Source organism: Perognathus longimembris, chromosome 7 (genome assembly GCF_023159225.1).
Source record: "Perognathus longimembris pacificus isolate PPM17 chromosome 7, ASM2315922v1, whole genome shotgun sequence".
In the NCBI taxonomy this organism is placed as follows: Eukaryota; Metazoa; Chordata; class Mammalia; order Rodentia; family Heteromyidae; genus Perognathus; species Perognathus longimembris.
Window position 1 is genome coordinate 69,473,722 of NC_063167.1, and position 129,594 is coordinate 69,603,315.

The following is a 129,594-nucleotide window of genomic DNA, read 5'->3' on the forward strand; positions in this document are numbered from 1 at the left end:
CAAAACAATAAAAGCCATATACAACAGACCAACTGCTAATATCATATTAAATGGAGAGAAACTTAAATCATTCCCCCTAAACACAGGAACAAGACAAGGATGCCCACTCTCCCCACTTCTGTTCAACATAGTACTGGAATCCCTAGCCATAGCAATAAGGCAAGAGGAGGACATCAAAGGGATCCACATCGGCAAGGAAGAAATCAAGTTATCCCTATTCGCAGACGACATGATCTTATATCTCAAGGACCCAAAAAACTCAGTACCCAAACTCCTACATCTAATAAACCAATTTGGCAAAGTAGCAGGATACAAAATCAATCCACAAAAGTCAGCAGCTTTTCTGTACACCAGCAATAGACAAACAGAAAAGGAAATTATGGAAACGATTCCATTTACAGTAGCCAAAAAAAGAATAAAGTACCTAGGGATCAACTTAACCAAGGACGTGACGGACCTATTCAATGAAAACTACAAAAATCTAATAAGGGAAATCAAAGAAGACACAAGGAGATGGAAAGACCTCCCATGCTCATGGGTAGGCAGAATCAATATAGTGAAAATGGCCATACTGCCCAAATTGTTATACAAATTCAATGCAATACCTATCAAAATCCCAGCCACATTCTTCACTGAAATAGAGAAACCAATCCATAAGTTCATATGGAACAGCAAAAAACCTAGAATAGCCAAAGCAATTCTAGGCAAAAAACATAGTGCAGGAGGTATCACCATACCAGACTTCAAGCTCTACTACAAGGCCATCATAACAAAAACAACATGGTATTGGTATAAAAACAGATCGGAAGACCAGTGGATTAGAATTGAAGACCCAGAAATAAAACCGCACTCTTACAGCCAACTGATATTCGACAAAGGAGCTAAAGACATACAATGGAATAAACATAGCCTCTTCAACTACTGGTGCTGGGAGAACTGGGCAGCCATATGCAGAAAACTCAAAGTAGACCCAAGCCTATCACCATGCACCAAGATCAACTCAAAATGGATCAAGGACCTCAACATCAGACCTGAAGCCTTGAAACTACTGAAGGACAGAGTAGGAAAGACACTAGAACTTATAGGCACAGGAAGGAACTTCCTGAATAGAGTCCCAGGCGCACAACAAATAGGGGAAAGACTCAACAAATGGGACTACTACAAATTAAAAAGTTTCTGCACAGCTAAGGTCATAGCCACCAAAATAGAAAGACAGCCAACGATATGGGAAAGGATATTTACCAGCACAGCAACAGACAAAGGCCTGATATCTGTCATCTACAGAGAACTCAAAAAACTAAGCCCCTCCAAGCCCAATAAACCTATTAGGAAATGGGCAAAAGAGCTAAAGAGAGACTTCACAAGAGAAGATATAAAAATGGCAAAGAAACACATGAGGAAATGCTCAACATCCCTGCTAGTAAAGGAAATGCAAATAAAAACAACCCTGAGATACCACCTCACCCCAGTTAGAATGGCCTATACTCTGAACTCAGGAAACAACAAATGCTGGAGGGGCTGTGGGGAAAGAGGAACCCTTCTCCATTGTTGGTGGGAGTGCAAATTAGTACAGCCACTTTGGAGAACAGTATGGAGGTTTCTCAAAAAGCTCAATATAGACCTACCCTATGACCCAGCCATACCACTCCTAGGCATCTATCCTAAACAGCAAAACCCAAGATATCAAAAGGACATTTGTACTTCCATGTTTATCGCAGCACAATTCACAATAGCCAAAATTTGGAAACAACCCAGATGCCCCTCCACAGATGAATGGATCCAAAAAATATGGTACTTATACACAATGGAATACTACATAGCGATTAGGAATGGTGAAATATTGTTATTTGCAGGGAAATGGTCAGAACTCGAACAAATAATGTTGAGTGAGACAAGCCTAGAACACAGAAAACAAAGGGGCATGATCTCCCTGATATATGACTGTTAACAAAGGGAGATGGAGAGACAGTAGAGACCAAGTCTGTGAACACTGTATATGTGCTTGATACATTGTATACTGCATATGGGTCTACCTGACCTAGACAAGGGATGGGAAAACAGGTTGTAAGATATCACAAGAAATATACACAATGCCCTACTATGTAACTGCACCCTCTTTGCACAGCACCTTGTAAAAAAAAAAAAATTTATGTTCAATTGATAATAAAAAAAAAAAAATTCTAAAAAAAAAAAAAAAAAAAAAAAAAAAAAAAAAAAAAGATGGGGTGCCGGGGAGACAGTAGAGACCAGGTCTGTGAAACCAAAAACCTCTTGTCAAATGGTATTTCCCACAGGATTGGGTCAGCGACCCTACATTATGTAACTAAAACCAAACAACTACTCAACATATAAAGGTCAAAAATTGACATCTCAGTGCATCACAATAGCTCAAAAGCTATGTATGTACGTTCATATAAGACTACTGCCGACATATTGTCTAATATCGACATTGCATTTAAAGCCTTAGGCGAATTTTCTTGGGCGCGGCCACGTGGCTACTGTATATGTTCTTGATACATTGTATATTGTATATATGTCTACCTGACCTAGAGAAGGGAAAGAAAAACAGGGCATAAGATATCACAAGAAATGTACACACTCCCCTACTATGTAACTGTACCCTTTTTGCACAACACCCTGTCCAAAAAATTTGTGTTCAATTAATAAATAAATTTAAAAAAAAAAAGAAAAGCATGGTCTGTTTTAGACAGAAAGAACACAGATAAACTGCTAAGGTCTAGCTGGCAATCTAGGGCAGAAGGAACTATGGCTTTTCATTTGCAGCATTCTGTCCACCAGCATTTCTTTCCCAGTTCTGAGCCTTATAAACACAGCCTTACAAAAGAATATCCCAAGGCCAGAAGTTCTTGCTACCCTGGCTTCACTCTGCTAGTTCTATGTCTTTGGCTGGGGATATGGCCTAGTGGCAAGAGTGCTTGCCTCATACACATGAAGCCCTGGGTTTGATTCCCCAGCACCAGGTATACAGAAAACGGCCAGAAGTGGCGCTGTGGCTCAAGTGGCAGAGTGCTAGCCTTGAGCAAAAAGAAGCCAGGGACAGTGCTCAGGCCCTGAGTCCAAGCCCCAGGACTGGCAAAACAAACAAACATACTAGATCTATGTTTTTAATCTTGTCAGTCTCCTTCATAGGTTCCTCTCTTACAGGAGCCTATGTCTCAACACTAAAATCTGCAAATGCAGACTTGAACAGATTATAAAGCATAAGAGGTAGGATTCAGTGGTGGCCCAACCATTTATTAGCTTTATGTCTTTGAGTAAGTTAACCTTTTTAAAGCTTCAGTCTCCTTATGTGTTAAATAGAAATGAGTACCTATTAAATGAGAATATAATCTAGTTGGTCAGAAAGGAAAATCTATTAGAGACTTACTGTGGTCACTATTTCTTTTTTTATTTTTTATTAATTAAATTTTGTTGACAAGGTGTTGTGCAAAAGGGGTACAGTTACATAATAGAGCAGTGAGTACATTTATTGTGATATCTTACACCTTTGTTTTTCTTTCCCTTCCCTAGATCAGGTAGGCATATATACAATACCCAGTGTATCAAAATCATATACAATAGCCACGTGGCATATGCTGTGGTCACTATTTCTACTTGAACAGCATTATAGGGAGCAAAATGATCTGTGGATCTGACTTCCAATGCAATCTTCAATTGAAAATATGAGAGTAATATGTATATGCCTGGGTCCAGTCCTCCATGTAAAAAACGTCTATAACTTTTATGATACTGGGGCTGGGAATATGGCCTAGTGGCAAGAGTGCTCGCTTCCTATACATGAGGCCCGGGGTTCAATTCCCCAGCACCACATATATAGAAAATGGCCAGAGGTGGTGCTGTGGCTCAAGTGGCAGAGTGCTAGCCTTGAGCAAAAAGAAGCCAGGGACAGTGCTCAGGCCCTGAGTTCAAGCCCCAGGACTGGCCAAAACAAACAAACAAACAAACAAAAAAGAACTACTACTACTTCAAGTTCAGTAATTTCTCATTATTATATAAATCTTAATTACCCCTTGGTAATAATAATAACAACAAATGACTGTTAAGGTTCCTCACATTGATTTATCTTAAACCATTTTCAAAATTTATCACCCAGTATTTCCCATATACACAAACACTCTTACCTAGCCAGAGCAAACCCCTTTCTCCAGTGCTACTGTACCCACATACCTTTCCTATAAAAATTACCAACTCCAGAAATATCTTCAGGGCTATCAAGTCTCAAATAGACCTTCCTCCTAAGGCCTATTCACCAAATATATTATGACCTCATCTATCATCTAACCTCTGTTAGTGGCCAGCTCATAATTGACATATAAGCAGTAAATTCCAATTATACTATTTATACAAAATACTTCTCATTTTCTACCCCTAGAATATCGTTTAAGTTTATGTGTTTTGTCTAATTAACAAGGAAAATTCAAAATGGCCAATTTTTAGCCTGGCAATGTCCCCAAAATGCATATCACTCTCAATATAATATATTATTTCAACATTAAATGTAATAAATTCCTAACTCACAAATCCAAACTACATAAGATATCAACAGAGAATGTAATAAAATACAAATGCTTTTACCTCAACTTCTGGCTACATTAATTTAAGAGTCTAGATCATGAAAAACAAAGATATCTCTGTAGTCTGAATTGCTGTATGCATTACAATTAGTGGGATACGGCTGAGGTGCTCCTGGTTGAAGAAAAGCTGACACAGCTGCCATTTCCTAAAAGAAAAAAACATAACAAATTATTTCAAAAGGAGAAGTACTCTTTTTTTTTCTGCCAGTCCTTGTGCTTGAACTCAGAGCCTGAGCACTGTCCTTGGCTTCTTTTTGCTCAAGGCTAGCACTCTGCCACTTGAGCCACAGCACCACTTCTGGCCGTTTTCTATATATGTGGCTCTGAGGAATCGAACCCAGGGCTTCATGTGTATGAGGGGATCACTCTTGCCACCAGGCCATATTCCCAGCCCCAGGAGAAGTACTCTTACAGTTTAGCATTTGTGAAACCTAGAAACTGAAATGCAATTTTGGGAGGTGTCTTATTGTACACCAAGTATACATTTCAGAGGTTAATAGAGTCAAAAAAATGTAGGGCTGTGTGACTCAAGTAGTAGAGTTCCAGCTGTAAAGCAAGCAAGCCAAGTGAAAATACAAGGATTTAAACTCAAGTTCACTTAAAAAATAAATAAATAAAAATATTTAGAATCAGGAATGGTGGTATATGACTGTAATCACAGCATTTGAGAAAGCTGAGCCAGAAGAATGGTAAAATCAGAATTGCTATGATTATAGCAAGACATTGTCAAAACAACAACATAAACATTTTTTTCTTTTTTTTTCTTTTTTTGGCCAGTCCTGGGGCTTGAACTCAGGGCCTGGGCACTGTCCCTGACTTTTTTTGCTCAAGGCTAGCACTCTGCCAGCTGGAGCCATGGTGCCACTTCTGGCCTTTTCTTTTTTCCATATAGGTGGTGCTAAGGACTCGAACCTAGGGCTTCATGTATATGAGGCAAGCACTCTTGCCACTAGGCCATATTCCCAGCCCCTAAAACGTAAAACTTTTAAATGCTTTCATCTTAAAAATCTCTAGTCCTTCACTCAGTACTTAAAAGAGATTCCCAGCTGGATATGGTGATATACATCTATGATCCCAGCACTTAGAAGAGGCTAAGGCATGAGTTCAATGACCACTTGGGCTACAAAGCAAAATTCTGTCTCAAAACATACATGAAGTGGCTGGGAATATGGCCTAGTGGTAAAGTGCTCGCCTCGTATACATGAAGCCCTGGGTTCAATTCGTCAGCACTACGTATATAAAAAAAATCCGGGGATGGCACTGTGGCTCGAGTGGTAGAGTGCTAGCCTTGAGCAAAAAGAAACCAGGGACAGTGCTCAGGCCTGAGTTCAAGCCCCAGAACTGGCAAAAGAAAAAAAAAAAACAGAAAAAAAAGCCATAAATGAAATCTTCAAAATGACCCAATAAACATCTTTTATATAAAAACCAAGTGAAATGAGCCTAGCTTAAGATTTCTGCTACATGTGTTTCCCTGCTCTTCTCTTTCAATGAATAGAGGACAGAGATTTTTTTTTTTTTTTTTTTGGCCAGTCCTGGGCCTTGGACTCAGGGCCTGAGCACTGTCCCTGGCTTCTTCTTGCTCAAGGCTAGCACTCTGCCACTTGAGCCACAGCCCCACTTCTGGCCATTTTCTGTATATGTGGTGCTGGGGAATCGAACCCAGGGCCTCATGTATATGAGGCAGGCATTCTTGCCACTAGGCCATATCCCCAGCCCCAGAGGACAGAGATTTTACAGAGAACAATACAGGCACGCATCATTTAATGGCAAGGAAACATTTTAGAAAAACTTTTCATAAGGGAAATCTGTACAGTCATCAAAGGGTACTATGGAGGGAGGGAGGAGAAGGGAGGGAGGGAGGGAGAAGGGAGGGAGGAGAGCAGAGGGTGAGGGAGGAGGAGGGGAAGAAGGAGGAGGGAGAGCAGATAAGCAAGCATTCTACACTAAAACCACACCTATAGAACTCTTTTTTTCACTTTTTTAATATAGCTACTAAAATTTTAAAGTATTTATGACTCAAATAACTATTGGATAAGCACCGTTCTTCATTATCTATTTTAAGTATTCCCAGGATGATCTGATGATTGATTTCACACTGCTTGTTGAGTCAAATTGCTTGTTTTCAATCTTTCTCAGACACAAGAACAATGGACAAGTTAATATTTCTATGCTTTACTGCCTTCACATTTAAAGTAACAATAATAAATAAAATTCACAGAAGAACAAAAGAGAAAACATACATAGAACAGGTATTAGCATTATTATTTTGTTTTTGTTCAAAAGAACACACATATAGAAGTCAAACTCACTGTCAAGTGTTTGTACTTTTTAAGAATTTAGGAATGGGGCTGGGAACGTGGCCTAGTGGTAAAGTGCTAGCCTCATATACGCGAAGGCCTGGGTTCGATTTCTCAGCACCACATATATAGAAAAAAGCCAGAAGTGGCGCTGTGGCTCAAGTGGTAGAGTGCTAGACTTGAGCAAAAAAAAAACAAACAAACAAGAATTTAGGAATGTAGAGTGTCTTGTTCTCACAAGTACAAAACAGTACAATGTAAAAGGAGCTGAAATGAATGGCTAAAGTATAGTCTTATGAAACTCTAAGAGTTCTCAAACTTTATTTTGATAGTTACTTCTCTTTTAAATACAAATGCAAACCTGTAATGAAGCTATTCTAAAGACTGTCTATACATGTAAATATGAATGTGTAATAGTTCAGCACTATGGTTTTTTTTTTAGAAACCACCGTAACTAAATAACCATCACAGTCCTGTCCTTTATCTAACAAGTTAATTATAGAACACTTTATTTTAGAAGGAACTTCACTTGCTTTTTTTTCTACATGTCAAGCTACTGGTTAAATAGCATCTGGAGTATACTCGGAATAATAAAATATCAAGTATGGTTTTTTGTTTTGCCAATCCTGAGGCTTGAACTCAGGGCCTGAGCACTCCCCCTGGCTCCTTTTTGCTCAAGGCTAGCACACTGCCACTTGAGAAACAGCACCACTTCTGGCCTTTTCTATATATGTGGTGCTGAGGAATTGAACCCAGGGCTTCATGTATATACTGAGGCAAGCACTCTTACCACTAGGCTGTATTCCCAGCCCTCAAGTATGTTTTGACTGAGCTTTTTTTTTATTTGTTTATTAATTGAACACAAATTTTTTTACAAGGTGTTGTGCAAAAAGGGTACAGTTACATAGTAGAGCAGTGTGTACATTTCTTGTGATATCTTACGTCCTGTTTTTCTATCCCTTCTCTAGGTCAGGTAGACATATATACAATATACAATGTATCAAGAACATATATAGTATTCACACACTTGGTCTCTACTGTCTCTCCGTCTCCCTTTGTTAACAGTCATATATCAGGGAGATCATGCCCCTTTGTTTTCTGTGTTCTAGGCTTGTCTCACTCAACATTATTTGTTCGAGTTCTGACCATTTCCCTGAGAATAACAATATTTCACCATTCCTAATCGCTATGTATTCCATTGTGTATAAGTATCATATTTTTTGGATCCATTCGTCTGTGGAGGGGCATCTGGGTTGTTTCCATATTTTGGCTATTGTGAATTGTGCCACGATAAACATGGAAGTACAAATGTCTTTTTGATATCTTAGGTTTTGCTGTTTAGGATAGATGCCTAGGAGTGGTATGGCTGGGTCATAGGGTAGGTCTATATTGAGCTTTTTGAGAAACCTCCATACTGTTCTTCAAAGTGGTTGTACTAATTTGCACTCCCACCAACAATGAAGAAGGGTTCCTCTTTCCCCGCACCCCCCTCCAGCATTTGTTGTTGCCTGAGTTCAGAGTATAGGCCATTCTAACTGGGGTGAGGTGGTATCTCAGGGTTGTTTTTATTTGCATTTCCTTTACTACCAGGGATGTTGAGCATTTCCTCATGTGTTTCTTTGCCATTTTTATATCTTCTCTTGTGAAGTCTCTCTTTAGCTCTTTTGCCCATTTCCTATTAGGTTTATTGGGCTTGGAGGGGCTTAGTTTTTTGAGTTCTCTGTAGATGACCGATATCAGGTCTTTGTTGCTGTGCTGGTAAATATCCTTTCCCATATCATTGACTGTCTTTCTATTTTGGTAGCTATGTCCTTAGCTGTGCAGAAACTTTTATTTGTAGTAGTCCCATTTGTCGAGTCTTTCCCCTATTTGTTGTGCCCCTGGGACTCTATTCAGGAAGTTCCTTCCTGTGCCTATAAGTTCTAGCATCTTTCCTACTCTGTCCTTCAGTAGTTTCAAGGATTCAGGTCTGATATTGAAGTCCTTGATCGTTTTTGAGTTGATCTTGGTGCATGGTGATAGGCTTGGGTCTACTTTGAGTTTTCTGCATATGGCTGCCCAGTTTTCCCAGCACCAGTAGTTGAAGAGGCTATGTTTATTCCATTGTATGTCTCTAGCTCCTTTGTCGAATATCAGTTGGCTGTAAGAGTGCGGTTTTATTTCTGGGTCTTCAGTTCTAATCCATTGGTCTTCTGATCTGTTTTTATACCAATACCATGCTGTTTTTGTTATGATGGCCTTGTAGTAGAGCTTGAAGTCTGGTATTGTGATACCTCCTGCACTGCTTTTTTTGCCTAGAATTGCTTTGGCTATTCTAGGTTTTTTGCTGTTCCATATGAATTTATGGATTGGTTTCTCTATTTCAGTGAAGAATGTAGCTGGGATTTTGATAGGTATTGCATTGAATTTGTATAACAATTTGGGCAATATGGCCATTTTCACTATATTGATTCTACCTACCCATGAGCATGGGAGGTCTTTCCATCTCCTTGTGTCTTCTTTGATTTCCCTTATTAGATTTTTGTAGTTTTCATTAAATAGGTCCGTCACGTCCTTGGTTAAGTTGATCCCTAGGTACTTTATTCTTTTTTTGGCTACTGTAAAGGGAATTGTTTCCATAATTTCCTTTTCTGTTTGTATATTGCTGGTGTACAGAAAAGCTGCTGACTTTTGTGGATTGATTTTGTATCCTGCTACTTTGCCAAATTGGTTTATTAGGTGTAGGAGTTTGGGTACTGAGTTTTTTGGGTCCTTCAGATATAAGATCATGTCATCTGCGAATAGGGATAGCTTGATTTCTACCTTGCCGAGGTGGATCCCTTTGATGTCTTCCTCTTGCCTTATTGCTATGGCTAGGGATTCCAGCACTATGTTGAACAGAAGTGGGGAGAGTGGGCATCCTCGTCTTGTTCCTGAGTTTAGGGGGAATGATTTAAGTTTCTCTCCATTTAATATGATATTAGCAGTTGGTCTGTTGTATATGGCTTTTATTGTTTTGAGGAATGTTCCATCTATTCCTGTTCTCTCCAAAGCTTTTAATAGGTATGGATGTTGTATTTTGTCAAAGGCTTTTTGGGCATCGACTGAGATAACAATGTAATTCTTAATTTTAAATCTGATTATGTGGTGAATTACATTGATTGATTTACGGATGTTGACCATCCTTGTGACTGTGGGATGAAGCCTATTTGGTCATGATGTATGATTTTCTTGATCAGTTTCTGGATCCTGTTAGCTAACATTTTATTGAGGAGCTTTGCGTCTGTGTTCATTAGTGATATTGGTCTGTAGTTCTCTTTTTTTGTTGGGTCTTTGCCTGGTTTGGGAATGAGTATGATATTAGCTTCGTAGAATGAGTTTGGGATTTCTCCCTCTGTTTCTATTTCGTGGAAGAGTTTGAGGAGTATTGGTATTAGCTTCTCACTAAAGGTTTTGTAGAATTCGTTGGTGAATCCATCTGGGCCTGGGCTTTTCTTAGTAGGGAGGTTCTTGATTACCTCCTGTATCTTACTGTAAGTTATTGGTTTATTTAGCTGATTTATTTCTTCTTGGTTCAGTTTGGGCAGTTTGTACTTCTCTAAGAATTGATCCATTTCTGTAAAATTATTGTTTTTTGCTGAGTAGAGGTTTTGGAAATAGCTCCTTATGATTGTTTGAATATCGTGTGTACTTGTAATTTTTCTGGTGGAGTCCTTGATTTTACATATATGAGTCTCTTCTCTTCTTTTTTTTTTTGTAAGTCTTGCAAGGGGTCTGTCAATTTTGTTTATTTTCTCAAAGAACCAGCTTTTAGTCTTATTTATTTGTTGAATGGTCTTTCTATTTTCAATCAGATTTATCTCTTCTTTAATCTTTGCGATCTCTCCCCTCCTAGTCATTTTAGATTTGATCATTTCTTGTTTCTCCAGTTGTTTTACTTTCATCGTGAGGTTATTCACCTGCTCTGCTTCCATTCTTTTAATGTGAGTGCTGAGGGCAATGATCTTGCCCCTCAGTACTGCCTTAGCTGTGTCCCATAGGTTTCTTTGTGATGTGTTTTCATTGTCATTGTGGCTTATGAATTTGTTGATTTCATCTTTAATGTGGTCTGTGGCCCAAGTGTTGGATAGCAGTGTGGGGTTTAGCCTCCAAGAGTGTGTATAGCCTCTGTGGTATCCTTTGTTGTTGAGGGTTACCTTTAATCCACTGTGATCAGATATAATACATGGGATGACGTCAATACTTTTGTATTTGCTGAGGTTCTTTGTGTGGGCTATGACGTGGTCTATTTTGGAATATGATCCATGGGCTTCTGAAAAGAAGGTGTGTTGGGTCTCTGTAGGGTGGAAGGTTCTATATAGGTCTGTTAGATCCATTTGGGAAATGGTGTTATTTAGGTCCTCAGCTCCCTTACTAATCCTCTGGGTGTTGGATCTGTCTCTTGGGGAGAGAGGGGTATTAAAGTCACCCACTATGATTGTGTTTGGGTCTATCTTGTTCTGTAATTCTGTGAGAATTTGCTTGACATATATAGGGCCTCTTTTGTTCGGTGAGTATACATTTATCACAGTGATGTCTTGATTCTGGATTTTTCCTTGTATTAATATGTAGTGTCCTTCTTTGTCTTTTTGAGTTGACTTTAATGAGAAGTCCAGCTTGTCTGAGATCAGAATGGCTACACCTGCCGTTTCGGTGGGTGCATTTGCTTGGTAGATCTTGTTCCATCCTTTCATTCGAAGCCTGTTTTTGTCTCTTGCTGTAAGGTGGGTCTCTTGTAGACAGCAGATGTCAACTTTTTGTTTGCGAATCCATTCTGCCAGTCTGCTCCTCTTTATCGGGGAGTTTAAACCATTTATATTTAAAGAGATCAAGGATAAGGGTGTTTTTTCTCCTTCCATTTTCTTTTTTTTTTTTTTTTTTTTTTTTTTTTGGCCAGTCCTGGGGCTTGGACTCTGGGCCTGAGCACTGTCCCTGGCGTCTTTTTGCTCAAGGCTAGCACTCTGCCACTTGAGCCACAGCGCCACTTCTGGCCATTTTCTGTATATGTGGTGCTGGGGAATCGAACCCAGGGCCTCATGTATATGAGGCAGGCACTCTTGCCACTAGGCCATATCTCCAGCCCCTCCTTCCATTTTCTTGTTGGGCTGTTTCTTCCTCTTTTTTTTTCTTCTTGTCTTTAGTGAGCTGTTCTTTCTGTTGGACTTTGGCTATTGAAGTTTCTTTCTGATTCTGTCTGTGTGTCTTTTACGATCTCTGTTGGGTGGGGCTCCCCTCTTAGAATTCGCTGTAGGGCTGGTTTTTTATTCACATACTCCTTTAGCTCTTCTTTGGTGTGGAAAGATCTGGTTTTCCCTTCAAATGTGAACTCCAATTTCGCTGGATATTTGATCCGAGGTTGCAAATTGTTAGCCTGAAGTACTTGGATGGTGTTCTTCCACTCACTTCGAGCTTGGTAAGTTTGTGTGGATAAGTCAGATGTTATTCGAATCCTCTTCCCGTTGTAGAAAGTTTCCTTCTTCGCTTTGGCTGAATTCAGAATTTGCTCTTTAATCTTGAGGTCTGTAGTCTTGAATATTATGTGCCTTGGGGTGGCTTTCCTGGGGTCTGGCCTGCCAGGTGTCCTTTAGGCTTCGGTTACCTGGATGGGGTCCCTTGTGAGATTGGGGAAGTTTTCTGCAATGGCTTTATTGAGAACATGTTTAAGCCCTCTGCTCTGGTATTCGGCTCCTTCTTCTATTCCAATTATGCGCAGATTATATCTCTTGTCGTTGTCCATTAGTTCCTGGATTAGTCTGCCCTGAAGCTTCACCTTTTCTTGGAGTGTGGTCATTTTCTGGTTGTTGTCGGCTGCTTCATCGTCCAGGTGAGAGATTCTGGATTCCATATGGTCCACTCTTTGTGTTATGGTTTCAATTGCAGAGTTTATGGATGTCAGAGAGCTATTCATGGTTGTCATATCAGCTCTGATCGTGGAAATTTCTTCCTTTAAAGAGTTGTATTTTAAATCTATTTTTTCATGCATTTCAATTCTCAGGATGTGGAGATTTTCTTTAAAGCAGGCTTGCATTGTATCCATTTTTGCTTCCATTTCTTTAAAGAATGCTTGCATTGTATCCATTTTTGCTTCCATTTCTTTCTTGGCTTCCTGGGTGTCCTTCAAGATTTCCGCTCTAAACTCCTAGAATTGTTTTCTGATTTCATTTCTGATGCTTTCCGTCATTCCTGTTAACATGGCCTCATTTGCTTTTTTAGTCTCCATCTCCTCTTCAGTTGTGCTGCTTTTTGGATCTGGCGAGTTGGCTTGCTCTTTGATGAACTGTGTTATGTTTCTTTGTGATTTGCGCATCTGGAGATCTGTGGATGGCTTCTCAGGTTTGGTTTGTAGCTCCTCCCTCCCTCCTGTGTAGGCATGTCTACAGCAGCAGGTGCTGCCACTGTGGCCCCGCCCACCAGTGCAGGGTACGCCTACCAGAGCGGGCGCTGTCGCCGGGGCCCCGCCCTCCTGTGCGCTGTGCGTCCACTACAACAGGCACTTTAGCGGGGTATGCCCCCCAGAGCGAGCCCCGGGTTGTTGGGTTGTGTTTGCGTCCTCCCGCGAGTCCGTTGGGGGGGGGGCGGTTTGTGTGGGGCCCAGTGGGATCAACTGTCCAGGTGTGGGTTAGTAACCTCAGACCTCGCCTCCGCTGCGAGGGGGGGACGTGATCAGGCCCAGGTGTCCCTGCTGTGCTGGTATTGCCCACCAGCACCTGTGATTTTAGTTGTAAGAGTCCGCGAGGTCCACGGGGTAGGGAGGGGGAGGGAGGGAGATCTAGCTTCTTTGTAGGTCTTGGGTCAGGGGGTAATGGGGGACTCACTGATCCTGCATTGTGTGTGTGTCCCGCGCAGCTGTTGGTCCCTCAGGGGGTGGCGAAGTGTCGTGGTGGCTTTCCCGGTTCCCCCCTTCTGCCACGCTGGGTCCCCATCCGAACCCGGTGTGGACCTGAACTTCTCGTCACTGCTGTTGTGTGTCTTGGTCCGCACCCTCCCGTGCGGACCCACCCTGACCATGGGGTTTCCCGCTATCTGGATTCTGCACTGCCAGCAGCCTGTCTGCCGATCGCCGGGTTCCCCTTTCCCAGCCTGGCCCTGTTTAAAACGGGCCAGGGTTGGCTGGTGGGGGGAGGGTGCGCCGGAGATTCTCCGGCTCCGTGTAGGTTTTCGGCTCTTCTTTTTTGGTCCTTTTTGTTTTCCTGCGTTTCTCCACTGCTTCTGGCTGCTGGTTTTGCTGGGTTCTTGATGGGGTGTTGGGTGTTGGAGTTCCCAGCTCGCTATTCAGTTGGAGCGAGTCGGGGTGCCTCCCTACTCTGTCGGCGCCATCTTTCTCTCTCCTGAGCTTTTTCTTTAATTAAAAAATCTAAAGGTTTGGCTAAAGGTGTGATTCAACTGATAGCACCAGCCATGCACTAGCAAGACTAGCCAGAGATGTCCTGAATTCCAGTCACAAGGCTGGGGGAAAACAAAAAACAAAAAACAAAAAACTAAAGCTGGAGAACATAGGTAATTTCTCAATGAATATTTCCTCTTCCAGTGAAAAGCTGGCCAGGCCAGGGCAGGTTAGGCCATGGAGTTGGGCTGGCCAGGCCAGGACCCAGGCAAGGCCTTGGAGCTGGGCTGGCCAGGCCAGCCATTGGAGCTTGCCAGGCAAGGCCAAACCAGGCCAGGATATGGAGCTGGGCTGGTCAGGCCGGCCCTTAGAGCTATCCAGGCCAGGCCAGGCCATGGGGGTGAGTTGGCTAGATCAAACCAGCTCCTGGAGCTGGCAAGGCCATGCCAGGCCACAGAGCTGGGCTGACCAGGCCAGGCTAGCCCCTGGAGATGGCCAGGGTAACCCAGGCAAGGCCATGGAGCTTAGCTGTCCTGGACAGGCCAGCCCCTGGAGCTGCCAAGGAAAGGCCAGGCAATGGAGCTGGGCTGGCAAGTCCAGGCCAGTTACTGGGGCTGAGCAGACAAGGCCAGGCCATGGAGGTGGGCTGATCAGGGCAGGCCAGCCCCTGGAGCTGGTCACGCAAGTCCAAGCCGAGCTGAGCCGAGCCTATCTGAGCCGAGGCGACCCAAGTAGAGCCTAGCCGGGAGCCTACATATGCCCCCCATGCCCTGCCCCTTTCATACTTCCCAGCCCCAAGTGCCACCTTGGCAGTGAGGCCGGCATGGGGTGGGACTTCCTAGGACACCCCTCCCACACTCCTAACACAGCCTAATGCCACGCCCCCTACTATAGATCCCTGGCAGTGACAAGGGCACAGGGCAGGATTTCTAGCCCTGCTGGTTATTATAAGGAGCGACAGTGTTTCATGCAAAAACTTATAAAACCTTATGAATCTTTTTTATCATGGGGCCAAGGCTATAGCTCAGTGGCAAAGGATTTGCCTAGCATGTGCAAGGCCCTGGGTTCCATCCCAGCACCATACACTAAAAGAGCCCTGATAATTGTTTAGGCTGAAAGGATATTTTAGATACACTGACTTAAGTGAAGGTTTATTTAGAGTGGTTTTATTGTGGCTTTTGTTCCAAAATCGCAGTTCAAAATTTTGAATTTTATATGAGACATGTATTCGATCATATAAAATAATATTTATTGAAATGAACTCCAGGAAATGGAAACAAGAGTTAATTTTTTTTGTTGCCGTTTTTGTTTCTTATTTTGTCTTATGTGTTCCTTCATCTGTCTTTGTGATGCACAGAAATGGAGGGACAAAAGGTGAACAAATGCATCAGTGGCACTTACTAGACAATATGTTAAAAATGAACTATCCAATTTGTGGGTGGGGATGGGAGAGCAAAACTAGAAGAGAGCAAGGAAAGGGGTGACATTGTCCACAAAGAAATATACTCTTTACCTGACTTATGTACCTGTAACCCTTGGAGCTGGCCAGACCATGGCTAGGCCAGGCAACTGGCTGCCCAGGACAGGCTAAGCAGCTGGGGTAGCCAGGCCTAGACCACCTGCTGGCAGCTGGCCAAGACAGGCCAGGAAACTGGGCTGGCTAGGTCTAGGCCAGCCCTTTGGAGCTGTCCAGGGCATGGCCAAGCCAGGCAGCTAGTCTGCCCAAGCCAGGCCAGGCGGCTGGGTTGGCCTGGCAAGGCCAAGCCAGTAGAAAGGGCTGGCCGGGCCAGGAGGGCAGCTGGGCTGGCCGGGCAAGTCTAGGAATCTGGGCTACCTGCGCCAGGCGGTAGCTGGGCTGCCTGGGCCAGGCCAGGATGCAGGGCTCGTTGGGCCAGGCCAGGCAGCTGGGTTGGCTGGGCCAGGCCAGGCCACCTCAGGCTTCTGTAACATACACAAAAAATCTTTTGATATATAAAGGAGTCAACAGTGGTCAGAGCAGAGTGTCAGAACCCAAGCAAGCCAAAAAGGGAATATATATAGAGAGAAGGTACCTAAATCTCAGTTTCCAAATATCATTCCTCATTAAAAGAAACAAGAGCTCCCTGGAGAATGGTTGATTCTAAGCTGGTCACAGTATTGATTGAAAAAGTTAAAAATAAATTGGAAAAAAGACTCCATTCAGCTAAACAGAAGATAACTTAAGCAGGAATCCACTGGATTATGCTGATACAGAAATAAATGGAATATTAATGAGTTATGGTATGTTTAAATAGTTTCAAATACTTCATAAAGCATTACAAAGGGGAAAGAGTTAACCCTATAGCAGAAAAGTCTTTAAAATGATTAGTTAACAATATCAATAATGGGACAAAATAAAATCTGTGACAATTGATAGGATTCAGTGAGAAGTATATGTAACATTGTTTTATTCCCTGTAACAGCTGATGTCCTGAATTCACCCAAGAGCATGTGTCACATAAAACCAATTTTTTTTTTGATGGTCCTGGTGCTTGAACTCACTATCTCAACAATGTTCCTGAGCTTTTTGCCCAAGGCTAATAGTCCATCACTTAAGCCACAGATCCACTTCTGGCTTTTTGGTGGCTAATTGGAAACCAGAGTCTTACAGACTTTCCTGCCCAGGCTGGCTTTGAGTGGTGATCTTCATATCCAAGTTTATTTAGGAGCATTCAACAAAATCGTCTATATGTCAAGATCACAATTATCAAGAAAAGAGACAGGCACAAGATTACACTTGTAATCCTAGCTACTCAGGAGGCTGAGATCTGAGGATTGCGGTTGGAAGCCAGCCTAGGCAGGAAAGTCTGTGAGACTCTTATCTCCAATGAACCACTAGAAAACTAGAAGTGGTACTGTGGCTCCAAGAGTGAAAAAGTTCAGAGACAGCACCCAGACCCTGAGTTCAAACCTCATGACAAAAAAAAAAAAAAAAAAAAAATCAAGAAAAGACAGGAATTATTCCAGACTTAAGTAGCTCAAAAAGACATGATAGTTACACAACATATAATTTTGGCAGATATATGTATTTATTTTTTGGCATTGAAGTTTGAACTCAAGGCCTTTCACTTGCTAGATAAAAGCCCTTCTGGTGGATCCATGAACCTAATCCTTGGCCTAGGCTTTTTGCTATAAATAGTACTTTTGGGGAAACTGATAAAACTTGAATGTTAACTAGGAATCATATATATTTTTTTACCCTCCTCCAGATGATTTTGTATCCATATTAATTTCCTTGTTTTGGGTAGACTGTGATATATAAAAGAATGTTTTTGATGGAAATAGAAATAGTTAGGCATGATGAATATCATGTCAGTTACTTATACACAAATGACTGGTGAAATTCTTTGTACTAAAATCTTTCCGAATGAGCTTGAGACTGTTTCAAAGGGTCATGGGGCTTGGTCAGCTTACTGTGCCAGCAGGTTCCATCTCTTTGTCATTTAGATTTTAACACCCAGCAACTGGGCCTGGTGCCAGTGGCTTATATCTATAACCCTAGCTACTCAGAGATTCTTATCTCTAATTAACCACCAAAAAGCCACTTGAGCTGTGGCTCAAGTGGTAGAATACTATCCTTTAGCAAAAAATCTCAGACAGCACTCAGGCCAAAAAGACTGGCAATTGGTTTTTCTTAGATGAATATAAACCCGTTTCATTGAACAGTCCTAGTCATAATCTATCTGACCTGTCCCTGAATGGTTTCAGCAATGATGTTTTGAGCAGAAGCTTCCAATTCTCCATTGAACTGGTCACCCAACATCCGAAGGCGACCAGCAATGACAGCCACATCAAAAGGGCAAGACTCTCCTAAGAGACAGCAAACACATTGAACACAATGTTGGGAGGGATAACAAGGCTCAAGACTCTGGGAAATGGGGCAATGTTCTCTAGTCTTTTGAACAGTTGTGGTACTGCTCTTTCCCAAGGACTTCAACGTTCCCTTAAGAGCCATATTCCAAAAGTGGTGAGTGAAGGAGCCAAGTTAGATCAAGTACCCACACATACACACAGAAATATTAACAATATTATTCTGACAGTCTTCCTTCTTTTACAATTCCTTTCTCATGGACTGGGAATATGGCCTAGGGGCAAGAGTGCTTGCCTCCCATACATTGAAGCCCTGGGTTCAATTCCTCAGCACCACTTATATAGAAAACAGCCAGAAGTGGCGCTGTGGCTCATGTGGCAGGGTGCTAACCTTGAGCAAAAAGAAGCCAGGGACAGTGCTCAGGCCCTGAGTCCAAGCCCCAGGACTGGAAAAAAAAATAAATTAATTAATTAAATTTAAAAAAATAGGGAGGAATAAGATTGCCTGCACAAGAAGGGATGGCATATATGAAGGCGAAGAAAAAGCCAGGCATGTGGCATGTGTCTCTAATCCCAGCAATAGAGAGGCAGAGACAGAGGGATGTTCTGTTATTAGAGGTTTTGATTAATCTGTAAGAAGTGGTCAGGTATAAAAAAATAAAAGGACAAGAAAATAATTGCAATAGCACCATTAGAGGTATGCACTGGCAGCTTTGACAGTTTGAACAAGACCCTAATGAAGGCACAGAAAGAAATTTTCCAGAAAGAGCTAAACTGCACTGAACACTGAAAGATACTCTGTGTTAATTAAGAAAGATATAAAGGTGACCAGAAGTTCTGGAGGGGAAATAGAAGGTGTTAATATTGGTTAAAGAACAAATACTCAGAGAACTAGTTTGCTTCTATCACAAGAGAGGATGCTTTGAGAATGATGAGACATGAGACTGAAGAAATACTTCAGATACCACTCTAAGGACTTTGGACCCTAGCCTAAAAAAACATGATTAGGAATACGAGAACAGTCTGTTTACTGAAGAAAAGATGACCCACTGAAAATGATGACCCATCAGATTCCACAGGTGTCAAGCATATTTACTAAGTAACACAGCCTTCAAAACTGTTTAGAAAAAGATTTCAATCCTATCTTTACCCCATCCCCAACCCCTAACCAACAACATCTTTACAATATTGTTATTGTAAATGAGGTTTATTATCACCATTAGGCAGAAGGAAATAAGTGGGTATTTAGACAAAAGGGTCCATTTTCCTACATTTCCCATTCCCTTTGCATCTGGTAATATCTGGACTTAAAAGCCGATCTAATGAGGAAAAAAAACTATGAAATTCTGATAGCTGTCCATCTGCTCAGGGCAAGGAGCAAGAATCTGTTATGATTTAATGTCCCCAACTGTTCCAATCACAGTTTCTAATACAGAAATAAAACTGCTCAATGAGCTCATCTTCTCCTGGCTCTGCTTCACAGAGATCTGGATTTCTGAGTTCTCAGGCTCCAAAAGCAGTTCTGTTAGGAACAAACAGCCACCGTCATCCTGAGCACTGAGGTAGGCTTTCCACGGCTGAGCCCCAACCCTGCTCATTGCAATGGTCTGAATGTTCACTACCTGCAGAGCCATCTGCAGAGTGTCAGGGTGGATTGCCCCCTGCCAAGGCAACACCTGCTGATGAGTTACTTCATAGCTAATCCAAGTCTTCTCAAAATGCTCAGCAGTAAGCTGGTGATTGGGAACCAGCACGAGACCTTCCGAATCAGGAAGTTCTTGCAGTGTCTCCTTGTTCTCCTCAGGCATCAGGTGTCCTAAAGCAGTTAGAAAGCTTTTGTAAGAGACAATATGCATAAGCTACGTTTTTACTCTACATTCCTCAAAATATACAGTGACTCTGTTTTTGGGTTCAGTAACCAAGAATGAACTCCTTTCTTGCTCACAAAGTCTTCATAACTCAGGGGACAAATTGAGATGTAGCTAGAACAATCTGCTTTCTACCAACCACTACAAAAGATAAAGACATAGGTAAGGACTATTTCCTTTTACCTGATGTGGCGGAGGATGCCTTGGGAGGAAGCTCTGGGCCATGATGCTCTGCCCTCTGACACTTAGGGATAGTTGCCCAGTAGGCTTTGCCATACACTGGTACTAATGTGTTGAAGTCTGAAGCCCAGCTATTCACAGGTCTTTCTGCCTGATCCTCCAAAAGTCCAAGAGTTGGGTCAGATTTCGGGCTACACAGGATCCGCTTAACTTCATCAATGCCAACTAAGAGGAGGCGGTAATAGAATAGCCCTCGGTCTCGAACAGCCATATCCTTTTCTTCCTCTGAGATGACACAACAGACTCAGTTAATAAACAAACAAGCAAGCAAACAAAAACCCATTCTATGCTCATACAATGTACAAACTAAAAAAAGAAAAAAAATTAAAGAAGGAGGAAATGCTAAAATTAGCACTGACATTTTCTTCTCAGGTCCCAGACACAATGAATGACTTTCCAAACAAAGCTATAGCCATAGCAAGGACTGTCTCATACCTATGCAGTAATGCAGCAGGCGTCCCAGCATGTCCTGGCACTCGGCAGGGCGGGAGAGAAGAAGGCGCAGCAGTGCAGTGAGAAGCTCCATCTTCACAGCAGGAAATGTCTCTGACTTTATGTTTTCTATGAAGTCCTCTAATATGTATGGAGCATTGGGAATTCTTTCCCCATGGACACCAAGTAACCAAATAAGTGCCTGCTTGCCCTAGAAATGAACGAGTCATAAGAGCTCAACATTTGGCTGCCTAAAATGTAAGTAGAGAATGACTGCTTTTCCTTTTCCTGAGTTCCAGCAAACAGGGTATAATTGTTGTATTGGTCCCCAATGCTACACTATAATAAACAAGAAAGAAATGCTAGTACAAAAGGGAATACTCAAACTTCAAAAATCCACAAATAATTCTGATTCTCATTTCAGTTAAAACATCATGATCTATTTACCAGCAATACATCAAAGGCCTACTACTGGGGTCAGCTGCACCTTTAAGGGGCCACAGCTGACCTCAGCCTGTCCCTCCCCTTCCTGTCTTTAACAGGAAGAGAAGGAAGTCTGACATCACTTGAGGGACAGCTCCTTGGGACCAATCAGGCGCCCCTCTCTTGTGCCTGCCTTTAGGGTATATCTGGGAGGCTCCTCATTTGAATAGACAGAAGCCCTAGAGGTTTTCTCCAGGGACTCACGCGTCCGTGTCGTTCTTGGCGGCTTTGGGCCACCCTGCGACCACATGCCACTGAGGCTACCCGCGTGAGTGATCATGGACCACCCAGGAAGGGGTGGACAAGCCCCTTCCCCCCCCAAGCGAGGGGAAGTCGAGAGAGAGACGAGGCTACCTGTGGCCATCGCTCCCACGTGAGAGCGATAAAGGGCCACCCAGGAAGGGGCAGACAAGCCCCTTCCCCCCCCAAGCGAGGGGAAGTCGAGAGAGCCCACAAATTGGCGGCCCGGCATGGGGCAGGATGCCCACGGGAAAAGCAATCGGAGCTGTCGGTAGCCTTTGGGAAGGATGGGAGTGAGTATTCTGGAGCGTGTGGTACCTCCATCTATGGCGTTGGGGCAGAGCAGAATCAATCCGTGTCCCAAGAGGCCGGATCGGATCAATGGCACTCGGACCAAGGGCCGAGGAAATTTCTGCAGCCCGCGGAGATGGGCTCGCAGCTTCGCGCCTCCGGGCGCCAGGCGGGCGGCGGCAACGGGAGCCGCAGGGGGTCACGGCCCGGCAATGTTCAGGTCTCGGAGAGCACGGGCAGCATGGAGCCGCGCGCCAGCCGCAACGTGCATAGAGCGCGTGGCTCCGGACCACTGGCGCGGAGCCAGGGCTATGGGGTGGGGGCGAAGGCAGCAAGCGACAACCTGACCCGGAAAGCTGCGGCAGCGGGTATTGTGAGTATACAACATGCATCTGTGAGTCTGTGAGTGTTTCTGTTGAGTGAGGAGAGGTTTCCTTTTGTTTTTATCAACCACGTGGTTCTATTATGGGCAAAATAATACCATTTGCCACTGGAATTCCAGAAAACTTACATGGCCAATTAAAAAAAAAAAAATTCTAAGCATGCCTCAAAACTTGTGCACAAGTATCAGTATGTCCGTGTGTGTTGGTAAAACGTGGTTTCAAAGTTACTTGCCTTTTGACTACTAATCTAACTCTAATTCTTAATGTTAAACTGTTCTTTGCAGCTTGTGGGTGGATAAGATAAAGACACCTGTACATCCATATTCACTACTGCACTATTTATAATAGCCAAGTTATGGAAACAGCCCAGATGCCCTACAACAGATGGATAGATCGTGGTACATATATATACACAATGGAATTTTACTCGTCCATTAGAAAGAATGCCATTTACAGGGAAATGGATGTGCCTAAAATGAATCATGTTAATTAAGTGAGGTAAGCCAAGCTCAGAGACTCAAACAGCATGTTTCCTCTCATATGTGAAAGCTAGATCTAAAATACATCAAATGATAAACTACACATTAAGCAGTTAGATTAAGGGAAGATACTCTTAGGGGAGGAACCCAAAGGCATAATGCCTCTGAACAATTACAATACTATTTATTGAAATTAATTCCAGGACATGAAAACATGGAGTGTTCTGGAAAGCAGTCTGGAGGTTCCTCAAAAAAACTAAACATAAACATACTTTATAACCCAGCCATACCACTCCTAGGCATCTACCCTGAGCAACAGGAACCAGGATATGACAAGGATACTGCACTTCCATGTTGATTGCTGCACTGTTCACAATAGCCAAGATATGGAGACAACCCAGATGCCCCACTACAGAGGAATGGATCCCCAAAATGTGCCACTTATATACAATGGAATTCTATACTGCCATTAGAAAGGATAAAATAATGGCATTCACTGGGAAATGGATGGAGCTAGAACAAATCATGTTGAGTGGCGAGATAGGCCAAGAACAGAGACAAATGGTACATGGTCTCCCTGATATGTGGTGTTAGATTTAAAATACAATGAGATACAACAAAGTAAACAGGACTCAAGATGCCAAAATACAGTAAAAACAAAAGAGGACAGCCACGGGAGAACATCACCAAATAGCAAGACCCAAGCACCTTAGAACCCCAAAGATAAGGAAACAAAGGACCTCTTCTGAAATTGTCCTATTATTTTTAGATGACTCCATATTCCTTATGTCATATGAGATATACACGAGCACATGTGAGGGAAGCTGGGAAGAAAAGCAGGTGAGGAAAAAAATACAGAGAAGGGCACATCAGCTACACTGGACACTGATGAAGTGAACTGAAGAACTCATGGGTGATAATGGGAAGGAGGGAATGAGAGAGAAAGAGGGAACAGATGTTGGTAAACAAAAGGAAATATACCTATCACCTGATTTGGAAGAAATGGTTTTATTGTTAAAGTTCATACAGTTTGTAAGCTTTGTAGAGTAGAATGATGATTTTCATCATTGTGAAGTTTTGTTAAAATGTGTACTGTGAAATAGATGTAGTAACTTAAACTCAATAAAAAAAAATTTTTAAATAAGTGGAAATACGGATTGTTAGGTATGAATTACAAATGAAAATCACTGAATTCTTTTCTTTTCTCTTTCTTTTTCTCTGCCAGTCCTGGGGCTTGAACTCAGGCCCTGAGCACTGTTCCTGGCTTCTTTTTGAACAAGGCTAACACTCTATCGCTTGAGTGACAGTGCCACCACCACGTGGTGCTGAGGAATTGAACCCAGGGCTTCATCCATGCAAGGCAGGAGAACTCTACTACTAAGCCATATTCCCAGCCCATCACTGAATTTTTTTTAACAGGTTGGCCTTGACCAACAACACTGACAATTCTGAAACAACAAAATATCCTATTATGACATAGCTTAATGGATATTTGTTAATACTCTTATTTACCTTAAAATATATTTAAGCTATTTTGTTTTAAGTAAATCACTCAAAAGACAGAAAAAAAATCAAGTTTTTTTTATTGATGGTGGTGGTGGTGATGGTATTGCTTTTGCTTTTTGTTTTGTTTCTTCTTTTTTATCTTGTGAGGGGGCAATGGAGGGCACAGAAATGGAAGGAGGAAGGGTGAAAAAATGCAGGCATGATAGTCATGACACGATGGAGAAAAGGAACTATGCAACTGTAGGCAGGAACAGGAGGGGAAAACTGGAAGAAAGCAAATGTACTTAAACCTGACTTAAGAAATGGTCATCCCTATGTACAACATCTTAATAACAATAAAAACCCTCTATGACCTAAATCTCTGACATTTAAATGTTCAGGAGAACAATGACATAAAAGAATGCATACTAAAAAACATGGCTAAGCCAAGTGTCAGTGGCCACTGAGGAAGCTGAGATCTGGAGGGCCACTCACTGAACTCAGCTCTTATTTCCAACTAATCACCTCCACCAGAAGTGGAGGTATATCTCAAGCAGTAGAGTTCCTGCTGTGATCAAAAAAGACGGAGTGAAAGCTCAAGGCCCTGAGATCAATCACCAGTAGTGACACACTCTCTCTCTCTCTCTCTTTCTCTCTCTCTGTTATGACCCTGGGTTAAATTCCTAGCAGGACAAAACAAAATGAAAGCAAACAGATTCTGTGCCTAGAAGTGAAGGAGAATTACACTGTACCTCACTGTCCTGAATATTCTCCTCACAGCCGGGCAGGGCCTGACACACAGCTTCAGTACACTGAGGACACAACCAAACCAGGTCTCGGAAAGTCTGCACCACCGCTACAACACAGGTCAGGACAAGAGCACAGGATCAGAATCTGCAAACAGCAAAGAAGCTTGGCAAGTCTTATGCTCAGATTTCTGGCTGCATTTTTATGAAATAAGGTCTGGCAGGATGGCCATTACCTGCGAAAGGTAGGACACGATCAAAAACTTCTTACATGACTGTTATTCTTGTAAGATGGAAATGAACATAAATGGTTAATACATGGAAAGGAACTTTGTAGAATGTAATGTAGCCAGGCACTGGTGAGTGATTCCCACATGTAATCGTAGTTACTGAGGAAGATGAGATCTGAGGATCAAGTTTGAAACCACCCTGAGCAAAGAAGTCCCTGACTCTTATTTCCAATTAACCAGCAAAAAGCCAGAGTGCCCCGTATACATGAGGCCCTGGGTTCAATTCCCCAGCACCACATATATAGAAAATGGCCAGAAGTGGCGCTGTGACTCAAGTGGCAGAGTGCTAGCCTTGAGCAAAAAGAAGCCAGGGACAGTGCTCAGGCCCTGAGTCCAAGTCCCAGGACTGCCCCCCCCCCCCAAAAAAAAGCCAGAGTGCTAGCTTTGAGCAAAAAAGCTGAAGGAGAATGCCCAGGCCCTGAATCCAAGCACCAGCACCAGCACGCACAATATAGACACACACACACATATGTAAAATAGAACATATTCATGTAAAATATGTAATATATTAATAAAATGAATACAGATATAATGTGTACAAAAATTAATATAAATACATATAAAATATAAATGTTACATGCAAAAGTGGATTCAAAATATGGTTGAACAGTATTCTGAAGACAGTATAAATGGATCTCTAGGGCTGTGATGAGGCTAGCAAGGTGCCAAAGTTGTGTTGTTTATGTAGGCAGAGGCTGGCTCTTGCAGGAATCTGAGTAGAGGCCTCTCTTAAGTTCTATACCCCAATAACCTTGCTGCCTCACCACAGTCCTAACCTTGAAAACAAGAGCATACTGCCATAAAAAGAAAGAGAAGTAAAGATGAGAAATTAAGCCAAGTGTCAATGGCTCATGTCTGAAATTTCAGCGACTCAGGAGGCTAAGATCTGAGGATCATGTTTCAAAGCCAACCTGGGCAGGAAAGTTTACGAGACTATCTCCAATTAATCAGAAAAAAAGCTGGACCAGAATTGTGGCTGGTAGAGAAGCATCCATGAGCAGAAAAGGCCAAGCAAGAGTTCAAGGCCCTGAGTTGATTACAAGCAAGGCTTTCTTGTTTATTTGTTTTTTGTTGCCAGTCCTGGGGCATGGACTCAGGGCCTGACCACTGTCCCTGGCTTCTTTTTGTTCAAGGCAGTACTCTGCCACTTGAGCCACAGCGCCACTTCTGGCTTTTTCTATATATGTGGTGCTGAGGAATTGAACTCCCAGGCTTCATGTATATGAGGCGAGCACTTTAACATTAGGCCATATTCCCAGCCCCAAGCAAGGGCTTCTTAAGTACCCAGTTATCTGTTGTACAGACCCTGTTATGCCTAAGGTCCTATGCTTCTCTCTGACAGCAGCAGGTGATAGTGCAAGGGGAAATTTAAACCCATACATTACTCATTCAAAATTTTTTTTGTTTTGCAGTACTGGGATTTGAACTCAGGATTTGCACTTGCTAGGCAAATACTTGAGCCATGCCCCAAGTACTTTAATCTTCATTTCATTTGGCAGTACTCAAGGTCTTGTGTTTGCTAGGCAGGCACTATTGCTGAGCCATGCCTCCACCCTTTGTGTGCACTGGTTATTTTTTTCATTTTCGGTTGGGCATGGGGCTTGAACACAGGGCCTGGATGCTGTCCCTGAGCTTTTCTGCTCAAGTGCTCTACTACTTTGAGCCACAGCTTCACTCCTGGTTTTCAGGTGGTTAATTGGAGGTAAGTTTATCAGACTTTCCTGCCTGGGCTAGCTTTGAATTGAGATTCTCAGATCTCAGCCTCCTAAGTAGCTAATATTATAAGCCTGAGCCTATAATCAACTACACACTGGTTATTTATTTAGTCATGTGAGGCTTGAACTCAGTGCCTGGGCTTGTCCCTGAGCCTCTTTGTGCTCAAAGCTAGTGCTCTACCTCTTAAGCAACTGCATTACTTCTGGTTTTTGAGTGGTTAATTGCAGATAAAAGGTTCATGGACTTTCCTGCCCAGGCTGGCTTTGAATCATGATACTCAGATATTACCCTCCTGAGTAGCTAGGATTACAGCCACCAGTGCCCAGCTGCACTGGTTATTTTTGAGATAGGGTCTTGCTTCCTACACAGGAACAAACAGGGACCACCATCTTCCTTTTTTTTTTTTTTTGCCTGCGGCTATAGCTAGAATGACAGGCACACATATACCACTATGCCCAGCTATCATGAAATTTTTGTCCTGGACTGACCTTAAACCAGGATCCTCTGATCTCAGGCTCCCAAGTAGCTAGGATTATAGGCATGAGCTACTGGCACGAGGCTGCCCCAAGTTCTTTCTGCTTTTAGTTTGTTTTTCAAATAGAGTTTTGTATTAATTTTGCCCAGCTGGCCTTGGACTACAATCTTCTTACCTCTGCCTCTTGAACAGTGGAGATTACAGGTGTGAAGTACCATAACCAGTCCCCCCAAAATATTTTTGGAGCAACTACTATAAGGCAGACACACTGCAAAAAAAAAAAGTCGCAGAAAGGTACACATTACCTGTGGTAATATGCTCTTGGCGAAGGCCCAGCAACTCTGTTAGAATCTGTACACACTGATCTGTGTAAGTCCTGGCAATGCCACCTACAAAGGAAGGAAAGGTAAGTCAAGCTGAGCCCTATGGCTCCTGCCTGGAATCTCAGCTACTCAGGAGACTGAGATCTGAGGATCCTGGTTCAAAGCCAGCCTGAGCAGACAAACTCGAGACTTGTATCTCCAATTAACCACAAAAAGCCAGAAGTGCAACTCTGGCTAACTAAAATGGTAGGGTGCCAGCCCTAAGCAAAAAAGACTAAGGGAAAACAGGAGGCCCTGAGTTCAAGCCCCAGTATTAGCACAAAAAGGAAAAAGAAACAAAAATAAAATATTCACTTTTCCTTACTGTCTCGTAAGACAATAATAAAATGATGTATGGGAAAGTATGTGGATAGAAGACAACAAAAGGCAATACAAATTTCAAGTATTATAGTTTGAGTTACTTGTATCCTCTGTCATAATAAAGACACTAGTCTTGGTTTAAAAAAAAGACAACAACAAAAATCCTCTTTTCCTTGCTTGTAATCACTAAGCAATTCTACAATGCAAGGCGCTTTTTCCTTGAAGCAAGAGACATTCTCTTCTGTCCTCTGTGGTTCCTCCAGCTACAGTGTTCTAGCTGACTGACCCAGGCTCTAAGGAGAACCAGCAGACACACACCTATTGCAAAGATGGCAGCTTGTGCAAAGTCAGCCGACACATCAGTGCAGTACCCTCGAAGTTCTTCTAGCACCTGCTGCACATTCTCGTCATTCACCAGCTCACACAGCACCTCCACCTTCTGTAGCTTGATATAATGGGGTTCCGAGTAGGAGCAAAAAAATTTCTTGTAGTGGCTGCTAAAGTGACATGGCAAACTATGTAAGATCTGGCGCACATGACAGAGGGCAGCGAAACAGAGCTCCCGGCTCTCTGAAGAACAGGCAGCTAGCAAAGGTCCCTTGACTCGCACAAGTACATCACTTTGTACATGGGGGAACTTTTTTGCCAAGATCAGAAAGAGTTTGGTGGCTCCCATCACCACCCCTGGACTGCTGCTTTTGAGGAAGGTGTCCAACAGATTGAGGATGTCAAAGAGCTCCTCCTCGCTGCGAGGCTGGTAGCGAAGCAGGAAGGTCAATACCTCAGCCTGGCCCCACTGATCTAGCTTTGACATTCTGTCAAAAAAGAAAATAAAAGAGCAATTTCAACAACAAAATCAGGACTACCTCCATACTACTATCCCATACCAGGGAACTGTTTATTATAACAAGTATATAATTCCTAAAATAGGGATTCCATGATCAAATCATTCTAACAAACTATTTAGTTTCCACAAAATAGGCTTTGAAGTCCAATTCAGGTTGATGATACAAAGGCACACTTGTCTAACACTGAGTCATGATCAGCATACACTAGGATCCTCTCTACATTTTTCTTTCTCTCCATACTGAGGATTGAACCCAGGATCTCATGCATGCTAGACAAGTACTTTACCATGACATACATCACCAGTTGCAGATTCTCTACATTTTAAGACAACATAAATTGCTTAGAGGACACATAGCTGTAGAGGAAGGAAGATCATGTCCCCACTTGATGCTCCTGCTATCTCTATATATCGACAAGAGAAACTAAGTCAAATAAAAGAAATTTTCTTAGTGAAGTGTGAAGGAGTTAATACTTAGGGTTAACTTTTGTTTTTCTACTTAACAAAAGGTGTTCAAGACTTCTTAATTCAATCTTTCAGCAGATCCCACCAGAATGCAGTTATCACAACAAAACGAGGAGGGAGGCATCCAAACCTATTTAGGAGATGGTGGGCAATGGGCTTGTTAATGACAACACCGCCCTCCTGTTTTAGGATTTCTTCTAGAGACCTCAGGCAGTTCACAACTACAATAGGATCCTGGTCACGCAGCAAACTGTATAACTCATTTACCAGGGCACCATCTATAAAAAAGAACAAAAATCCCGGATGAAGAAAACCTTCAGTTACAGGTATAGATCCACAGTAATAACTCTAGGCAGATAGAGCTAAGTTCTTTGCTAAAGAAATGACAAATCAGAGCCAGGTGCTGGGCTCTCAGGGACAGAACCTATGCCTTGAATGGGTAAAGCCCCACGACCATCTAAAAAGAAAGAAAGTAGTTAAAAAAAATTACAAGCCAGAACACATGACATTTCCACACCGTTCTAAGTAGCTTACTGCAATGGTTCTCATTTTGTCCCCACCTCCCCCACAAAAACCTCTAGTAGGAACCCCTGCATCCTGCTAAGAGAGAGATGCAAGGCAGTGGAGCCGCATTGCTTTCTGTTAGAATTGCAAGATCTTTCTCAAAGTTAGACATATAATGAAAGCACAAATGAATATGGATGACAGTGAGTTGCACTGAACTGACCTACTTCAGAGTCTCCGTGTAGATTATGCATCTTGGCACAACCAAGGACTGCCACCCTCCTGACATAGGACGCCTTATCCCGCAGACCATTGAGAATAGGCTGCTGGATATATTCCTGCACTCCAGGCATCCTAGATGATAAATACATCCTGAAGTCAGCCTTAAGTACTTCTTCACTTAATGTAGGGTTTTTCTTAGATATAATTTAGATATCTGAATGTACAACCATCAGATCACACAGAATCAAGGAAAGTCTCTACCAAACTTAACAAATCATAATCTGGCTTTCATTTGAACTCATGCTGTATAAGCAAAATAGATTGTACATTAGTTTAATAATTACTTAAACATCTTTACTAAAACTGGGGACTATTTACCAAGAGTAAGAATTGAAAACTTCCTTTAATAAAATCAATAATATAGCCAGGCACTGGTGGTTCACACCTGTAATCTTAGCTACTCAGGAGGTTGAGATCTGAGGATCGTAGTTCAAAGCCAGCCTGGGCAGGAAAGTCTGTGAGCCTCTTATATCCAATTAACCACCAGAAAACCGGGACTGGAGCTGTGGCTCAAAGTGGTAGAGTGCTAACCTTGAGCAAAAAGAGCTTAGAAACAGTGCCCCAGCCCTGCGCTCAAGTGCCACAACTGACAAAACAAAAACACAGTTCAGAAAACCAAAGTAATGGCTGAAAGTCTGACTTGGCGTACCACAGTGTTTTCTTCAGTATTAAGAAGCTCAAGCAAATTGTCCTTATTAAAAATATAACCCATGGCAGAAGACCACAGGGTGAAAGAGGGACTAAAGAAGGTAACGGGGAGTATGATCAAATACAGTCCAAATCTGGTTGAAAATGTTATAATAAAACCCTCCATTTTGTAAAGTTAGTAGGTTCCAGTAAAGAACATGAAAATAAAAGCATCCACCTGAGGACCAAACTCACCGGAGGTTACACATGGTCCTCAGGGCCAGGCCACGCACCATGGGATTTGCATCCGAGCAGTCTTTGCACAGGGTGTTGATGGCCAGGAGAGCCAGATCTGGCTTCAGAGGGGCATAGGTGCACATGTACAGATAAACCAGCTTCTTCTGAACAATGTCTACAGTCGCGCTGGCCTTCACCATCTCCAAGAAAACACCAGACATGTCCAAGCCCTGAGTCATGTGTCTGAAACCAACATGCAAGGCAGCAATCAGTAAAACAGAGCCCCAATCAGGACTTTTATTCATATAAGTTACAATCTCTTCAAAGGATGCACACATGTCTACTTTGTCTTATTATGTCACACAATACTTTTGCTTTGGTTTTAGCAGTTGTGGGGCTTGAACTCAGGGGCCTGGGTGCTGTTCCTGAGCTCGTCTGCTCAAGGCTAGCATTCTACCACTTTGAGCCACAGCTCCACTTCTGGTTTTGGAGTGGCTAATTGGAGATGAGTCTCACATGGACTTTTCTGCCTGGGCTGGCTTTGAACAATGATCCTCAGATCTCAGCCTCCTGAATAGCTAGGATTACTGGTGTGAGCCACCAGTGCCCAGCTGTCACAAATACTTTACACAGGGGTCTGCAATAAACATGGTTGTTCAACACTTGTTGAATTCCCTAGTAGATTCTAATGAAACTGAGCTTTTACATTCCAGGAATGCTCTGAGACATCTTTTTTATATAATTTATTTATTATCGTAAAGGTGATATACACAGAGGTTACATTTACATAGTCAGGTAACGAGCACATTTCTTTTTGAACAATGTCACCCCTTCCCTTACTCTCTCCTAGTTTTTCCCACATGTCTCCACCCACAAGTTTTATAGTTCATTTTCAACATAGGGTCTAGTACCACTGTTGCATTTATTCACCCTTTGTCCCACCATTTCTGTGTCTCCCTTTACCCTCCCAAAGACAGATAAACAAACAAGACAAAGGGAAAGGAAAACAACAACAGCAACAAAGAAAAAAAACCTTGTTTCCACTTCCTGGAGTTCATGTTGATAAACGTTATATGGTCATATGTGCTACTGCACCTATGTGATCCTCTCCTAAGAATATCCTCCTTTGGTCTCACTCTGAATGCTTAGAGACCTGTATGATTTGTCATTTCCTAGTGTATTTTTTTTAACCATCCATTGTGTTTACGTATAGATCTTACTTCGTTTAATATTTTTCCAAGTCTTTCCATTTCCTCACAAATGGCATATCATTCTTTTTGATGGATGCATAGGAAAAAAATCCCATTGTGTATATATACCACATTTTCTTGATGCCACTTGTCTACTGAGGGGAATCTAGGTTGATTCCATACCTTGGCTATGGTAAACAATTCTGCAGTGAATAGTTGTTGCCTTGTTTGTGTTAAGCTGGATAAATGCCCAGGAGTGGGACTGCTGGGTCATAGGGAAATTCTATGTTTAGTCTTTTGAGGAACCTCATACTGCCTTCCATAACAGTTGAACAAGTTTACATTCCCACCAACAGTGTAGAATTCTCTTTTGGCCATATCCTGCCAACATCTGTTGCTAGTTTTCTTGATATTGGCCATTCTACCTGGGACAAAATAGAATCTCAATGTTGTTTTGATTTGCAATTCTTTTATGGCCAGAGATGTTGAACATTTCTTCATGTGTCTATTGGCCATTTTTACTACTTCTGAGAAGTTTCTAAGTCTTAGCCTATTAATTGTATCACTAGTTGAGAGTTTATTTGTGGGGGGACCCTACTTTTTTGAGCTCTAAGTATATTTTAGATATTATCGAGGCTCTTGTCTGGTGCACAGATGGTAAAAATATTCCATTCTGTGGGCTTTCTATTTTTTTGTTAGCTATGTCCTTTGCCAATGAGAGATAATCTTAAGAAAAAAATGTTTCATTTCAGACCTCTAGGAACTCTAGATCAGTACAGGAGCAGAATAAGACTGCCACTAACTACAATAGCTGAGGACTTACACAGAGTATACAAAGTTCAGACAGAGGGAATCCTGAGGCTTGACACTATCAAAAGAGTCAGAAAACGTTTCTTTGCTGCAGTAGTACTATGGCTAGAGATTATGATGCTCACTAGGCAGATATGTTATATGCATAGACTTGAGCAAGAACAGAAGACACTGTACAAAAGGAAATGCACTCACTACCTGACTCATGTAATTGCAATCCCTCTGTAAATCACCTCCATTTTAAAAAATAATAAAGGAACAGACCATTCTGCTTAGTGATGGGGGCGTAAGCCTGCAATCCTAAGGCTGAGAGCTAAGGATCTTGATTCGAAGCCAGCCCAAGTAGACAAATGCTTACCTCTAGCCACTAAAAAAAGCTGGGAGCAGAGGTGTGATTCAAGTAGTAGAGTACCAGCTTGAGTGTATAAAGCTAAGTGAGAGCACAAGACCCTCACTCAGTTCAAGTATCAAATGTTAGGTCTGCCTGGGAATAATGGCCCTTCCTCTCATAGCCACCCCTCCCCCACCCCAGTATTCCTAATTCAGGTAACTGGTGCACTTGGGGACAGTGGGAGGTCCCTGAGGCTTTGAGGTGTTGGCTTCAGCGACACCTCTTCCCTGCTCTCTCCCAATGTATCAATTTCCATTATTAGTTCTGCCCCTTGTTTTACCCCGAACCCCTTTTCAGCCTTTCCCTTACTCCTTGCCCATTTTCCCCTTTCCTTGCACTCTCTGCACACCATCAACATCTCATGCAGGCAGTGGTTTGGTTCTTGTAATATACTCTCTTCTGCTTGAACCAGATGTGGAGGTCTCCTTTCCCCAACCCTACACCAAAGCATTCTTTGCTGGATCTACATGTAGGTCAATTAATAAGGCATTCCTAAGTCTAAGCTTTATTTTTGCAGACCATTTTTTCTTAATTTGAGAGCCAGACCAGCTGTTTGTTAAAAACACAGATGGCTAGGTTACAACCCACCCTACTAAACTCAGAATCAATTGCTAGACTGCATTTAAAAAAATTATGTTGGGGCTGGAATGTGGCTTAGTGGTAGAGTGTTTGCCTAGCATGAATGAGGCCCTGGGTTCAATTCTTCAGTACCAAACACACAGAAAAAGAACTGTGGCTCAAGTGGTAGAGTACCAACCTTGGGCAAAAATAAACTTAAAAATACACTAGGGGACTTTTGTGCATACTTTGTGAATCATATCTGTAGGAAAGTGTTATGAGTTCAGATTTTCACAATGGAGAAAATTCTAACGGAAATGAGGAGCAACGTGACAAACCATCAGTTTTGGTAATAAAGTCCTGAGCTAAAACAACAGCTGTGCCAGTAAGAGGATGTATATTTAGAATCACTCACACCACCTAAAAGTTAAAGATCAGGCGTTAACAAGGTTGGTTCACACACTTAGTAGCCCTGTTAACACAAATAGTAACGCAAGCCAGGTACTGCTCACGCCTGTAATCCTAGCTACTCAGGAGGCTGAACTTCAAGGGTCGTGGCTGGAAGTCAGCCTGGGCAAGAAAGTCCTTGAGACTTTTCTCTAATTAACCAGCAGAAAACCGGAAGTGGCGCTGTGGCTCAAGTGGTAGAGCGCCAAGCTCAGGGACAGCGCCCCGACCCAGGCCGAGGACCGCGGACCAGCAACCAGGTAAGAGTGGGAAGGAAGCATGCCAGCGGTATCTTGGATATACTCTGGGTGAACTAACCCGGGTGGGAAATGCCAGCCAGGCCAGGTACCAGGACCTGAGGCATTACACTCTAGAGCCCAGGGCCTAAGGGCCCCACCGAGCTAAGCTCCGACACGGTGACAGCCGGCACTGCAACACCGGGACGCGGGTCCGGGACACACGGCGCGCTGTCCCGGGCGGGAGGGCGGGTGGTACCTAATCACGCGCTGGATGGCGTTCCGGTAGCGCAGCCGGTCGGCCTGCACGTGCGGGTTGCACAGCGCCTTCCCCAGTTCTTTCACCACGTCAGCCGAGCCCAGATAGGGCATCTTCGCTCCGTCCTCGGCGGAAAGACAAACGGCGAGACTCCACGGCCGGCACCGACAGTGGGCCCCGACCCCAACAGCGGTAACCCGCTCCCGCACCCGGACCCTAAGACCTCTCAAGAACTCTACACCAGGCTTCTCGGCCTACTCCCAAGCAGGGTGTCCCATCCCGCCCACTCGCCGCTCCGTCCCGCACAGCTCGCCCCGCCCACACGCCGCCCAGCTCACAGCTCGCCCCGCCTACACGTACTCCGTGCACCGAGCGCACCGCCCACACACCGCTACGTCCATACGCTGCTAGTCCATACGCCCCGCCCTCACGGCGCTCTGCGCACAGATCGCCCCGCCCACACGCCGCTCAGCTCACAGCTCGCCCGGCACACACGCCGCTTCGTCCACACGCCGCTGTTTACAGCTCGCCCCGCCCGCACGCCGCTCCGCGCACAGCTCGCCCCGCCTCCACGCCGCTTCGCGCACAGCTCGCCCCGCCTACACATAGCTCCAGCCTCTGCTGCCCTCGGGCTTTGGCCCAATCAGGTCTTCTGCAAAAGTCCCGCCCCATCGTTTGCAGCCGCGGGTCACCCTGTGAGCGCCGAGCGCAATCCTGACCCCAACGGGGCGCCTTTCCCCCTGCCCCTGCCCTCCCGGCGCCCCCGCGCGGCCTCCTCCGGTGTTGCGGCCGCGGACGCTCGGGGATCCGCTACTCGGCCTGACTCCGCCCGACGGCGCAGCGCGTGCTACGAGCGCCCGGGAGCGGCGCCCGCCTTTCCTCCCGGGGGGTCGTCGCCCTCCGGCTGCCCCCATCCCCTTCCTCTGCTGGGTTGGCCTGCCCTCCCTCCCGGGGCCCCGGCCTCGCCCCGCATGCCCTCGTACGGGGCGCCCCCGAATCCGCGCGCCGCAGCCTTGCCCGGGCGCGGGTCGCGCCCCCCGCCATGAACGGGGTCCTGATCCCTCACACGCCCATCGCCGTGGACTTCTGGAGCCTGCGCCGCGCCGGCTCCGCGCGGCTCTTCTTCCTGTCCCACCTGCACTCGGACCACACGGCCGGCCTCTCCAGCACCTGGGCCCGGCCACTCTACTGTTCCCCGGTCACCGCTCGCCTTCTGCACCGCCGCCTGCGGGTACGGGCCGGGGTCGGCCCCTCAGGGTGTGGGGGATCCGCGGTCGGCCCCTCGGGGGACGTGGGGGATCCGGGGTCGGCCTCGGGGGATGTAGGGAATCCGGGGTCGGCCTCTCGGGGGATGTGGGGAATCCGAGGTCGGCCTCGCAGGGGATGTGGGGGATCCGGGGTCGGCCTCTCGGGGGATGTGGGGGATCCGGGGTCGGCCCCTCAGAGCTGGCTCAGGGATGTGGTGGGTGGCTCCTGGGTCTGTTACAGAATGGGGTCCCGATTTTTACAAAGGTGGCTGTTTGACCCCCAAAGTGTATCTTTAGCCCAGAATGGAGTGTGACTTCTAACTCACAGAAGTTGGGGAAAACAGTTTAGCCAACGGAATTATTTTGGCAGTTTTACAAAAACTGCCACGTTTCCAGATTTGCCTTAAGAATCCACCTGGAGGGGCTGGGGATATAGCCTAGTGGCAAGAGTGCCTGCCTCGGATACACGAGGCCCTAGGTTCGATTCCCCAGCACCACATATACAGAAAACGGCCAGAAGCGGCGCTGTGGCTCAAGTGGCAGAGTGCTAGCCTTGAGCAAGAAGAAGCCAGGGACAGTGCTCAGGCCCTGAGTCCAAGCCCCAGGACTGGCCAAAAAAAAAAAAAAAAAAAAAAAAAGAATCCACCTGGAGCGACATGGGGGAGTGATAAAGTGTTTGAGATCCATAGGGATACATCTTATACACGTATAGAAATGTCACCCCAGGTACAACTAATGTATGCTTTAAGAAAAATAAAGCGGGCACTGGTGGCTCATGCCTGTAATACTAGCTACTCCGGAGGCTGGGATCTGAGGATCTGCCAGCCTGGGCAGGAAAGTGTAAGACTCTTGTCTCCCTCCAAGTAACTACTCAGAAAATAACTGGAAGTGGCGCTGTGGCTCAAGTGGTAGAGCGCTAGCCTTGAGCAAAAGCTCAAGGACAGCACCAGGCCCTGAGTTGAAGCCCCTGGACCTGCCCCCCCCCCAAAAAAAAAATCCACCTGGGCCCAGAAGGTGGCTCTGGCAGAGTCCTTGCCAAGCATACTCAAGACTCTGAGTTAGTTGGATCCCCCACCTCCCCTACCACATCATCAAAAAAAAAGAAAAATCCACTTAATAAACTGTATAAATATACAGATTCTCCAATCCCCCAAACCAGCCTTTTTCGTTCAGTAGGGAAGTATCAGCACTTGGAAGTCTGGCTAGAGTTTTTTTCTAATAGCTCCTCTCAAGGGAGAAAACTTGAAAATCATTAGTTAGGCTGTTTTCAAATTCTTAGTCTAAAGCTGTATGAAGGGTGGGTGGGAGCAGGCAGAGGAAGAACAGGTTGGTCCTAATTACTACTTCAGGGTGAGTCAGGCCTTGATTGGCTGTCTTTGGTGCAGATTGCTGAGGGGAGACTGTGGCTACTGAGCTGACGAGCTGTTTCCTTAGGTGTCTAAGCAGTGGATTCGAGCTTTGGAAGTTGGTGTGCCCCATGTATTACCTCTAGATGACGTTGGATTAGAGACCATGACTGTAACTCTTATGGATGCCAATCACTGCCCGGGCTCAGTCATGTTTCTCTTTGAAGGATACTTTGGAACCATTCTCTACACAGGTGGGCCTCTCAGATTCTCTCCCTTCCAGCCACTTTTCTTGAGCAGCCGTAACTCATGGAAGACCAGAGCCCTTCTAGCTTGATCCCATATAAGCACAATGACAGTTCAAACCCTGTGAGGAATGTGAGGGTGGAAACCCTTTCTTCTACAAAGAAGGAGTGCTGCACAGTTGAACATCAGGGCTCAGTGTTTTCCCATAGACCCTCTAAGCAAATGCCCATCTGTTGGTAGATATTGATAGATGTCTTCCTTTTGTCTTTATCCTCTACTCCTTGCATGCGTGTGTGTGTGTGTGTGTGTGTGTATGTATGTATATTCTTTTTTGTTGTTGTTGTTGCCAGTCCTGGGGCTTGAACTCAGGGCTTGAGCACTGTCCCTGGCTTCTTTTTGCTCAAGGCTAGTACCACTTGAGCCACAGCACCACTTCTGGCTTTTTCTATTTCTGTGTTGCTGAGGAATTGAACCCAGGGTTTCATGCATACTAGGTAAGCACTCTATGGCTATGCCACATTCCCAGCCGCTATATATATTCTTGTAGGTGATTTTCGGTATACACCATCCATGTTGAAGGAGCCAGCCCTGGCTTCAGGGAAGCAGATCCATACCTTATACCTAGACAACACCAACTGCAACCCAGCCCTGATTCTTCCTTCCCGACAAGAAGCTGCACGCCAGATTATCCAACTCATTGAAAAGCACCCACGACATAACATAAAGATTGGTGAGTTATTCCTTTTCTCTCATTTATAGCTAGTGAATCTAGCTTCTTTGAAGGTTCTTTCTCATACTTTTCAAGTCTTGTGCACTTCTTGCCTTCTCCGTGTGGGTTACACTGAGTGCCCTTTAAATTGTGACCTGCCCACCATCCTCACTCTTAAATCCCAACTACTGACCCCCTGAATCAATTCTCATTTTTCATTCTTCCAATATACCTTCCAATATACTCTATACATTTTTTTTTCTTTTTGCTCATTTTGTTTTTTGGCAGTCCTGGGCCTTGAACTTGGTGCCTGAGCACTGTCCCTGGCTTCTTTTTGCTCAAGGCTAGCACTCTACCACTTGAGCCATAGCACCACTTCCGGCTTTTTCTACATATGTGGTGCTGAGGAACTGAACCCAGGGCTTCATGTACATGAGGCAAGCACTCTACCACTAGGCCATATTCCCAGCCCCTACTCTATACATTTTTAATTTTTAAAATTATTTGGTTATTTCATTATTTTCTGTTACCAGACCCATGTAGGTAATGGCATACACATTTAACTTAGTGTGTTTCCTTGTACAAATGGGAACAATTAAACGTAACTTTCCAGATCATTATGGCAGTTAACATCTGTACAATGCCAATTCAGTACAGTCAGCTGAGGTACTTTTTTTCCAAAGCAGACAGCACAGCTAAAGTTTGCAAAAATACAAATATGTATGTGTGTCTATATGTGTATATATATATATATACATATACATATATCCAAGTATGTATACTTATCCAAATATATGTCAGTAATTCATACATAGAACAAATATAACATGTATATACTACTAACATGTATCAATAATATTATATACAAAGAATAATAGTAGCAGTATGTTCTGCATGTACAGAGCACTTTTCCAGGTTCTAAAGTTATCTGAGCAAAACACTGGGGTTTTGTGTGTGCATGTGTATGTATGTGTGTGTGCGCGCACCTGTGCAAGTCCACCAGCCACTCGCCTGTGGCTTGATCTCAGTCCTAAGTGCTGTCCCTGAGCTTTTTTGCTCAAGCCTAGCACTCTGCCACTTGAGCTGCAGCTCCACTTAGAGATAAGGGTCTTACAGACTTTCTTGCCCCAATTAGTAACCATACTTCTCAGATCTCAGCCTCTTGAGTAGCTAGGATTACCGATGTCAGCCGTGGGTGCCCTGGTATCAGAACTTTCTTAAATGAGTGCTGTGCTGTAAAATACCTTGAGAAAACATGGGTTTGATTATTCCTACTGATCCCATATTGGGAAAAAAAAACACTTTTAGGACTCTTGTTTTAAGTTGCCTTTTGTGAGCTAGTTTAATGAAAATCAGTTTTGTTTTTGTTTGTAAAGTAACAGGTTTAGGTTTTTGTTTTGCTTTGTTTTCTTGTTGGTGGTGTTGAGGATTGAACTCAGGGTACAGCACTCTACTACTTGAGCCAAGTCTTTTTTACTTTTAGTTTGTTTTCAAATAGAATCTCACTGCCTGATGCTGGGGGCTCATGCCTGGAAGCCTAGCTACTCAGGAGTTTGACATCTGAGAATTGCAATTGAAGCCAGCCTGGGTAGGAAAGTCTGTGAGACTTGTTATCTCCAATTAACAACCTAAAAACTGGAAGTAGAGTTGTGGCCCAACTTAGCACTAGCCCTCAGTTCAAGCCCCATGACTGATCAAAATAAGAAAAAAAGATCCACAATTTTTTAAATCTTGTGCCGTACTGAATCTTGAACTCAGGGCCTGGACACTGTCCCTTATGGTTTGTTGTTTTGTGTTTTGCTCAAGGCTAGCACTCTACCAATTAAACTACAGCTCCACTTCCAGCGCTTTGGTGGTTAACTAGAGATAAGAATCTCATGGACTTTCCTGCCTGGGCTGGCTTTGAACTGAGGTCTTCACATCTCAGCCTCCTGAGTACCAAGGGTTACAGGAGTAGCTTTAAGTTGCCCCTCTTTTGCTCAAAGCTGGTTCTCTACCATCTGAGCTATATATAATACTTCCACTTCCAGTGTCTCACAATTTTGCCCAAGCTGGTCTCAGATCTTGATCCTCCTGCCTCTGCCTCCCAAGTAGGTGGAATTAGAGGCATGTACCACTACACCCAGCTTGGTTTTCTTTCTTTTTTTATTTCAAATTTTTATTATCAAACTGATGTACAGAGAGGTTACAGTTTCATACGTTAGGCATTGGATACATTACTTGTACTGTTTGTTACCTCGTCCCTCATACCCCCTCTCCCTTTCCCTTTCCCCCCATGAGGTGTTCCATTCACTTAGACCATACAGTTTTGCAAGTATTGCTTTTGTAGTTCTTTATCTTTTTTTACCCTGAGTCTCTCAATTTTGGTATTCCCTTTCAATTTCCTAGTTCTAATACCAGTATACATGGTTTCCAATATACTCAGATAATGTTACAGAGATAGTGTAGGTACAACCACAGGAAGGTGATACAAGAACATCATCAATAATAGAAGCTACAGATACACATGGTACGTTGAAGGTAGTTACAACTGTGATATAACAATCGTTTCCATAACATGGAAATCATTTCACTTTTGTTTCTTTTTTTGTTTTTTGTTTTCTTTTTTGCCAATCTTGGCACTTGAACTCTGGGTCTGAGCACTGGCTCTGGGACTCTTTGTGCTCAAGGCTAGCACTTACTTGAGCCACAGCCCCACTTTCTGGCTTTTTCTGAGTAGTTTGGAGATAAGAGTCTCATGGACTTTCCTGCCCAGGCTGTCTTCAAACCAAGACCAAGATCCTCGTATCTCAGCCTTGTGCGTAGCTAGGACTATAGGCATGAACCACTGGCTCACACCAAACTATTTTGTTTGTTTGTTTTATTTTTTGCCAATCCTAGTAGGGCTTGGACTCAGATCCTGAGCACTGTCCCTGGCTTTTTTTTTTCCAAGGCCAACACCCTAACACTTGAGCCACATCGCCTACTTGTGGCTTTTTCTGGGTACATGGTGCTGAGGAATAGAACCCAGGGCTTCATGCATCCAAGGCGGCATTCTACCACTAAGCCACTTTTCCAGTCCTCCTAACTTGTTTTTGAGATAGGATCTTGCTAACTTTTCCTTGGATTGACCTTGAACCATGAACCTCTTGTCCGTGTTGCGAAGTTGCTGGGATTACAGGCTCTTGCCAAAATTAGTCTACAAAAAGGACAAGATAAAATATTCTAAAAAGATTTGTTCCAACTCTGAAAGGATTTTCAAAGCAAATATAAACAAAAACATTTAAAAGATTATATACCTTAAAGGTATATAATATATACTACATACATAATTTTGTGACTACAAAATTGAGAAATACTTCCTATTCTCAGGGCTGCTTAACTGTGCATAAAGAAATATTGATCCTTCTGGCCACAAATGGCTCACACCTGTAATCCTAGCTATTCAGAAGGCTAATATTTGAGGGTGGAGGTTCAAAGCCAGCCCAGGAAAGAAGAAACTTTTTATCTCCAATTAACCAGCAAAAAAAACAAAAGAAAACAGAAGTGTGTCTGAAGTAGTAGAGCACCATCGTTGAGCAAAAAAGCCAGGTGAGATTACAAAGCCCTGAGTTCAAGTCCCAGTGCTGGCACAAAATTGAAAAAAACAAAAAAAGACATCCTGACCATTCTTGGAAATTTCTACACAAAATTTTACTAGAGAAGCACAGCTACGAGAGTGCTGGGATAAGACTTGATTGATATTGAATAGGGCAGGACCCACAGAGAAGAAAAAATATGGCAATATATAAAGAAGAAAGAATGAAGCCGGCGCCAGTGGCTCATGCTTGTAATCTTAGCTATTCAGAAGGCTTTGATCTGAGGATTGATCGAGGTTCAAAGCCAGCCCCAGCAAGAAAGTCCACGAGACTCTTATCCTTCAATTAACTACCAAAAAATTCAGAAGTGGTGCTGTGGCTCAGTAGAGCATTAGCCTTCAGCTGAAGAGCTCAGGGACAGTGCCCAAGCTGAGAGTTCCAGCCCCATGACCAAAAAAGAAAGAGTGAAAATTTGAACCATAATCAGGAATAGGAATTTACAATCTGGTTCTAGGTTTGATATTGACCTATGGAAAAGGCCTGAGAACAACTATTAGTAATGTCTCCCAATGTCTTGTACCATAACCATTACCAAAATTCGTATCTACCATCTTTTTTTCCCCCTTGCCAGCCCTGGGGCATGGACTCAGGGCCTGGCCCTGGCTTCTTTTTACTCGAGGCTAGCACTCTATCACTTGAGCCACAGCGCCACTTCTGGCTTTTTCTGTTTATGTGGTGCTGAGGAATCAAACCCAGGGCTACATGCATGCTAGGCAAGCACTCTATAGCTAAGCCACATTCCCAGCCCCTCTGCCATCTTTTTTATTTAGAATTAGCTAGCTAGGCTCAGTTTAGATGATCCCAGTTTTATTGGTAACATCTAAAGTGTTGTAATCAGGGGCCAGTCAAACATGTTTTCTTCTCCATCAGGTCTGATCAGGGCATTGACCTTAGCCACATCAGTGCCAGAGTTTCTTCACAGCTTGCTTGATCTGATGCTTGTTATCCACAATGAACACAAGTGTGCTGTTGTGTTTTGCCTTCTTCCTGGCTGACTCAGTGTTCAAGGAACTTGATAGCATAGTGGTCAGGCTTGTTTCTCCTTGGGGCAGTCTCCGAGAATATTGGGGCTGTTTCCAGAGCCACAGTGTCTCAGGCCACTGTAATGTGGGTGAAGTTCGTATCTTCTCTTTGTGGCTGTGGCTGCCTTTCAGCACTGCCTTCTTGGCCTGCAGGGGCTTTGCCTTGGCTTTGGCTTTGGTAGGGGCAGAAGCTTCTTCCTTGTCTTCCAGTGCCATCTTGGTGAAGGCTCTCCTACATTTCTTTATATAGTTTTTTCCCCCCAAAGCTGGCACCGAACTCAGGGCCTTGCACTTGCCAGGCAAGTGCTAATCCCTAGCCCCAACATTTCTTTTTATATGAGTACTGTTTAGGGTCTTGCATTTGGAACTTTTCCTTAAATTAGTTTACATTTATACACTTACAGTGTCATTTCTGATCAATTCCTTTTTTTTCTTGCCAGTCCTGGAGCTTGAATTCAGGGCACCATCCCTTGAGCTTTTGTGTTCACGGCTGGCACTCTACCACTTGAGCCACAGCTCCACTTCTGGCTTTTTTGGTAGTTAATTGGAGATAAGAATCCCAGGGGGGCTGGGACTATGGCCTAGTGGCAAGAGTGCTTGCCTCATATACATGAAGCCCTGGGTTCGATTCCTCAGCACCACATATATAGAAAATAGTCAGAAGTGGCTGGGGATATGGCCTAGTGGCAAGAGTGCTTGCCTCGTATACATGAGGCCCTGGGTTCGATTCCCCAGCACCACATATACAGAAAATGCCAGAAGTGGCACTGTGGCTCAAGTGGCAGAGTGCTAGCCTTGAGCAAGAAGAAGCCAGGGACAGTGCTCAGGCCCTGAGTCCAAGCCCCAGGACTGGCCAAAAAAAAAAGAAAGAAAATGGTCAGAAGTGGCGCTTTGGCTCAAGTGGCAGAGTGCTAGCCTTGAGCAAAAGGAAGCCAGGGACAGTACTCAGGCCCTGAGTCCAAGGACCCAGGACTGGCAAAAAAAAAAAAATCCCAGAAACTTTCCTGCCTGGACTGACTTCAAACCAGCCTCCACTTCCAGTTTGGTAGTTAATTGGAGATAAGAATCCCAGGAACTTTCCTGCCTGGACTGATTTCAAACCAGCCTCTACTTCCAGCTTTTTAATGGTTCACTGGAGATAAGAGTCTCATGCAGTTTTCTGCCCAGGCTGGCTTTCAACCATGATCTTCAGATCTCAGCCTCCTGAGTAGCTAGGATTACAGGCATGAGCCACCACTGTCCAGTGCTTCATGCGTTTAATTTATTTTTGTTAAATTGCTGGATATGAGGATTCCTCAACTGCTTCATTCTCTTCTTTCTCTTGCTTTTCCCCTATCCCTTCAACACTGTTCAGGACTCTATAGCCTGGGGAAGGAGTCACTGCTGGAACAGTTAGCTCTGGAGTTTCGTACCTGGGTGGTGCTGAGTCCTCAACGCCTGGAATTGGTACAGCTGCTGGGCCTGGCAGATGTGTTCACTGTGGAGGAGAAGGCTGGCCGCATCCATGTTGTGGACCACAGGGAGATCTGCCATTCTGCCATGCTGCGCTGGAATCAGACCCACGCCACCCTTGCTATCCTTCCCACAAGCCGGAAGGTTCACTGTCCCCACCCCAATGTCCACATTGTCCCTTACTCTGACCATTCCTCCTTCTCTGAGCTTCGTGCTTTTGTGGCGGCACTGAAGCCTTGCCAGGTGGTGCCCATTGTTGGCCGACAGCCCTGTAGGGGCTACTTTCAGGACAGCCTGAGCCCCAGGTTCTCTGTGCCCCTGATTCCAGACTCTGTGCAACAGTTCATGAGTTCCTCCTCTAAATCATCGAGCATTTTCTGGCTGTTGGAAAGGAGGCTGAAGAGGCCAAGAATTCAAGGGGTTGTGTTTGAATCCCCTACAGGAAGTGCTGATCAATCCCAAAATAACAGAGACTCAAAGAAGACCAAAAAAGAAAACCATTCCCCCCAGCCTGGGCACCTTGAGAAGCCCTGTCACCATCCTTATAAGGTCAAGAAGCAGTTGTTCCCAGACCCTGGCAGCAAAGAACAAAAGGAGTCAGCCCCTTTCTGCGAGTCCCAGAAGATGGGGTCTGTGTTGAATGCTCCCTTGGGAGTTTTGGTGCAGTTGAAGTTTGCAGATGAGGAGTTTTTCTCTCCACAGACCCAGGAGGATATTGGCTTAGGGTCCTCCTTGATACCTAGGGGATATGATGGTCCAGAAGCTATGGAAAACCAAGATGCCTGGATAGGTGACTCTCCCCTTGGGAGCAGCAGCAAGCCTGCCCCTTCTCTAGCTACTGGGTCCAGGGGCTTGGCACTAAAATACCTTCTGACTCCAGGGAGTTTTTCCCAGGGAGGGTTCTCTTCCAGGACCTTTGACCAGCAAGTGGAAATATACCAAAAATCTTTGAAGTACAGATGGGAAAGTACAGAGTGACACTGCTGTTTGGGTTAGCACTGCAATTTTGAAGATGGCAGCTGCTGAGTTTGTTCTTGGCCTTACCTTTTTTTTTTTTTTTTTGGCTAGGTCTGAGGCCTGTACTTTGGGCCTGGGTGCTATCCTGAGCTCCTTTTGCTCAAGGCTAGCACTCTACACACTTGAGCCACAGTACCACTTCCAGCTTTTTCTGTGACTTAATTGGAGATGAGTCTCATAGACTTTCCTAACCAGGCTGGCTTTGAACCACGATCCCCAGATTTCAAGCCTCCTGAGTAGCTAAGATTACAGATGTGAGCCATGGGTGCCTGGCTTGTGGTCCTCATCTTACAGGATCCTATGGAATCACCTCCAGCAGCACTTCCCAAAAAGCTTGTTACCAAACAAGTGCCTTTGAAACCCTTACTTTGTAAAGCTGATTGTGTTGAAGAGACACTTTCATTATCAATTCTTCAGCGTGTACCTGCACACATGAAAGGTTCTTAGAAATCCTACAGCAGCTTCATCTGTTTAACCCAGTTTCTCCTTCAGCTGATAATCCTTTTATTAGGGTACAGAGAGAGATTATTTCTATTTTCATTTTCTGTGGTGTGCTATCCTATGAGTCTCTTTCCTTTTCCAGTATGAAAGTCCCTAGGTTTTTGTTGTTGTAGTAACTGTGATACTAAAGGATAAACTGATGTCCAAGCAGCATGTTGCACTCTTGAATGTCACTGACTTGCTGTGGCCCCATCCAAGTGATTTCCTGTGCCTGCCTCTACGAAGGGACACTGGTGAAAAATTCCACCTCTACCTCCTTCCTACCTCCTCCTGTCGCCAGGATCCCATGTGGAGGCCAGCCAGGCGGGGTAGGACACACTTGCCAAGGCAGTACCTGGGACCTAGTGGAACATTAAGGGTCCTGGTTTCCTGGAGGCAGACTATTGGGCTGAAATAAAGTTACAAAAGATGAAGTGTGCTGCCTGATTTTTTTCTGATTGTTCACATAGCTGTTTTTGTCTCCCACCCCCATTGGTTTGAGTTGGAGAGCCAGAGCACACAGTCTGTGTTGGTATCCAGAGAAGACCATGAGGCCAGATGGCTGAAAAGGATGAGGCATGCAGTTCAGCCAGGGCCTTCTGCTCATTGCCTGACAAAATGCCAGACCAACAAGCAGGAGAGCTGATACCTGGTCATGAGGAAAAGGGCTCTGTGAGGGTGCGATGGAGCTGGGTGTGTAGATCAAAACTTCAGCCCTAGCAACGCCCAAGGCTATTCCTTACCCTAGAGTTTGCTACTTCAGGAAGCAGAAGTGAATTTAGAAAGCAAAATAAGAGCCAGGTGCCTGTGGCTCACACCTGTAATCCTAGTTACTGAGGAGGCTGAGAACTGAAGATTGGGGTTCGAAGCCAGCCAGACCAGAAAAGTCCGTGAGACTCCAAGTAACTACCAGGAAACCAGAAGGGGCACTGTGGCTCAAAGTGGTAGAGCACTAGTCTTGAGTGAAAAAGCTCAGGGACAGCACCCAGGCCCTGAGTTCAAGCCCCACAGGAGCAACCAAATTGAAAAAGCAAGATAAGGCTTTGCTTTTGGGCAAGCTGCATACAACTCTGTTTAATCAGTGACCTTGGCTGTAAGTGTCCCAAGGGCTTGCTGGGAGCCACAGCAGGCAAAGCGTCCCTGCAGGAAACCTGGGTGCCACCTGGGCTGGTGTCCAGGATACCCTGGAAAAGTGCTCCAATCGTGGGGGCTTAGTTTCTCAGCTTTTAAGTGTGGCCTGTGATACATGCTGCTCATGATTACTGTAGAGATTATATCACTTGTAGGATTCTAACTCAGTCTGTTCGGTGACAGGTTTTCACTGTACTGATTCTTGTAGCTGGCCGTACAGCTCAGTAGTACAGTGCCTGTTCAGCATGCAGGAGGCCCTGAGTTGAATTTGGAACGTATCACACACACACCGATGGTTTGAGTTCTGGTTCTGAAATTATTCTGTGGCATTGTGCTCAAGTGATAGTGCGCTAGCCTTGAGCAAAAAAAGTTGAGGTCATTCCCCCGAGTTCAAGCCACAGGACCAGCAGAAATAAAGAAAACGCCCTCCAGAAAAGTTTCCTTAGCAACACTGCTGTAGAATAGATAGCATTAAGATATCTTGAAGACTCATTAAGTTCAAATATCACTAGAATGATACAAAGTTATTTTGTATGTTGTCAACAAATATTACTACCATTAATATTTATAACAAATAGTAAAAATATATCTTATGAGTCTAGCTGTCTCACTTCTGTGGGCCCACAGGTGGCTGGGAGAGATAAAGTAGTTCTTAGAACTGGGCTCTCAGAGTGGCCTATCTTCTTTCTAGCAGCAAGGGGGCTTGTCCACTTTGGTACAGGTTCCCTGAAGTGGGGTGTATATGAACTCAAATGGGAATGGAAACAACTTTGAAAAGTTTTGTTGGTGTTATTTTTGTTCTAATAGTGAGAAAATTCTATAATAGTTTACGAAGTACAAACATGACAAGTCGACATTGGTGTCTTCTGCCTGTAATCCTAGCTACTCAAGAGGCTAAGATCTGAAGATTGCAGTTCAAAGCCAGCTGAAGCAGGAAAATCCATGAGACTCTTATCTCCAATTAACTACCCAAAAGCCAGAAATGATGCTGTGTATTATACACTGGGTGTATACACTGGGTATTGTATATATGCCTACCTGATCTAGGGAAGGGAAAGAAAAACGAGGGTGTAAGATATCACAAGAAATGTACTCACTGCCCTATTATGTAATTGTACCCCTTTTGCACAAAACCTTGTCAACAAAATTTAATAAATTTAAAAAAAAGAAATGATGCTGTGGCTTTAAGTGGTGGAGTACTAGCCTTGAGCAAATAAAGCTTAGGGACCATGCCTCAGGACCAGTGCTGTGTGCAGGAGCACACGCACATGCGCACACACACACACAGTCTGACAAAAGAAATTACAGTTGCCTTATTTGATTTTTCAAAGCTCTCAACTAAAAATGGTGTGCCCCAATGTATCTTTTTGTTTGTTTTGCAAGTCCTGGGGCTTGGGACTCAGGGCCTGAGCACTCACTGTCCCTAGCTTCTTTTTGTTCAAGGCTAGCACTCTACCACTTGAGCCACAGCGTCACTTCTGGCCTTTTCTGTTTGTGTGGTACTGAGGAATTGAACCCAGGGCTACATGCATGCTAGGCAAGCACTCTACTGCTAAGCCATATTTTCAGCCCCCAACGTTTCTTTAGCCAGTTCAAATTATCTTTAGAGGGGCTGGGGATATAGCCTAGTGGCAAGAGTGCCTGCCTCGGATACACGAGGCCCTAGGTTCGATTCCCCAGCACCACATATACAGAAAACTGCCAGAAGCGGCGCTGTGGCTCAAGTGGCAGAGTGCTAGCCTTGAGCGGGAAGAAGCCAGGGACAGTGCTCAGGCCCTGAGTCCAAGGCCCAGGACTGGCCAAAAAAAAAAAAAAAAATTATCTTTAGAAGCCTAAGGATGACTCCATAGGTGCACTGATGTTTTTGCTATTGGGCTTGAAGGTGCGTGGAAAAGGCCATGTGCTCTAGAAAGTCATTGGTTCCTGTTTCAGTGGGAGAACATGAACTTTTCTACAAGGCAGTCTTCTTGGCTTTCAGCTTTTGTCTCAGTGGCTTGGTCTCTTTACAGAAAAAAGTCTGTTTGGTATGCTATAGGGCCCATCTCTCTCACTCCTGCCTTCAATGCCCTTTGTAGTAGGAAGTAGGAGACAGGTGAGTCTGCTGGTATTTTTGTCAGGAAAAAAGGGATTGTCCTTGGGTTCTCCCAAGTCAATAGCTGGGGACACAGTTTGTGTACTCATGAATCTCTAGATACTTGAGGGTCCACGTGAACTGTGTGGGGTGTGTGTGTGTATGTGTGTGTGTGTGAGAGAGAGAGAGAGGGAGAGAAAGGGAGGGAGAGAGAGCGGGGGCTTGAACTCAGGGGTGGGGTGTTGTCCCTGGGCTTTTTTTTTTTCTTGCTTACAACTAGCACTACCACTGTAGCTACAAAAACATTTCTGGGATTTGGGTTATTAAGAGTCTCACAAACTTTCCTGCTTGAGCTGGCTTTGAACTTCAATCTTCAGACCTTGGTTTCCTGAGTGGTTAGGATTACAAGTTGTAAGCCACCAGCACTTGGTTGTTTTCTTTTTTCTTTCTTTTTTTTTAGCCAGTTCCAGGGCTTTTAACTCAGTGCTTCATCTCTCAGTTGACTTGCTTGCTCATAGCTGGTGTTTTACCACTTGAACCATGCCTCCAGCTTTATGTTAGTTAATTTACAGGAGCAAGCCACCAGCACTCAGCTTTGCGCATTTCCTTATTTGTAGGAAATAATGTCTCCTTCCTAAAAATTTTAAACACATGCCATGGGACAAAGCAAACAGCGCATCATATACATTTTTAAAAATGTTGTTTCTTTATGCTCCTGCATACCACCAGTGCATCCTGATGCTCCCAGATCATGTCCCAAGCAATGCTGTTGGCTAACCCTACCTTCCATCCACTGAAGTCTCCTGAGTGACTAGCTGATGACAGCACCCAGTCACAATCAAGTCCAGCTAGAAAGGGCTGCTACTGAAAGCACCTAAGGATGCACTGGTCCAGATGGAGAAAGAAGAGTGACCTGAGCATGTCAGAACATAGTGGACTAAGGCCTAATACTCTGCTTGATTTGATTCTAGGTTCTTCTGCTATATACCTTCTCTCTAAACTATGAACTTTGACTCAGTTATGGAAGGCAAAAGTAATGGAGAAAAGTACATATACTGTGTGTGACCGACCACCTTTCCTGATGGACTCCATTATTCTAGTTCTGTGTCATCATCTGACTATTTAGATACTTTATATGTACCTTGTTTATACTTGTCAGTCCATTTTTAATTCTTAAATCATTTTCTCAATCTGTCTCGATTCTTCTAGTATTGTCTCCTTTCTGATGTCCTTCAAGCAAACCGCTTGCATTGCCTGCCCTGTGCCAGTCTTGTAGACACTGATGGGGAAGAAGTCTCTCCTCTGAGTACATCCCACTCTGTCCACTCCCCAACCTCAGGAGAAGGAGGTGACATTGAGGTTCCCCTTCCTTCCTTTGCTGCCTCTTGACTATTATTCCATTGTGGCTTAGTGGTAGAGTGCTTACATGAAGCTCTAGGTTAGTATCACATAAACAGAAAAAGCCAGAAGTGGTGCTGTGGCTCAAGTGGTAGAGTGCTAGCCTTGAGCAAAAAGAAGCTTAGGGACAGTGCCCAAGCCCTGAGTTCAAGTCCCAGGACTGGCAAAAAAAAAAAAAAAAAAGAAAAGCTAGAAATAAAGCTGTGACTCAAGTGGTAGAGTGGTATAACAAAAGCTCTGGGACAGTGCCCACGCCCTGAGTTCAAGCCCAAGACCAGCAATATATTTATATATATATATAGAGAGAGAGAGTGCATATATATAATATATGTAATGTATCATATACATATGCTACAACACCTTTTTTTTTTTTTTTTTTTTTGGCCAGTCCTGGGCCTTGGACTCAGGGCCTGAGCACTGTCCCTGGCTTCTTCCTGCTCAAGGCTAACACTCTGCCACTTGAGCCACAGCGCCGCTTCTGGCCATTTTCTGTATATGTGGTGCTGGGGAATCGAACCTAGGGCCTCGTGTATCCGAGGCAGGCACTCTTGCCACTAGGCTATATCCCCAGCCCATGCTACAACACCTTTTAAGGAAAGTTACTTGGTTTTCTTCCTGGCTTAAAAACACTGGGAGCAGTTCCATTTTATTGGGAACATGAAAGTTTACTTCCCTAGAGAGACCAGGGTTAAAGTGTTCAATCCTACAGGGAAGTTTTTGTTTGCTTATTTTACCGGAAACTTCCTTCTGTTTAGAGAACATAGAGTCCCCACATTGGGCTGACACTGGAAACAACAAGACTTGAAGGATGAATGTGCATGCCTGCTTGGGGAACCCAACTGAAACCTCAGGCAAAAACCAGAGGTCTATCTAGGGTTGACTAAATCCTGCTCAAAAAGGAAACCTCAAACACACCAATTGCTTATCTTGCCTTATTTCAACCCAGCTCCTAAGAAGAGATGCTAATCTACTCTCCCACATTTATCTGTATTCTCTATCCACACATATCTCAAAATGTATCTGTGTGTGACAACCTTTCCTGATGGACTCCCACATTATTCTAATTCTGCATCATCATCTATTTAGATACTTTACTTATATGTACCTTATTTATACTTGTTGGTCTGTTTTTAATTCTTAAATCATTTTCTCAATCTGTCCCGGATTCTTCTATTTATGTATGTATGTATGTATGTATGTATGTATGTATGTATGTATGTATGTATGTTGCCAGTCCTGGCCTTGGACTCAGGGCCTGAGCACTGTCCCTGGCTTCTTTTTGCTCAAGGCTAGCATTCTGCCACTTGACCCACAGCACCACTTCTGTGGCGCTGGCCATTTTTTATATATGTGATGCTGGGGAATCGAATCCAGGGCTTCATGTATATGAGGCAAGCACTCTTGCCACTAGGTCGTATTCCCAGCCCCCGGATTCTTCTAGTACTGTCTCCTTTCTTAATGTCATTCAAGCAAACCGCTTGAATTTGCCTGCTCTGCACTAGTCTTCTAGACATTGGCTTAAATGAGAAAGAAGACATGGTCTTTTCTCCTAGTGACCTTTTACTATCTAGTGAGAAGAGCTGTCATCAAGATACATATGGCTTGCATAGGGAAGTCAGAGGAGGTTATATTTGATTATGGTATGCTCAAAGGAGGTTCAAGGTGAAGTGCCAGCCCGGCGCTGCTGGCCCATGTCTGTAGTCCAAGCTACCTGGGAGGCTGAGATTCAAGTATCTCAGTTCGCTGGGATCTCCAATGATCCTGAAAAAGGCCGGAAGTGGAGCTGTGGCTGAAAACTTTGGGGTCTCAACTTCAGGGCGCGGGGAGAGGAAAGGAGAGGAGGGAGGGAGGGGGAGAGAGTACACACACACAGGCTACATAAATACCCTAGTTGCGGACGCTGGACAGTCACTCTCTGGGGGTCCAGCACGTGTGGCAAGTGCAAGGTCAGGTGTCTCACCGGCTCTGCCGAGCTCCGCCTGGCAGACCCTCGGGGGGCGCCGGGGTGCCCGGCCCCCGCTACGGAGGGATGAGGGCCACTCTGGCTCCGGGCAGACGCGGCCCCGCGGTTGTGCGGGGTCACACTGGGTTGAGGTGATGTCACACTGGCTGGGTGACATCTTAAATCTGGACCCCCTCCTACCACCGCCAGACGCCCACAAGTCACCCTGGCGCCTGCCGTGCGACGGGGCGGGGAGCGGGCGCCCCGCACCGGTCCCCCGCCGGCCCCCCGCGGAGGCGCGCCCGCCCCCACCTCCCCCGCAGCCCCCCGGACGGCGCAGCAGCCCTAGCCGGCCGGAGCTGCACTTCCGCCTCAGTAGGTGTCCCGGCGGTGGGACTGGCGCGCCTTCGCGGGAATGGGGGAAGGGGGAGGGTGCGGGCGCGCCTCCGCGGGGGGGAGGGAGATCAGGGTGCGGGCGCGTATACGCGGCGGGGGGGGGGGGGGAGAGAGGATGATAGTGCGGGCTCATCTCCGCTGGGGGGGTGGAAATGAGGGTGCGGGCGCGCCTCCGCGGTGGGGGGGTGAGGGTGCGGGCGCGTCTCTAGGGGTGTGGGGGGGAAGAGTGCGGGCGCGCCACCGCAGGGTGGAGAGGGAGGTGGAGCGCGCCTCCGCTAGCGGAGTGGGCGTCGGGCGCGCCTCTTAGGGAGGAGGGGGAGTCAGTTGCGCCTCTTAGGGGGGAGGGGAGTCAGGTGCGCCTCCGCTGGGGGTCGGAAGGGTCGGGCGCGCCTCCGCGGGGATGGCTGGCGGCGGTCGAGCGCGCCTCCGCGGGGAAGACTGGAAGGCAGTCGGGCGCGCCTCCGCGGGGGGGCGGGGCCTCGGCGCCCGACTCTCGGCGCTCGGCTGGTTGCGTCTGGCGACCCAGGCGGCTGCGGAGTGAGGCCCGGCTGAGGCCCCGGGCGGCGGCGGGAGGCCCGGAGGGCGCGCGCGGGGCCGAGGCGGCGGCGGCGGGAAGCGGCCGGGTGGCGTGGCGGGCGGGCGGGAGTCTGGGGCGGCTCCCCCCGCGGGACAGGCTCGGGGACGGCTCCGAGTGGCGGGGGCCGGGGCCCAAGCCGGCTCGCACAGGGGCTAGGATGACCCGGCGGCGGGGCCCCGGATCTCGTCGTCTTCTCAGCGTCCTCACGGCAGCCCCGACTCGCGGCTGAGAACCAGACACACCGGCGGTGAGTTGCGCGGGCGCGCGGGCGGGTGCCGGCGACCTCATTCCCGGGCCGCGGCTGTCGGGGCGCCCGGCCAGCCGCGGGCGCCTACCTGAGGCCCAGCCGCTCGCGGCAGCCGCGGGCCAGGCTGGCGACCCGGGAAAGTGGGCGAGTTGCGGCCTGCGCCCCTCGGGTGACGGCCACCACCGGGCTTTTCCTCCAGGGCCCGGGCGTCGGCGCCCGGCTGTCGGGGTGCGGGTTTGGGGCGCGGGTCCCGCGTCCCGAGAGACTCGTCGCCGCTGGCCGGGTGTAACTTGAATGGGGGAGGAAAGCGGGGTCGCCTCCCGGCCGTGAGCGGCGGTGCCTGGAGCAGCTCTGAGGGAAACTTCGGCCTCCGTCACCACTTTTCAAAGCCTTGTTTTGAAAACCAAAATAAATAAAAAGCCCCGAAGGGCGAGAACGCACCCCGAGCCCTTGGGGTAGGGCCCGGTTTTCGGAGAAGAGCCCCGCTTCCGCTTCGAGTGCCCGGCGGAGGCCCGAGGCCGCCTCTGGGTTGCGGGTCCCACCTGCGGCGCGCGTGCTTGGTGGGGGCCGTGAGTGGCCCAGGTCGGGGGCGGTGTGGTGACCCGGGACGGGGCCCATGGGTGACCCGGATCGGGGGCCGTGGGTGGCCCGGGACGGGGGCCGTGTGGTGAGCCCGGAACGGGAGCCGTGGGTGACCCGCATCGCGGACGCTGTGGTGACTCGCGACGGGGGCCTTGTGGTGGCCTGGGTTGGGGGCTGTGGAGGGCTATGTAGGGGCCAGACCTGCGTCTTTCCCGCTTGGGAGGTGGGAAAGGAGGGGGAAACAGCGTCCAGCTTCCGTAAATCGTTTCCGATCGATTCAGTGTGCTGTGGACTTGTGTTAAGGCAGCCTTTGGACCTTTTTGTATGTTCAAAGACACTTGGTATTGTGTGCATGCCCATACGAGGGTTTGAACTCGGGGCTTGGGTCATACCCCTTAGCTCTTTTCTCCCCTTAAGTCTACTACTTGAGCCACAACTCCACTTCTACCTTTTTAGTGGTTAACTGGAAATGAGAGTCTCATGGACTTTCCTGCCTGGCTTGGAACAGCAGTCTTCATTCGCAGCCTCCTTGAGTAGCCAGAATTACAGGCCTGAGCCACTGGTGCCTAGTTGCAACTACAGATTCTTTGCCCCAATCTGCCCTTTAATTTGTTTGTATTTTAGTAACTGATGGAAACAACAGCGTGTGGCTTCATACTCCCCATGAAGTGGGGTTAAACTAGTGGCTGATGTTCTCAGCAAAACCTACTATTTTGCTCTTGTTTGTGTAACTATTTTGATTTCTGGTCTGTAAATTGTTGGGTTTTTTTTCCCCCTCTTTTTTTCTTGTCAAGATTATAGAGAATATAAACCATTGCTAACTTTTTTCTCTTCTCACGTAGTAGCCTAAAACTTTCTCTAAAACATTTAAAAATCTAAGATGTCATTTTACTTAATTGCTATTCAGTTGGTGATTCTTGGATGCAGTGATCTCAGGGTTCTCTATAATATGATGAAGGATGTCATTGGCTTTAAAAAGATACTGTTACTTCGAAGATACATTTTGGTATAGTATTTGTGTTTGAAATTGGAGGCAGCAAAGCCTCTGAGTTAAGATAGTGAATGGGATCTTCCAAGTGGTCAGTAGTAGAACTGGTAGTAGATTTTTCTTGGTTTGAACTCAGAGCCACTCTGGTGTAGGAGGTGTTCTACCACTTGAAGTATATGTGTAGCCCTTTTGCTAGTGATTGAATAGTTTAGCCACCTTTGGACACTGTAATGTTGTAGGTTTTTTTTTATTTTTTGCCAGTCCTGGAGCTTGAACTCAGGGCCTGGGCACTGTTCCTGAGCTTTTGCTCAAGGCTAGCACTCTACCACTTGAGCCACAGTGCCATTTCCAGGTTTTTCTGTTTATGTGGTAGTGAGGAATCGAACCCAAGGCTTCATGCATGTTAGGCAAGCACTCTACCTCTAAGCCACATTCCTAGCACCTGTTAAAGGCTTTGGAGCAATGAGATTTACAACCAAACTAGAACTTTCTCTTAGAAGAAAATGTCAACATTCACAGTTCTCTGGAAAATAGAATATTTTCATTATATGTTTTTGTTTTTTAAGTACTGTTCTCTCACTGTTTTGTTGGTAGAAATGAGTAAGCCAAACATGCCTTGTGAATTTCTTTCTTTTTTTTTTTTTGGCCAAGTCCTGGGCCTTGGACTAAGGGCCTAAGCACTGTCCCTGGCTTCTTTTTGTTCAAGGTTAGCACTCTGCCACTTGAGCCACAGTGCCACTTCTGGCCGTTTTCTATATATGTGGTGCTTGGGAATTGAACTCAGGGCTTCGTATAAGAGGCAAGCACTCTTGCCACTAGGCCACATTCCCAGTCCCCTTGTGAATTTCTTACAGTTGGAATTTGTATAACGTGTTAGTTGTATATTGTAACTGGTCTTTTTTGTCTTTTTTTTTTTTTGTCATGGGGCTTGAACTCAGGGCCTGGGCACTGGTCCCTGAGCTTTTTTGCTCAAGACTAATGCTTTACCTCTTTGAGCCACAGTGCCACTTCCTGGTTTTCTGGTGGTAATTGGAGATAAGAGTCTCACTGAGGACTGGGAATGTGGCTTAGTGGTAGAGTGCTTGCTTAGCATGCATGAAGTCCTGGGTTCGATTCCTCAGTACCACATAAACAGAAAAAGCCGGAAGTGGCACTGTGGCTCAAGTGGTAGAACTCTAGCCTTGAACATAGAGAGGGCCCTGAAGCCTCAGGACCAACAAGAGAAAAAGTCTCACAGACTTTCCCACCCAGGTTGGCTTCCAACCCTGATCCTGATCTCATCCTTCTGAGTAGGTACAATTACAGTCATGAGCTACTGGGCATCTGGCCTTTGTAGTTGGTCCTTTTGTAATTTGAAGTAATTTTGTAAATGAGCTGCTTGGTCTGCCACCTGCCCTTTTATTTTCATTTTCATGACTGTCACTAGAATGTTTTTGTTTCTTAAAATTATCATTATTAATTCCTTTCTAATTTCTTCCCCTATGATCATTCTGAACACATTACCAAGATAATTTTCCTCAGACTCACTTTTTTCTTTTTTAAAGGGAGACAGGATGTTGCTATGTTGACCTGGCTGACCTCAAACTCCAGCTCAAGGGATCCTCCTGTAGCTGGAACTACCAGGAGCCTGATGTGAATCCTTTTTTGTTTATTTTTTTTCCTAGTATCCCTTTTAATTGTTGAAACAAAGCTCCTAGATGCCTAATGTTTCTTTAGCACATAATTTGGTACTTAAAAAAAGTTACATAGCTGAGGCTTTGTGGCTTACTTGTCTGTAATCCTAGGTACTCAGGAGGCTGAGATCTGAGGATTGTATTTCAAAGCCAGCCCAGACAGAAAAGTCCCAGTGCAACTCTTATCACCCATAACTACTCAAAAAAGCCAGAAATGGTGCTGTGGCTCAAGTGGTAGAGTGCTATTCTTGAGCACAAAGAGGCTCAGGTACAGCACCCAAACCCTGAGTTCAAACCCCAGGACCGGCAAAAAAATTAATAAATAAAATTACATTATTTTTTTGGAGGTAATACCACTTTTGCAGCATTCTGAGGTCACTGAAGATAGGGAAGGCAGCATTCTGAGGTCACTGAAGATAGGGAAGGAAACTTGCATTTCTTTTGATTTTGAGGGTACCTGGTTCTGTGCTTTCCCACATGTTTAATAGAAAAGATTCAGATCTGAATTCCTTGCTGGCATTTCTGCTCATGTTAGCTATGTGTGAAACTTCATAGGCTTTTTTGAGTCTCCTTTATTTCCATCTTGGATTTAGGGGTTTTAGAAAGATCTGTTAGCTATGAAAGTCCTATGTTCTCGTTCTCTCTCTCCCTCTCTCCCTTCTCCCTCTCCTCTCTCCCCTCTTCCCTCTCTCCTCTTCCCTCTCCCCCTTCCCCTCTCCCCTCTCCGGACATTGTGTTCTTCTCCAGCCAAAAATGTATTCATGTTCTACACAGTTACTCATTTTGTCACATCCCTTGGCATGTTGGCAAAAGTTATCTTATTCTCTGTGAAAAGACTTTCACCCCCATCTGCTAAACTATTGTTACTTTACTTAGATCCTGTTTTCCTTCTGCCTCTACCAGCCTATCTGAATGAAATTCTCCTTCTCAATATTATTTATACTTTTTGCTATTTTCTGCTTTCTTAATTTGACCTTGTTTTTGTGCCTGAAACTCCTCAAGGCATGGTTTTCATTACCTTTTTCTTTGCACAAGGCACTTTTCTGTCCCTCCCTCCCTCCCTCCCTTCCTTCCTTCCTTCCTCCCTTCCTTCTTTCCTTCCTTCCTTCCTTTCTTTCTTGCCAGTCCTGGGGCTTGGGGCTCAGGGCCTGAGCACTGTCCCTGGCTTCTTTTTGCCCAAGGATAGCACTCTACCACTTGAGCCCCAGTGCCATTTCCAGCTTTTTCTATATATGTGGTGCTGAGGAATCGAATGCAGGGCTTCATGTATACTTGGCGAGCACTTTACCACTAGACCATATTCCCAGCCCAGCACTTTTCTTTTTTCCATTGCTACAGATTTGTTTTTCCAAATCAATCTAAGAGAATTATTGAAATTTAAGAAAGCATCCTGCTCTAATAGAAGGAAAGCCTCCTTCAGCCAGTTTACTAGTTTACTAATATCTGCAGCTTAAATTTTATTTTATTGGGCTGGGGATATGGCCTAGTGCCAAGAGTGCTTGCCTCGTATATATGAGGCCCTGGGTTCGATTCCCCAGCACCACATATACAGAAAATGGCCAGAAGGGGCGCTGTGGCTCAAGTGGCAGAGTGCTAGCCTTGAGCAAGAAGAAGCCAGGGACAGTGCTCAGGCCCTGAGTCCAAAGCCCCAGGACTGGCCAAAGGAAAAAAAAATTTTATTTTATTAATTTTAAGAAGTTGTACATAGGAGTTTTAATTCATATCTTTTATAAATCCCTTTCTTCACAGGTTTTTGGTTTTTGTTTGTTCTGAGGCTTGAACTCAGGGCCTGAGCACTGTCCCTGGCTTCTTTTTGCACAAGGATAGCACTCTACCACTGAGCCACTTTTTATTTTCTGGTGGTTAATTGGAGATAAGAGTATCAAGGACTTTCCTGCCTAGGCTGGCTTTGAACCACAATCCTCAGATATCAGTCTCCTGAGTAGCTGTGATTACAGGCATGAACCACCAGCGCCCAGCTAATAACTTTGTTTAACGAACAAAATAGAGGTTAGTTTAAGTGTGATGAAGTATAAAGCAACCCAGGGTGCAATGGGAACCCTTACTGGGAATCTGACCCAATATGAAGAAGCCTAGTTGTGAAGGCTTTTCAGAATGTATTTGCTAAATTCAACTAAGGAATAATCCAGCTATAGGAAAACAATTTCCCTCTCATGTGCTGGAATGTATACTAGAACTTATGCATATCTGTGTACATGTCACCTAAAGGCAAGTGTTAAGGAAAGAAATTAGTATATAGGATTGCTTTTCTGTTATTTAGGTCACCAGTTATTACATTGTTTCAAAGAGGCAAAGATGACACTGAACAAAAGCAGCGGGAATTTATTAGAAGTCTGTTAGGGAAAAATTATTAAGTCTTGGAGGTCACACCTGGCCATTCCATTCGAGGTTCTAATATTGGAATTCCTGGTGGTAGGATTATCTGTCTACCTAGAGTACTTAACAGTTGGGGTACCCAGTAAATGATGTTTGCTAATGTGACTGTGCCATGAAGTGGGAAACTTATTTTGAATGTTTTTTTTTTTTTTTTTTTTTTTGGCCAGTCCTGGGCCTTGGACTCAGGGCCTGAGCACTGTCCCTGGCTTCTTCCCGCTCAAGGCTAGCACTCTGCCACTTGAGCCACAGCGCCGCTTCTGGCCGTTTTCTGTATATGTGGTGCTGGGGAATCGAACCTAGGGCCTCCTGTATCCGAGGCAGGCACTCTTGCCACTAGGCTATATCCCCAGCCTATTTTGAATGTTTTTCAAAGTCTAATTTGAGTAGATCTCCAGTTCTCTCTTGAGCATTAAGTACAAATTCCAGTAATCTTGTGCCTATCACCTCTAGTGTGGAATTAGTGCAGTGGGCATATTTGCCATTATACTGAGATGATTAAGTTCTGGGAAGTGAAGTTTGAAATAAAGAGACTTTGTTGCTGGAGTCAAGAGGTACATTTCCAGGAAGTCCGAAATAACATTTTAATTTACTGGGAGCTTGAGTTGAAAATATTTGTAATTTTAAAAAATCATTTTTTGCCAGTCCTGGGCCTTGGACTCACGGCCTGCACACTGTCCCTGGCTTCCTTTTTGCTCAATGCTAGCATTCTGCCATTTGAGCCACAGCACCACTTCTGGCTTTTTCTGTTAATGTGGTGCTAAGAAATTGAACCCAGGGCTTCATGCATGCAAGGTAAGCACTCTACTACTAAGCCATATTCCCAGCCTTAATATTTGTAATTTTTATAACAGACTCTTACACATAATAAAATTTCCACAGATATTAATTCTGTTTGTAGTTTGTTTGGGAGGTCTTGCTAGGATGAGAATTGTATCTCCATTTGCAAAGGCAAATGGGGATGTCTTTTTTCCTTTTTTTTTTTTTTTTTCTGACTGGGGCTTGAGTGAGGTCCTGGGCTCTATCCGTGAGCCTCTCTATGCTCATCTAATATTATTATTTATATTACTTATCATTTATAAGACAGTAAGTTGGCAGTAACATTATTGTGATAAATTTAGGATTTTTGTTGTTTGTTTTGCTGGTCCTGAGGCTCAAAATCTAGGGTTAGGCTCTTTTTTTGCCCAAGGCTAGCACTGTACCCCTTGAGCCACAGTACCACTTCTGGCCTTTTCTGTGATTAATTGGAGACAAGAGTCTCATGGACTTTCTTACCCAGGCTGGCTTTGAACAGCATGTGAGCCTCAGCTTTCAGCCAGCCTCCCGATTGAGTAGGATTACAGGTGTGAGCCACCAGCTCCCGGCTTAAATGCAATATTTTTAATGAATAGTTATGAATACTTATTTTTTTTTTTTTTTTTTTTTGGCCAGTCCTGGGGCTTGGACTCAGGGCTTGAGCGCTGTCCCTGGCTGCTTTTTGCTCAAGGCTAGCACTCTGCCACTTGAGGCACAGCGCCACTTCTGGCCATTTTCTGTATATGTGGTGCTGGGGAATCGAACCCAGGGTCTCATGAATATGAGGCAGGCAATCTAGCCACTAGGCCATATCCCCAGCCCATGAATAGTTTTTTAAAAGGTATTATATTTCATGCCTTTTCAGAATAAACTTTATAATCCCTTAATTTTAGACAGTTGGTACAAACTGCAAATTTTATATTATTTCACTAAATATTTTTAGTTACTGAAAATTGTGATGTTTCAGATAGATCAATAAAATGGGTTCAACAGATAAGAGGAAAACAATGTAGATGATTTACTTCCTTGTTCAGTCTGGCTTAATTTTACGATGATAAATACTTTGTATATATTAACTGGAAATTTTCATAAAGAAACTATTTTGCTTCGGATTTTTCTTTAATTTGATATTAGTGACGTGGATAGATTTCTATTCACTATTAAAGGACAGTGGCCTTAAATTTTAACTTATGCTTTCTTCAAGGTCCAGATAAATTACGGAAACTTCCTTAAAGTAAGCCCAAACCACATTTTAGTTGGGAATATATTCTTCTTACTGACTCCAGTGCAGAGGTGTTTTAGTTATAACAAGGCACAAAGAAATGTATATAGGAGAGTGAAGCAGGACCTTGTGTGCTTTAGACAAGAGCTCTTCTACTAAACAGCATCCCCAGCCCTACACATTGCCGTGTGTGTTTGTGTTTGTGTGTGTTGGTCCTGGGGCTTGAACTTAGGGCATGGATGCTGTCTCTGAGCTTTTGCTCAAGGTTAGATAGAACTCCACCACTTGAGCCACAGCTCTGCTTCTGCCTTTTTGATAGTTAATTGGAGAAGAGTCTCACTAACTTTCCTGCCTGTGGCTTTTAGCCACAGTCCTCAGATCTCAGTTTCCTGAGTGGTTCAGGGTGCTGTGGGAAACCATGGTACAAGATGATTGTGGGGAGTGTGTTTTGCCTGGGGGAGAGGCGAGGGAGGGAGGAAGAAAGAAATGTCAGGGAACAGTACTCACCACACCAGTGTCTACCACATCAGTGCCTAGAATTGAGAGTATGTGAAGTGGCCCTACAAGAACTAAAGAAAGAGCTAGGTGAGGGATGCATATCTATAATCCCAGCACTTCCAGTAACATAAAGACTGAGCAGGAGTACTGCAGGTCAACCTGGGCTCCACATTTCAAAACAAACTAAAGAGGGAAGGGTTGGAGTAGAGAAATCAAAGTGACATAATGTTGGAAAGTAGCACACAGATATGGTAGAGCTTGTTAACCTTACGCTCAAAATAGTGGAAGATCCCTGGGGAAAAGGGAAAAGAGATAGTTGTCTGATTTGTGTTGTTTAAAAACTGAATTCCATGAGTGCTTTTAAGGTGATTAATTTTGAGGCTATTAGTAGTTTGAACTACAATGGTATCAGTAGAGGTAGAGAAAAAAATGGATGATTTAAATGTATTTATGAGATACAATTGTACACAATAGACATGGAAGAATAGGGACAGGAATTTGGAGGATAATGCATTAAATATGTTTCAGGAACTACCACTTTACCTTGATTAAATAATTGAAGTCTCAAATAACCCTGTGAGATAGCTATTGCCACTTCCTCAGTGTTTTGGATTAGGCATTGGATGTGTGATGTCATCTTGTAATGGAGATTGAAAGCTGAAGTGCGAGGGCAGTGGTTAACTTTGAATTTGAAGTGTCTTTAAAATGTCCCAAGTTGCAGTATCAAGTGATCATTTGAATTTAGAGTTTGGATGGGGCAGGGAGGGAAAGGTGTCTGAATTAGCAATGGAGATTTAGACTTGCATATAACCAATCCTGGGCTGTAATACTGAAAAGAGAGAGGTGAAGAGAAAAGGACTTAATCTGGAGCTCAAAGCCTCTGAAGATCAGATGGCAAGTAGGGTGCAGATAATATGAAATTCTATATATTGGGCTGGGAATGTGGCTTAGTGGTAGAGTGCTTTCCTAGCATGCATGAAGCCCTGGGCTCAATTCCTCAGTACCACATAAACAGAAAAGGCCAGAAGTGGCGCAGTGGCTCAAGTGGTAGAGTGCTAGCCTTGAGCAAAAGAAGCTCAGGGACAGTGCCCAGGCCCTGAGTTCAAGCCCCATGACTGGCCAAAAAAAGAAGGAAGAAAAGAAATGGTTTGTATTCTTTGTCAAATGCTTGGAATTTATTATGAAAAAATATCTTTGGGTCTAATCTTTGGCCTGAGTTTGAGGTATTGATATCTAGAACAGCTGGATGTTTCTCACTTCCCCTTTATATTATGGTTTTTTGTTGTTGTTGTTGTTGTTGTTGTTGTTGTTTTTTGGTGCAGGTCATGGGGCTTGAATTCAAGGCCTGTGCGCTGTCCCTGAACTTTTTGTGCTTGAAGCTAGTACTCTACCACTTGAACCACAGCTCCATTTCTGTGTTTTGGTACTTAATTGGATATAGGAGCCTCATGGACTTTCTTGCCTGGGCTGACCCTGAACCTCCATCCTCAGATCTCAGCCTACTGAGTTTAGTTAGGATTACAGGTGTGAGCCACCAGAGCCCAGCTTGCTTTGATGTTTTTTTGGGGGGTGGGGTTCACTTATGGGGCTTGAACTCAGGGCCTGAGTGCTGTCCCTGAACTTTTTCACTCAAGGCTAGCACTCTACCACTTTGAGCCACAGCACCATTTCTGGTTTTCTGGGGGTTAATTGAAGCTAAGTCTCACAGTTTTTCTTGCTCAGGCTGGCTTCAAACTGCAATCTTCAGATATCAGCCTCTGGAGTTTAGTAGCTTAGGATTGTAGGTGTGGACCACCAGTGGTTGTTTTTTTGTTTTTGTTTTTTCCTGCTGAGTTAAATTATCACACTGTAGAACAGACTGGCTTGAACTTGCTATGTAGTCCAGGCTGGCCTTGGTGGGAAGCTTACAGGGGGTTCATCACCAGACTCATCCTTTCCCCTCTCTTTTATTTATTTTTTGGTGCTGGTCTTGGAGTTTGAACTCAGGGCTTGGGTGCTGTCCCAGAGTTTTTTTTTCCCTCAAGGCTGGCATTCTATCACCTGAGCCACACCTCCACTTCTTTTTGTCTTTTTTGCTGGTTTGTTGGAAATAGGAGTCTCATGAACTTTCCTTTCCAGGCTGGCTTTGAACCATGATCCTCAGATCGCAGCTTCCTTAGTAGCCACAATTACAGGTGCGAGCCATTAGTGAGGTTTTCTTCATATAGAGTAACTTTCTGAAGTTCTTCAGAAGATTCTTTCCACCCATCCTTGTCACCAACCTGATTACTTTCTTTTGTCAGTTTGTATCAATGGTCCTTTTCAAATGTAACATTCTGGAACATTTTTGGGGTTGGCTCATACAATATATTGTTGAACACTTCTCATGTTTGGGAGAACGGGACATGACATTTCTTTTCACTGTGTACTTTCACATATGTGTCTTATCCCTGTAGTCTGGTTCATTTTTCTTTCTCTATGTAGGTATGGCATCACAGCTGCAGGTGTTTTCCCCCCCATCAGTGTCGTCGAGTGCCTTCTGCAGTGCGAAGAAACTGAAAATAGAACCCTCTGGTTGGGATGTCTCAGGACAGAGCAGCAGTGACAAGTATTACACCCACAGCAAAGCCCTCCCAGCCACCCAAGGGCAAGCTAGCACCTCAAACCAGGTAGCAAATTTCAGTATTCCTGCTTATGACCAGGGTCTCCTCCTCCCAGCACCCACAGTAGAGCACATTGTGGTGACAGCCGCTGACAGCTCGGGCAGTGCCGCTCCATCAACCTTCCAAAGCAGCCAGGCCCTAACTCACAGAAGCAACGTTTCTTTGCTTGAGCCATATCAAAAATGTGGATTGAAAAGAAAAAGTGAGGAAGTTGACAGCAACGGTAGCGTGCAGATCATAGAAGAACATCCCCCTCTCATGCTGCAAAACAGAACCGTGGTGGGTGCTGCTGCCACTACCACCACTGTGACCACCAAGACTAGCAGTTCCAGTGGAGAAGGGGATTACCAGCTTGTCCAGCACGAGATCCTTTGCTCTATGACCAACAGCTATGAAGTCTTAGAGTTCCTTGGCCGGGGGACATTTGGTCAGGTGGCAAAGTGCTGGAAGCGGAGCACCAAGGAAATTGTGGCTATTAAAATCCTGAAGAACCACCCCTCCTATGCCAGACAAGGACAGATTGAAGTGAGCATCCTTTCCCGCCTAAGCAGTGAGAACGCTGATGAGTATAATTTTGTTCGTTCTTACGAGTGCTTTCAGCATAAGAATCACACCTGCCTTGTGTTTGAGATGTTGGAGCAGAACTTGTATGATTTTCTCAAGCAGAACAAGTTTAGCCCACTGCCACTCAAGTACATCAGACCCATCTTGCAGCAGGTGGCCACGGCCTTGATGAAACTCAAGAGCCTGGGTCTGATTCATGCTGACCTTAAACCTGAAAACATAATGCTGGTCGATCCAGTTCGCCAACCCTACCGAGTGAAGGTCATTGACTTTGGTTCTGCTAGTCACGTTTCCAAAGCTGTGTGTTCAACTTATCTTCAGTCGCGCTACTACAGGCAAGTGGAAAATACTGAAAAGCATGTGCTAAGCTGGAGGTCTTTCCTTACATTTAACACCTTAAGACCACAAAACAGATTAGGAGGAAGTATTAAGGTTTACTGGAAGACCTGCTTGCCCTTGCTAGGCAAGTCTTCCAACACTTGGGCCTATTCTTTTTTGCTTTTGTTATTGTTTGTTTTTTGCCAGACCTGGGGGTTGAACTCAGTCTCTGTCTCTGAGCTTCTCTGTCCTCAAGTCTAGTACTCTACCACTTGAGCCACAGTGTTACTTCCAGCTTTTTCTTAGTAGTTTATTGGAGATGAATCTTACAGACTTTCCTGCCTGGGCTGGCTTTGAGCTGTGATCCTCAGATCTTAGTCTCCTGAGTAGCTAGGATTACAGGTGTGAGCCACAGCACCCAGCTGTATTTATTTGTGCCGGTACTGGGGCTTGCACCCTGGAACTCCCTTGAACTCTCAAGACTTGACTTTTTCCTTCAAGGCTGGTGGTCTACCACTTGATCCATATTTCAGTTTCCTACTTTTTGTTGGTTAAATGGAGATAAGAGTCTTAAGGACTTTCCTGCCAGGGCTCTCTTTAAACCATGAGCCTCAGATCTCAGCCCCACCCCCCCCACCCCCCCAGTAGCTAGGATTGCAGGTGTGAGCCACCAGCACCCAGTTTTTTCATTGTAGTTATTTTATTTTATTGTTGGTTGTGAGATTCAGGGCTTGGGTACTATATTTGAGCTTTTATTTTTGCTCAAGGCTAGTGTTCTACTACTTTGAGCCACAACTGTTATTTCTGGTTTTCAGATGGTTAATTAGGGATAGAGTCTTATGGCCTTTCCTACCCTGGCTGGCTTCAAACCACTGCAGATGTGAGCCACCAGCAGCATCTAGCTGTTGTTATTTAGGTAGAGTCTCTCATTGTGCCTGGGCTATCCTAGTCTACGATCCTATTTACATGTTTTCCGAGTAAGTGGGATAACAAGAACAGCTTCAGTGCCCAGATTTTTATTGGTTGTTATAGTAGTCTCTCAAACTTTTTCTTTAGGTATGCCTTGAACTGTTATCATCTGATCTTCACCTCCTAAGGAACTAGGATTGTTGGTGTGACCCAACTTTTATTTTCTTTTTTGCCAGTCCTGGGACTTAAACTCAGGGTCTGAGCACTGTCCCTGGCTTCATTTTTGTTCAAGGCTAGCACTCTACCACTTGAGCCACAGCACCATTTCTGGCTTTTTCTATATATGTGGTGCTGAGGAATCAAACCCAGGGCTTCATGTATACAAGGCAAGCACTCTACCACTAGACCATATTCCCAGCCCCATGACCCAGCTTTTTGCACACACACACACACATACATATATATATATATTTATTTATTTATTACATGAATATATATGACATGGACATGTGGCCTTCCTTTCTGAAATTTTACTTAGCACTGGGAAAATGAGCTCAGTCTGTGAAGGTATTACTAGTTGAGTTTTGCAGGCATGTGTTTATTTCTTTACTACCATTATTGTTCTTCAGTTTTTCCATTTTGAGGAATTGTTAAAATATAATGATATTTATTTACTGATAATGAGTTTGAGCATATGCTGCTTTTTTTTTTTTTTTTTTTTTTTTGCCAGTCCTGGGGGCTTAAACTCAGGGCCTGAGCACTGTCCATGTCTTCTTTTTTTTTTTTTTTTTTTTTTTTTGGCCAGTCCTGGGCCTTGGACTCAGGGCCTGAGCACTGTCCCTGGCTTCTTCCCGCTCAAGGCTAGCACTCCGCCACTTGAGCCACAGCGCCGCTTCTGGCCGTTTTTCTGTATATGTGGTGCTGGGGAATCGAACCTAGGGCCTCGTGTATCCGAGGCAGGCACTCTTGCCACTAGGCTATCTCCCCAGCCCTGTCCATGTCTTCTTTTTGCTCAAGGCTAGCACTCTACCACTTGAGTCACAGCGCCACTTCTGGCTTTTTCTGTGTATGTGGTGCTGAGGAGTTGAACCCAGGGCTGCATGTATGTATGCTAGGCAAGCACTCTACCACTAGGACACATTCCTATCCCCTGCTGCTTTTTTTTTTTTTAAAAAAAAAAAACCTTCCAGGTCCATTCTTGGCAGGTAAAATAGCTTGGAAATATCTCTAGATTTAACTCTGGCAGCTTTTTATTTTTTAGATTTTTTTCTATACTAATGAGAATTGTATTAGATTATGCTCTATGTTTTAATATTCTCTATAGCATTTGTACTTACTTGGTTACCTTAGGATAATTATGTGGACATTTTTCCTGTACTTTTTGGATATTCATCTGTTTTTTCATAAAGTTATCTATTCAAGTCTTCTGTCCATTTGGTTGCTTTTTGTTGTTGGAGATTTTAATATTTTTCAGATATTAATAGACTATGATTTGCAGATATCTTCTCCCATTGCATAGGTTGCCCTTTTGCCTATTGATGGTGTTATTTATTTATTTATTTATTTATTTATTGCCAGTCCTGGGGCTTAAACTCAGGGCCTGAGCACTGTCCCTGGCTTCTTTTTGCTTAAGCCTAGCACTCTACCACTTGAGCCACAGCTTCACTTCCAGTTTTTTGCTGGTGAATTGGAGATTCACTGATGTCTCACTGATTTTCTTGCCTGGTCTGGCTTTGAACTGTGATCCTCAGATAACTCAGCCTCCTGAGTGAATAGGATTTACAGGTATGAGCCACTGGTGCCTAACTTGATGTGACAGACTTCGAGGTCTAGTTGTCTATTATTTCTGTTGTTGCTTACCTTTTCGATGTTATGTCCTTGATAATCATTGCGAAATTCATTGTAATGATTTCTTCTGAGAATTTTAAAGTTTTAACTCTCTCTTTTTTGGGGGGGATGGGGGGTTGATCCTAGGGCTTGATCTCTGGGCCTGGCCACTCTTCCTGAGCTCTTCAACTCAAGGGTAGCACTCTACCACTTGAACCACGGTATCACTTCCAGTTTTCCAGTGGTTAATTGGAGATAAAGAGTCTCCTGGCCTTTCCTGCCCAGGCTGGCTTTGAACCACAATCCTCAAATCTCAGCCTCCTGAGTAGCTAAAATTAGAGGCGTGAGCCACTGGTGCCTGGCTAAATTTTAACTCTTTTTCCTTCCTTCCTTCCTTCCTTCCTTCCTTCCTTCCTTCCTTCCTTCCTTCCTTCCTTTCTTTTTCTTTCGCTCTTCCCTCCTTCCCCTTCCTTCCTCCCTCTCTCCTTCCCTTCCTTCCTTCCCTCAGGTACTCTCATTTGGCTTTCCACTCAAGGCTGGTGCTCTAGCACTTGAGCACGCCTGTATTTCTACATTTGTGCTGTGTGTGCGTGTGTGCGTGCGCGTGCATGCAGGTCCTGGGGTTTAAACTCAGGGCCTGGTGCTGTCCCTGAGTTTCTTTTGCTTAAGGTTAGCACCCTACTACTTGAGCCACAGTACCACTTCCAGCTTTTTGTAAAATTAGAGATAAGCATTTCACAGACTTTTCAATCTGGCTTTGAACCATGATCCTCAGATCTCAGTTTCCTGAGCAGCTAAGATTACAGGTGTTAGCCACTGATGCAGGCTCCTATATTTGCTTTTAAGCAAATTTTTAGCATATAGTACAAATACACTACCCACACATAGAGTACAAATATGCCCAAATTCTACTGGTGCACTTAGTCCCTCTGAGCACTTGGGAGTTAAGAGGCTGGTCATAACTGAAGTATGAGGACTTAGATCTATTTGAATCTCTTCAGTGCCTCAGGTATTCTTTAACTATTTGTGTGCCTTCAAAGATAGGAACAGAGTGATTCAAAACTAAAAAAAGGAAAACCAAAACAGATACAAGATGTTTTTATGAGATCATCTTTAGCTGTATGCCTTCAAAGATAGGAACAATTTAAGACTGAAAAAGGGAGAACCAAAAAAGATACAAGATGTTTTTATGAGATCATTTTTGATGGACTTTCCACTTAAAGGCTAAAAGATTTAAGAGTTGCTGGCTGTTTAACTTTCTCTACTATGTAATTTACTTGGATAATTTTCAGTGTTAGGTTGTTGATCTTTGTATTTTTTCCTTCTCCTTTTAAGCTACCATAAGAATAATTTTTGGGGGTAGCGGGGAACCCCACAGGACCTGGGTACTCTCCTAGAGCTTTTTTGCTCAAGACTAGCATTCTAGCACTTAAGTCACAGGTCTACTTCCAGCTTTTTGATGATTGTTTAGAGGTAAGAGTTTCATAGACTTTCCTGTCCTGGTTGGCTTCAAACTGTGATCCTCAGATCCCAGTTTCCGGAGTAGCTAGGATTATAGGCATGAACCATTGCTTTTTTTTTTTTTTTTTTTTTTTGGCCAGTCAGTCCTAGGGCTTGAACTCAGGGCCTGAGCACTGTCCCTGACTTTTTGCTCAAGGCTAGCACTCTGCCACTTGAGCCACAGTGCCATTTCTGCCTTTTCTATATATGTGGTACTGAAGAATCAAACCCAGGGCTTCATGTATGTGAGGCAAGCACTCTTTATGCCATAGTCCTAGCCCTTGCTTTTGTTTTTATAGAAAACAAGGCTTTCATTTTTTTTAAACTTTTCAACAAAGCTTCCTGTAAATCCAATCTAATTGTTAACTACAAGGTTAATTTCAGGTAGAACTAAGTTTATTTCCTAAAGACAGGAATTCATTCTGTTTTTTACTGAAAAATGACTGTCTATACTGAAATTCAGCATACAGAGGGTGTGACTTTGCTTAGGATTTTTTTTTCCTTATTTATTGTAAAAGTGATGTACAGAGAGGTTACAGTTTCATACTTAGGCATTGGATACATTTCTTGTAGTTTGTTACCTCATTCCCCCCCTCCCCCTTCCCCCTTTCCCTCTCCCCCCATGAGTTGTTCAGTTGGTTTACACCAAACAGTTTTGCATTTGCTTAGGATTTAACATGGATGTTCCTTGGGGTTAGAGTAATGGTTAATAATGTGCTAAATAAAGCAGATGGAGTAGAATCTCAGCCTTCCTTCCTTCCTTCCTTCCTTCCTTCCTTCCTTCCTTCCTTCCTTCCTTCCTTCTCTCCCTCCCTCCCTCCCTCCCTCCCTCCCTCCCTCCCTCCCTCCCTCCCTCCCTTTTTTGCCAGTCCTGGGGCTCGAACTCCAGGCCTCAAACTGGCCACTGTCCCTGAGCTTCTTTTACTCAAAGCTCTACCACTTGAGCCACAGAGCCACTCTGGCTTCATATATATATGCATCAAACCCAAGGCTTCATGTATGCGAGGCAAGCACTCTAGACTAAGCCACCTTCCCAGCCATAAGTGGTTTGTTTGTTTTTTTAACTTTGGAGGAGCTTTTTTAGTATTTAGTATAGTATAGCGCATATTTAGTATAGAGTAAAGGTTGAGAAGGCAAAAGGCTATTTCTTCTACTTTGCTATAGCAATCAGAACCTGTTTAGTGTTTTTCTTTAAGGATGGGATGTATTTTTTTTTGGGGGGGGCCAGTAGTCCTGGGGTTTGAACTCAGCCTAGGCACTGTCTCTGAGCTTCTTTTTGCTCAAGGCTAGCACTCTATCACTTGAACCACAGTGCCACTTCTGGCTTTTTCTGTGTATGTGGCACTGAGGAAACAAACCCATTGTAGGCAAGCGCCACTAAGTCGCATTCCCAGCCAGATGGGATGTATTTTAAAGAGATTTACAGTAGTCAGGATAGCAAGTAAGGCCATTTTGCTACTGAAATGGATACTACCAGATTTTTTTTTTGTAATAAGTTGCTTTCCTCTGTTTGAGTAGATAATCTCTTTTACTTCTCAGTTGTTAGAATGATAGAGATGAAAAGGGACCTAGAGAGTAATTATCTAATTCAGCCTTCATTTTGTCCAGATGAAGTAGAACTAGGGTTTTTTGTTTTGTTTTTGTGGGGTTTTTGCCTGGTGCTAGTAGCTAATTACTGTAACTCTAGCTACTTGGAAGTGGAGGTTATGGTGATTGTAGTTTGAGGTTAACGCAGGCAGAAAAGTCCACAAAACCTGTTCTTAACCAAAAGGTGGATACATGGTGCTTGTCTGTTATTCTAGTGATGTAAGAAGCCTAATGGGATCACATCCAAGCATTTGTTCCACCACTGAGGTGTATCTCAGCCCCTGCATAGATTTATGTTGAGGAATTAAGAAATAATACAGGCCAGGCACTGGTGGCTTGAATCTATAATCCTAGCTACTGAGGAGGCTGAGATCTGAGGATTGTAGTTCAAAGCCAGCCTGGGCAGGAAAGTCCATGAGACTTTTATCTCCACTTAACCACCAAAAAATCAGAAGTGGTACTGTGTCTCAAGTGGTAGAGCATTAGCCTGGAGCTGAAGAGCTCAGGAACAGTGCCCAGGCCCAGAATTCAAGCCCCGTGACTTGGGGGGGGGGGGGTTGGGGAGGGGGAGAGAGAGAGAGAGAATGAATAGAGGCCCAATTGTATCTAAGACTTACATCTTAATTTAGAGGTTTTTTGGTTTTTTGTGTTTTTTGTTTTTTGCCAGTCCTGGGGCTTGGACTCAGCCCAAGCATCACTTGAGCCACAACACCACTTCTGGCCTTTTCTGTTTGTGTGGTGCTGAGGAATCGAACCCAGAGCTTCATTCATGCAAAAGCAAGCACTCTACAGCTAAGCCATATTCCCAGCCCCCTAATTTAAAGTTTTAAACATTCAGTCTTCAGAAAGGCAAACCTGCTATACAATGTTTGAATGTTTGGTAAGGAAGAAAAAAGCTTTTGTCTTCTTGTTCCTAGAGTCAGGCCCTAAAGAAGAAAAAGCCCTCATGAACCCAGTGAGCATCTTCATTGTATGTTTAATGCTTTTTTACTTTTTGTTTGATATTTTTGGAACAGCGGCACTTCTGGTTTTCTGGTTGTTAATTGGAGTTAAAAGTCTCATGGACTTTCTTGCCTGGGCTTGCTTCTGCTTCTGTGATCCTCAGATCTCAGCCTCCTGAATAGCTAGGATTATAGGCATCTGGCATCTGACTTCAGCTTGCTTTTGTCATTCCAGAAGCAAAATGAAACCAAATAAGCAAAACAATTTCTATCAATCTTTGTTTTTGTTTGTACCATTCCTGGGTTTTGAACTCATGATGTTGCTGAGCTTTTTCCACTCAAGCCTGCAGCTCTACCACTTTAGCTACAGCACTAGTTCCTGCTTTTTGGTGGTTAATTGGGGATAAGACTCTCTTGAACTTTCCTGCCTAAAGCTGTCTTGGAACCACAATTCTCACTTCTCAGCCTCCTGAGTAGCTAGAATTAATAAGCATGAGTCTCCCTCTCCTATACCGTCCTGGAGTTTGCTTGGTGAACAAAATCATAGATTGTATCAAATACTTTTAAAACATGGTAATAATTCTCCCTTAATTGTCAAGTAGAATAAATCTGAATAGCCTGGGTCTTCTGTTATTTCAATGTAAGGATTAGCTTTTATACCCTGTGGAGTTCCTTATCTACCCTGTTTTCCAAGGGCTACTATTGATATAAAATTACCTGGGATATCTTTAAGGGAAAATATTTTTATTTTATCTCTCCATGTTCATTCAACTCTCAGTCCCAACATACACATATAATATAATAGGTATGTATTATTTGAAACAAAAGTGTGCTAGGCAATGGCTCTATATCAGCCATTTAGATGATTTTTTTTTTATAGAGATCTATTTTTTCAGTTTTCCTCCTGTTAACATGAGGGAATCTGGCCATGTACTTACAGATCCAAATTCCATGACTTCAAAGAAGGAACAGAAATTTTGAGAAAATGGTAAAGTTGAGACCTTCCCTCCAGGTTGCCTGGTTTCTGCTTTAGTGGTTGGGTAGCTTCAAAAAGGTTATTTAACCTTTAAGTGCTTTGTCAGATGGAGACATGCAGATAATGCTTTTGTCTCAGAATCTAAGATGCTATTGAAGCAGTATATACCCCTAAGAAAGTAAAAACATTACCATTGAACTAAAATAAATCATCATATTTCAAGAATTTTAGTTCAGAAAGTAAAAAGCATTGCCACTAAAATATACTATATTTGTAAGGATCTTAAAAATTTTCAGAGATGTTAAAGTATAAAAAAAATTATAGCTTAGAATTGGTGACATACAGGGAGGTGGGAATGAGGGAGGAGGTAACAAATAGTACAAGAAATGAACCCATGGCCTAATGTATGAAATTGTAACCCCTTTGTACATCATTTTGATAATAAATAAGTAATTATTATTAAAAAAAGAATTGGTGACATACAAATATCTATTTTTAGAAGATTATTATAAAGATTAAGCAACATTTATAAAGGACTTAGAACAGTGCACAGCATGTCACATTTTGTTTTGGTGTTGCTTTTACCTTCCCTTTTTTTTTTTTTTTGGTTGTTGTTGAATAGGTATTAGACCTTTGCTCATACTAAGCACTCATTCCACTGAACTGTATCCTCACCCCCTGCCATTCCCTTTTGAACCTGCTTTTTTAAGATTCATTGTACTTTGAGAAATGCCCATGTGTGCATAACCATACATACCTATTAGATTTATTAGTTACACACATAACTTGTGCTCCTTGACAGTCTTAATTCTGCAGTCAGACTGCCAATTTAGATCCTTGCTCTGCAGTTTATTCACTGTGACTTTGGGCAAGTTAGTCTCTCTTTGCCTTAGTTTCCTCCTTTATAAGTGAGAATAATTTATTTTGGATGTACTCAAGTACGAAAGGTTTTTAGTTTATGGATTACCTTCTTTTAAGGTTCCTTAGTGTTACATTTATTACTTGAAGCATTAATGTAAATGAATATTTACAAAAGAACAAAGTCCAATATTTTTTAAATGATAGTATAATAATGATGATAATAATTGTTATTATGTCTAACATTAAGACAATGTTTGCTGGGTACTGGTGGCTCACACCTGTGATTGTAGTTACTCAGAAGGCCGATCATGGCTGAAAGCCATCCCAGGCTGGAAAATTCATGAGACTCATGTCTCCAATTTACCACCAGAGAACTGGAAGTGGAGCTATGGCTCAAAGTGGTAGAGTACTTAACTTTGAGCGAAAATGCTGAGGGACGGGGCTGGGGATATAGCCTAGTGGCAAGAGTGCCTGCCTCGGATACACGGGGCCCTAGGTTCGATTCCCCAGCACCACATATACAGAAAACGGCCAGAAGCGGCGCTGTAGCTCAAGTGGCAGAGTGCTAGCCTTGAGCGGGAAGAAGCCAGGGACAGTGCTCAGGCCCTGAGTCCAAGGCCCAGGACTGGCCAAAAAAAAAAGAAAAGAAAAGAAAATGCTCAGGGACAATGTCTGGGCCCTGAGTTCAAGCCCCATGAAAGACTGGGGGAAAAAGATTATTGTATGCTACACAGTGTCTAAAAAACTTTAAAATATGTATTTAGACTTCACAACAACCCTGGATGATAGGTACTCTTTATTTATTAGGGACCTGAGCACAGAGAGCTAATGTTAATTAAATGCCTCTGCATCAGGGGCTGGGAATATGGCTTTGCATACGTGAAGCCCTGGGTTTGATTCCTCAGCACCCCATATATAGAAAAAGCTAGAAGTGGCGCTGTGGCTCAAGTGGTAGAGTGCTAACCTTGAGCAAAAAGAAGCCAGGGACAGTGCTCAGGCCCTGATTAAAGCCCCAGGACTGGCAAAATGAATGAATGCTTGCTTGCTTGCTTGCAGCTATTAAATGATGGAGTAGGATTCAAACCTAGGCAGCCTAGATGTAGAGTTTGTCATCAACCACCATATGTCTTCAGAAACATTTTTTTCACAAAGGATATTGGCCATGCCATTTAGTCGATAGTTTTAAAATAATTTCAAAAGAGATATAATCCTAGCTACTTGGGGACAGAGGCAAAAGGACAGTTTAGTTTGAGGCCTTCCTGGGCCAAGTTAGCAAGCCTGCCTCAGAAACAAAGTAAGACACTAAAAGTCTAGGGACATAGCTTGCGTAGGTATATAGTGCTTGCCAAGTGAGGCTCTGGCTTCCATCCCTAGAGTGATCTTTTTTTTTTTTTTTGGCCAGTCCTGGGGCTTGGACTCAGGGCCTGAGCACTGTCCCTAGCCTTTATTTAACTAATAATCCTGAGCAGTGTTCTGTTTCAGAAGTGTGAATGTGTTTATTATTGAACATCTCCCTGAACTTTACTGAGATTATATATTGTTTCTCTATAATTAAAATCCTGAGTTCCAAAGCATAACTGGCTTCGAGGGTTTTAGGTGACTATTATACATCAAAGATTCTCAGTTTTATTAAACAAATGTACCTTAATTTTATTAAATAAATGTAACTTTAGTCAATACTCTGTTGGGATTTAGTGAACATAGTTAATTTCCTCAAATGTTTATTTTTTACCTGATATTTTTGTTTTTGCTAGAGCCCCTGAAATTATTCTTGGATTGCCATTTTGTGAAGCTATCGATATGTGGTCACTGGGCTGTGTAATAGCTGAGCTGTTTCTGGGATGGCCTCTTTATCCTGGTGCTTCAGAATATGATCAGGTAAGAGTTTGTACCTGAATGGAAGTAGAAAGCACAAGTAATGACTCCTTGAACAACGTGGGCTTTATTAAAGTAAGTGTATGGGTCTGAATAGATGCTTTTTGTTCAGATTTGCAGTTATTTGAAAAATACTGATGAACTTCACAGCCTTGAAATACGTAGAAAAGTTATATCATAAATGCACAAAATATACATAGATAAGTGTTTTACATCTACTACCATAAAATACACAGTCAATTATAAAATCCTAAAAATGAGCGGAGTCCCAGTGGCTCACACTTAAAGTCCTTGCTACTTAGGAGGCTGAGATCTGAAGATCACAGTTCAGAGCTATCCCCAGGCAGGAAAGTCTATGACATTCTTATCTCCAGTAGAGCTTCATGGCTGTTAGGCAAGCACTCTACCACTAAAGTACATCCCCAGCCTGCACAAGCTTTTTTTTTTTTTTGCCAGTCCTGGGACTTGAACTCAGGGCCTGAGCACTGTCCCTGGCTTCATTTTGCTCATGCTTAGCACTCTACCACTTTTCTGTTTATGTGGTACTGAAGAATTGAACTCAGAGGTTCATGCATGCTAGGCAAGCACTCTACCGCTAAGCCACATTCCCAGACCCACAAGGTAAAATTTTTGAGAGGGGGTTAGGATAACAAAGGTGAAAAGGATGAACATGGTAAAAAAGAATCAGCAGGTAGGAAAATAGAACAAGGAAGCCTGTTGAAATAGTAAATGGATAGTAATGAGGGGATACACAGTATCTATGCATGGAAATGTAACAATGAAATTCCCTCTTGTATAATTTATGCATGCTAGTAAAAAAGTAGTAAGCTAAAATTTATCAAAACTTGCAGAAACATAGATATACGTTATGCCATTCACAATTGGGACAAATGTTAGGAGACATAAAGATGTATAAACTTAACTGCAGCATGTACTGTACCACTGTAGTGATTCCCTTCACCTCTTTGTTGCTTGGGGTTGGGAATGTGACTTAGTGGTAGAGCATTTGACTAGTGTGCATGAAGCCCTGGGTTTTGATTCCTCAGTACCCCATAAACAGAAAAAAAAAAAGTGGTGCTGTGGCTCAAGTGGTAGCCTTGAACAAAAGACACTCAGGGACAGTTGCCTAGGCCAAGTTCAAATCCCAGGACTGGCAAAAAACAAACAAAAAACACCTTTTTGCTGCTGTGGTGAGCTCAAGTGTAGCATATATTAGCATGCTTCATGGTTTAAACCTTTTCCAGTAAATTGCCTGTCAAAAGAAAATCTCTCTGTAGTTCTTGCTTGTTTTCTTTTTTTAATATACAGTCCATCACATAAATAATTAACACTTGTAAGTTTAAGTTACAGTAGACTGCCCCTACCCTTCCCCTGTCCTCTAGATATGGTGATATCATTTTAGCCCTGTTCTTTCAGATACTGTTTCCATAGACTGAATCCTTTCCTGTTCTTTTTTTCCTGTCTTTTTTTTTTTTTTTGCCAGTCCTGGGCCTTGGACTCAGGGCCTGAGCACTGTCCCTGGCTTCCTTTTGCTCAAGGCTAGCACTCTGCCACTTGAGCCACAGTGCCACTTCTGGCCATTTTGTATATATGTGGTGCTGGGGAATCGAACCCAGGGCTTCATGTATATGAGGCAAGCACTCTTGCCACTAGGCCATATCCCCAGCCCTCCTGTTCTTTTTTTTCATTAAGGAGTTAGCAACTAAAGCCTTGCCTCCCCAAGGAGTTTCCCCTCACAGCCCCAGTTCCAGCCAAATGACTTTCTTGGGGTTTTTTGTTTTTTGCTAGTCCTAGAGTTTATACTCAGGGCCTAGGTGCTGACCCTGAGCTTCTTTTGCTCATGGCTACTCTGCCACTTGAACCATAGCATCACTGTGGCCTTTTCTGAGTAGTTTGTTGGAGGTAAGAGTCTCGCAGCCTTTCCTGTCCAGGCTGGCTTTAAATTGATCATTGGATCTCAATAGCTACGATTACAGGCATGAGGTACCAGCACCTGGCCTTTGTTGCACTTTTTTAGACCTCCATTTTATTTTTCAGTATGCTCAGTTTGAATTGTCCGTTGTGAAAGCTATATGAACACAAGAACTATGACTGTTTTTAAACATTATTGCTGTTTGCCTCATTGGATATTTAGTGAAAGAATGAATGAGTATGCACTACATATAGTTTTAAAAAACTACTTTTTTTTAATGTGTGTGCTGCTCCTGGGGCTTGAACTCAGTGCCCGGATGCACATTGTTCAAGAGCACTCTACCACTTGACCCACAGTGCAACTTGTGGCTTTTTAGTGGCTAATTGGAGATAAAGAGTCTCACAGACTTTCCTGCTTGGGCTGGCTTTGAACTGTGACCCTCAAATCTAAGCCTCCTGAGTACAGTAACTAGGATTTCATGACCATCACGGCAGAGGCCCCATCAAACACCAACTTTGGAAATCTCTGTTCATGAGAGAAGAGTGAAAAGGGCACATAACTTTCTTTTGTTACTGTGAACTAATTTTTTCTTTGGGGACCTTCAATGATTGTACCACACATAGTTTAAGAGCTGTTTTCCTAGCTTGTGACAAGTGATTACTATGTGTTGACTGAGTTAGAAATAATGTAAGCTAAAAAGCTCAGTGGAGTGTTAAGGTATGGGGGATGGCTATTTGAAGTAGAGAAGTTCTTAAGCACTCTAGAACTCAAGAAAGACACTTAAGGAAATTTTTTTTTAATTTTAATTTTTATTTTTTTGGCCAGTCCTGGGGCTTGGACTCAGGGCCTGAGCACTGTCCCTGGCTTCTTTTTGCTCAAGGTTAGCCCTCTGCCGCTTGAGCCACAGCGCCACTTCTGGCTGTTTTCTATATATGTGATGCTGGGGAATCGAACCCAGGGCCTCATGTATATGAGGCAGGCACTCTTGCCACTAGGCCATATCCCCACCCCTTAAGGAAATTTTTGCTAGTCTTTTTAGGTTGGTAATACATTAAAAAAAAGAAAAAAAAGAAAGAAAGCTGGGTGCTGGTGGCTCATGCCTATAATCCTAGCTACTCAGGAGGAAAACATAATTCATGAAAAAGATTATTAGAAGCTATTCTGATTTGTCCTAGAATCTCCTAGAACCTAAAGGTTTTGAAAATCTTTATCAGAAGCCTAAGAAAAAGACAGAAAAGATTACACTCAAAAGATTATGATGTCTGTAATCCCAAGGAGGCAGAGATTGGGAGAATTGTAGGTTTTTTCTAACCTGGGCAAAAAGTTCATGAGATCACATCAGAACCAATCAAAAGCTGCCTCAAATCATCTATGCAGGGGGATCACAGTCCAGGCTAGTCTTGGCATAAGTGTGATATCCTGTATAAAAAAAAAAAAAAAAGGCTGGGGGAAAAGAATATGGCTCACATATGTGGTAAGGCGTCTGCCTAGCAGGCCTGAGTTCAAACCCTAGTATTGCCCCCAAAAATCTGTAAAACCTCAAAGCCAGCTTTCCTTAAGTAGCAGGCCTTATAACACAGAAGTTACTGAATAAATATGTGAATGTTACCTATGGATGGATTCACAGGTAGCTTTTAGTCCTACTTATCAGAGATAACTTTCTTTGCAACATCCTCTTTCTTTTGACTAGTTAATACTTTTTTTTTTTTTTTTAAGTTTTTTGTCAGGGGCTTACACTCAGGATCTGGGCACTGTCTCTGAGCTTTTGTGTTCAAGGCTAGTGCTCTACCACCTTGAGCCACAGCTCCACTTCCGGTTTTCTGGTGGTTGACTGGGATCTCAGCCTCTGAATAACTAGGATTACAGTTGTAAGCCACCAGCACCTAGCTAGTTACTACTTTAGTTAATACTTTTAAATTTCTTTTCACTCCAGATTGATAATTGATGGTTTTGATATTTCAGATTCGTTACATTTCACAAACACAAGGCCTGCCAGCTGAATATCTTCTCAGCGCTGGAACGAAAACAACCAGGTTTTTCAACAGAGATCCTAATTTGGGATACCCACTGTGGAGGCTTAAGGTCTGTCTTCCCACTGCACTGCCCATTCATGTACTCCCCACCTCTAACTTTGAATTCAGGCTTTAGTTGTTAAATCCTTGACTTGGAGGAGGAGAAGGAAGAAGGTATGTTTGAAGAATTACTTCATTATATTCATTGAGCATATTCTTGGTTAAAAAATAAGATAGCCAGCCACTGGTGACTCATGCCTGTAATTTTAGCTTCTCAGGAGGCTGAGATCGCAGTATTGTGGTTCGAAGCCATCAGGGCAGGAAAATCTATGAGATTCTTATCTCTACTTAGTCAGCAAAAAGCTGTAAGTGGAGCTGTGGCACCAGCCTTGAACAAAAATGCTCAGGGATGGTGCCCAGGCACTGAGTTCAAGCCCCAGAACCAGCACAAACAAAACAAAACAAACATAAGATAATGAAGTGCTGACTCAGCTGAAATTTATGTGTTTAGAATCAGAAGTTGCAGGGGTAGGGGTGGATGAGATGGGTAATACAGTTTAGTGCTCACAATTAAGTGAAATTTAGTAATGACTATTTAGAGTATTCTCAGTAAGCATGATAAAAGGACCTAATTTTCTACTTGCCCACATATAGGCCTTACATGTTTCCTTGCATCAAGCACCTACTTTTTAGTTTTGAGCTTCCTCTTTTAATTTGAGAAATCACTGAGTAATTTGATTTAATTCTGTAACACACTGCCTCTGAAACTGTTGAGCTATTAGCATTGACATTATCAGTTCATTTCAAAGTAGCTTTAAGAGAAAAATGGCACTGTACTTGTTCACTGGACTTGCTTCAGGAACTGTATGGCACTGTGGTTTGCATGCTTATTTGTCTTACTGTTGAAAGAGTAGCCAGGTATTAAGGACACATTTGTCTACTATAAGAGTTTCTGGTTGTAATCTGTTTCATCATTGGTTGACAGGATGACAGCACTTGTCTCTTTGTGTTCCAACTTTAATTTAGTAAAATGTGGAAATAACATATTTTTTGTAGACACCTGAAGAACATGAATTGGAGACTGGCATAAAATCGAAAGAAGCTCGGAAGTACATTTTTAACTGCCTAGATGACATGGCTCAGGTAAGAATGGCAGGTTCAGGAAATGAGACATTCATATGGTTCTTTAATTAGATACATTTCTGTTGGTGATAAGAAAGACAGACTTAGCTTGTTGTCTTTTTTTTTTTTTCCCAACTTGAAAGAAAAAGTACAGTGGTGTTCTGCCATGTGTTATTAGAACACCTGAACCCCAATGGTAAAGTACCTAGTACCTATAACCCAGACTGCTTAGAAATCTGAAATGCTGACATAATAAAACTTAAGGCTTTCCACATTTTGGAGCATTTATATTTGAGGTATTGGAGTTGTAGATCTATGCTCAGTTGGTAGTTATGTCCATACTCTATTATTATTATTATTGTTTAGGTATATAAAGAAGTTACAGTTCCATAAATCAGGTCACGAGTCCAATGCTTATCCATGTCACCCCTCTCATCGTTCCTGTGCCAATATTTTTAAATCCAAATAGCTCTGAAATCTGAAGTACTCCTGGTCCCAAGCTTTTCATATGAAAGGATATTCAACTTGTGTATATTTCACTTTTGCTTTTGTTTGACTGGTCTTGTTATGTATCATTATTTTAAAACATTTTTTTTATTAAGTTTCTTTCTTATCCCGTTTTTCTCTACTAAATAAGTAATTGCTTAAGAGCTAACATTTAATGAGAGTGCTTATATTTAAAATTCAGTTTAAACACTTTGCACTAACATTGTCAACAACAGAAAAAGTTACATTTATATAATAACAGTAGTTTTTGCTTAACTTGTATGTTCCTTTTTTTTTTTTTTTTTTTTGCCAGTCCTGGGGCTTGAACTCAGGACCTGAGCACTGTCCCTGAGCTTATTTTTGCTCAAGGCTAGCACTCTTCCACTTGAGCCACAGCACCACTTGGGTTTTTTCTGATTATGTAGTGTTGAGGAATTGAACCCAGGGGTTCATGCATGCTAGGCAAGCACTCTACTGCTAAGCCACATTCCCAGCCCTCCAAAAAAAAATTTTTTTTTTGGCCAGTCCTGGGCCTCGGACTCAGGGCCTGAGCACCGGCCCTGGCTTCTTCCTGTTCAAGGCTAGCACTCTGCCACCTGAACCACAGCGCCTCTTCTGGCCATTTTCCATATATGTGGTGCTGGGGAATCGAACCAAGAGCTTCTTGTGTAGGAGGCAAGCACTCTTGCCACTAGGCCATACTCCCAGCCCGGCCCTCCAAATTTTTAATGACAGGAATTTCTTTATCTTTATTCTACCTTTTAGTGTACAAAGATTTTCCTCCTGTGAAAATCATTACTCTTGTATAAAATGAGTTTTCCCAGAGTTTTCTTTGCTCAAATACTGACAAAAAATACCTTATTTCCTCCTTTTGGAGAGAAAAGCAGATATAGTAAGTCCTTAATCTACTATTTAAGCTTAAATGAAGAAGTAAAGTATTTCTTTATCTTCTTTGGAAGGTCAATATGTCCACAGACTTAGAGGGAACGGACATGCTGGCAGAGAAAGCTGATCGGAGAGAATACATTGATCTGTTAAAAAAAATGCTAACAATTGATGCAGATAAGAGAATTACTCCTCTGAAAACTCTCAACCATCAGTTTGTGACAATGACTCATCTTCTGGATTTTCCACATAGTAATCAGTGAGTATAGTCTGTGGCTTTGGTTAGTGGCCATCTTATAAATGGACTCTCTGGTTAGTAGCTTTGGTGCTTGTGTAACTGGCTCCCTGGTGCTTATTTTTCTCACCAAAAATGCATGAGATTAAGAGTTAGATAGTGGGGCTGGGAATGTGGCTTAGTGGTATAGTGCTTGCCTAGCATGCATGAAATCCTGCGTTCAATTCCTTAGTACCACATAAACAGAAAAAGCTGGAAGTGGTGCTGTGGTAGAGTGGTAGCCTTGAGCAAAAGAAGCTCAGAGACAGTGCCCAGGTCATGAGTTCAAGCCCTAGGACTGGCAAAAAAAAATAGTTAGATATATGTATTTTTTTCTGATCTTAGTGATTGTAAAAACCTCTGTCATTTTTTTCTGAAAGTTGCTTAGAAAATAATAAACTTTGAAACCAGTGCCTATTATGTTCAGTGTTTGTAATTCTAGCTACACAGGAGGCTTAGAATAAGATTGCATATTGAGGCTAGCCTGGACAGAAAAGTTCAAGACCCCTTTCTCAACAAATAGTTGGATGAGTGTGAACTTGTCATTGTAGCTTCGTGGGAGGCTTGTAGGAGAATTGTAGTTCAAAGCAAGCCCAGGCAGGAAAATCTGAGAGACTTCCATCTTCAAGAATAACCAGCAAAAAGCCAGATTGGAAGTAGCTGAGTGGTAGAGCATCAGCTGTGAGCATGTAATAGCAAGTGCAAGGCCCTAAGTTCAAATTCCAGTACCAGCAAGATTAATAAATAACTTTAATCCATTTTTGTTTATTTTGAATTATTTCCAGTTTAAGTTTAAATGTTCACTTAACAAATCTTTAATCTCATTTTCAGTGTTAAGTCTTGTTTCCAGAACATGGAGATCTGCAAGCGGAGGGTTCACATGTATGATACAGTGAGTCAGATCAAGAGTCCTTTTACTACTCATGTTGCACCAAATACAAGCACAAATCTAACCATGAGCTTCAGCAACCAGCTTAATACAGTGCATAATCAGGTATTCAGTAAATGGTTTTGCCTAGTAGATTGGATAGAAATGAGTGAGGGTGCAGGCAAGATAAAGAAGACACCGGGCTGGGAATATGGCCTAGTGGTAGAGTGCTTGCCTCACATACATGAAGCCCTGGGTTTGATCCCTCAGCGCCACATATAGAGAAAAAAAATCAGAAGTGGTGCTGCGGCTCAAGTGGTAAGAGTGCTAGCCTTGAGCAAAAAAGAAGCCAGGGACAGTGCTCAGGCCCTGAGTCCAAGCACCAGGACTGGCAGAAGAAAACCTTTGTTTGAGTGATCTTTCTGTTAAGAACTTTCTACTTGACACAAGTAGTAGAAGATTGAGTGGAATGTCATGTGCTGACAAAAATTAAATACAGAGACCCAGTCCCTGACTCCATGAGTCTTTAAGCATAACTGAGGTCTTAAATTCTTTGATCTGAGTTGAATAATATTTTTTTCCTTGTTAGAAGAAGGATTTTATATCTCATCGCTTAATTGAAAGATACTTAAAACAACTATTTTCTAGGGTAGTTTTACATTTTAGAACAGTTATTTTCAAGGGTAAATTTACATTTGTTTGCAGATAAGTAATACTTGTTTTGAGTCTTATTTTTGAAGATATAAGCTTCCCAATATCTTAGGTTAGTGTACTTTTTATTTTTTTAACAGAATGTCCTATCCTGCAGTTTTTGTGTAGAAGTTATATATAATTACCACCAGTACAGTAACAAAAGAATAACCATTTGTTACCTTTTGCTTATTTGACTTTATACTAAGCCTTACATTTAAGGACTGGGAAAATTTGTAAGTGGAGAGATATTTCAGGAAGTTACTATTATATTTTCAAACCTTTGTCATTTTTTTCTAGGGAGTTTCTGTATATGTAAAAATGTTGGCTATCTCTGCCTTTGTGAAAATACCATCTTTTGTTTTTAGGCCACTGTTTTAGCTTCTAGTTCTACTGCAGCAGCTGCTACTCTTTCTCTGGCTAATTCAGATGTCTCACTGCTAAACTACCAGTCAGCTTTGTACCCATCTTCTGCTGCTCCGGTCCCTGGAGTTGCCCAACAGGGTGTATCCTTACAGCCTGGAACCACTCAAATTTGCACTCAGACAGATCCATTCCAGCAAACCTTTATAGTATGTCCACCTGCTTTTCAAAGTAAGTGATGAAACTCTTAAATTATATAATATGAAACTGGACCTACCTGTTCTAGGCAGATCTAGTGGTTTAGTTTTGATCTCTGACAAATTTAAACTTTGCCTCTGATGTGTAAGGTAACTAGAATTGGGTGATAATCACAAAGTAGATTTTCCCTTTTTACACTGGTTATTTCTCTATAACATTAGAGGAGCTAATTGTCTCTTTCCTTATCTGAATTACTTTTGTTTTTCTTTTTTTAATACTTTGAGGCCTCCTGTTAATGCAAACCTTGAATTAAGCTTGTGTATCTCAGTATGTAGAATATATACACCTTATATTTTTGGTTGTAAGTATGCTGGGCCTCATGGTTCAAGCCTGTAATCCTAGCTACTTGTGAGGCCAGCTGTATCATATACATTATTTGTTTGTTGGTTGGTTGTGGTGCTTGACCTCAGGACCCAGGCACTGTCCCTGAGCTCAAGGCTAGCTCTCTACCACTTTGAGCCACAGTACCACTTCCAGTTTTCTGGTGGTTAATGGGAGATGGACTCTCACAGACTTTTATGCCCATGATACTCAGCTCCCAGACTACTGAGTAACTAGAATTAACAGGCGTGGACCACCACTAGCACCCAGCTCATAAAAATTCTTGATATTCCATCTCCGCCAGTGTCTGGGCATGATGGTGCATACCTGTGACTCCAGGTACAAAGGAAGAACAATATCTGGGTGTGTTGTTGTGTATCTCTCATCCCTAGTGACATGGGGAAAGCACAAGTAGGAGGATCACAACCCAGACCTACCCTGGCATAAAGTAAGATCCTACCTCAGAATAACCAGTGCAAAATGGGGATGGAGGAATGGATCAAATAGAAGAGGACTTGCTTGGAAAGTGCAAGGTCCTGAATTCAATCCCTAGTACTAGGGGGAAAAAATTTACAAGCAGAATTGTTAAATATTGAATTTTAATTTCCTATCATTGTATTTTAAGATAAAATTATGTCCCATTAAAATGTATTTTATTCTAAAATGTAAAAATCACATTGAAGAATGTAGAAAGTTACTTTCTAAGAAAGATCATGACATATTCATCCGAAAAGTTCTTCAGCTCACAAATCATGTTGTTCCTACAAACTCCTGTCAACAGAGGGAGAAAAGAGCTGAAGAAAGAAGCTGACTCCAGGGGCTGGGGATATGGCATAGTGGCAAGTGTGCTTGCCTCGTGTACATGAGGCCCTGGGTTCAGTTCCCCAGCACCACATATACAGAAAATGGCCAGAAGTGGCGCTGTGGCTCAAGTGGCAGAGTGCTAGCCTTGAGCAAGAAGAAGCCAGGGACAGTGCTCAGGCCCTGAGTCCAAGCCCCAGGACTGGCCAAAAAAAAAAAAAAAGAAGCTGACTCCATTTGTTTCAGTTGATAGTAATTTCATTTTCTTACAGTTCTTCATTTTCTTATCATTATTCTGTAATCCAGCCTGTTTGGTTTCTTTTCGTCTGAAATATAGGTTATGTCTGTTGATTTAACCAGCCATTTAGAAGGCTAAATTAGATTATTTTCTGATGACACTTTGGGAAAGTTAATTCCAGGCTGGGTATGGTGGCTCACACCTCTTATCCCAGTCCTTGGGAGGCAGGAACTGGAAGCCAGTCTGAACTATATATATAGCAAAGCTCTGTCTCTATACAAAAAAAGTAAATAAAAAGAAAGTCAATGTCAGTGTGAGAGGAAATTGGGTTTCATGCTTATATAGACCTTACATAGAAGTAGGTAGCATTTTTATCTTTTTACTTCAGTTACTTATTGACTATGACTCTCTTGTTTGTTTGGTTTCTGACAGAGTCGGAGCAAGCAGAAGGAAATGAGGGGCTGGGGGAGACTGACAGATTACCGGGAGGCCAGGAGAGCGATAGCCTTGTAAACCAGGGAGAGACCACAGGGAGAGCGGAGGAGCAGATTCAAAATCCGTAAATGCAAATTTAGCCTCACTTACCAAATTACTTTTAACATATGCTTTGTAGTATACGTTGGGTTGTCAGATTATCAAGTGATTGTTCCACTGAATTTAGAAAATTAACCATCCCTACCTTTTCCTGGGGTACAAATGAATTACATTGGAATAGTTTTCGGATGTGGGACCATGGTATTTCCCTTAGTAAAACAAAATACTGAGGAGGGGTAGGGGGACAATGGAGTAGCCCCTTTTGTGATAAGAACTAGGTAAATATAAAATTCCCCCCCCCCCCCAATCTAGAAGTGTAAATAACCCTTCAGGAGCTAGTACAGCAAAATAAAGAATTTTCAAATCCACTAGGCACTGGTGACTCATGTCTATAATAATAGCAACTCAGTAGGCTTAGCTCTGAGGATTTCAGCTCGAAGCCAGCCCAGACAGACAAGTCCTTGAGACTCATCTCCAGTTAACCACCAAAAAGTGGGAAGTGGAGATTTAAATCCTAGTACCAGCACCAAAGGGAAAAAAAATACTTTTTTTCAAATGAAAGGGAGTTTTGAAATGAAGATGGCTGTGATAATACCTGATAATATCACTATGTGCCAAATAGTGTCCTTACAAGCAACCATTATCCCCAATTCCTAAAGGACAAAATTCTCCTTTGCCCCAAGTAATATTATTTACTAGGGACAATGATTGGACTCCTCCCCCACACTGGGGCTTAAGCACATGTCATTTACAGTTATTATTCCATACTATCGGGAGCTATCAGTTAATCTTGCCAGTCCCTATGAAGTGCTGATGTCTTCCAAGTTGCTGCTTTTCTTTCATCCCTTTCATCTATAGGATTCCTGCACTGGAGGGCATAGGTCCTCATCAGGTCTCTCGTAGGTGGTTTAAAGGACTATCAGTAAACCAGAACTCAGGGTTCACGGAGAGCCTTCCCAAAGTACTGTTATTCTTTGTTTCCACCTGTGGTAGAAAAAAGGCCTAGTTTAACCTAGCTCCATGGCTGTGGCTTAGCCTACATAACTGTAGTCTTGTTAATAGGTCATACTAATTCTAGTTGATCAAAATAGACATACATTTTGTACAGTGGCAGCTATTCTTGTATCTTTGTCCTCTTTCACTTTTATCACTCAGGGAGCCATAGATTTGCTTCTCTAGCCAACGTTGCCTCCTGACTTCCTCCATTTGTAGGAGGCTTATACAATGACTCCAAGTCAAGATATTGTCCCTGTGTCCTAGGACTGCACACAAGATTTCAGGTTTCATTGCTTATATCAGCAAGGCTGGCAACCTTTAAATCTTACCCAGATTTTATCATTTATTGCTAAATTACTCACAAATTACTGTTGTAGAAAATTGGGAGACTTATCTTGCTGAAACTAGCAAGCTGGTTTATAAGTTATACTCCTTTGGCACCTCTATAATAATACTAAGAGAAAGTAAGCTGCATGCCTATAATCCTGGTACTCAGGAAGCTGAGATTGGAGGACCTTAAGTTCAAGGCTAGCCTGGCAACACAGTGAACCTTGTCAGAGATAGAGAAAAAGAGGTAGGAGAAAATAAGTTGATGACAGCTTAGAAAATGTCACTGATGGAATCTTCTGAGTAAAATGTTTGTCTCTTCACTACACAAAATGTGTTAGTGAAGTTAAATAGGATTGGAAGAAACAGAAACTTAAATTTCCCAACTTGAAAGTTTTTATAGGGTAGGCCAAGGAGAAAACTTTGAAGGCCCTTTTCTTAAGTCTTGGTAAAAACAAAGAGCTGTCAAGCCATAGTGGCTCGTGCCTGTAATTCTAGCTACTCAAGAGGCTGAGATTTGAGGATCGTGGTTCAAAGCCAGCACAGCCAGGGAAGTTTGTGAGATTCGATTTCACCAACAAAAAGCTAGAAGTGCAGCTGTGACTCAAGTGGTAGAGCACTAGCATTGAGCAAAAAGGCTCAGAGATAGCACTTAGGCCCTGAGTTGAAGCCTCAGGACAAGCACCATAAATAAATAAGCTATGCTGAACCCCCTTACAATAGATACCTATCTAATCGGGATTATTCAGCATTTATCCTAGGAGCACAGTGACTAAAGAGATAAGTAAAAGATGGCCACTGTTTCCATTTTCCTAGCTGCTCTTTGACCATAGGAGAGCTATATCAGAAAACCACCAATGATAAGAGCAGATTTCTATAAGCCAAAAAGTATATTTATCCTAGACATAATTTCTTCATTGTCTGCAGGTTAAAGATAGTAATGTTTGAATTTGGTTGTAGTTTTTTGAGGAATGAGGCAAAACCTCCTTAAATTATTCTAAACAGCTGGGCACCAGTGGCTCACACCTGTAATCCTAGCTACTCAGGAGGCTGAGATCTGAGGATAGTGATAAGAAGCCAGAAAAGGTAGATTCTTACCTCCAATAAACCACTCAAAAACCAGAAGTGGTGCTATGGCTCAATGGTAGAGTGCTAGCCTTGAGCACAAAGAGCCATGGGACAGTGCTCAGACCCCAAGTTCAAACCCTACAACCAAAAAAAAAAAAAAAAAATTCTAAACAAAAAGGGAAATTTAGATTGCAGATTCAAGTGTCTAATTTTTGAAGTTATAATTATGTTCAAGTTTGGTTTTAGTAGATGGCAATTTTAAAAAGCACTTAGGTACTCCTCCCCAGTGAACTAAAAAGTAAATATCATACTCCTTGAAGCGATAGATAGATAGATAGATAGATAGATAGATAGATAGATAGATAGATAGATAGATAGATAGATGATAGATAGATAGATAGATAGATAGATAGATAGATAGATAGATAGATAGATAGATAGGATGAATATAGTGTTTTAAATTGTATAACATTGAAATGAAAATTCCTTCTGGGCACTGGTGGCTCACGACTGTAATCTTAGCTGCTCATGAGACTGAGATCTGAGGATCACGCACGGTTCAAAGCCAGCCTAGACAGGAAAGTCTGTGAGCCACTTATCTTCATTAAACTGTCAAAATAAAAGGCAGAAACAGAGCTGTGGCTCAAATAATAGAGCACTAGCCTTGAGCAAAAAAAGCTCAGGGGCAGAGCCCAGGCCCTGGGTTCAAGCCCTAGGACCGACACACACGCACACACACGCACACACACACACACACACACACACAGACACACACACACACACGAATTCCCTTAAGTCAGCCCTCCCTGTGACAGCTGTCTTTGCATTAATCTAACTGACCGGAACCAAGTCTCCCTTTTCTTAACTTGTAAGACTTCTATGACTGAAGCTCCTTTTTCTGAAGTGTCTAAACTAAAACCTGAGCAGCTAAAAATAGAAAACAAAATAATTCTCAAACCCAGGAAAGCAGTTTAACTGTCATGTTTTTTTCGCCAGCTGGGCTACAAGCAACAACAAAGCATTCTGGATTCCCTGTGAGGATGGATAATGCTGTGCCAATCGTACCCCAGGCGCCGGCCGCTCAACCACTGCAGATCCAGTCAGGAGTGCTCACCCAGGTAAAAGCCAGAACAGTATTGCTGAAGCACTTGGAAAGCAGACATTTTGTTTTAGAATATAGTATTTGCTTTGACTATAAGATCTTTCTTGGTCATGATTCAGTGGTCTTAAAATGGAGTATTACAATGTAGAACATAATCATTGCTTCATTATTGCAACTTTCCCTGTGTTTTCCTTAGATTGACAGGGGATATATAATATCCAGATGCTGAGAAAAGGTCATCTGAGTAAGTTTACTCTAACATTGTGGGATCAGGTCCCTTACTTCTAGATATCATAAAGATAGAGTATACATGCAGCATTTTTTATTCTAAAAAACAAGGCTTCATTATTGCCTCCCGTTATCTCTTTTGCTTTCAGTTGAGAGGCTAAGTCACCTGAGGACACTACCATGTTACATTTTTTCATTCCATGTGTTGAAACAGGCTGTAGTAAGCTTAACAACATCACACTTGCCAGATGATTAGAAACTAAGATGATAGAGAAAAATCGCGAAGTATTTTTGGTATAACAAGTATACATTGTAAATTCTATATGCAAATGTTTATGGCCCAGAGACACACAGGAAATTCTGAAATCCAAAAATCCTATTTTGTGAGTAGGAGGAAGAATTTTTAATAAATGCCTTTCCATAGAACAGATTCTCTGAGTCTGGCCCAAGAAAGATTCTATACTCTTTGCACTTTAGGCCATGGACGTTTGACCTAGTGAACTCAAGCTGTGCAGAGTGAGGGGGAAGAGGTTTGTGCATCTTGGGTGATTTGAGTTAGGTTTGATGGTAATAACATGGGGTCTGAGAACCCTTCTGAATCCAGATGACCTGCCTCGGTGTTTGTCTCACTTACCTGCCTAATCTACATTTCAGGGAAGCTGTACACCACTAATGGTAGCAACTCTCCACCCTCAAGTAGCCACCATCACACCGCAGTATGCGGTGCCCTTTACTCTGAGCTGCGCAGCCGGCCGGCCGGCGCTGGTTGAACAGACCACTGCTGTACTGGTAATTCCCTCACTTGACTGTGTTACTAACGGGGTTTCTTTGGTTTCTTTCTTTTTTAATTTTTCCTGTTTGTTATTGTTCTGTTTTTCTGGTTTTCTCATTTAAAAAAACTAGCTTAGTCTTTGCAGAGGGCATGGAAGCATGTGCCATCTTGTGGCTGTGTTCTTGCTGCATCTTTAATGTCACACTGTTTCCTCCCCAACATATGTGTTCAGTGTGGCTCTGTCATGAAGCAGATCCCTTGATTCTTCCTTGCCAGCTAGAGTGGTAAGCTCTTGATTAGGCTCAGAAAAGCCTCAACACTGTTGCCCATTTTCTGCCCTCTTAATACCCTCTGTGGTCCTTGAGAAGGAAGGACATGGCCCTTAGTTTGGCTCTGAAACAGGTACCTGAATGTCCAAAAATTGAACTTGTCAAGTTAGCTTCTTTTTTATTTTCCCCTTGTTTTAAGCTTGTAAAGCTGTGTGCATGTGGGAATGTTAAGATGCTCTTAATTTATTACTTTAGTGGTTAACATTACATTAATCTTCCTTCTGTGAACACATGAAGACAGGTCTTTTTGGCACTCATGATCAGTGTCAGCTTCTGTCTCTCTTTAAAAGTTGTTCCCTTTAGAATGTAGCTCATGTTGCTGATAAGAATTAAAGGAGAACCCAATTCTTTGGATTTATAGATCTAATACAAAGATGAAAATAGAGCCAACAACTTGTCAATGCAGCATCTTCTACTGAAATTCCCAGGAGATGTCCTTGAGTAGCACTGCAGTTATAGTAGCATCAAACTTAGAGATAGGAAAAAAAATCAAATGAACAGGACTTTGAACTATATCTCAGCAGTTGTAAGCTTCAGAGTGATTTTTAGATATGTTTTGGTTTATTTAGGGGAGTTAGAATTGTTTATTGCATATTTAGCATTTCATTATTTGGGATTTAAAATTAGGTAAACATTTGTAAATCTAATCATTACTGAATCCTGATTATTGAATCCTTGTATATCTTCAGAAAATAGTTTTAGACTTCTTTTGTTATTTCTGAAGTACAGAAAACACTTGCTTGGCATTTAGTTTAAAAGTCTATGCTACCTCCAGGTGAATTTCCTCATGAGCTTTAATTTTGAGGTATAGGAGTCAGACAGAATTCATCTTGGTTGATCCAAGCCAATGGTTTCACCTTGCTTACCTATACTTTTGAGACTGGAGATGTTAGTTGACACCTTTTCTTTGCTGTTTTTCTTAAGTTTGCACTAGCCATTTGCTAAGCTTTGCATATTTTTGTTCTTCCTCTGTCAAAGCAGTTCGTCGCTTGGAACGCCAGATTTCTGCCTCACGTGGGAATGTTATTTCTTGCTTTGTATTAAACTACATGCTTTGTCTTGTGCAGGTGTTGGCTTATGGAAAGACGCATGGTGTGACTTAACATACCTCTCTTATTTTCCGTTTTGTTTTGTTTTGTTTTAAATTCTGCATATGGTAACAGACCTGTTTGCAGTTTCTCTGCTTGGAAGGCTTCTTGTTTGGAACCAGTAATTGTTACAAGTGGATCTGTTACTTGCAGAAATATTTTTAAGAGTATGTTGATGGCCTTGCCGTTTGAAACTTATGAAACAACTCAAGGATTGTGGGCAGTTGTACTGCCGAATTCAAGTTTAAAAAAGGAAATGTCCATTTTTTTTTTTCAAAAAACACCACAATTTCTGTAAGAAGTATAAAAAATATTTGTCTCTCTCTTTCTCTCTCTCTCTTTTCTTGATGCAGGGCCTGGGCATTATTCATTAGCTTTTTGCTCAAGTGCTCTAACACTTTAGCCACAGCTCTACTTCTGGCTTTTTACTGGCTAATTGAAGATAAGAGTCTCATGGACTTTCTTGCCCAAACTGGCTTCAAACCATCTAAAACTAGAAGTGATATATTTTCTGATAGTGATTAGTTTTTATATGAAAGTGTGTTTCCACAAATGATACATAAAACAGTTTTAGGTAACTGTTGAAAATAATATTATGCTTTCTGCATCTTTTTTTTTTTTTTTTTTGCCAGTCCTGAGGCTTGAACTCAGGGCCTGGGTACTGTCCCTATCTTTTTGCTCAAGTAGCACTCTACCACTTGAGTCACAGAGCCACTCCCGGCTTTATCTGTTTATGTGGTGCTGAGGAACCCAGGGCTTCATGCATGTTAGGCAAGCAGTCTACCGCTAAGCCACATTCCCAGCCTTATGCATCTATTTTTTAGATACTTAACTGGTTGCCTCAATTTTTCATTCTATCATATGTGTCAGTAAATGATGGTGTTAGCTTTCTTTTGCTGACACAAAATGGTTTGCCAAAGGACTTTCCCCTTGGTCATCTCTGTTTGGCTCTGTTTTCTACCCTTTTACTAAGAGAAGAATTGCAACTTTTATGTTTTATGGGTGTGATTGACCTGCTGTCTTAGATGATTGGTGCTCAAATATTAGAATTTTTCTTTTTTAATGGAGTTTTCTTAACATTCTAGGGCTGTATTTTACAGTTTTACAAAGATAAACTCCAGTGTTTAACTAGAGTTTGCCTCTGAATTTTCTCATTACAGTTTAATAGAAACTCTTACCTATAAGCACCTTTGTTTCTTGTAGTGCGCTGATGCTCAGGTTATGGAAATAGCCAAGAGCAAGTAGTATGTTCCACCTTCTTGTAACACCTGTAGCCATGTGCTCCTCTGACCTTCCTTTGTCTCTGCAAGTTAACAATCTACAATTTTTTTAAAAAAGATAATTTCTTTCATCTGAAAAGCAGAAGAAAAAGCCAAGTATGAATCAAGTCTGGATTTTTGTGTGTGTGTTTTGTTACAGCAAGCTTGGCCTGGAGGAACACAACAAATCCTCCTGCCTTCAACTTGGCAGCAGTTGCCTGGGGTGGCACTACACAACTCTGTCCAGCCCACAGCAGTGATTCCAGAGGCCATGGGGAGTGGCCAGCAGCTAGCAGACTGGAGGCAAGTGTACTGTTTCTCTCTGCAAAACTTGGAAGTGCATATTGAGTGGGAGCATTTGGTATGGAGAGACAAGGAGAAAATAAAAGTTTGTCTTTATTTGAAATTCTTTATAAAAAACAAACTTGTATCAGGCTAGGAGATGGAATTATTAGAAACTTTAAGTTGGGTTGGTAGCTCACGCCTATAGTGTCGCTACACAAGAAACTAAGATCTGAGGATTGAGGTACAAAGCCAGCCAGGCAGACAAGTTCATGAGACTCCTAGCTCTAACTAGCCAGCAAAATGCCAGAAGTAGGGGTGTGACCCAAGTAGTAGAGTTACCAGCCTTAGTCAGAAAAGTTAAGCAGGGGCTGGGGATATAGCCTAGTGGCAAGAGTGCCTGCCTCGGATACACGAGGCCCTAGGTTCGATTCCCCAGCACCACATATACAGAAAACGGCCAGAGGCGGCGCTGTGGCGCAAGTGGCAGAGTGCTAGCCTTGAGCGGGAAGAAGCCAGGGACAGTGCTCAGGCCCTGAGTCCAAGGCCCAGGACTGGCCAAAAAAAAAAAAAAAAGAAAAGTTAAGCAAAAGCAGAAGGCCCTAAATTCAAATCCCTGTACCAGTATCAAAGGAAAAAAAGAAAAGAAATTTCACGTGTGAAAAAATAGGTTATAGAGGTCAGGAATGATTTACTCTGTATTTAAAGAACGTCTTAAGTGATTAGAGAGGATAGAGTAAAATCCTGAAAGCCTTGTTACCCATACTGCCCCTGTATTCCGTTTTCTTAATCACTTTTTTTTTTGGCCAGTCCTGGGGCTTGGACTCAGGGCCTGAGCACTGTCCCTGGCTTCTTCTTGCTCAAGGCTAGCACTCTGCCACTTGAGCCACAGCGCCCCTTCCGGCCATTTTCTGTATATGTGGTGCTGGGGAATCGAACCCAGGGCCTCATGTATACGAGGCAAGCACTCTTGCTACAAGGCCATATCCCCAGCCCCTCTTAATCACTTTTAACACCTATTGGGATCTGACTGGAATATTGGGTTGTCCTAATCTTTTTTTTTTTTTTTTTTTTTTTGCCAGTCCTGGGGCTTGGACTCAGGGCCTGAGCACTGTCCCTGGCTTCTTTTTGCTCAAGGCTAGCACTCTGCCACTTGAGCCACAGCGCCACTTCTGGCAGTTTTCTGTATATGTGGTGCTGAGGAATCAAACCCAAGGCTTCATGTATAAGAGGCAAACACTCTTGCCACTAGGCCATATTCCCAGCCCTGTCCTAATTTTTTTTTACTCCTATTGGGATCTGCTTTCCAGTGGCTCTGGATTCACTCTTGTCTGTTTCTTTTCCTTGGTATAGGAATGCCCACTCGCATGGCAACCAGTATAGCACCATCATGCAGCAGCCATCGTTGCTTGCTAACCATGTAACCCTGGCCACAGCTCAGCCTCTGAATGTCGGGGTTGCCCATGTTGTCAGACAACAGTCCAGTTCTCTCCCTTCCAAGAAGAATAAACAATCTGCTCCAGTCTCTTCCAAGTAAGTCTGTGTTAGAGCTGATAGTTAAAACTTTGCCAGATTCCAAGACAGGCTGTGTAACTCAGCAGTAGAGGGCTTGCCTAGCATATTCAAAAGCCCTGGGTTCAGTCCCCAGCACTTCAAGAAAACAAAATTTGCCAGTTTCAGACATCTGTTGTCCAGCATTTGGACTGTTGTGGTATAGATGCTTTTGGTCTGAATCTGCAAAGCACTTGGTGAATTGAGCAAGAGCTAGCTAGCTTCTTACATAAATGTGCACACCAAGTGTATCCTGTTTATAACCACTCTCTCGTGCACACCAGGTGTGTCCTATTTCTTGCTGCCATTTTTAATCCAGGCCACTTTTATGACGTTTTTGTTCCCTGCCCACCTTAGAGTGAAGTTCAAACCTGGGGTAAAGGCCCACAAACATAAAATTTCCTCTGTGTGTGTGTGTTTTTTTTTTTTCTCCTTCCATTTTTTCCTCTTGTCCCTGGAAACTATAATCAGAGTAGTTAATTTATTATCAGAACCTTTATAGTTGTGGGCTAGCTTAATGGCTATGTAGAAAAGAATCTGAGCAAATTAGGGAACAGTCTAGGGAAAAGATGTGCAATTTGAGGGCCTAGGATTGAATAGTGTTCATTTGTAAACTTTTCCACAGACCCGCTGTGGATGTTCTGCCTTCCCAAGGCTGTTCCTTGGCTGGGGGCAGTCCTCTCCGCACTACATCTTACCATTCCCTCGTCCCTGTCCAAGATCAGCATCAGCCAATAGTCATTCCAGACACTCCCAGCCCCCCTGTGAGTGTTATCACCATCCGCAGTGATACTGATGAGGAAGAGGACGGCAAGTACAAGCCCAGTAGGTAAGATACCTGCCGGTTGTCTCCACTGTCTTTTTACAGGGACAAAGACAAAAAGGTATTTTGGCCAAGTACTGGTGACTCATACCTGCTAGCTTCTCAGGAAGCTGAGATATGAGGATCACAATTTGAAGCCAGATTGGGCAGATAAAAATCTATGAGATTCTTTTATCCAGTTAACCTTCAAAACACTGGAAATAGAGGTGTGATTCAAGTGATAGAGTGCCAGCCTTGAGCAAAAGAAGCCTAGCAAGAACACAGGCCCTATGTTCAAGCTCCATTGTATACAAACACACACACACACACACACACACACACACACACGTATTTTGGAAGCAAGATCTTCAGTAAGTCAGTCTAAAACACTTAAGTTCCTGTAGCTAAGCCTTGCCAACTTTCCTATAATGTTTTAAACCCTCATCATTACATAGAGAGAGGGGGTTATATGAAATTGATGGATTACTCTGCCTTGAAATTCACATTGTGCTGCTGCAGCCATGATCCTTGCCTTTAAGGAGCTTTATAGTCTAAAAACAAATATAATACAGAAGCATTGAAACAACAGTTAATTAGAATAGGTAGGTAGGTAAGGGATTATTTGAGACTTTCCTTAATCTGAAAAGGCCTCTCTGGAAGAAGCGTAACTTGAAGTACGATTGCCTTCTCTTGTGTAGGCTGAAAGTGGAAGACTTTGAGCACCATGTCCTTTCCTTCTACTCATTCCTTAGTGCAGGTCCACAACTAAGCAGTTTCCAAAAGAGTACAAGAAAGCCTAAGGCCTGGGACCCACACTCTCTCTCAGTGTGAGGCCCAGTCAGTTGCCTTGATTGAATGTACTTTCCACAGGGCTTTCAAAGTTAGACATAGCCTAACATAACCTTTTACCTGAGAAGATAAGGTTCACACATGAAAGTCACCTTGGACCCAGGTGCTAATAATGGCTCATGCCTTTAATCCTAGCTACTCTGGGAGATGAGATACGAGGATTGGGGCTGGGGATATAGCCTAGTGACAAGAGTGCTTGCCTCGTATACATGAAGCCCTGGGTTCGATTCCCTAGCACCACATATACAGAAAATGGCCAGAAGTGGCGCTCTGACTCAAGTGGCAGAGTGCTAGCCTTGAGCAAAAAGAAACCAGGGACAGTGCTCAGGCCCTGAGTCCAAGGCCCAGGACTGGCAAAAAAAAAAAAAAAAAAAGAGATACGAGGATTGCAGTCAAAGCCAGCCCAAACAGAAGTCTCTGGGACTATTTATCTCCAATTAAAGTAAATAAACTTAGGATATAGCAAAGTAAACTTTACATACGACTGAAGTCATATAAATGAATTTTTAAAGAGTACATTTAGATTAGTCTTTTAGTTCAAAAGGGTGATGTATAGGATGGTGGCTTGAAAAAACTAAGTTTTGAAAAAGTGGTCATTAAGTTAAACTGATTTGGGGAAGAGGAAAGTCAACTCTCCATTGTAGGAATGTGGCTCAGTAGCAGCAAACATTGGGCCTAATTACTTTCACAAAAGCCAGCTGTACTAAAAAGAGCTAAAAGGAATAAGGCAAGAGTCAGTGAAGGAACCTTTTATCAGCAAATGAATGGTAAGGCTAGGCATGGTAGCACACACCTGTGCATGGTAGCACACAGATGAGGACATGCCTCGGTGTTCTCTTCTGCAATGGGGACCATAGTCCCCATTGCTGTGGAATATGTAGATGTGTAAGAATAGCACCTGGGTACTTGATAGACACCTAACTTACTACTGCTTTTATTATCATCATCCTTGCCAGAGACCATGGAAAGATGTCTGCAAAACCTAAAAAGGGCAGTTGAATTTTCATGCATTTTCTTCTCCTCAGCTCTGGCCTGAAGCCGAGGTCTAATGTCATCAGTTATGTTACTGTCAATGACTCTCCAGACTCTGATTCATCTTTGAGCAGCCCATACTCCACTGATCCCCTGAGCACTCTCCAGGGCAATAGTGGACCACTTCTGGAAGGGCCCGGCAGAGTTGTGGCGGATGGCACTGGTGCCCGTACCATTATTGTGCCTCCCCTGAAAACTCAGCCTGGTGACTGCACTGTAGCAACCCAGGCCTCAGGTAAGTGCTGTCCACACAACTAGAGGTGAAGTCTCTTTGTTGCATGCATGCTTCATATTTTCATTGTACCTTGCATGCATGCTTCATATTTTCATTGTACCTTAGGCCAGGGATTGGGACCAGTGACATAAATATCCCCTAGGAGTACATCATTCAGAAATCCTATTCACTGAGGTATAGGATTATTTTTTTGCCATCCATTTTTCTTCCTACATTTATTTTGCTTAGACATAAAAGTGAGATTGTATTTGTTATCAGCATAGTGTCTCAAACACATTCAGTGCTGTGTTGTATAGTAGCAAGAGTTAGCAGGCAAATTAGCCTTAGCACAAGTGACTTGATGTTGGCAATCAAGAAGATAGAACTTTAAAAAGTCTACAAAAGTGCTTGGGAATACAGTATGTCCTTTAAATTTCTTTTTTAAAAAATCATCCAATGTCACAGCAGTGATACATTTTTGTTGGTTTTATTATTAACCAGATTGCTTCCACCTTTTTTATTCTGTTGGATACTAGGTGTAGGCTTCCATCTGGGTAATACTGGCTGTAGTAGCAATCCTGGATTTCTGTAGCTTAACAAAACAGAAATTTACTTTTTACTCATGTGAATGTTTCTGGTTGATAGACCTGGAGGTATGTTAGGACCAGTCAGGAGAAGGAAGGCAGCACCTATAACCTCTTCAGACTGGAAATCGCTCTATAAGAAGGCCAGGAAACATGGCCTTTCCAAGTGGCTGCATCCAGTGGCAGTGTTTACTCCCAAGAGGGAGGGATGGTTTTTGGTAGCAGTAAAACTATTGTAGTCATGATGTCACTGCCATGGGGAAAATGGAGCTCTAAATTATAGGGGTATTATGTTAAGGCTCCCTGTGGTTCACCTCAGAAATAGCTGACTGTCTCATTGAGGACAAGGTAGAACTTCTTGATGCCAGGCTTGTGAATATAATTATTAGGTCTTCTGTCCATTTTGGGGCCTAAAGAATTATAGGCTAGCTCACAAGTCACTACATAAATGTGCTTCAATTTTTCTGCTGGGAACATGGAAGCAAAATTTTGTGTTCAACTCTCCTGTAATTTCTTGAATTTGAAGGCAGTAAATACTAATAGAATCTTGTGTCTTTAAACCCTTTTTGACATTTAAATATCCTAAGAATTACCAATGGCATTGTCATGTTTAACTAGTTTAATACCATCCTGCATAAAACTAGAGCACGTAGGGAATAGGACTTTTATTTCCAATGGTTCCTTTTATGTAACAGGAAATTAGATCCTGTCTACTCAAGTAACCTTGTGAGGAGCCTGTTATAGCACAGCAGTGAATGGTAACAGCTCTCTTCTTCTGGTATAAGTGTGATGGAAGAAGTAAGACCTATTCGAGCTTGTAACTTCCAGACTCTGTGTAGATAGATGTTGGGTAATTTGATGCCATATGAGGTTAGATGGGTAATACTAAACCCTGACCCTTTACAGGTCTCCTAAGCAGTAAGACCAAGCCAGTGGCCTCCGTGAGCGGGCAGTCATCTGGATGCTGTGTCACCCCCACAGGCTACCGGGCTCAACGTGGGGGAACTGGTGCAGCGCAGCCACTCAACCTTAGCCAGGTAAGCGCTAGGGGCTGCTGCCTTCTGTTTGCATTCTCCCCTGTTACCACTCTCTGGAGGACCCTGCTCCTGACTACGCTGCTGAATAAAGCCAAATGATGCTCTTTTTGTGTCCAACCATTTGGTATTTTATGGCCTGTGTCATATCTGCATGCGTGTGTGTGTGTATTTGTCTCCTCATTTGACCTGTGTTTGTGAGGCACATTCCAGTTTTTCCATTAGACTTCCCTTGGATAGCCTGGATAGAAATGTGAGTTGAGACAGCAGAAGCATTTTGGCTACTCAACTGGTCCTAATCCTGCCCATTGCTAAAGCCCAGGGCTTGCCCCATGTCCGCCAGAGTAGCTTCACTATGGATCAGGGGTCATGGCATCCCATGGTGTGCACTCTGCTCTGTATAACAGCATCGGCATGAGGTAACTGAGACACAGGAGAGCTAAGTGAGAGCTCCCATCAGTGCATGTGTTTCAGACTTTGAATTTCCAGAGGATCATGAAGTTAGAGGAGAGCACAAAGAAAACAATGGCAAGAAAGAAGGGTTAGAGAAAAGCAAAAACCACTGGCAGGGTGAGTTGCAGAAACAGGCAACCCTGTCCATGTATGAACCCCATCCATAGATGAACCCCGTCTTTGTATGAACCCCATTCATGTATGAGCTCTATCTTTTTGAACTCCATCTGTGTATAAACTCTTGGTTCTCCCCTTCCTCTGTCATGCTTCTGTCTGAGCTGGGTCATGTTCTCCAAGAGCAGAGGGATGGGTGGCTATGTCTGACAGCATTCATTGCCAGTCTGAGAGATCCTGTGCTGAGGCAGTCCAGAAACTGTCAGAGCCAACTCTTGGCCTTTGGGTCCCTGAACCAGAATGACCTCAAGATTCCTTCTTCCCTTCTTCCTCCTTCCAGAACCAGCAGTCGTCATCAGCTCCATCTTCGCAGGAGAGAAGTGGCCACCCCGCTCCCCGCAGGCAGCAGGCATTTGTGGCCCCACTCTCCCAAGCCCCCTACGCCTTTCAGCATGGCAGCCCACTGCACTCGACTGGTCACCCACATCTGGCCCCTGCCCCTGCTCCCCTGCCAAGCCAGCCTCACCTCTACACATATGCTGCCCCCACCTCTGCAGCTGCATTGGGCACCACAGGCTCCATTGCTCACCTTTTCTCCCCACAGGGCTCCTCAAGGCATGCTGCGGCCTATAGCACCCACCCAAGCACCCTGGTGCACCAGGTCCCTGTCAGTGTCGGGCCCAGCCTCCTCACTTCTGCCAGTGTGGCCCCCACTCAGTACCAACATCAGTTTGCCACCCAGTCCTACATCGGGTCCTCCCGAGGCTCAACAATTTTTGCTGGATACCCGCTGAGCCCTACCAAGATCAGCCAGTTTTCTTATTTGTAGTTGGGTGTGCATGAGGGAGGAGGGCTCACATCCGCCTGCACCTGGCCCTGAGCTCTGAACAGCTGGCCACGGCCCCTTTCCTTCTCTCGTAGCTCCGCAGCTAGCAGCTCATTCTGCAGAGCCACGGCACAGAAGGCTTTTCTCTGGGAACCCGTCTTCGTGTTGACTGCGTTGTTGTAGTCTCCCAAAGTCTGCCCTGTTTTTTAATTCTTTATTTTTGTGACAGCACTTTTGGTATTTAGAAGAGCTCAGAAGCCCATCTTCTGCAGTTACCAAGGAAGAGAGATAACGCCCAAATTATCCTCTGAAAAATGTTTGCTCTCTTCCACCTGACTTCTGTAAATGATTTTAAAAACAAGTGAGGCCTCTCTTATTTAACTTTGTTTTATTGTGATAGCTGGCCAGAAGGAAAACACTGAGCTGGCATCTGGTGACAAACAAGAAAGGTCATTACTTCTTGTTTGCTTATTTTATTTTAAAAACAGCTCATGCAAGTGTATGTTATATCATTGGTCATTTTTCCTTGAGTGTAAGTTTATGGAGCTTTTAAACTTAAAACTTTTCAATTTTGTTTCCATGTTGCATTATGCTTAATGGACACTTGTTTTTATGTTTTGCAAAATTGGTTGAGTATTGAGATCGCTCTTGTGTTCATTACAAAGTGGTGTTGGAAAAGTAGTTCGCCATTTACTCATTGTGAGAGAATCTATCACCATGAGGACACCACATATTGTCTTTAAATGAAGCACCATGAATTCTTTTTAAGTTTATTTTTTAAATTCCTGATTCAATTAAAGTTTTATTACTAACAAAGCCATTCAGGTGTTTTTTTAGTGTAAGGTAGCAGTTGTTTTACTTCATGCAAGATCTATTTATTGCAAGACATGGGCCTTGGTGAGCCTTGTCTTCAGATGGTTGCCCTCAATGAGCCTTGCCAAAAGATATGAATTTTCAATAATACATCTCTGCTTTCTTCGTCTCTCTCTTCTCTTTTATGTGACTTATTTGGGGGAGAAAGCTAAAGAATTTGAAATCAGATGCAAATGTCATGTATGGCTTTTATACTTCAAAGTTGCTTCCTTCGTATGCCAGCAGCAAACTGAATGCTCTCTTATTAAGACTTCTATAATAAGTGCATGTAGGAATTGCAAAAAAATATTTTAAAAGTTTATTACTGGATTTAAAAATATTTTAGAAGTTTTGTAATGGTGGTGTTTTAATATTTTGCATAATTAAATGTGTACATAATTGATTAGAAAAATATAACAATTTTTCCTGCTAACCCCAAATGTTATTTGTAATCAAATGTGTAGTGATTACACTTGAATTGTGTACTTAGTATGTATCTGATCCTCCAGTGTTACCCTAAAGGTGGAATTAATGTCTCCATTGTATTTAAACCAAAATGAACTGATATTTGTTGGAATGTATGTGAACTAATTGCAATTATATAGAGCATATTACTGTAGTGCTGGATGAGCAGGGGCATTGCCTGCAAGGAGAGGAGACCTTTGGAGTTGTTTTGCACAGGTGTGTCTGGTGAGGGGTTGTTCAGTATGCGTCTCTCCCTTCCCTTTCTCCTCCCCATATTGTAGTGCCTTATATGATAATGTAGTGGTTAATAGCGTTTACAGTGAGCTTGCCTTAGGATGGACCAGCAAGCCCCCGTGGACCCTAAGCTGTTGAGCTGTTCCCTGGGATTTATCAGAAAGAACAGAACTGTTGTATAAAAGTATTGTTCTTTGGTTTCCTCCTGATATAGCAGAATAAAAACAGCTTTTCTTGTGTACTGCCACTTCTGCCCCTTCTATCTTGGACTCTCAGCTGTGTTCTCACAGAAGCATTTTCCCAGGTGGCTCTCACTGCATTGCTACTTTGCTTCTGTGAGAATTCAGGAAGCAGATGAGAGAAGTCAAGCCAATATTGAATATGCATCTTTTAAAGTATGTGCAATCACTTGGAATGAGATCCTCTTTTCCTTTTCCTGTGTGGTAGTTCTTTCTGCAAGTAGTTCACATTGCTAGTCAAATATTTGCTTGTTGAGAAAAAAACATGTAACAGATGTGTTTATACCAAAGAGCCTATTGTATTGCTTACTGTGTCCCATACTGTGAGGAGGAGTTTTGTGGTGCTTCTGGTGGCAAGAGACTCACGGGTGTTTCTTCATCAGTGAAGAATATTAAGAAGGACCCAAAGCCTGTTGAGTCATTAAGGCTTTTGAGGTTTCTTTGTGACAACTTGTATATTCGTGGGGCCCTTCCAGCTGTGAGTTATTGTTCTAGTTAGCTCACCATTGATCTGGGTGAAGCAGAAGGGGTGGGGGGGTGGAATTTGGGGGAGGAAGATGAGCCCTGAGACACAGGTGTGTTCCATCTGAGCTGAAGATGAGACCTGAGGGGTAAGTCCAGGACTGGCTCTGTGCTGAGATGGTGATAGAAGGTGCAGGATGGAGACAGGAGATTTCTTGGAGCCTGGTTGGCATGCTCTGTACCAGGCTGAACACTGAGGAGTGGTAGGTGTATTCAGAGTTTCTTCACTGTGGGGAGCAAGGGCTTCCTGATGGGACAGGTAGTCTGTATTGCCTACCAGAAATATGTTGCATTTTCTGTTAATTTTTAGAAAGTATGTGTTCAGCACTCTATTTGGTCAGGTTAGCCAAGCAGTTTGTGTAGTTTGACACTGGTATTATTCAGTTTTCCAGGCAGCATCTTCATGTTATCTCTTGCCCCTCCCACCCCCTTTTTCCGAAGCACATTCTAATTGTCTTGTTTAAATGCAGGTCTAGTTTCCACCATTTTTTTGTTGTTTTGTACCTTTCCTCATCAAAGGACAGGATTTGTTGTTTTTGTAAGAAGTGAGATGCAGGGAACAAACAAATCTTCACCTCTGACCCTGATCCAATAGGCAGACATCATTTAAGATAGGGCAAAATGAAGATGATGCCCCCAGAGCTTGGATCACTACGGTGGTCATCTGACTAGCAGTGCAAGAGCTTCTAATTCTCTGCTTATTGACATCTCAGGTGTCTGCTGTATGTTTGTGTGTTCCGTACAGCTTTGGATTCTATGCCTGGAGCTTATATGAACATCACTCACCCTTTTGGGCCTGTGAATGTAGTGAGCAGCTAGCCTGGGTCAGCATGGCTGATCTCAAAGCAGATTAAGGTGTTGAGACCTCTCTGAACTTGTATTTCCAGTGAGGGGACATGTGGAAGGGTTTAGTAGAGCCATCCAGGCCCTCTGGGACATTTAATCACTCCAGTGTTTTTAATAACTCCCAAGGAGGTCTTGCTGTTGAGTTGAGCTGAAATGGCAGCCCAGGAATAAGAACCCCATTTAATCAATTCTGGCCATCCTGAGCCTGCTTCTGTGATTGCTTGCTTGCCCATCATTGTCCATCAGAGGGGCCACGCTTGGCTGTCCTGAGCCAAGCAAGCAGCACAGCAGCAGGTTTTACTTCGCATTATTAGGCAGAAACCCACTGTAGAGATGGTTTGTTTTATGATAGGAAATGAGTTTGCCTCCCAGTGATAGAAGTGGCCCAAGCCTGCTTCCTATTTTGATTTTTTTTTAACTGATGGATGGTGCCGCATGTGTACATGGTTGTTTGTTGCTAAACTTTATATAATGTGTGGTTTCAATTCAGCTTGAAAAATCTCACTCCATGTAGCAGTACATTATATGTACATTATATGTAACGTTAGTATTACTGCTTTGAATCCTTGGTATTGCAATGGAATTCCTACTTTATTATATGTATTTGATATGCTAGTTATTGTGTGTGATTTAAAGTTCTTTTGCTTTCTCTCTTTTCTGGTGTGAGCTTCCTTTTACAACAAGCCTCTAGAAACAGAGTTTCTGAGAATGACTGAGCTGTGTTTGTAATGCAGATGTACTTAGGGAGTATGTAAAATAATCATTTTAACAAAAGAAATAGATATTTAAAATTTAATACTAACTACGGGGGAAAGGGTCCATTGTGTAAAACATAGTTTATCTTTGGATTCAATGTTTGTCTTTGGTTTTACAAAGTAGCTTGTATTTTCAGTATTTTCTACATAATATGGTAAAATGTAGAGCAATTGCAATGCATCAATAAAATGGGTAAATTTTCTGATTCATGTGATTGTTTTTACTTCTGCTTTAAGGGGTGCAAAAGGGATAAACAGATGACACTTTTGGAGTGGTTAAACACATTGCATTTGCACATCAGCAGGACATTGTCGATTATACAGATTTCCATAAGGGAAATTAGTATTAGGTAGGAAATACTTCCTGAGTAGTAAGGAGTGTCCTGGGCCCTTGCCGAATGACCCTCTGATTTTGACCCTTTGAAATAGAGACCAAGGAGGTAACCAAACTTTTTCCCACCTTGTTGCAGCAAGCATCTAAAATAACAATGCAAGCAAGAGTCACCCAGGAAGACACCACTGCTCGCTTCCTGGTAATGGCAGAGTAAAGGGACTGTGACATCCTTTTGTGGAGAAGACCCTCCCCCCCCCCCAGATTTCTCTTGATTTTATTTATTCATTCATTCATTCATTTATTTTGCCAGTCCTGGGGCTTGAACTCAGGGCCTGGGCATTCTCTCTGAGCTTCTTTTGCTCAAGGTTAACATTCTACCACTCAAGCCACAGCACCACTCCCATTTTTTCTGTGTATGTGATGCTGAGGATTTGAACCCATGGCTTTATGCATACTAGGCAAGCACTCTACCACTAAGCCACATTCCCAACCCCTCTTGATTTTTCTAAAGTGAGCACAATGGCTCCTGATAAAGAGAAGGCATTTGCCTACAGTAGTCACTGCAGATCTCTAAATCTCTTATTTTTGACATCAAGTCCATCATATGAACAGGGCCAAACCCATTCATTTTGGGCCTCTGCAGCCTTAGTTGGAATATTGAAGTGAGCCCCTCTTAGGACCACCTTTTGCTCAGTAGGCTGCTTTCTCCCAGTAACAGGAAGGTCAGAATAGATTTGATTTGCACTATAGCATGAAGATTTTTCATACCTCAACCCCCAAATAAATGAATATAAGTTGGTACAGACCAATGGAGGTTTGTAATTTTGGTACAAGAGTATCTGGAGAGACTGTCAGCCTTGCCTCTGCATCATCAAAAGTGAATCTACTCAGTATTGGGCTGGGCTTTTTTGTTTTTTGGTCAGTCATGGGGCTTAAACTCAGGTGGGATCTCTGATTTCTTTTGCTCAAGGCAAGTGCTCTACCACTTTGAGCCACAGCTTTGCTTCTGGTTTGGAGGTGGTTAATTGGAGATAAGAGTCTTATCAATTTCCTGCCCAGTCTGACTTTGAATCATGATCCTCAATCTCAGCCTCCTGAGTAGCTAGGATTACAGGTGTCAGCCTGGCTTGACTTTTTTAATCTGTTGCAGTCTCCTTGGTCTAAATCAGAGAGATTGGCATAGGCTCTTAAAGAAATTGTGAAATCTGTAGGAAATTACATTTTAGTAACTAAACAAGCCCCTGTAAATGCAATCCACTTGGTTGAGTGCTTTGTTGAAATTTTCCATTTGGGGTAAAGTTTAAGCCTTGGTTTAGTCAGGTGATAGCACCAAGTGGTCGGCACAAGATGGCACCAGTGAGCTATAAAAGGTCTACTTCCCTTTGGCCTTCCAATCTTCCAGCTTCAAGTCAGAAAAATCTGTTGTATTACTGCTGGAAAGGGAAATGGTGAAGGGTGCCAGCTCAGAGCCTTCTCAAGCAGGGTTGTTTTCCCAGGGGTCCTCTGGTGTCTCTACCTCTCAAAGCCTGTCCCTTTCCTGTATGGCTGACTGCCCAGCCTCTGCCTTCCATGCTACAGTCCTCTCCTGAGGAGCCAGAGGCCCAGATTGGAGGTGGTTAAGGCTTTGGCTCCCATGCTTGGGGGCCATCTGTGTTTGATCAGGCCAGGCTGGAGGAGGGGTGGGGGTTGTAAAGAGACTGAAAACATTCCAGAGGAGTGAGACCCAGAGATCAGAAAGGAAGGCCCGCCCACCCCGCCTCCAAAGCCAAGCACAGGCCTGAAGGAAGAGCCCACACTCCTCTGGCCCCACTTCCAGGCAGCCATGGCGCGCTTCTCTCCAGTCCTCCTCCTGCTCCTGCTGTGGTCCGAGCCCCTCAGAGGACAGCAGCACCACCTTGTGGAGTACATGGAACGCCGGCTCGCTGCCTTAGAGGTGAGGGGCTCCCCTCCTGTTCCACATCCTGGGTCAGGGCTCTGAGAATCCTGGACAATTCTGCCCTTTACAAGGGTCCCCATCCCCCCCACAGCAGTTCCAGACCTTGCCTGGCTGGGGAGAGGAGACATGGGGGTGGGGGTGGGAGCGACTGTTTTGTTGGAATTTCTCTGAGAAGCTGCAACTTCTAGCTCTGCACCCTTTAACAGTCTGAAGTACTTAGCCCCACGATTTCCAAGAGGAGATTTGTATAATGGAAGAGAACCCTCTGAACTGCTGCACCATGGCCCTGCTCAGAGGGAACACAATCTGAAGGACACTGACCTAGATGAACCTGAGCCTGCCTCCTGTACATTTAGCACCTCTGGACACCTGGTTACTGTAGGGTGGAAGGGCTTGGCTGAGTTGGTTCCTCTTCCTGTTCCTGGCCCCAGTTGGGCCTCCCTGCTTAGGAGTTGTAGCCTATAGTCTCAAAGCCCTGCTTCCCTTCTCTGATCTCCCTCTTCCCTCCCGGTCTTCCTCCCCTTCAGGAGCGCCTGGCCCAGTGCCAGGACCAGAGCAGCAGGCATGCTGCTGAGCTGCGGGACTTCAAGAACAAGATGCTGCCACTGTTGGAGGTGGCAGAAAAGGAACGGGAGGCACTCAGAACGGAGGCTGACACTATCTCGGGGCGAGTGGACCGCCTTGAGCGGGAGGTGGACTATCTAGAGACTCAGAACCCAGCCCCTCCTTGTGTAGACCTCCATGAGAAGGTGACTGAAGGCCCAGGGGCCAAAGGCAAGAGCCGGAGAAATGAGAAATACGACATAGTGACTGGTTAGTGATGCACTCAGAATCTGGAGTTTTCTTTTTTGGATCCTTAAGTTTCTTCTTTGTCTTAGGCCAGTGTAACTCTATCTTCTAGAACCCATTTGAGGTAAATGTCTGTCCATGAAGAAAGGTTCCTGGGGCTGCAGGTGTGGCTTAGTGGTTGAGTGCTTGGTTTGTGCAAGGCCCTGGGTTTTATCCCTGACACTCAAAGGGGAAAGTTTTTAGGGGCCCCCTAGGGCACTTGATGCCCCCTCTCAGTCCTCCACAAAAATGGAGGTACCCACAGGGCAATGCCCACTTTCTTCCAGATAGGTAGTCCTCTGGTCCTCAGGAGTTCCCACCATAGGCATCTGACTTACCCACCTTCCCTTACTTTTCTCCTGCACCAGATTGTGACTACACAGTGGCCCAAGTGAGGTCAATGAAGATCCTGAAGAGGTTTGGAGGTCCTGCAGGCACATGGACCAAGGACCCCCTAGGACCAGCAGAGAAGATCTATGTGTTAGATGGGACCCAGAATGACACAGCCTTGGTCTTCCCAAGGCTCCGTGACTTCACCCTTACCATGGCTGCCCGGAAGGCTTCCCGAATCCGGGTGCCCTTCCCCTGGGTAGGCACAGGGCAGCTGGTGTATGGTGGGTTCCTTTATTATGCCCGGAGACCTCCGGGAGGACCTGGAGGCGCGGATGATCTGGAGAATACTTTACAGCTCATCAAGTTCCACCTGGCAAACCGAACTGTGGTGGACAGCTCGGTCTTCCCTGCAGAAGGATTGATCCCCCCATATGTGCTCTCAGCAGACACCTACATTGACCTGGCAGCCGATGAGGAGGGCCTGTGGGCCGTTTATGCCACCCAGGAGGATGCCAGGCACTTGTGTCTAGCCAAGTTAGATCCACAGACCCTGGACACAGAGCAGCAGTGGGACACACCATGTCCCAGAGAGAATGCTGAGGCTGCCTTTGTCATCTGTGGGACCTTATATGTCGTCTACAACACCCGCCCTGCCAGCCGGGCCCGCATTCAGTGCGCTTTTGATGCCAGTGGTACCCTGACACCTGAGCGGGCAACTCTCTCCTACTTTCCCCGTCGATATGGTGCCCACGCCAGCCTCCGCTATAACCCTCGCGAGCGCCAGCTCTACGCCTGGGATGATGGCTACCAACTTGTCTATAAGTTGGAGATGAGGAAGAAAGAGGAGGAGGTCTAGCCTTATTTCTTTGAAGCTCTTATCCCTACACATTTTCATTCCTGCTAGATTTCCTGCTGCTCATTCATCAAATATAGGCAAGTTGTGACTCCAATCCCCTACTTAAAAAAAAAAAAAATTGCACCTGAATTTTTTGTTTTGTTTTTGTTTTTAGTGCTGGTACTGGGCTCTTTACTTGGCACTTTTGTTCAAGGCTGGTGCTATACCACTTGAGCCACAGCTCCACTTCTGGCCTTTTGCTGGTTAATTGAAGATGAATCTCATAGACTTTTTCTGCCTGGACTGGCTTCAAATTGAGATCCTCAGATCTTAACCTCCTGAGTGGCTAGGATTGCAGGTGTGAGCCACGATGTCAAGTGGCAACTGAATTATGCTTTCATATGGAACTCCAGATTTTGAGGCATTCATTCTATTAGAGCTAAATCAGTAACCCCTGAATGTTCACTCCTGCCCCATGACACCAGGTTTTAGCCCTAGAAATAGCTCAGACTTGGAGCTATGAGCCTCCAATGGGGACAACCCCAGGCAATAGCCACCAGTATTCTTTACAACCCAGGGCAGGACCCAGAGGTAACTGCCCCTCCATGACCCCTCCACTATTTGAAGGGTGGGGCTTTCTCCACATTTTTGTGTAGCAACATTTTGCATTAAAGGGAAAACCTACCTCTCCTCTGTGTGTGTGGCCCTTGGGTCAGATTTCCTCCACCACCGCCTGTGTGAGGGCCTTGGCTGTCTTTGTGGAGAGAGCTGGGCCTTCTCTAGTCACAGACTTGCCCAGGAGGCAGTGGGAAGCAGCCAAGGCCTGCCTTCTCCACACCCGCTGTCCCCCATACCTCCAATGGCACTGAGCTCTGGCTGCAAGATGTGGTCCTGGAGCATGCTGCCAATTCTCACCACATTTTGAACCAAGAAAAAAATGGAACTTGCTAGCTTTGAAGCCTGTTTTTGGAACTGGAGTAGAGCTTACAAATGTTCTTAGTGAGAACTTTCGTGTGTCACCTCTGAAGTGGGTTCTGTCCCCAGTCCAAATCCTGGCTTCCACCTCCAGCCTGCCTCCTTGCCAGGCAGGTTGTACAATCTTGGGTCAGTGAAGCTCTGATTTTCTTGCTGTCAGTGGCTGTGGTTTGGGCCCAGAAGAAGGGCAGTGACCAGCCCAGATGTAGTCCAACACATCCCCACTTTTTCTCCTCTCCACTCCTCCACAGTCCTGGAAACTGGTTGAAATCCACCTCAGGGTCCTGGCAACTGAACACTTCTGTCCTAGGCCTCTGGGCTGGGGCTCTGGCCAGCTGGGGAGAGTGGGGAAGCTAAAAGGCCATGAGGAGGCTCCGGCTTTGGACTCTGCTGGTCTTTGCTCCAGTCCTCCACCCGACCTCATCCTTGAGCTCAGCCTGTGGGAGCAGAGCTGGCCTTTGGACTAAAACCCTGCTCCAAGGCACTTTACCTCAGGCAGCCAGGAGCCTGTGTGGTTATTTAGGGGCATGAGGAGGTGCTGGCTTCCTTCCACACACAGATGGGTGGATCTGGCAGGGCCTGTGATCTACCTTTTGTCTTCCTTTCTTCTCTCCTCAAACAGAGCTGCTCCTGACATAGGCTGGTGGGGAAGGAAAGAATGGCAAAGAAGCACCTCACAAAGGCACTATTGTAGGGAGCCTGGGGTGGGTAGGGCTCCCTCCCATTCAACCCTCTTTAATGTGTGGCTGGCAACAGTAATCACCGCCTGCCAGCCTGCTGCCCACGGAACATCTGGCTCCTTCCAGCACAGGGTGTGTGAGGAAGGGCGTGGATGAGTTGTCAGTGCAGGCCTGGAGAGCTGGGTCCAGCGTGAGGGCCTGCAGTGTGGCATTAGGATAGTGTGCTTTCACACGTGTGCTCATGATGTGCGCGTGGCAAGGGTGTTTGTCTCCTCTGTGCTTGGGTCTGGCAGGAAGCCCCTAGAGGGTGGCTCCGTGGCTGTGGTATTTTTGGACTAAACTAGCTATTGGATGACTGACGAGATGGAGTAACTCTAGACTGTGTATAATGACATTGGTGCAAGGCAAGGTTTTTTTGTTTGTACCAGTTCAAATTCAGCCTTGTGTTCTTGCTTATTTTTTCCACCCAAGGCTGGCACTCTACCACTTGAGCCACAGCTCCACTTGCATATTTTTGTTCGTTGATTGGAGATATGAGTCCCACAGACTTTCCTTCCCAGGCTGGCTTCAAACCTCAATCCTCAGATCTCAGCCTCCTGAGTAGCTAGGATTACAGGCGTGACCCATTGTTCCTGGAGTGACTTCCATTGTTAATGCCTGGCCCAGTCTACAAAGACCTGGTGCTATCTCCCACAAGCTTATGCTCATTTTTGTGACTGTGTGTGTGTGTGTGTGTGTGTGTATGTGTGTGCACGCTCGCACGCCAGATTCCTCAGTGAGAAAAGAGAGAGCAGGTCCCTTCATCCCCTCAGGCTGAAGATGCCCTGAAAAGTTCATTCAGGCTTTTCTGAAACGGCAGAAGTCTTTGGCACCTTGTCATTTAGTTTCACTTTTTTCTCCTTGGCCCCTGTACAACAGTTGCAGCTCTTGGGGATGCTTTCGGAAGGTGAGTGGAACTGTGGGCAGATCCAGTGAACCGTCCAAATCCAGTAAGTGAATTATCTGCTCTAGAAAGCAGCCTTGGCAGCTGACGCCTACCAAAAACAGCCCTGATCCTCAGACCCCTCCAGTGTGCCCCACAGCTGAAACAGGAGCCGACCACTGGTATGTTGAGCAAAGGATGTATGGCCAAGGCTATGCTGTTGGAGAGTAGGGCTAAAAGTCCACAGAGGAGCTCTACACCTGTCCCCAGTGGGGTCCAAGGGACCTGGAGGGGTAGCTTGTATGGGGGACTCCGTCCTCCAAAGACCTCCGTCTAGCTGTTGATTTTCCATCTCCATGCAGAAATCATGGGATCCCCCAAGTGTTCTGTCCACCGCTCTTAAGCATTCCTCTTGGATCGCATGTCCTTGGTCCTTGTCTTTGTGTTTCTTCCAGAGAAAGCACGGTGTTCCTCTGTCCATTTTAACCCGGGACCTTGGGTCCCCTCTGGCAGGAAGCAAGAAGATAGGTATGAAGAACAGGTGTTGGGATTAATGCAGTTCACAGTGACAACAGAATGATGGAACCTGTCAGATGGGGTATAGCAGGTACAATATAAGAGCATCACAATGTGACCCTTTGTCCAATTGAATATGTACTGATAAGCATTGAAGAAAGGAAGCACAACCAGGAAAATGGGGGACCCCCTCCCCCGCCAATCAACAGGAGCAATGTTGATCCAGTTGTCTGCTCCCTCTGGGATTTGGCTGAGTAGAAACTGGAGCTCCTTTCCTCTTCCAGGCTCAGATGTCTCAGTCCCTGCCCTATCCCAGGCACATCTTCCTTGTGGCTCCTAGCAGTGTCTTTCCATTGATCCCCCTACCTGGCCGAGGTCAAGTCTCATCCATCCTGAGTACATCTGAACTGTGGTGTCTCTTGGCCCAGGGATTGCCGTCCAGCTCCTGTGTGTCTGGCTATAGGGCTGGGCAGCCCTGCCTTGCTCAGTGCTGCCACCAGCTGCAGCCTCTGCTCCTCTGCCCTTCCTCCACTGCCTGGTCACCTCTGCCTGCCCCTTCCACTCTCACAAGGCAGATTAAGTCTTTATTTATGGATTTAATATCTGCATGGAAAAATTACAAATGTGGAGGCTAATCTATTACTTTAAAAGGGCAGAGTGAGAGAGTCAAGACGGATCTCCAGCCCTTCTCTCCAGAACTTGGGTTCTGACAATGCCTAGGAGACAATTCTCTAGAATACTCAAAATAATGACCTCTGAGGGGTTTTCCTCTCAGATACTCTCAGAGCCACCCAGGCTCCCATAGCAGTGTATATATCAGATTCTCTGTGATGATGATGATGATGATGATCATGATGATGATGATGATGATGATGATGATGATGATGATTGTGTGCAGTGTATGTGTACTGGTACTGGGACTTGAACTCGGGGCCTTATGGCTTTTTCACTCAAGGCTAGCACTCTACCACTTGAGCCACAGCTCTACTTCTGGCTGTTAGGTGGTTACTTGGAGACAACAATCTCCTGTACTTTTCTGCCTGGGCTGGCTTTGAACTGCAATCCTGACTCTGGAGTAGCTAGGATTATAGGCGTTAGCCACTGGCACCTGGTGATCTTTATTCCTTTTGGGTTCATGTTCTCACATTTTGTCAAAGCAACTGAAAGTGACTGTCACAAGAGTGCTGTTTCTTCTGTCAGAGTTTGGTGTTCTCAGAATGAGCACAGACCCAGCAGCAATATGGTAGCCTTGGGTTCAGAGTGTCTGAGATCAGAGTGAGCCTCAGCCATTTGCTAAAGCTACTTAATGCTCACTCACAAAATAAGATCCACAGTAGAGCTTTTGTATCTGCAGGTATGTGGATCCAAGGAGAGCCACTGAGCTGAACCACACATGCTCAGGACCAGAGTTCAATACTGCCCTGTGGATGCTCCATTCATTCTCTCAAAACACTATCCAACTTCCACCAAGAACATGCACCTTGGCAAATCTGACCTTTTCACTTTATCTCCTCGACTAACCACATTCACTTTTATTTGGGGGTACCATTTATTTGCTTTGTGGGAGCAGATTTTTCACAGAATCAAGGGCAGGGAAACAACAGATCATACAAGATTTAAACATATTGACAACAAAGGAGGAACCAAGAGTGTTTGCATTGCATCCACAGGAACTTAACAGTTTTATTTTGAAAAGATTTTTCATGTATGTTTATTTAGACTGCACCAGGTCAAAACCAGGCTATCCTCAACTGAAGATAGTCTGTGAACTCTGTAGTTGTGCAAAAAAGCCAAGTGAGAGCTCAAGGCTCTGGGTTCAAGCCAGAAAACAACTACTTGTTGAATAAATAGATACCGGTATGTACTTGTGTCTTTCCATCACACTTACAGCCCTTGGCAAAGCCCCCAGAGAAAAGATGGTCTCCTGACTCGGGCAGGGCACATGGCACAAGCAGTGAATGTTCCACCTAGATGAGCCACAAAGTAAAAGCAGTCTCCAGCCATGAGCTGGGCTTGCCAGCCTTCCTGCCGATGGAGAGGGTGGTGTAGAGCCTCAACCTGGATCCCGTAGCTACCCAGATTGCTGACTGGTGACTAGGAGAGAGGGAAGAAACAGCAAGCAGAAAATAAAGAACGAGAGCAGCCAGCATCTGCAAGGCATCATTGGTTCTGGAGGCACCGTGGATGCTGCACAGTATACTAATTGATGCTGACAGGAGAAGTTAGGTTACAGATCTGCCATGGGGGGGCTGGTCACCACTCGTTTACAAAGTATTAGACACCAGCTATGCACCTGGCTGGCTGAATCCTGGAGTAGAAGGTGGCTGAAGGAGAACCCTGCCCTCACAAGGCTCTTTGGACTTTGGTTTCTCCGATGAAAGGAGAAGGAAGCCAAAGTAGCTTGTACCAAAGAGCTGTCCAGAAGTCCTGGGTGCTTTATGCATTAGGGTTAAAACCTAGCAGCCCTGGGAGGAGATGATGCTGGTGACAGAGTCCTGGCAACTGAGGCACAGAGGAGCCAGCACCAAGTCACATACTTGTGGACAAACGAAGCTGAGACATTCAGAAATAGAATGGCAGCCTCGCCCCAGCTGAGATCTTTCCACATGATCTCCTGCCTCTCAGAACCATCAGAAAAGAGAAGCCAGCACACATCTGACACTGCATGGACATACAGGCCAGGACTCAAAATCTAGCAGCCACAAAGCAGTAATATCAGTAATGCTGGGCACAAGTGGCTCATGCCTATAACCCTAGCTACTCGGGAGGTTGAAATCTGAGGACCAATGTTCAAAGGCAGCCCTGGCAGGAAAGCATGTGAGACCTTTACCTCCAATTAACCAACAAAAAGCCAGATGGTGATGTGGCTCAAATGGTAGAGCACCAGCCTTGAGCAAAAAAAGCTAGAGGAGGGTATGAAGCTCTGAGTTCAAGTCCCAGGACTGACACAAAATTTAAGAAGGCAACTGGATTACAATGTTGGTGGGCAAGGGGCTACTATACATCAGCCTCAGCTGGAGCCAAGTGTGGGGCCCCTTTGTGGAGCCAGAGGAGAAGACTGAGGTTTCTGTTCCCCCCACCACAGCTACTGCTGGGTCAGAAAACTGAGCTGTGTGGGGCTCCCACCTAACCTTGCCCACAGTCTCATGGGGCAACAGGAGGGGCAGCCATGAGTTTGTGGCCAAGTGCTAGATGTTGCTCCCCAGCAGAGCACTCGCCTAGCATGCCCAAGGTCCTGGGTTCGATCCCCGGCACTGTGAGAAAATAAAACATAGATGTATTTGTATAATCTGGCATACCAAAAATATATAAGTCAATAAGCACAAACAAATGAATAGGTAAAAGTAAGGTTTTCTGGGAAAAGGCCTTTTTGTCAACTCTGCACCCTTTGTAGCCTGCACACTGAATTCATGAATTCACCTTTGTCTCAGGATGGACCGGGAAGTAACCAATAGCAGCTGTTTGCGGAGCCTCCTCCTGCTGACCTAGGGTGGTCTTGTCCTCAGAACAGCCCCCTACCCCCCACTTCAGCAAGTAGTTCCTGGGAGCCAAGGTTTGTGGGGTGAAGAGAGGACATGGGCAGCTTGGAGACCCCGAGGAGGAGGAGGGCAGCCCCTATGATGCACAGTTCTGGTCTGGGGTCCTTTGTCTGGAGGAATGCAAGCTCTTTTTCGTGTGTGTGAGCACTGGGGCTTGAACTCAAGGCCTTGTGTTCTTGCTTGGCTTCTTCACTCTAGGCTAGCACTCTACCACTTAAGCTACAGCTACAGATTTTTGGTGGTTAATTGGAGATGAGTCGCATGGACTTTGAGCTCTTAGCTTCAAACCACGATCCTCAGACCTCAGCCTCCTGAGTATCTAGGATTACAAGTGTGAGCCACTGGTGCCCCTCTGTCTTGGGGTCTTCATGGAACCTCTGGGCCCATTGGGGAGCTGGTGACACATGTCCCACATGTCCCATGCCACTCTGGGTACAGTTGATGAGGGCTGCCCACTGGCCAGCAGCTCTGTCCAGAGGCTCCTGTTGAGGATGAACTTTCATTTATGAGTGAGTCGCTACATGACACCAACTACCCAACCACAGCCTTTTTTTTTTTTGTCAGTTGTGGGGCTTGAACTCTGGGCCTGGGCACTGTCCCTGAGCTCTTTTGCTCAAGGGTAGCACTCTACCACTTGAGCCACAGCACCACTTCTGGTTTTCTGGGGGTTCATTGGAGATAAGAGTCTCGCAGACTTTCCTTCCAGGGCTGGCTTTGAACTGTGATCCTCAGATGTCAGCCTCCTGAGTAGCTAGGATGACAGGCATGAGCCATACTGGCTCAGCTTTCACAGCCTTTCCTAACTCATCCACTTCTGGAGAAATCTTAACTGCCCTTGTGGGAGAAGATGGACAGTTTCTCTGGTTACTTTCTGCTGAAATGAGGTTGTTGAGGAAAGACAGTTGGGGGAATCTTCAGTGGGTCTTGGTCTATGTCTAGAGGTCCCTGGGTCCCCTGTATCCTGGGTTCCATTTCCATCACTCACTGGAGCTGGAGACACTTCTAGAGATTGTAGAGTTAGTCCTTTAGCTGCTAGCCCTTATTCCAATACTAGGGCTTGAGCTCAGGGCCAAGGCATTCTCCCTTAGCTTTTTTGTTTGGTTGGTTTTGTTTTTGTTGCCAGTCCTGGGCCTTGAACTCAGGGCCTGAGCACTGTCTCTGGCTTCTTTTTGCTCAAGGCTAGCACTCTGCCACTTGAGCCACAGCACCACTTCTGGCCGTTTTCTATATATGTGGTGCTAAGGAATCGAACCCAGGGCTTCATGTATACAAGGCGAGTACGTTACCACTAGGCCATATTCCCAGCCCTCCCTTAGCTTTTTTTCACTCAAGGCTAGCTCTACCACTTGAGCCACAGCTCTACTTCCAGCTTTTGGTGGTTCATTGGAGATAAGAATCTCATGGACTTTCTTCTTTGGTCTGGCTTTGAACTGGGATCCTCAGATCTCAGCCTCCTGGGTTGCTAGGATTATAGGCATGAGCCACCAGGGTTCAGCTCTGTGTTCATTTATTTTTGTTGTTGGTGGTGGTCATGGGGCTTGAACTTAGGGCATGGGTGCTGTCCCTGAGCTCTTTGGCTCAAACCTAGTGCTCTACCACATTGAGCCATAGCGCCACTTCTGGTTTTCTGGTGGTTAATTGGAGATAAGGGTGTCATGGAATTTCCTTCTCTGGCTGGCTTTGAACTACTATCCTCAGATTTCAGCCTCTCAAGTAGCTAGGATTATAGGAGTGAACCACCAGTGCCCAGCTTGCCTACATTCTTTAAGTCCCAACAATGATCCTGACAGGGCAATGAACAGGGACACTAAGCTTCCAAGAGGGGTTGTCACCTGCAAGATGCCCAAGTAGTGAAGAAAAATCACAAGGGAAATATCACTAAGCAAAAACCTCTGGGAAATAAGAAGACTGTCTCCAAATAACAGAACAGGCACAAAGACATGCTTTCCTGCAATTGTTTTACCAGGCTACAAATGTAAAAGTGGGGAAGAGGAAGAGTGCGAGGCAGAAGGCAGAGAGTCAGCTGTGTGCCAGGAGGCCTTGCTGCTGAGAGAGAGCTCCTCATCCCAAAGGTGTTCAAGCAAAGGCCAGATACACTTCAGGTGGAACTCTGCACAGGATGCATTAGGCAGGTTCTTCACAATGTTTCCAATGTGTGTGTGTGTGTGTGTGTGTGTGTGTGTGTGTGTGTGTGTGTGTGTGTGTGGGTAAAGGGGCTTGAACTCAGAGCATTGCTTTGTTTTTCTACTCACACCTGGTGCTCTACCACTTGAGCCACAACTCCACTTCCAGACATTTGCTGGCTAGTTGAAGAGGAGTCTCTTGGATTTGTCTGCCAAGCTATCTTTGAACAGCAATCCAAGTATCTCAGCCTCCTGAGTAGCTAGGATTATAGGTGGAAGCCACTGGCTCCCACGAATAACATTTCATTTTATTGTTCTGTTTTTAGCAAGATGCAAAGAGCAAAGACCAAGAGGGAAAGATGGAGGGCACAGAGCTGGTGGCCAGCTGCTTTTAGGAAAGGATGTTAGGGAAAGGGTACAACGGAGGTGCCGTTCCCCAGCCCTCAGGGTACCAGGTGAAGCTTCCTGGAGAAGAGTGAGGAAGAGGTCTGGTCCCCCCGCCCCCCTCATTCCTCAGCAGCTCTGGCTGGGGCAGGTGGCTCCATATGGTTTGTATCTGAATTGTTTGCATGTCTGCGACAGGAAGCCCTGGTGACTGGCTGCAAAGGGAGAGATTTGCTTTGCACATAATTTAATCCAAGAGTTAGGTAATGAGTTTGCTCAGCCTCAGTCATGGGGAATCAACAAACTCCTCCAAGCTTTATGCTCTTGGTTATTAGCAAGACCCCGTGGGCCTTGTTAGTCGGTTCTGGGTTCTATGAGAGCATCTGGGGTGATTTACTGTAACTCCGATATTAAAAACCTGAGTGAGACAAGCAAAATGAATAATGCTCTGTAGTGAATTTGTTAATGAATTTCCTCTCTGCTCCCCAAAAGAAGGACCTGGAAAAACAAGACAAAAGGTGTCAGATGAAGGAAAAAACAAGTTTCCTCTACAAGCCAGGGCTCTTGATGACCCTAGAGAGAAAACAAGCAGAAGCCACTTTTTAAGAAAAAGCCCATGTCCTGTTCTCAGTTGGGAACAGTCATTAATTTCAGATCGGAGGACAGCTTGACATCTTTCTGATATTCCTAAAATAGCTAAGTAACAACTGCCTTTAAAAAAAAAAAAAAAAAAAAAACCAGAGGTCAGAATCCAGGGTTTAAGTTATCGCAGTGGGCTCTGATTTGCATATATATAATAAAGCTGCTGGTTTCTGGGCTTGGAGGCGGACTTGGACTTGTGAGGAATGCAGAGCCCCTGCAGATCTGCCTAGAGGCCAGGCCCTGGACTTCCTGTTAGCTCCCTAGGGCTTGGGCTCACCACCTCCACCTGCTGGGCGGGGGAGCTCAGGGCCAGCCAGTGGCTAGACCTGTGACAGTGTAGTTGCACTTGTAGTCCCTCTTGGTTTGAGATGCTGCCGAGGCTGTGGTGAGATCCTGGTGTTTTCATTTGCCGTAGGTGCCACGAATGAGGCAGCAGAGCTGCCAATGGCGCCCTCCTTGTGGGTGGCCCAGCTCCCCTTTCATAACCTGACCTTTCCTCAGGGAAAAAGGTGATAAAGGTTCAGTGTTAAGTTGTGGGTAAGTGTGTCTTCTCAGAAGGCAATGTCTCACTTTTTGATTGTTTGGTTGATTCAGAGAGGGTCTCACTATGTGGCCAAGAATGGCCTTGAGTTCAAGATCCTCCTCCTCAGCCTCCTGAGTGATGGGATTGCAGGTGTAAATCACCAGGCTAAGCTCAGATTTTATTGCCCTGATTTTAACAGCAATAGGTGCCAAGTACCACTGGCTCAGGCTTGTAATCCTAGCTACTCAGAGGCTGAGATCTGAGGTTCATGGTTGGAAGCCAGCCTTAGCAGGAAAGTCTATGCGACTCTAATCTCCAATGAACCACCAAAGAGCCAGAAATGGAGCTGTGTCTCAAACGGTAGAGTGCCAGCCTTGAGTGAAAAAGCTCAAGGATAGCGCTTAGGCCCTGAGTTCAAGCCTTAGACCAACACACACACACACACACACACACACACACACACACACACCAGAGTTAATCCTTCCACTAATCATAGCTCTATCCTCCCAGCCTTCTACTCCCACCCAGGCTGGTTATGGCTGTTCCCTGTCTCCATTTGGCCACTGTGGGACAGACAGCACCGCCTGCCTCTGCACAGTTGCCACTGAGAACATTCTACAGTACAGAGCTTGTGAATGCCACTTCCTTCATGAAAACAGAAAAGCTGGATGGCCAGTGCAGACCCCGGGGGAAGGGCTTTGGGAGGCTTCCCACTCCCCACAGGAGCCCTGCACTTTCCCACAGTGAGCTTGAGGCTTCCTCACCATTGGCCTCAGATTTAGGCTTGGGAAGGGGAAGCTGGACAGACATGGCTGATCTGATTACTGGTGAGGTCTGGCTACTGGGAAAAGCCTCCAGATGTCGCTGGTGCTGAGAGAGCCTGGAGACCAGGAAACCCAGAGTGGAAAATTCCCCCATGTTTCTACCTGGGTCTGTGGCCAGCTCACTCCTAGACTGGCTCTTGCTAGAGAAGAAAAAATGAAGAGTGGGTTGTGTCTGAGAAGTGCCATTCACCAATCCTCAGCGCGGGCTTCCTATGACCCTGTGGGTCTGTTTCTTATTTGTAGCTTGCTGCTGCTGCTGGGGTGTGTGTGTGTGTGTGTGTGTGTGTGTGTGTGTGTGTGTGTGTGTGTGTCTGTCTGTCTGTCTGTGTGTCTGTGTGTGTGTCTGTGTGTCTGTCTGTCTGTGTCTGTGTGTCTGTGTGTGTGTCTGTGTGTCTGTGTGTGTGTCTGTGTGTCTGTGTGTCTGTGTGTCTGTGGTCCACTACCAGAGCTTGAACTTGAGGCCTGGGCACTGTCCCTTAGCTTTTTTGCTCAAGACTGGTACTCTACCACTAGTGTCACAATTCCTGTTCCAGTTTATGTTTGGTTAATTGGAGATAAAAGTCTCATGGGCTTTCCTGTTTGAGCTGGTTTCCAGGTTCCCCTTGAGTAGCTAGGATTACAGGTGTGCACCAGCCCCTGGCTTGGGCTATTTGCTTTGATGAGTTCCCCATCTGCTAGAGATGTTGGATTTCTGAGTTCCTTTGTTTTCTGCCCCTGCCAAGGAGCCCTCCCTCTTGCCAAAGTGCTCTCTCCACAGTCTTGGGCAATTCTTCTGCTGACTCCATGGTTGGGGGCCGGGGTCCCCACTGCGAACTAGACTCACACCAGGCAGAGTCACCAGGGAAAAACCACTGGTTATTCTGGCTCCTTCTCACAGTCTGCGGTCTGTGCAGGCCACCAGGAAGAATGTTCCTGGAGCCACTGGGCAGCCAGCAGCCAGGGAAGGGCCTCCTGCTCTCTGCCTTCCTTCAGCTCCAAGTCAGCTTAATAAGCAAAGACGGGGGAAGGGAAGGGCTCAGATTCTTTTTTTTTTTTTTTTTTTTTTGCCAGTCCTGGGGCTTGGACTCTGGGCCTGAGCACTGCCCCTGGCTTCTTTTTTGCTCAAGGATAGAACTCTGCCCTTGAGCCACAGCACCACTTCTGGCCATTTTCTATATATGTGGTGCTGGGAAATCGAACCCAGGGCTTCATCTATACGAGGCAAGCACTCTTGCCACTAGGCCATATTCCCAGCTTGACAAGGGCTCAGATTCTGTAAGTTCTTCAAGAATTGCTCCAATTTTAAGTCAATGTACATCTGTGTTCCAGAATCATGGACCATTTCCTTCTTTTACCAGACTGAATTTACCCAGGCATGGTGGCACACACTTGTAATCTTAGGATTTGGGAGGCTGATGTGGGGAGATGGTGAGTTCAAGGCCAGTCTGGGCTGCCTAGTGGGAACTTTTCTTTTAAAAAAAAAATCCACAAACCAAAAACAAAATGAAAATTAATTGGTTAATTAAAGAACTGCATTTGATACAAGTTTGAGAGCTAGTCTGCTGCATCACTGATGACAGCAATGTCTTTCTGGAGCCTTTGCTGAAGCTCAAGGGCAGCTGATGTGGAGTGACTCACCTGCTCCACCGAACGGAGCAGTGAGACACTGGCCGCGCCACACAGGCCAGGAAATGGCAGGCTGATCTCAGAGCCCACACTTTTAATTGTATGAGAATCTTCCTGGGAGAGGCATCACTTTAGGGCAGTGTACAGACAGCAATGGTGTGTGGTTACAAAAATGAATACCAGCTGGGCGCTGTTGGCTCACACCTATAATCCTAGCTATTCAGGAGGCTGAGAGCTGAGGATTGTGGTTGGAAGCCAGCCCAGGCAGGAAATTCTGGGAGACTCTTATCTCCAAAAAAACTACTCCGAAAAAGCTGGAAGTGGTGTTGTAGCTCAAGTGGTAGAGTGCTAGCCTTGAAAGAAGCTCAGGCCTTGAGTTCAAGCCCCCAGTATGGGGTGGAAGGGGGTGTATGCTAAAACTCGAGGGGATCAAACACACAGAACCAGGAAAGGCTGTGTGGAAGCCAGGCCTGGTGGTTCATGACTGTGATGCCAGCACTCAGGAAGCTGAAGCAGGAGGATCAAGAGTTAGAGGCCAGCCCAGGCCACATTAAGAAACTATCTCTCAAACAAAACAAAATAAAACGCAAACCAAACAAAATGAGAGACTAGGCCATGACAACTGCTGTGCCCCCGATACAGGGAAGTGCTTAAGTACAAGGCCAGGTTTTTGTGTGTGTGTGTGTGTGTGTGTGTGTGTGTGTGTGTGTGTGTGCACTCACCCTGTGCATGCCAGTACTGGGCTTGAATTTAAGGCCCTGTGCTTGCTCTTAGCTTTTTTTTTTTTTTGCCAGTCCTGGGACTTGAACTCAGGGCCTGAGCACTGTCCCCGGCTTCTTTTTTGCTCAAGGCTAGCACTCTGCCACTTGAACCACAGCGCCACTTCTGGTCGTTTTTTTTTTTTTTTTTGGCCAGTCCTGGGCCTTGGACTCAGGGCCTGAGTACTGTCCCTGGCTTCTTCCCGCTCAAGGCTAGCACTCTGCCACTTGAGCCACAGCGCCGCTTCTGGCCGTTTTCTGTATATGTGGTGCTGGGGAATCGAACCTAGGGCCTCGTGTATCCGAGGCAGGCACTCTTGCCACTAGGCTATATCCCCAGCCCCTCTGGTCGTTTTCTGTATATGTGGTGCTGGGGAATTGAACCCAGGGCTTTATGTATACGAGGCAAGCACTCTTACCACTAGGCCATATCCCCAGCCCTTTTTTTCCTAGACCAGAACTTGCACTTGGTATCTGATGCTTTCACTTTGGGGCTAGCTCTCTATTAACTGAGCCATACCTCCAATCCTTCCAGTTTTTTACTCATGGCTAGCTCCCTACCACTTGAGGCACAGCTCTACTTCCAGCTTTTTGGTGGTTAGTCAGAGATAAGACTATCACAAACCTTTCTGCCCAGGCAGGATTGAAATCTCAATCCTTAGAGCTCATCCTTGTACGAAGCTCAGATTACAATGGTGAACACCAGTGCCCAGCACTCTCATGTTTTATTTCTCCCCACCTTCAATATGGTATCTCTTACTTGTCTGTTTATTTTCTGCCTCCTTTCTTAGAGTGAAAGCTCTTTGAGGACAAGGATGTGTAGTTTTCCTTCAGCTGTATAGTCAGTACATCCATGCTTGGTGCCTCCTAAATATCAATAAAGATTTGAATGAATAATTTAATCACAATCGTGAATTACTGGATTTCCTGTGAATGGAGAGATGGGCTCAGGCAGGGTAGGGTAGTGGGCTTGGAGGGGGTAGGGAAGGCCTGGAATATCAGGATAGTGGGAGAGGCCTGGGGCTGGTAGCAGGCTGTGGGTAATCCACACAGCGAGGAGAGTTTTCACCATCTGGAGGACCCCTGGTGGTAGGGGAGTGGTCCGGGTTTGGGAGCCATTTCTGAGGCCATGGAAGGGAAGAAAGGGGCATTGGTAAGGCCCAGGTCCCAATCCTATTTGTAAGGCCCAGGTCCCAATCCTAGAAAGTCTGCATTCTTCTAGTTTGTTCTTGGTTCCTTTTCAGTTTGGTTTACTACTTCAGTAACTGAGCTCCTCTATGAGAGTTAATGAGTTCTTACTGTGCTCTAAATTAGGCTAAGCGGGGCTGGGGATATGGCCTAGTGGCAAGAGCGCTCGCTTCGTATACATGAGGCCCTGGGTTCGATTCCCCAGCACCACATATACAGAAAACGGCCAGAAGTGGCGCTGTCGCTCAAGCGGCCTTGAGCAAGAAGAAGCCAGGGACAGTGCTCAGGCCCTGAGTCCAAGGCCCAGGACTGGCCAAAAAAAAAAAAAAAAATAAATAAATAAATTAGGCTAAGCCTTTCAAATTGGGAGATCTCCTCTTACTTTTACGACCGCTCTCATGGGGCGCGATGCCTGCACTAAACCCATAACGGAGGGGCTACCTACCACACACTGTGGGATTCCTGAATCCGAGGTGTTCAGAGAAAATACACAGCAAGAGGTCTGTTGGAGATCAAGTCTCTCCTCTGCTAGGATTTGAATTCACATCTAGTGTGAAATGGGTGAAGGCTCCCCCTGGGCCCCCTTCCTGTGCCCCCCACATACCATGGCACCTGCTAGCAGACCCACGGCCACGCCTTGTCCTGAACCCCTAGAGAAGGGGACTGAAGTTGGCCTCACCCACTCACCCTCTGGCCAATCAGGAACGAGGGTGGAGCCAGAGCAGCACAGCCTTTTTGCCAGGCCACACCCACTTGCCTCTGGCCAATCAGGAACGAGGGTGGAGTCAGAGCAGCACTGCCTCTCTGCTAGGCCCTGGCACTTTGGTGACCGCCCTCCTGGCCTGGGGAAGATGGGAACAGGACCTTTTTCGCGGGATACCTTTTCCGCTTGCTCTAGCTGGAAGTTACTCGCTAATTACGGATGGCTGGAGCTGGGGGCGGGGGGTGGGGGAACCGTTGAAGAACTGAAGACCCCATCCAGGGCGGAGCTCTGTGCCCTGAGAAGGATCTTTTCTAAAAGCTTGTAGAGAGACCTGCGTTCTTAGGGTGCCATCTGAGCCCCTGCTGCACTTGTTGGGGGCCAGTCTGCCCACCTCTGTGGGAGCCCTGTCATGCCTTTCCTCGGCTTGGTTTTTGTTTTTGTTGTGAGATGGGTAGCCCAGGTTGGCCTTGAACTTGTGATCCTCTTGCCTCTTCCTGAGTGCTGTACCCAGCATCTGGATCCGCCTTGGTCTTTTGTGAGAGAGAAAGGTGCAAGGAAGAGGGGAAGGGGAGGGGGACAGAGCAAGAAAGAGCAGTAGTGGGGCTTGAACTGGGCCAGGGCACTCTCCCTGTGCTTTTTCCACTCAAGGCTTTACCATTTGCTCTACACCTCCACTTTCAGCTTTTCTGGTGGTTAATTGGAGATGAGAGTCTCACATGCTTTTTTATTCTGACTGGCTTCAGACTGAGCTCCGCAGATCACAGACTCCTGAGTAGCTAGATTTACAGGCGTGGGCTACTGATGCCGGGCTCCTCTTGGATTTCTTATTCTGGAGACCCATGAATAAATTAATTTGATTTCTCACTTGGGCACCTGGATGGTATTCCCTGGCCCTCTCTTACCCTACTTTGCCCTATCTAGTTGGGCCCTGAACTCTTAACTCTTCCTCTCTCCCCTCAACGTCCTTCAGCCTGGGTGTGATCCAGTTCCCAAAGCTCCTGCAGCCTCTAGAGGCTCCCCAGCCTCAGGCTTCCATTATCTAACCATTGGCCACACTGCCTGGTCACAGGGCTGCCATGTGTTTAGGGAATGTGAACTACTTCCGTCTTGGTCTCCAAGATCCTTCAGAGAAGGCTGCTCCCCATGTCCCGGTTCTAGGAGGCCCGTTCTGCACCACTAGCTCCTTTTCCTCTCAGTGTGGCTGTATTTGTGGTTCCCTTTCCCTGTGCAGCTCTTCTTCCAGCTCAGCTCAGGCCTCCTGGCTGGGACCTCAGGCTCCTCAGCCTGGGCCTCACCTCTGCCTGAGAGCTCCCCCGCTCCCCCCACCCCCCAGACACCACTGACCACATGCAATCATTTCTTCCCTTGTCTGCACACAAAGCTGGGCATTGTTTGGCCACTCTAGATGTTAAGCAAATGTCTACTGAATAAACACATGAATGGCTACATCTCCAAAGAAAATGTTGTTCATTTTCTCTCTGACTTCACCAAGCTGAAGCTTAAAAATAACAAATACTTCTTTTTCTTGGATCTAATCCCTCAGCCCATGTCACTTATACCATTGATCTCCACAAAGCTCTAGCCATTCATTCATTCATTCTTCAAACCTAATCCCTAATGTCATCCCCAGTCTAATTTGTTTAATGTTGAATCTTTTAAAAGGCATGTGGGTTGTTTTTTTTTTTGTGTGTGTGTGTATGTATTTTTAACTTATGTGAATAGCATTGTATTATATAGCTCATGTTTCTTGAGTTTTCTATTCAGGATCATGGTTTTAAGATCTGAAAACATTGATTTTTGTTCATCCAGTTTGTTGCCCTTTTTTTCTCTCTTTTTGTGCTTGTACTGAGGTTGAACTAGAGCTGTCCCTGAGCCTTTTCACTCAAGACTAGGCTAGCACTCTATGCTTGAGCCACAGTTCCACTTCCAGATTTTTGGTGGCTTATTGGAGATGAGAGTCCCATAGACTGTCCTGTTCAGGCTGGCTTTGAACCATGACTTTCAGACCTCAGCTCCCTGTGTAGTTAGGATTATAGGCATGAGCCACTAGTACTCAAATGGTAGAATACCAACCTTGAGCAGAAAAGGCCTAGAAAGAATGTGAAGTCTTGAATTCAAGCCCTAGTACTGCCTCACAAAAACAGGAAAAAACCTTCCAAAAAGCATAAGTGTAATCACAACTAATATTTGTGATCAAAGTCCCCATTACCTGATTTAATACTCCCATTTATTACTTACATTTAATATTCACATTTACAGCTTATAGTTACCCCAGTCTTTAATACTTGAGAAAAGCTGAGGCTTAGAGAAGGTTTAAAAACTTTCTCAAAGTTGCAGAGCACAGAAGTCTCCCAAGGGTGACTCAGACCCAGACCAGGCCTCGCATCCAATACCTGTCACGGCACCAGCCTGTTTCTCTGTAGGAGGATCCCAGGTTGGCGCCCCAGGCACAGAAGGAAGATGCTCCTAGAAGACAAACTTGCTCAATGTAGCTGGCGAGCACCCTCCTCAGAGCAACAGTACCATCCATCACTCAGTGACTCTGCCCTGAGCCTGCGGGTGTGCAGCCAGCTCTGTCAGGGGGAGACATTCAGGCCTCCTCTGCCTTCAAAGGAACAAAGCTATTTCAGAGTGACTCACTGGTGACTAAGTAAAATGCAGACTCTCCTCTCTTGTCTGCTTAATTCTATCCCAAACCAGGCGGGGGTGGTGTGAGGGGAGTTGTTACAGGATGGAAAGAAAGCAGAGGAGAGCAAGATAGAGTGAAGGAGTAGAGGGGGAGGAAGGGAGGAAAGAAGGGAGGAAAGAGGAATGGAGAAAGGGAAGAAGGAATACAAAAAGGGAGAGAGGACAAAGGGAGGAGGAAGAAATCAGAGTCATTTATCTACTTTCCTCAAGGAAAACAAATACATTTTCTGTCTGACAAATTCATATTTGCAGCTGGCCACTGGTGGCTCACCCCTGTAATCCTGGCTACTCAGGAGGCTGAGATCTGAGGATCGAGGTTTGAAGCCTGCCTGGGGAAGGAAAGTCCATGGAACTCTTATCTCCAATTAACCCCCAGAAAACCAGAAGTGGCACTGTGGTTCAAAGTGGTAGAGTGCTAGCCTTGAGCAAAAGAGTTCAGGGGCAGTGCCCAGGCCCTGACTTCAAGCCCCATGACTGGCAAAAAAATAAAAACATTTATATTTGCTAACATTTTACAACATATATGGTTTGTGATCCTATTGTGCTATTAAAGATATAGAGATCTGTTTGTCTGTCAGTCTAGCTATCTGCCAGTTATTTGGGGCTTCAACTCAGAGGCTGGATGTTGTCCCTTAGCTTTTCCACTCAAGGCTAGCACTCTACCAACTGAGCCATACCTCTACTTCTGGCTTTTTGCTAGTTAATTGAAGATAAGAGTCTCATGGACTTTCCTGCCCAGGCTGGCATTGAACCATGATCCTCAGATCTCAGTCTCCTGAGTAGCCAGGATTATAGTCATGAACCACTACATTCGACTTAAGATCTATATCTTAAGATAAAAAATGGCAGCCCCTCCCTTTCCTTCTTCTCCCTCCCCCCCTTCCATTTATTATTCTTTTATCATTATTTCCTTTGTGGAGCTACTTAGCACCCCAGAGCTCCAAACTCCTCTTCTGTAGAAGAAGTGCTTAACAGCTTGCATCTGGTTGTGCTAAGGATGCTGCACAGCTATCAGCAGAGCTTACGGATGCTTCCAGCTGTCTCATTGTCATGCTGACAAGTACTATGACAGACTGTGACAGCACTAGTCCTCTGAACAGTATATATATCAACGAACACATCTCCACTTCCCTAGACAGTGGCCATCAGACCAGGAGACCATGGCATTCCTTACCTGCACTCTAGAATATTTTCTTATTGCCCATTTCCCTATTTAGTACCTTAAAATTGCCATCAGAGCCAGGTGCCGGTGGCTCACGCCTGTCATTCCAGCTACTCAGGAGGCTGAGATCTGAGGATCATAGTTTGAAGCCAGCCTAGGCAGGAAAGTCCACGAGACTTATCTCCAATTATTCTCTCAAAATCTCAAGTGGTAGAGCACCAGTCTTGAGTGCCAAAGCTAAGGAATAGTTCAAGGCCCTGAGTTCAAGCCCAACACTGGCATCTACACACAAAACAGCCACCTGACTACCTCAATGCCTCTAACAATCTTTCTACCTTGGAAGCATAGTCAGCTAGCTTAGGGTTAGGTGTTTAGAACATTCAATTGCCAATTTCTACTCCTTTGAGGACTCGAGGATCTTCTGTATTCTAGCCTAGTACCCTAGATCTGATTTCTTTCTAATTATTTTTAAGTTTGAGTACACAATCAATTTTGTACTCAAAACAAAGAAGCCTGAAGTAACAGTCAGAGTGTAATGTTGAAATCAATCTTAAAGCAAAGTTAATCAACACACAGTCATCTTTATACCACATGGTGATTAGGTTCACATGAAAGCTATTTATGTAAATTAAAATAATCAGGAATATTTTGTGTAATCAAAACCAAGCCCTTGCAAATAGGCTTCTACAAGAGAGCAGTCATCCTGAGTATGGGTGGCTAACACAATTGTAGG

At 44.3% G+C, this 129,594-nt stretch overlaps 3 protein-coding genes and 1 pseudogene across 12 annotated transcripts; 2 read left to right on the top strand and 2 right to left on the bottom strand.

Annotated features, from left to right (window-relative positions):
• Positions 1-18,549: 18,549 nt before the first annotated feature.
• Positions 18,550-34,979, bottom strand: Ap4b1 (adaptor related protein complex 4 subunit beta 1). 2 transcript variants are annotated; one of them, XM_048351821.1, is made up of 10 exons: positions 34,727-34,979; positions 30,854-31,078; positions 29,913-30,043; positions 29,316-29,463; positions 28,192-28,688; positions 27,496-27,579; positions 24,716-24,819; positions 20,606-20,813; positions 20,114-20,395; positions 18,550-19,878 (listed from the first exon to the last, which is right to left on the bottom strand). In XM_048351821.1, the coding sequence occupies exons 1-10, from the start codon at positions 34,837-34,839 to the stop codon at positions 19,451-19,453; spliced, it is 2,220 nt and encodes a 739-aa protein (XP_048207778.1). In that variant the 5' UTR covers positions 34,840-34,979; the 3' UTR covers positions 18,550-19,450. The 2 variants fall into 2 exon arrangements, with proteins under 2 accessions (XP_048207778.1, XP_048207779.1); XM_048351822.1 differs by having other exon boundaries at positions 30,854-31,035; positions 34,727-34,854.
• A 614-nt stretch (positions 34,980-35,593) lies between these two features.
• Hipk1 (homeodomain interacting protein kinase 1) lies at positions 35,594-105,573 on the top strand. Of its 9 annotated transcripts, none has more exons than XM_048351812.1 (18): positions 35,622-35,957; positions 37,408-37,573; positions 38,113-38,295; positions 64,240-65,317; positions 75,656-75,779; positions 79,651-79,770; positions 80,757-80,843; positions 82,268-82,452; positions 83,299-83,461; positions 84,394-84,619; positions 89,928-90,049; positions 90,916-91,050; positions 93,870-94,012; positions 95,345-95,524; positions 96,168-96,371; positions 98,219-98,460; positions 99,930-100,060; positions 100,965-105,573. In XM_048351812.1, the coding sequence occupies exons 1-18, from the start codon at positions 35,769-35,771 to the stop codon at positions 101,451-101,453; spliced, it is 4,167 nt and encodes a 1,388-aa protein (XP_048207769.1). In that variant the 5' UTR covers positions 35,622-35,768; the 3' UTR covers positions 101,454-105,573. The 9 variants fall into 9 exon arrangements, with proteins under 9 accessions (XP_048207777.1, XP_048207769.1, XP_048207770.1 ...); XM_048351813.1 differs by having other exon boundaries at positions 83,299-83,359; XM_048351814.1 differs by having other exon boundaries at positions 35,821-35,957; positions 38,145-38,295.
• LOC125355442 lies at positions 42,683-43,330 on the bottom strand (annotated as a pseudogene).
• A 1,200-nt stretch (positions 105,574-106,773) lies between the features above and the next one.
• Positions 106,774-109,804, top strand: Olfml3 (olfactomedin like 3). Its single transcript, XM_048351823.1, has 3 exons — positions 106,774-107,630; positions 108,161-108,446; positions 108,830-109,804. The coding sequence occupies exons 1-3, from the start codon at positions 107,520-107,522 to the stop codon at positions 109,648-109,650; spliced, it is 1,218 nt and encodes a 405-aa protein (XP_048207780.1). The 5' UTR covers positions 106,774-107,519; the 3' UTR covers positions 109,651-109,804.
• Positions 109,805-129,594: the final 19,790 nt, after the last annotated feature.

Coding starts and splice junctions, on each gene's coding strand:
- Ap4b1 (XM_048351821.1), bottom strand. CDS start 34,839: ATGCCCTATCTGGGCTCGGCTGACGTGGTGAAAGAACTGGGGAAGGCG. Junction 28,689..29,315: donor GCCCACCATCTCCTAAATAG/GTTTGGATGCCT, acceptor CTTTTTTGACAG/AATGTCAAAGCTAGATCAGT. Junction 20,814..24,715: donor AGAATATTCAGGACAGTGAG/GTACAGTGTAAT, acceptor GTTCATTTCTAG/GGCAAGCAGGCACTTATTTG.
- Hipk1 (XM_048351812.1), top strand. CDS start 35,769: ATGAACGGGGTCCTGATCCCTCACACGCCCATCGCCGTGGACTTCTGG. Junction 35,958..37,407: donor TTCTGCACCGCCGCCTGCGG/GTACGGGCCGGG, acceptor CTGTTTCCTTAG/GTGTCTAAGCAGTGGATTCG. Junction 65,318..75,655: donor CTTCAGTCGCGCTACTACAG/GCAAGTGGAAAA, acceptor TGTTTTTGCTAG/AGCCCCTGAAATTATTCTTG.
- Olfml3 (XM_048351823.1), top strand. CDS start 107,520: ATGGCGCGCTTCTCTCCAGTCCTCCTCCTGCTCCTGCTGTGGTCCGAG. Junction 107,631..108,160: donor GCCGGCTCGCTGCCTTAGAG/GTGAGGGGCTCC, acceptor CCTCCCCTTCAG/GAGCGCCTGGCCCAGTGCCA. Junction 108,447..108,829: donor GAAATACGACATAGTGACTG/GTTAGTGATGCA, acceptor CTCCTGCACCAG/ATTGTGACTACACAGTGGCC.